Below are 144,179 nucleotides of genomic sequence, written 5' to 3'. Positions count from 1 at the left end.
ATGAACATAGCTGAGCAGGTGTCCTTATCATATCCTGGGTTATGATGTTCAGGATAGATGCCCAGGAGTGGTATGGCAGGATCATAGGGAAGGTCTATTTTCAGTTCTTTAAGAAACCTCCACACTGCTTTCCAGAGTGGCTGAAATGCTTACAATCCCACAAGCAGTGTAGTAGGGTTCCTTTTTCTCCACAACCCTGCCAGCATCTGTCAATGTCCAAGTTCAAATCTTGGCCATTCTTATTGGGGTAAGGTGGTATCTTAGTGTTGCTTTTATTTGCATTTCCTTTATGACCATGGATGATGAACATTTTCTCATATGCTTTTCTGCCATTTTAACCCGAAGACCCTGTCTTAAATAAAAACAAGAGAAAACCTTTTCTGGTCAGTACCATGTGACTAAAGTCACACATGAAAGTCAAGTGAAAAAGAGCATGGATGCATGTTTCAGCAGCAAATCAGTCCAGTCAGGACCCATGTACATCCAGGACCAGAACAGAGACTACACTTGAAAGACAAGCAAAATTCAGGTTTAAAGTTTAAGTGTTGGCTAACTCCATTTCTTTTGTGAAATCTCGGAGCTGAAGGGAGGAATTCAGAGCAATAGGTTTTCTGGGAAATAATGTTTTGTGATGGCTGTGGTTATTTGTTTCTCAACTAAAACAAAAAACTATAAACTTACTCATTGTGTATCGAGATGGAAAATTCATAGGACTTCAACATTACTTGATCTAAATTTTATGATCTAGGATGTACTTATGGATTCTCAAAGTCCCCTGATAATGGCCTGTAAACACATTATGTAAGCAGTAGCTGTGGATGGAATACTGGCCCAGGAGCAGTCAATATTATGTCTTCTACACATTCTTCCAAGATTCTGCCTTCTCCAGACAGTATATTTGATTTACAGTGGCACAAAATATTGCCTCTGAAGTATATGTGACTCCTTGCATGCTGACAGTGCGAAGTCAGTTTGCCCAATGACTGAGGGACCTTCAAACTCAGGGCAATGTAGACATCACACTTCCTGAAGTTGAAGGGGCCTTTGAGGTGAGCGCAGATCGGACCCTGTGATCCAGGCAGAAGCCAATGATTTCTCATAGTCTGTGGCACAAATTCCTGCCTAGCCTTTAAAATAAAGGAAGAAATGTTTCCTGGTGTTTAATGCATCCCAGGAGGGATGTTGTGCAATGACTCGTGATAGGAAAGGCTTTGTCAGGATTGTATTTAATTTATACACAAGTGTTGGAGTTTCTTATAGACTATTTCTCTAAGACAGCCCCTTACTCCCTCTGAAATCTATGGCTGTTTTTGTAGTACATGTGGGATATTAGGCTGATCATCTTAGAGATGAACAGTGAGCAAAAAGCCCAGCACTGTCCATGTGTTCACAGCACCTGCATTCATTGTTCCAATATTCATCTCTAGTGGCTTCATTTCCAAAGGTGATGACATTTCCTCTCTATGTTTAGAACTAGTCTTTCTGTTGAACATGGTCAAAAGAGAAAAAAAAGTAACAACAAATGGAGAAATTGAATGTCCTCATTCTGTCTCATTATGTGCCAAAGTCTAAAAATGAGATATGTTTATGTCTAGTTTATTTTACCTTCAGTAATACTTGACAAGTTTGACTCAGCTCAAAAGGTAGACAATAACATCAGTTCCTTACATTTTAAAAAGTAAGTTGTGATACTAAGTCTGAATTTCTGGATTTCCTTTTAAGGGAAAAGAAATTTCTAGTGATTTCCCAAGGAAGTTGAGAGTTGAATTACTTAAGCATATAAGAAAGACAAAAAGTGTATTGTGATCCTTGGGGGAAAAACATTCTGACATGGTCACCCTGCCTTCGTGTGGCAGGGAACTTAGGATCTTTTATTTCTATTCCTGAAATGGTTTCATCGGTCTTCACTGCAAATTGGTTACTGGTGTCAGATGAGAAGCCAAGTTCAGTTCTCACACATATAGGTTGGTCCTGGTTTATCATGTCATGACATTAACCAGGCTCTCTGGCATTCCAATGACTCATCTCAGTACTTGAATGACAGCTTCCTTTTTGTGTTGTGGCCAAAGAATGTCCTCAAGATGAATTAAGTCGCAACTCATCCTTTCCTTAATCTACCTGGGCTTATGCCAGCCCTGTATTACCTGGATATATGAGCAATTGGTATTAAAACTATAACTGATTTAACTGTTTCTTTCCCCTTCATAACATCTGAGTAAAAAAGAAAACTCATTGTTTTGACATCTAAATTAAATGCATCCTATCATTTGGATCATAGCCTTGCCATGTGTACCCTGAACACTGGAGGAAATGAGACTCTCAGCTATGGTGCTTTTGCCTTAACAAGAGGTAACTGAAAGGGATGACACTGATCAAGATGCATGGGTTCACAAATTGCCATGACAAACTGAAACTCCTTTGTACAACTACTTAAGTATAAAGAAATTGCTTAGTTACATAATTAATTAAGAAATGACTGTCCAAATGGCAATTTAAGTTTGGTTCGAATTTTATTCTTTAAACTTTGGGATTAACTTTAGGTGATACTACTTTTAGAAGATGTGATGTATGAAAAGGTACACATCACCCAGTTTACGAAAGCAGAATGAGTCTTCAGAAACTGGGGCACTAGTAGGCAAGAGATCCAGGGTACCAGGAATATAATTGAGTTTCCCAAAATACTTGGAAAACAAAGGACTGGGTTTTTTTTTTCTTGTTTGTTTGTTTGTTTTTACTTGTAGTCTTATAAAACATAGTGGGGTGATTTAATTAAACTCGTTGGGCTTCATATATTCAGTAAAATGAAAAATGAATTGAAGTTAACATACAGATTTATTATGTGGATTAAATAAAAGATTGCATATTTTGGACATATAGCAAACACTCAATAAATATTAGCTCTTAATCTTTCAATGATGGCAGTGATTCAGCTTCTCAAGCGTCATGTGCTATATGCTAAAGCCATGACATGTTATTGAGGTCTAGAGTCACAGTGGTTGATTACCCTATTGCAGGGTTGCTCTGATGCCTGAAGTCAATGGCCTACCAGTATTGCTGCAACATTGAGCTACAACCCTAAGCAGGCAATCCCAGTGGTTTCTGAACACTGTTGAACCAAACAGACTGTCAGCTCTTCCCACCAGGAGTAATACCAAAACAAAAAAATTCTGTGCCATCAATAATAGCTACTCGATACATGTTAGGAATTGTGCTATGTGTTTGATACACATCCTCATTAAATCCCAATCCATTCTGTGTGTCACTAGCTCTTCCAGGCAGATCAACAATTAACCTGGTGTTATCCCATTGGGCAGTGGCAGAGCCAGGACTGGGTGCATTCTTGCCCAGCTCTAGCATTGTGATGCTAACCACTGGCAAGCAAGCAGAACAGAATACACAATATCCCCTACTATTCACCTCACTTTACTGGAAGTTTATATAGGAGTTTAAAATGGAGATCCTCCAAAAGAGAATAGTTCAAAGAATATTTGCACATGTCTTCTTTCATGCACTTTTGTGAATTTAACCTTCTACTCTACACAGCCTGAGATAGGGAAGCAGGGTAGGAATGGATCTTATTCAATAACCAATGCAGATATGCGCCACAAGACTAAACAGAATAGAGTAGGAAATGGAATGGGATGGGAGCTCTGGTGCCATTAGTTACAATGTGTCCTGAAGGTATGGTTGGATTGGTGGAATATGAATGAAGTGGGTGTGGCACAGCAGTTCACCAGTGTAGATGCAGATGTGGTCCTGGAGGGTTCCAAATGAAACTTGGTTTATAGGCCCCAGGCCCAAAGTCCAGGAATAGTGAGTGAGATCCTGCTTCTTGCTGACGTATGCCAAATAAAGGCATGACCAAGGATAGAGCAAGGAAATGTATTAATGGCCACCACAGAAAGACAGCACTTCTTTTGGAGTGTATGTGCAATAGGGGAATTGGAGACAGGAAAAAAATGTATGCACAGTTAAAGTGAGTGTGGCCTGGTTGACCATTATCTCAGTCTTTGTCCTTGGAGGAGTTCCAGACAACCATTATCACTCTATTACTGGAATAGACCAGAAACAAAGTGGGCTCCTGAGTTTTTGGCTGTTTTCTTTAAGATGATAAAAAGGTATTGACTGTTTGAGGAGTGGTTGGCCTTCTATATACAATGCTTCTCAATATATCTTCTCTTTCCTCTTGGAACCCAAGATGAATGCAAAGCATCTGCAGCAGAAAATTGTTCAGATTATAGGGCTCAGATACAAAGTTGGGAGATTTTTAGTGAATTCACAGAGCCTTACAGAAGCATTTTTAGGTTGACTCTTACCCAAAGGAGAGCATAGAGCATGGCGTATGAAAGGTGCTTCCTGAAGTAGGGCAATAAGACATACAAGAAAGAGAAAAAAATGTGAATGACAATTTATCTAGCCCAAGAGGGTTGGGGAATACTGAAGACACAAAGGAAAAGCAAATAGGCAAGGCAGACTTCAGAATATTCATCCCCACCTAACCTTATTAGAAAGGAAATTATCTGGAAACAGTCTCAAGTAAAACTCCCAAAAGGCTTCCCCTGTCTTAACCTTGGTAGCTTCCAAAGTGATATTAGACCAGTGATAGAAGAAATAGTGGAAGGAAGTTAGATAAATAGCTTTCAGGCAATACTCCTGATTCTACCATGGGTCGTACATAGAGCAACTACAGCTGCAGCAACTTTTAGGAAGAGGGATAATCTTCAGGACTATGGGTGGGAAGTGGCCCAACAGTAGACTAAGTGAGGATAACCAAATAAGAAAAGGGAAGGCGGTTAGTCAGAGGTTGGTCAAGTATCAGCTGGGTTTTGGCAGAGCCTGGGGGGCAGGCAAAAGGGTGGAAAAGCTTTATAATGGGAAGGTTCCAGGTAGGTTCAGATTACAGGCTGTTGACCCAAGAAAACTGAAAGAAGCTGGAGGTGAATGAATTAGAAGCAGGGTGACTCTATATGATTGGTTAGGGGCCACATTTTGCTTCCTCTGATGGATCCTAACAAAAAATTAGGGATGATGTTGGTGATTAATAGTCTTGGCTGTCTGGAAATGATTGTTAATGAAGTTATAGCATGGCTTCTTGAGCTATGGCAAGAGACAGAAATCTGGCTTCCCACACATCTTACTGGCACCAGGCTATCCACTGGGCTAGTCACTGTGGATTAGAGACTTTTCTGGGTAGCTCGCTCTGGGGCCAGTGCTCAGTTTTTATGTGTAACACGGCCATCATTTGCTTATGAAGTATTAAATATCTCAACCCATAAAGGCAACATAAGAGCAGTCACATGGCTTGAAGGACATATGCTTAGGTGACAAACCAGCAGCCCCTCCTCAGTGGAGACAATGAGGATTCAGTGTATCCATGTAGATTTAGGGACACCCTCTCCAGCCAACATTGTCATTCCAGTGGTTGGTAAGCAGAGAGCAATGGTAAAGTTGTTAGAGACTATGCATGGTACAGACCTTGCCTGAGCATGTCCCTTAGCCTCTGCCCATTGTCTGCTTAGAGCTGCCCGGCTGCTGCATCTGTTTGCCTCATTTAGATCACAGGAGAAATTCTTGATGTTGGTCATTTACACCTTATTTTACTTTGAGTTATGTATTACTCTGCTCAGTTTTTTAAAATTCGCAGTCTATTTACTATTTATTTTAAGGGTTATTTAAAAATTATAAATCAGATTATTTTTATCTGGTCTTAAAGTTACATAAGACCAGCAGAAATCACAGAGCACAGCTAGCATCAGACTTAAAGCTGATTCATCTAATTTGAGCCTTGTGAAACTGTCAATATTCAGTAGATTTTGTCCCACAAAAATAACAGTTTTGAGATTCCCTTCTTGAATACTTGTTTGTTAAACATGGCATTTGAAATACGATGTAAAAATCAGTGTTAATAAAATCTTTCAATAAAAATAACAGTTTTGTAAGTTCAACCCCAAATTGGCACAATATCCTAAGTTTTACTCCCAGGAACTAAATACATAAATAGAAAATGATTTTTTAAGAATTCTCATTTTGTTTAGGTAAATCACTAACATGTTGTGGCAAGCAGGTGCACACACGCGCGCACACACACACACACACACTAATGACTGAACTCTCCCATTAGTTTCTGTAAGTGCAGAGGAGCAATTTAAAAGCACACTCATATCTAATTCAGCAGAAGAGATTAATCATGACAGGGGAACAATTTCATAAGCCATATTTACTCTTTTTTTTTTTGCCAGTCCTGGGCTTGAGCTCAGTGCCTGAGCACTGTCCTTGGATTTTCTCAAGGCTAGGGCCCTACCACTTGAGCCTCAGCACCACTTCCAGCTTTTTTCTATATATGTGGTGCCAAGGAATCGAACCCGGGTCTTCGTGCATGCTAGGCAAAGCACTCTACCACTAGGCCAAACTCCCGGCCCTACTCCGTATTTCTTATCTATTCTTGAAAAGGTTTTTTTTTTTCAGCTCTCAAAGTGATGCATTTGAATTTTCTTCAAGATCAAGTGATAATGAAGAAAACCAAATTTAATCTCTTCTACAGAAAGTTGGCAGAATGGAGGTAAGCAACTATGTTGGCAAAAGCAAGTATGAACCAATACCAGGTAAACACCAAGTAGCTACATGTTTCTTCCAATCTGCTAAGTAAGAAAAGGGCATTGGATATCCCTGATGTTGAAAAGTGCGTTTGTCTTTTCTTTTCTAACATGCTAGATGAAATCTTTTTAGCCACTGTCATTTTAAAGATCCCTGTAACTGCACCCTTACAGGACAGTGTATTTTCTGTGCCAAACGTCCCCAAATATGGTTTCATAGCAAATCTTAAGTCATTACATCAATCACACCTAAAGAGTTTTCCTTTAATTAATGAATTAGCCACCAAATCCCTCTGATACTGGTCTTTTTAGTCACTTTTCTTTCATGATAAGGTTGAACACTTCTTATGCAAAGAAAAGAGCAAGGTTGGGGAGTATATTATTTAATGGAAACAACTTAAATGGAGGAAGTATTTATTTTGGCTCACAGCTGCAGAAATTGTAGACCATGTTTGGCTGGATCCATTGCATGGAGACTAAAATGAGGTTGAATAACTTATAGCCAAGGTTACTTTTCTCACGGTGGCCCGGAAGTAGACACAGAGACAAGATACCATTCAAAGGCGTGTCCTTGGAAACCTACCAGTAAGCAGCCTCTTCCTACATGTCTGTCACCTCCCAATCATGCCATCAAATTATGTATCTACCAATGAATTAACTCACTGACAACGTAACTTTAAGTACTCAATTGTCTCTCAATAGTACTAGCAGACTGAGATCAAGCCTTTAATATATGACTGATTTTAGGGAGACCTCATGTCCAAACCATAACAAAGAGGCTCCCAAACTCTGAGTTGTCTACTAGGTTGCATCACACCTTTGATGATAAAGATTTAAATCTGTTCTACTGGCATAACAATAAAACCTGGACTCAAATTATCTTAGCTATCATTCTCTGCATATACCCCTAATTCTTCTATTTTCTTTAAACTTATATATTTAATATTGGTTGTCACTGTCAAATTTTCTTCTCTCCTTACACTGTAAACCCAAATGAGGAAAAAGTTAAAACATATATTCTATGTCCCTACCACCTATTTTGCTGGTATCTGTTGAGAAGTAAGCTGAAACGACCTCACAGAGCTCCACAAGCCCAATAAAACTCACAAACCATGCTACTGCTGAGGTGATTAATTTGAACCCTAGACTCAAAACTTTGGGCATGAAGTTTAATACTGATCTTTTAACAATGGAGAGTTTTGAGGAACAAAGGGAAGAAAAGTAGTCTATGCCTGGACATCATATAGGTGTACTTAGGGATTTAAGCCAAGGTTACATTATTTCTAAATGCAAAACTAAAGTGAAAACAGAGAAGTACTTCAGACAGTCTCCTGTGTCCTCCATTGGAAAGGAGCCAAGAGGTTCTGGCCATTTGCCATCTCTCCCACTTACAATGCCTTCTGGGTACTACAAAACAGCTTGTACCCTGCCTTCTTGGCAGGACATCCTCTCATGAATTCCCTAATAATGTCACTACAAGGTTGCTGTACTCCAAAGAAATATAAAACCAAACACACCATAGGAAGTCAAAAAGGCCTCACCCACATCTCACCCTTAAGGGCCAAACCTCCAATCTCAAACTTGGCACCTAAAACAAAGGATGTGTAAAGAAACAAACTAACAAACAAAAGGCCCATTGATTTTTACCCTTTTTCATTCTTTCTTTGAAATAAAAACTTCACCTGAGATATAAGAAACAAATAAAAACACTAGAAAACACATAAAGCTCCTCATTTTATTTTAGGCACTCAGTCTTTCCCCCACTGCTCTTGCTACATTTTCCAGAGAACCCATTAGAAAATCTCCAAACATTGATCCATAAATCATTCTGAAAGCTGGGGTCTCCCAAGGGTAACATCAGAGCTTATCAGTCAGGCAGAGATGTTAACATCCATTTTCCCACCATTGTAAGGCCCTTTGTTAATGCTTTTCTTTTTTGTGTGAAAAAGGTACAATGGCCTGCATTATAAAGACATGTTATGCCTATCACAGTTATTCTGTGTGAAAGTGTGCTGTATCCTTCCCTGCAACCTCAGCAAATACCCCTTATGGAAAGACTTTTATGTTGGGCAAACGGCCTCAAAGGTCCTGAGGCATTAAAGGAACAGCTGTTTGGGTCTTCATTCCCAAATGAAAATCAGCTTTATCAAGTGAAGCTCTCTGTGTGGTACAAGTGAACAGGGGGTCCATTCCAAAGTACAGAAGGATGCCCTCTGTCTTGAAGAAAAGTGTATTCTCTTCCTGAAAAGTGAATCCTATCCTGAGTCAATCTAACACTAAGATTCCTGTTATTTTATCTACTCATTTCAGCAGGAAAACCAAAGCCTTCAAAGGTGATAGGACTTGGCTAAGGTCAAAGAGCCCATTTATACTGATTAAAGATCAGAATTAGAATTTATTTAGTCACCTATTGCCAAAACTCATTTATTTATCAATCCACCTCCTAAACAAGAAATACTATTCAGATGGGACAGGGGTATGGCACAAGTAGTAGAATAGCTATCAAGACAAGTCCTTGAAAATCAAACCCCAAGTACTGTTAGAAACAAATTCAAGTACCAGTGGCCCACACTCATGTAATTGTAGCAACTCAGGAGGATGCAATCTAGAGGACTGCTGCTTGAGGCCAGATTAGGCAGAAAAGTTGCTTAGAATCCAACTCCAAACAACCAGTAAAAAACAGCTGGAGAAATGGCTCAAGTGCTTAAGTGCCAGCCTAGCAAGTATGAGAACTGTAAGTTCAAACTCCAGTACTACCTCCATAAAACAAAACATAGGAGGACATTCAGTGATTCTAAAAAGGTTAACAATTAAACAAGATGCAATATGTGCCTTGCTAAGGCAATCATAATCTGTAAGATTAAAACAGTGATACAAAGACAGAAGACTGACCCACCTCAATGTTTATCATCACAAATGTGATTAAATAAGTTCTGTATCATGAAACAACAATAGTCAAAACAATTCTAGGCAGATCAGCTATACTTACTAAGGTGCAAAGAACTCTAAGGTTAACAATAACAGAACCAACAAAACCCAAATAAGTATGTATTAATCCAACTATATTATTACTTTGGGTGTCAATGGTCTAAATGCATCAATTAAAAGATACAGATTAACTAGGCACCAGTGGCTCACAACTATAATCCTAGCTACTCAGAAGGCTGAGATCTGAGGATCATGGTTCAAAGCCAGCCCAAGCACAAAAGTCCATTGAAGAGCTTGAGGACTATTGGTGTGAGCTGTGTTTTGAAGGCCTTATAGAATTCAGCTGTGAATCCATCTGGCCCTGGGCTTTTCTTAGGTGGAAGGTCTCTTATTGCCATTTCTATTTCAGAGCTTGAAATAGGCCTGTTTAGTTGGATTACTTCTTGGTTCAGTGTGGGTATGTTAATATTGGCTAGGAATTCATCCATTTCTTCTAGATTCTCAAATTTGTTGGTGTAAAGGTTTGAGAAATATTCCCTCAGGATACTCTGGATCTTGGTAATTTCTGTCATGATATTACCATTTTCGATTGTAGCACTATTTGCCATAGCAAAGATATGGAACCAACCCAGGTGTCCCTTAGTTGATGAGTGGATCAACAAGATGTGGTATTTGTACACAATGGAATTCTATGCAGCTGTCAGAAAGACTGACATCGCCCCATTTGTTAGGAAATGGAAAGACTTAGAAAAAATCCTATCAAGTGAAGTAAGCCAGACTCGAAGGAACATAGGCTCAATGGTTTCCCTCATATGTCATAATAGAAACCTTGGGCTCTCCTAGCAGAGACTTGCAATAGAGCAAAACCTAGATATATAAGGCTATGTAGTATGATGCTAAATGAAAGGACCTCTAGGATATAGAAACAAAAGCCATATAATGAAGGATTGTTGTCCTTAATGTACTATGTTATCTCTCATCTCTTTTGCTGTCCCTTGGTTATCTCATATTGTTACAGTATCTCACTTTGTTATCTGATATATTGGATATATTTGTATTTGGTTATTTGAAATTGGAAAGGGAAGGGGGGAAATAAGATAAGGGGTGGGGGTAGGGGGGAGGGAAATGGGGACCAAGACATGAGAAAGGGTATCAATGTATGTGAATTAATGCACCTTCTAGCTGGCAAATATAATGTAACCCTTCTATTAATTGCAATTAAAAATATATGAAAAAAAAGTCCATTGAGACTCTTATCTCCAATTAACCACCAGAAAACTAGAAGTGACACTGTGGCTCAACCTGGTAGAGCGGTAACCTTGAGCTGAAGAACTCAGGGAGAGCGCTCAGTCCCAGAGTTCAAGCCCCATGACAAAAAAAAAGATACAGATTATCAGAGATGATTAAAACATCAACACACAACTATTTCTTGTTCTTCAGGAATAAAACTTAAACATGAAGACTGTTATAGAGTAAGCAAAAATGGATGGCAAAAGATACAATATGTTAAAATTAGTGAAGAGAAGGAAGAAGTAGCCAAACACAACAAACTTCAAAACAAGGGGAAATATCAGGGAGTTTAAAAAGAAGAAGGATGATGGTACACAATGAGAAACAGGTTAATTCATAAAGTGTCAAAATACCAAATGGAGGCTAAGACCAGGATAGTTTATGTTCATGCTATGGTAAAATACTTGGCAGATGTCCACATTTCAATCAAAATGTATTAAGAGGAAAAAAATCTCTAACAGCAGAAGAGAGACATGAGTCTGTCTGAAGGCTTCAGGGAAAACCACAGCTCTGATTTTGTCAAGTTTCCCCTCTTGAAAGAGGAACTCCACCTCCATCTAGTGTGGTAAAACTTTGGTTTCCATTTGAAGAGTGGTCACCTTTTCAACTTCTAAGTCCTCTGCAATAGTGATTTCTTTCTTTTCTTTTTTTTTCTTTTTGGTGGGTCATGGGGCTACGTCCCCACTTCCCCTTTTCTGGTGATTAATTGGAGATAAGAGTCTCATAGTCTTTAGTGTCTGGGCTGGTTTTGAACCATGATCCTCCGATCTCCTGAGTAGCTAGGATTACAGGCGTGAGCCACTGCACTCAGCATACAATGGTGTTTTCACCGGTGTCCTCGAATGTTAGATTACATAAGTCCCATATCCAACTCTTTCTCATTAATGCATACAATCTGTTAACAAGAGAATCTAGTACTTGATAAAGATCATAATACAGCAACACAGTTGTTCCCTGAACATGAGCTCCCCATACTGATGTACCCAGTTCATTTCTACGAACAATGCTCTACCAAGGTTGAGCTTGGTATTGTGGTCTTAATGCTTATTAGCACCTTAAAATTCTTAAGTCAAAAACTAATCCCTGAGGTAACTACTACATTGGAAAATGGGATCTTTAGGAGTTGACAAAGTTATGGTGCTTTTGCTCTCATGCATGGGATCAATGCCCTCATAAAAGAGGCCTGAGGGATCTGGTTTGTCCTTCCTACTCTGTGAGTTATGAGAGTGAGATAGCCCTTACCAGAGAGAAATTGATCACATTGTCCTTGGACTTTTCATTCTCTACTACGGAAAGAAGTAGCTTTCTACTGTTTCTCAGTCAACTAGCTTGTGGTTATTTTGTTATAGCTGTCCAGATGGACTAGAGCATTTGGTTTTATGATTTGCTATGGTGGTGTCATATAACCATCTAGATAAAAGAAATTAACCTGTCATGCAAGAACTTTGGCCCTCGTAAATATTTATTGAATGAATGAGTGAATGTGCTAGATAAGAAGTAAAGGATATAAATTGGCAAAGCTTAAAGGGAATGTGCTTATATTTTTATACATTACAATCTGAAATGAATTGCCCTTCAAATGTATAAATATGCTATACCATTAATAAAGTTATTTCCTCACAGATTGGTGATAAATTTATAGTAAGTTATAAGTTGAACGCTACATATTAGTAAACTAAGCAAAGCTTCTCTTTTATTGGCGTACTTTAATTGAACAAAGGAGTTTCATTGTGATATATTCAAATATGTGTATAATGGGCTTTGATCAAATCCCTGTCCATATCCCTATCACGTCTCTCTTTCTTATCAAAATCCCCACCTCTGATAATGTTAATAGGCTTCATTATTCTATTCTCATATATTTTGATCATATTTACACCATCCATTACCCTTTTCTTTCCCTCTCCTCCCTTCCATAATTTCCTCAAGCAAAAAAAAAAAAAAAAAGCTTTTCACTCCATATTTCTTCCTCCCCAGAGCCTCACTGCTCTCTATTTACACACATCAGTTCTATAAAGGACAGGTTATCTGGTAATGAAATAAAATACAGTTGACTGTGTCACAAGGCTATTGAAATCATTGCCTCATGTATATAACCCATAACCACCCAGTAAGGGGATAATAAATCTTCACATATAAAAGAGGTAGCGAGACCCGGGTGTGGTGGTACACACTTGTAATCCCTGTGCTTAGCAGGCTGAGGCAAGAGAATCGCAAAATCAAGGCCAGTACCAGCACTAAAGTCGGTCACTGTCTCAAATTTTTAAAAAATGGCTAAATACTACGCCTTTTGAAGCATGCTTTAGAAAAGTGCTCCAAGGGATAAACAGGTATGCATTCCAACCCTTAACTCCAACCAAATTGCTGTGTTTTGTTCTCAGCTGTCATTCATAATACAATCTTTAAGTATCACTGAAGCCACCTAAATGTTCTAAACGTGTATCATATATCAGAAGGAAAACAGAGACAGTAATGTAAATAAATGGGATATGCATGCAATGTCTGCCTCTTCTATTTTAGAAGTCTGTCTCTGTTGGCCAAAAATTACTTTCACAAAAGTATTAATTACCTTTAGTCAGCTTAAAGGATGCCTGGAATGTTATGGCTAAACAGGAATCCATTCACTGGCTAATTTCCTTCAAGACAAGACATTGCTTTTCTAGTCTAGAGTTTCTCTTATCTAAATATAAGAAAGTATATTTAAGATGAAAGACACTGTAAACATGTCATTGTTATATGAAACTCTTGCCTGTGAACAATCTGTTAAATTTGTGTCACAGTATTAGGTGCATTTAGGCATACCAGACATCTTTCTTAAATTACCAAGGCTATGGAGACACTGGATTATGAACAAGGCGCCTCAGTCAGACCATTCCTTTTCTCCCTGAACATAGTCACAACCTCTAAACAAACTAGAAAGTCTCATGAATTTAAAATATTTAAGGGACTAAGTTGAGTTGTATACCATCTCTTACTCCTATTTTTAAATTTATTTTATTGTCAGAATAATGTAGAGGGGGGTTACAGTTACATTCGTCAAGTAGTAGATCCATTACTGCTCACACATTGATACCCCTTCTCATATTTTTGTCCTTCTTTCCCTCCCCCATGCCCTCCCAATCATCTTGTTTTCCCCCCTTCCTTTCCCTATTTCAAATAAGCAAATAAATAAACATATATATATATATATACACAATATGCCAGGTAACAAAGTCAGATACAGTAACAATATGAGATTAACCATAAGTGGAAAAAAGGAGGACAGAAATAACATGGTACATAAAGAACAACAATCACGCAAGATACACTCTATATCCTAGAGTTCATTTCATTTAGTCTCATCCTATATGACCTTATGTACCTAGGTTTTGAGCTATTGTAATTCTCTGCTAGAAGAGTCCTAGATGTGTACTAATTATTACAAATGAAGGAAACCATTGAGCTTATGTTCCTTTGAGTCTGGATTACTTCACTTAATATGATTTTTTCCAAGTCTTTCCATTTCCTTATGAATGGGGCGATGTCATTCTTTCTGATGGCAGCACAGAATTCCATTGTGTGTAAATACCATATCTTCTTGATCCATTCATCTACTGAGGGGCATCTGGGTTGGTTCCATCTCTTAGATATGGTAAATAGTGTTGCAATGAACATCGTTGTGTTAGTGGCTTTAGTATGTTCTTGTTTCTAGACATTTGGGCAAGTGCCAAGGAGTGGAATTGCTGGGTCACAGGGGAGCTCTATGTTTAGTCTTTTGAGGAATCGGCATACTGCTTTTCAGAGTGTTTGAATGAGTTTATACTCCCACCAACAGAGTACTTACTCCTATTTTGTGACTCAAGCTTTAAATTGAAGGATATTTTACATGATGCTTTCTACTATACTTTATATACAGAAAAAATCCTATATTTTTCTGTATTTGTATAATTTAATGGACACTTATTTAGTTAATTGGTATCTCCTTATAGAAAATAAGTAGGTAACCAAGGCTTGATGGCTTATATCTAGCTACTCAGAAGGCTGAGATCTGAGGATCATGGTTCAAAGCCAGCCAGGGCAGGAAAGACTGTGAAGCTCTTATCTCCAATTAACCCCCATAAAGCCAGAAATGGATCTGTGCCTCAAGTAGTAGAGTGCTGGCCTTCAGTTCAGAGACAATGTCCCAGTCCTGAGTTAATGCCCAGGACTCTCACACATACACAACTCACAGAAAATTAGTGGGTAAACATGTCAGAAGTCTTTAAAGCTATGAAGCTTTTCTTCCAGTAAGCCTGTAGCTGGGAACCTTTCCTATAAAAATGTACTCTAAACATCTAAAACATTGCATCATGATAATTCTTGGAAAGAATTAACAATAATATACTTAGCAGCATAATTATAGTTACTAAGAGTTTTTGAATAACATCAGAAATGTTTAATATTATATTTGCTAAGAAGCTAGGTAAAAGTTCTACTTTCCGTATTACACAATATACACAATACAAGAATAGTACTGATCTATACTGAGTATTATATAGAAATTGGTTAAATAAATTGAACAAAACAATTTTTGTTTGTTTTGTTTGTTTTTGCCCTAGTGGAGTTTGAACTCAGAGTCTCCCCTAGATGCTTTATCATGTGAACCATGCCTTCATCTTTGTTTTTGGATGGTATTTTGGAGATGGAGTCTTGTGGACATTTTTGCCTGACGTCAGCCTCCTGAGTAACTAGGATTACAGGCATAAGCAACTGGATAGTGGCTATGACTATGTTTTAGGAAAGACTCTTGCAAAGGAAAAGGCTGAAACATATGTATTTATATGTTTACCACTGAATAGTGAAGCTAGGCATGGTTCTGTGTGTTAATTTTAAATGGTCAATAATATTAACATTTCATAAAAGGGAAAAATAAAAATTATCTTACAGAAGAGACATATTCGGAAGTATATTCTAGAGAATTTAGCATATAAGAGAAAATCTACTACATATTTAGATTTTTGTTGTTTTATAGTGGTCTAGAAAGCTAAATTTTTTACTAGTAATATTTTAGATATGAGTTGAGAAAATAATGCATGATAATACATTTCACAGTTAGGGACTGTTACAATCATACTTATCCTGTTTTAAGTAACTAATTTACATCAGATACTGAGATAGATGTAACCCTGTTAATTTTTTATTTCAACATTTAACTAATAGTTATTAATTGTACTAATACATGATATTATTTTACACAGAGGAATACAAAGACAAGTAATAGGGTTTTTTTTTTTTAAATCCTACAAGGAAACTTGATCTTAATCAAATAAGAACTTAGTCCATTTGTTATGGCTAATAACATAATACCACAGATTGGCAATTTATTAAGATAAATAAATAGGTTTATTTTTGTTCATGATTCCGGCAAAGACCAAGGTTTCATCTGATGATGGATCTCTTTGGATTTCTTGCCGATAAAGTCCTGAGACAGTTCAGTGTGCCACATGGAGCACAGGGAACATGAATGAACTAGTCAATGTGACTTTTATAGCAGACCTACTCTGGAGATAATTTCCTAAGCCATTCATTGCTTTAATTGACTAATCCATTCATGAGGGTAGAAAGAATTTAATTTTATTTAAAAATCACCTCTGAACTGTCACACCTGACTGAGCCCTCCACTCCCTCTTCCTCTCTAGGGTTCCTGGACACCATAACATAGACTGCTCTGTTCTGTCACATTCCCACCAAGACAGACTGAAACCTCTGAAACTGTGAGCCAAAATCAGCCCTTCCCTTAAGCTATTTATGAAAGTCATTGTGTCCAAGCAATGGCGTTAACTAGCACAATCATCCATCTAATCGGGCCTTCCTGACGACTAACCACTTCTTTACAAACTTTTTTTTGGGATGTCTGGATTTTCTCTCTTTACTAAGTAGTACCTCCATGAGCCTTTTTCTTCTGTCCCTATGCTTAGAGGATACCAGGTCCATGTAGAAAGCTTTCTCTGCCAACTCTTCACACACAAAGCTTGAGTGCATGCATGATACTCTGCTCTAGAGTTAGACATTCGCCCAATGCGACGACTTGAAAAGCGAGTAAGTACATCCGTGAGACAACATGCACTGAGCTGCAAAGACAGTCCTGAGCGACCCGGGCTAGGATCCGGAGCATTTCAAGACATGGCCGTGGAGTTAATGACCCCCCAACAGGCCCAAAGCCTGGACCCTTCAACTCCCCAAAGACAACTCTGCAGTTTTCTCTGACCTCCTCTCAGCCACAGACAACTTCTCCCGCCAGCCTGCCACACTCCACCCTGTGTGCAAGCGTGCTGGCCCCGACTGCCACCATTCCCGACCCTCCAGCGCAGCCGGGAGGACCCAGCGGAAGTCTCTCCTCCAGGCCCAGGGCGCCACCATCGTTCCTCCAACCCCGCCCACAGCACCACCGAGCTGCTGCGGGGCTAGAGAGACTCACAACGGTGCAGGCCAGAACCGCGGCACCGCCGGGAGTGCCGGGGCCCGGGGGGAAGCTTCAACTGCAGACAGGAAGAGGCCTGATCGCCGTGGTCCCTAGCAGGGACAGACAAGATGGAGTCCCCCGACTCAGAGCCCCACCCCACGGCAACCAGGAGAGTGCGTCTCACCATGGGCCCCAAAAGAGAGGGGGCCCGGGCTCAGGAGGGCGCAGAGGAGCCACAGGCGGCGTCGGCATCTCATAGGCCTTCCCTGGTCCGGAGCAAGGGGACGTGCAACCTTCGACCCAGGGTCGTGTGTGACCTCCGCGCCAACCAGGTCCTGGCCGAGGCGCACGCCGCCCTGGAGGAGAAACTTGGAGAATCGAGTGCCCCCGAGCTCCACACCATGAAGTTGCACACCCTGAGGACCTACGTCAGTGCTTGCACCTCCTTGATCACCTTCAGCGATCTCTGCAAGTCGCCCAGTGGGATCTTCGAGTCCCCGTTCCTCACCACCGACAGCCCAGAAGGCCCTTATCCACAGTCACCCTACCTCACCATTTTAAGTAAGTATATGAATCCGGAGACCCTAACCAGGCTGGAGAAAAGGGTGCAGAGAAAGACAGTCACGGCCCTGAAGACACTGAGCAAGCAGAAAGAAGCAGCCAAGGTGAAGCAACAACCCCTGCTGCAGGAGAGCAGGCAGCTGCTGGGGGAAAAGTTACACGTCCGCGATGACAGCAGATTCTTCCTGGACTATCTGACCGAAGTAAACCAGCAGTGTAAGAGGAAACATCAGGCGCTCTGGGAGGAATATTTCCAAAACTATGAGATGATAGAGCAAAAGAGACAAGAACTCATCTCCAAATACACGAAACAAGATGCAGACCTGAAGACGCAGCTCATGCAGGGCAGAAGGCTGCACTCGAATTTACAGCGCCAGTTGCAGACCGTGACAAACATCACGAAAGTCAAAGAAAGACAGGATACGAAATTAGAGGCATTAAAGAAAGAGAAAGACAAAGTCCTGACTGAGACACCTCTCAAGGACCAGCCGGCCCACCTCGAGTTCCTGCAACGCAGGGAATTGCTGACCCACAAACTGAAGCAGCTAGACACAATTGGGCATGGAAAGAATCATACAGGAGTGCTGAAGAAGGAAGCCAGGGCCTTGGAGTTGAAAGCCAGGCAGGTTCATCTGGAATTCTGCCAGGACATCAGCGCCACAAACAAGCAGCTAAGGAAAGAAATGCAGAAACTAACTCAACAATACCAGAAGTTGAAGGCTACAGAAACCTTGTTAGAAACACAGAAGCAGATGTTGAAGGAGGAACGGTGGTATCTGGAAGCCTTAAAGAAAGGGAGGCAGCGACTGCAAGCACAGCGAATGAACAAGGATAATGTGTGCTCTAAAGCACCAGTTGTTCCCCAGATCTCAGGGAGCCATCCCTTAGGCACAAAATCAAGAATAAACCGAAAAGGATTCCTGCAATTGGCAATGAAATAAAAGCCAGCACCACTGCAGCTTAGTGGTGCGGTAGGTTCTACAAAGAAAGCTTTGGGATATCAGCTTACTACTGGAAAATACTCCAGCATGAAGGATGGAGTTGACTGTGTGTTTCCACGGATGATGGTTTGGGGGATGTGGACTTAGGATCCTAGACTGGCTGAGATTCACAATTTGCTCAATGATTTTTCTGGCCTGGGCCCGTTGAGGATGCTAAAATAATCCTAGATGTCTCTAATTAAAATTCTGATCTTAAAATTGCAAAAGATCTGGAAAATGTTATTTTAAAGAGTTGTGTGTCATCCCTTTATCTAGCAGCATTTAACATTCTGATGACAAGAAAAAAGTACCAAATTATAGTATGCCTTTTAGTTTTACTTTACTGTTTTTTAACATAGTTTGTAGTTTACAAAGAGCTTTTTTGCTTATTAAAAGTTCCATATATTTTTGCTCATTAAATAAAACTAGGAGCCATATTGATTTGCAATCGTTGTAGACTTTTATTAGGGGATGTTGTATCTTTATTTGTTGGTGACAGGCAGGGACTGGTTTGGTCATAAATTGGAGGAGTGGTCTTGCTTGATGAGTATGGTCCTGCAGTTATGGTAAGGCCTTTTTTTTATGGGGAAATGTGTTCAGTATTGTGCTTCCCTGGAATTGCTTGCAATGCAAAACTTCAAGATCACTTGCCACAATTTCAGATTTTTTTTTTTTTTGTTTCCAGTCCTGGGCTTGAGCTCAGGACCTGAGCACTGTCCTTGGGCTTTCTCAAGGCTAGAGCTCTACCACTTGAGCCTCAGCACCATTTTTGGCTTTTTTCTATGTATGTGGTACCGAGGAATCAAACCTGAGTCTTCGTGCATGCTAGGCAAGCATTCAACCACTAGGTCAAACTCCTGGCCCCAATTTCAGATTTTATATGCAAAAATTCATTTCAAATTGTATTAGAACAAGAATTCTCCCTCATTATGCTTTTGACTTCTAGCTTTATTTTTATGAAGAACATGTACTTTCATTCAATAATGTTTACTACTTGAAGACAAAAGCCTACCTGTAATTAGTTTAAAAAAAAAAATACTGCCTTGGCTAGATGCTGATGGCTCATGCCTGTAATCCTAGCTACTCAAGAGGCTGAGATGGGAAGATTGTGGTTTTGTGGTTTGAAGCCAATCCTGAGGAGTCCAAGAGACTCAACTCCAACTACCCCACCTTATTAGGAGTTAAAGGAAAGTAGAAAGAGGTGGAGCCTCTTTAGAGGAAGTAGGTTACTTGGAGAATGTCTGTGGGGATGACATCTTTCACTGGTCCCTTCCTGTATTGCCTTCCTCTTCTTTCGGACTACCATGAGCACAGCTGTGGACTTGCCTCCACCACCATGATATCCTGCCATGCAACATCCCCCAAACCAGCTATGCCAGCCATGATAAACTGAAACCTTTGAAACTACAAGCTAAATAAACACCAATTCAAATGCAGTAGAAAGCCATGAATTTTCAAAAAGAAGCTAGTACTGAATCCAAACATTTTTCTATTGAGTATATCTATACCTAGCTCTATATGTCTCTATCTATATGTATCTGTCTATCACCAGAAAAGTTTTGATCACTCTAATCACAACATTGTGATCATAGACAGTTTCTCTGTAAAATGAGGAATCAGGAAGCTGTCTCAAAGAAGCTTCTCAATGATAAGTTTCTCCTTGTAAAGGAGTACCAGAGGTGGAGGAGGAAGAGTCAGCAAGGACTAATTCCAGAATAAGGAACAGTATAATCAAAGGAAGGTAAAGGAGTGTGTGGGGGAATTAAATCCTGTAATTGTTTTAACTGTAAATTACTACTAGAGAAAAGAATGACCCGGGACCCAGATGTGGAGTAATTTATCTCTGGGGCGATAGTAAGCTATGAAAGGGTTTTGGTAGATAAATGTGGCTCATATTTCCCAGGCTTGACTTAAGGATTTATATGAAATAACATTCAAAATCATTTCCTTAGGTGTTTATATCTCCTCCCTCAGATAGTGAATGCAAATGCCATTCATAAAGTATACAGAAAAGAAACTTGGGGATCTCCTTTCAGTCGTGAAGGGGCACTTAAACATTTCTTTGTGGCTGATTCATGAAGCCCAAATCATAGCTCAAAAAGCTACATGCCTTAAATGTCCAATGTGTGCATGCTTATAATCATTGTGTGTGTATTCATGATTCAAGAACACCGTTAGCCTTTCCAGATCACAACTATGAAGTCAGTGTGCAAAATATCTCTAGCTCTTCAATTCCCAGGTACTCCACAAGCAATGGACAACCAGAATCCATGAAGCTTCCATGACCAAGAAAGCCTTGAGAAGTTACTGAGTGACTAAAGTGTAGGAAAATCAATCACTGGACCCAAATAGTTCATGCTGCAATATGTTTATATAATTACTACTTAGCCAAAAATGCACTGAAATGGATATTCCTCCATCCTTATCCTTCTCTAACCTAAAGATAATAGCATATAATTAATGTTTCTAAAATTTACTCTTACTGCATTTTCATTCACTCAAAAAATTTTATTGAGCCAAGATGTTATGATCATTGTTCAAAGCTAGCTTGAGCAGGAAAGTTTATGAGACTCTATCTCCAAATAACCACCAAAAACCCAGAAGTGGGGCTGTGGCTCAGATGGTAGAGAGCTAGCCTTGAGCACAAAAGCAAAGGATATTGTCCAGGCTCTCAGTTCAAGTGTTAGGAGCAGCATGTACATGTGTACACACACACACACACACACACACACATACACACACACACACACACACACATTTTAATTGAGCTGTTCAAGGCATTATGCTAGACACTAGAAAAATTAGTGAGAACTCACTTCTGCTTTCAAATTGCTTATTGATATGAGAGAGGTAGACAGATTTAGAGAAAAAAAGATAATTGAAATACAGAGTCTATTGTTTGAAACTGGAATTTACACTGTCCTCAGAATCAGGGTCAAAATAAAAAATAAACAGGAATTCCCAGCTGTGGTTTCTTACTAAACAATCCCTTTTACCCAGGACAACAGTCATTTTTTAATAGGAAAAACAGGAAGCATCTTATTCAGAACTGTGGTTGAAGGATGCAGGCTGAATATTCATTAGAATGGGGGTAGAGGGAAGCAGGAGAGAGAAAATAGCAGGAAGCCAGGGACACCCATAGCATGAGAACGTCTCAAGCTGCTGGGAAGTGTTTCTTCAGGGTTGTTTCTAAGCCAAAGTTTAACTGCCACTAATAGATAGCATCACTGGGCTTGGCTGAATGGTTGGTGAGTAGGTAAGCCTACAGGCAGACTGCCAGAGAGGGGAAAATATATATATATATATATATTCATATTCAGTAATGTTAAAACACAAGATAATGAACTTGCTCTGGAAGAATGAGATTGTCATTTTCTTTTTCTTTCTTTGGAACAATAAGAAAGAAATGCATATTGACAGTATAATTATCTGTCAGATGTCTTGCTGAATTAAGACATTATCGTTAAATACAGCTTTTCAAATGGACAGCTGAGGAATTTTAAAGGTGACCTAGAAAAAAATGATTGTAAGAACTATAAAATTCTTGCTGGGAATATTTAAGTATAAGTTAAATGCATTTGCTTGCACTGCACAAAGGAAATCAATGTTCCGTATTAGTTAAACTTGAGGTCATTTAAATTTGCTTCCCAGTCACTGAAAATATATAAGGTCCAACAAGGCAGTTCTTTCAGAGTGAGTCAGAGATGTCTCACCTTTCTCCCCTCCACCCTCCTCAGCACACATCACTCCAGTTTACCTCCTTCCCACTCTTAGACAATGTCACAGCCCTTGTGCTCACATCTTTCTAAGGGAGTGAGAGGGGCTATAGCACATACACAGACTCCCCTATACTTCCAGTCTGAACTCAGGCCTTCCTACAAAGTTTCTTAGGTATATAGAAAATAGGTAGAGATATATAGAAAATACCTGGACCCAGAAAGCAGAGAGAATACATACGAGGTAATACCCTTAGGACTTTGGTGTGCCCTGCCTCTCCACCCCCATACACACAGGTGACACTTCCTCCATCTCTCCTAAGATACAGGTGAAACTTCTTCCAGCTCTCTCAGGCACACTGTTGAAAGGCAAAGTGCTGAAGGGTGAGGCGTGTATGATGCGGAATAAGGCAGAGAAGCTAGACAAGGAAAATGCTTAATTTTCTTCCTTTCTTTCTTTCTTTCTTTCTTTCTTTCTTCCTTTCTTCCTTTTTCCTTCCCCCTTTCTCTCCCTCTTTCCTCCCTCCCTCCCTTCTTTCTTTCCTTCCTTCCTTCTGTTCTCTCTCTCCCTTCTTTTCTCTCTTTCCTTCTTGCTTTGGTGCAGGGATGTTGTGCATACAAGACAAGCACTCCACCACTGAGATACCCCTCCACCTGGGAGTTATTTGACTTGATTTGATAGATGTAGATCTCAGGGCTTAGTGTTTGGACCCCTTTCTAGGTGATTCAACTCGTCTTCTGCTCCCTCTGTCTGTACTTCCGTCACACTTTTTTTTTTTAAAAGAAAGAGTACTTGTCCCTGGTGAAGAAAGTTGGATGACCACAGACCACTTGTAGCCATGGGTTCAGGCAGGGTGGAAACTACTTTTTTAAAAATCAGAGTATTCTTTTGCATGTTATAGGATTACACTAATTGCTTTAGTTGTTCATAGCCTTCTCTGTTGGTAAGTTTTACAAAAATAGGAACTGAAAATTCCAGCTTAGTTCAGAATCTTCTCTAGTGCCCCCTGACTGGCTGCTCATCTGTGGCCACTCTACTTCTAGGATTAGCCCTAAAGCAATCAGGGACATCGAATATTAGACTAACAATGGACAGACAATTAGCAACTTGCCAAAGGAGACTTTTTCTGCTTTGTCCTTTTACACAGTCTTATAAGAAATTGCTTTAAACAAATGATTTCCTTCCTCTGGGATATTTCCCCAGTTATAAATGAGTCCCACTCAAAGGCAGAGGCATGGAGAGAAAAGACTTCTCCAAAGTCTACAACACATCTGAGCTCATGAAGGGTATATTAGAGTCCCAGGACTGCATATCAAAATGATACATCCTGAATGGCTTAAACAAAGAAATTCGTTCTCCACTGTTCTGGAGACTGGAAGGTCAAAGGTATTGACAGGCTCTTGTGTTTCCCCTGGAGGGACCACGGAAAGATGTATGGCTGTCTTCCAGCCTCTTGCAGCTCATTGACTTTATGTAGCCTGACTCCAATCTTCTCATGGAATCTCTTTGTGTAGACCTCTGCAGCTTCATGCAGCTTCATGGAAATGGGATGCCCCCACTCCAGGGGGATCTCAATTATGTGTTCAATGATCCTGTTTCCAAATACAATCACAGTCTGCAGCACTGAAGGTTAGTATTTTTCTGAGGACAGAACCAACCAGATGGGTATCAGTAACTCAGGTTCCACATGAGGTAGAAAAATGACAGCTTCTATGAGCATACAGATGATGTGTATACATAGACCCATGATACTACTGTGGAAGTCAGAAAACTGCTGTCCTTGCTCCAGGGGCCCAAGGACAGGTAATCACAATTCTGTGGAAAGTCTGCCCAGACTCTTGGCTCTGCTGATTTATGGCCAGAGCAAGGGCTGCATAAGAAGATCTGTGAAGTTGAGGGCCACTTCAAGTGGGTGGTGGGTGGCTGTGGGCACCTTTGCCATGTTCAAGGGCCACCTTCGTTCCTACAGTGCTGTGAGCTTTAGCCAAGGAGGTTAGACTGACTCAACTAACATACAAATGGGTAAATGCCACTGCAAAGATTCTTCATGTCTACTAAGGGGTAATTTTTTCCAGAGGTAAAATTACTCCACTCTAAAGGAGAAGCAGAGCCTGAGTATCCTAACATTAATTAAGGGGTGTAATGAGCATGGATAAAGCCAGGTGAAGTCGAATGCATGAGCCTTTCCTGACCCATGGTGGGTCGAACTCTGGCCTAGGTGTGGTGCCTCTCTCCACAGTCAAGCAGATGGGCACAGCACACACTTGCCTCTGTCTTTCAGTCTTAGGCACCAGGCCTAAGACTCTGTCTTAGGTTACACTCTGTGTTCATAGTCTTTCTCCACAAGGGCCATAGGGAAATCATTTGCGCAAGGCTAGCGCTCGACCACTTGAAACACAGAGCAGCCACTTTCTGTTTATCTAGTACTGAGGAATCAAACCCAGGGCTTCGTGCATGCTAGGCAAGCACTCTACCACTAAGCCACCTTCTCAGCCCCTGAAAGGAAATCCTGAGAGATTTCATTTCCATGTCCCAGAGGAAGCCAAGGAAGAAGAGACGATGCTGGTCACTCAATTATTTACTGTCTTTAATGAATGGAGGTGATCCCTCCCAGGTATGTGAACAAATAAAGAAATCCTACTAGTTCTCTTCCCATCCCCCAATAACCCCATCCCTGAAGGTAAGGCCACCTCAAAGGACTTCCTGTAAGCCATGCATGACCACTGATGCTAGGCAGATTAGTTGCTGCAGAGAAATCAAAGGGCCCACCTGAGGCATGGCTACAACACCTTCCCTTCTCCCAGACAAATACACACACACACACACACACACACACACACACACACACACACACACACACAAATGTACCACACAAATATACACTACTCACGTGTATCAAAAACACACATGTACTACATGCAAACAGACTCCACAAAGATACACAAATATACCACATATAGGTACCAAACATACAGACACATACCACACACACACACACACACACACACACACACACACACACACACACACTTGCACTTGTGTACAACAGAGAAATACAGGGTTTCCCTCTCCTCAAAGCTGATGTTGCAAGCTAAGGGACGGATGCACCCAGGCTCTGAGTTCAAGCCCAGTACTAGCACAAAAATGAAAATAATAAAAAGAAACAAAAGAAGAAAAACTTTGGCTGGGTTTGGCCTAGTGGTACAGTATTTGCCTAGCATGCATGAAGACCCAGGTTAGATTCCTCAGTACCACATACATAGGAAAAAGCCAGAAGTGGTGCGGTGGCTCGAGTGGTAGAGTTCTAGCCTTGAGAAAGCCCAAGGACAGTGCTCAGGCCCTGAACTCAAGGCCCAGAACTGGCAAAAGAAAAAAAAAAGAAGAAGAAGAAAAACTTCAGGTGATCTAAATGCCTACCATCAAGAAGCTTCAAATAACTTGTAATTTATTCATACTATGAAACATGAACCAGCTGAGTTTTAAAAGGGCACAGTCGTACAGGTGTTGCCATGCCCTTGGCAACTGCCCACAAAAAGAATGAAACAAGACATAGAACAATGACCAAATAATATCATTCTTTTTAAAAAGTTAAAGAGTCATTTGAAATAACATTGTCCACTATATAATTTTGTTCCTGAGCTTTGTTAGACTCTTCCATGCCTTCTAAGTTTTCCATGATGAATATATATTACATTTAGAAGGGGAGATTGTAATCGTAATGGCAGCACAGAGCAGCCACGGGCTTTTCCCCATACCTTCTCTTATCTGCCTTAGTCCTCCTGAAGTGTAATATCCCAACTTCTTTCTCCTAGGCCTACTTCAGAGGGGAACAGTGCTGGGTCTGAAAGCTCTCCCAGAACAATGTTGCTTTTCTTCAGTAAGAAGATGCTCTGGCCAAATGCCTCTCCTTTCCTTTCCTGCTACCTGCTCAGTAATTCCAGCCTGGAGAATCTTGATGAATGCAGCAAGCAGCCACCTGATCTCTGACTGCCCCTTGACTCTCCAAGGTTCACACTGTGGGAGGCAGAGTGCAATTCCAGCAGAGATGGGACTGAGATTGCTAGAGGACTCTGGCCTCATAGATGGAATCCTTCCAACTGAAGTAATGACTGAGATATACAGACCCTCCCCAACTGTTTGCAACCCTGGCCCTGAGCCCTGAGCTGCGCATTCCATTTATCCTTCTTGTGGGCAGAACAGATGAAATTGCTTTAGCTGAAGGAAGTGGCATGAATTTACTTATTTATTAGATTCACAGGATGCATCCATCATTCCGACCTCTGGATCAACCTCCTTCCTGAGACAAATACACCCCAGTGCAGACAAAACAGTCGGACCGTGCTCACTGCACCCAGGGCAGGGTGGCTCGAAATGTCAGTGTACCTGGGGGTGGGGTGGGAGTGAGGGCAGACAGTAGGCCAGCTGGCCTGGGTTGGGGAGGAGGGCAAAATACACCATTATCATTGTTTTTAAATCCACCATTCCTATGGTCTTTCTTTTTATTCTTCCTTCTTTAACCTTCCTGAAACCCAGCAATTCTCTCCCCCAACCCCCCCACAGACAATAAACCATTTAACAAAGAAAATGGCTTTGTTCCATCTCTCACCTACTATAATGTCTTGGGCTGAAAAGCCAGAGGGCCCATTTCAAATGAATATTAACATTAAGCTTCAGTCCCTTTTGGCATCCATCTCTCCTTTCAGCGGCCCCTCCCCTGTCTCCTTTGCCTCTTGGTTCTCCTCTTCCCCTTTCCCACACCCCCACAAGGATTTCTTTCCTCCCATGCCTACCTTCTTTCCCAGACAGAGGCAACGTGTCCTCACCTGAGACAAAGAAAGGAGGCTTTGTTATACCTGCAAGATCCTAAATATTATCATCATTTAATTACTGCCATCCTCCCAGGCTAACTTCTTGGCAGCCGCTCCTCTCTAGTTAAATAGGCTTTTAAGTTTTCCCAGGGAGGCTGCAGCCATCACAGGTAATTTGTGAATGGAGACTAATTTGGGGTGTTGCCTCTGGTATAAAGAGGTGACTTCAAGGTAACCGAGCCTTAAAAATACAAAATGGGAAAAAGGTTATGTGTTTCCCGCAGGCATAGATCATCTTTTGGAAATGGACACCAATCTGAGATTTGATGTCTTGGGCATAAACCAGTGGAGTGCATTATTAACTGGCTCAGATTCAGTTCTTCTTTTTCTTTTTCCCCAACACAAGGAGAACAGGGTCACATTCATGAGGCCAGGAATTGTCTCCACTGTATGCTCAGGCAAGAGCTTGACATAAGCCTTCTGGAATGTGCTTGAGCCAGGAGTGCTCTGTGGACCTGCAAAGGTGTCAGAACCTTACAAGTTCTGAAAGGCTATTTTTTTAAAGCAAAGTTTCACACACCTGGTGTGACAGCATTCCTGACAAAGGTGGTCAGTTTCCATCCTTTGAAGAATTCCCGACTTGCTGTGTTTGTTCATACGTCACCTCAGACTGTCTGCCTGCTTACTGTACCTGGTCAGGTTTTGTCCCCCAAGAACCTTAGGATGTTATCACGGGCACTGTCTGATTATGGATTCCTTTATTATTCAACCCATTGGCCATTATCCACCCAGCTGGATTCTAAAAACTGAATACCTACCTATATGCTCATCTTCTCTCCATTCTCAGAAACAAAATAAAAACAGAAGATCCCAGGTCCTAATGATAAGAATGTTTCCCTAATAAATGAGCAAGAATGAGGTTCTTAGCTCAGTACACCTACTGAAAAAAATATGTTAAATAAGATATTGCCACCCCTATCTAAAACTCCACAATGTAACTGTTAAGATATTTTTAAGGGCCTAAAATGCAAAGGACAGAAGAGGTGGGGAGGAGCAATAGAAACCAACTTTTGGAAAGGCTCATGAAATTTCAGGTATGAAAATGCTGGGTGAATTTGCAGAGAATTCTAAAACCTAGAAGATAGTAGCACTAGGTGCTTCTGACTGTGGAGGCAAAGATGAAGCAAAAACCAGAGAACTGATTGTTGATTGTTGAAATAATAGACATCTCTTCTCACAATGACACCACCAAATCCAAGTACCAGGTAAGTTCAAGTTCTCTTTCCTCCCCACTAGAAGACTGCAGGGTTTTCAAACAGGACTAAGCAAGTCTTTGGATGGGAACTCCATCCAGAGTTTAAGATGGGAAAGCATACTAAACATGGTCTCATAAATGAACATTGAGATGTATTTTTCCTATGGGCTCCCACAAATGCCAGCATTCAGGATAATACCTAGGCTTAAAATATGTTCTCTGAGTAACATGATCACCCTGAGAGAGAGAAAAACGAATGATTGTAATATCAAGGATCTCCCCTGATATAGGAAGAAACATTATGAATAAAGATCACAGTTAAATGACCTAATCGTGGGCAAAGAGTTCCAGAAACAGCTTTCTGGCACTCAGGTACAGAAAGCCAAGGGCTATCAAACATTTGGGGGAAACACACATTATAAAGTACAAACAGTTAGCTGGGTACCTGTGGCTTACATCTGTAATCTTAGCTGTTCAAGAAGCTGAAAGTGGAAGGACTGTGGTTTGAGTCAGCCCAAGTAGAAACGTTTGCAAGATTAACCCTTGAAAATAACCAGCAAGATAGTGCTGGAAGCATGTCTCACATGGTATACAGCACAAGCCTTGCAAGCAAAAGTCCTGAGTTCAAATCTCAGTACCACAAATGCAACAAAATAAAATGGAAAGATTTAATCAAGCCAGTTTTTTTTTTCAAAGTAATTTAGAGGAAACTGAAGATAACACAAAAAGTAAGGAAAAGGAGGTCGTTGATATTAAGATTCTCAAATAAGATAAGCAATAATAAGCAATATATTGGCTTCATAAGACAAATAAGAGGATATGGACATGAACAATTGAGACAGATGGATTTAATTTTATTCATACCTAGAGCAATGAGACCGAATAATTATTGCTATTTGTGCAACAAGTATTACGTATTTGTGCGTTTATTCTCACAAACATAATATTGGGCAAAGAAGCCCAACACAAAAGAATGCAAATCTGATTATTCTACCTATACAATGTTCAGAGGGTAAAAAAATCAGAAGCACATTTCTCAACAACGACTGGAAGCTAGAAGATAATGAAGCAATATATTCAAATTTCTGAGAAAAAATGATTTCCATATCTAGCCCTGCTTATTAATTATGAGATACATATATTCAGACACAAAGCTTTTAAGGATTTTTACCTTCCTTTTGCCTTTTCTCAAGAAACTACTAGGAGCTGTTGAAAGCTAAATATGCCAGAAATAGTCCTAGAGAGGGAGAGACATGAGATGCAAACCATAGAGCCAGTGGAAGAGAGAAGCAATGACAATATCCAAAATGAGCTGACAGAACATAAGGAAACAGATATTCAGAACACCTGAGAGAACCCAACTCCATGCTCACCCAGGTTAAGAGGCTCCAAGAAAAACGACTTCCTGAAGATGAATGAATAGATACATAAAACGCTTAGTGCTATAATCCTTGCTACTCAGGAGACTGACATCTGACAACCTTGGTTCAAAGCCAGCCTAGGGAAGAAAGTCCATGAGACTCATATCAAATTGACCTCCTAAAGGTCAGAAGTGGAGCTGTGGCTTAAGTGATAGAAACTAGCCTTGACCACAAAAGCTCAAGGACAGCACTTAGGTCCTGAGTTCAAACCCTAGTACTGGCATGTGCCAACACACATACATGCATATATATGTATAATAAAAATAAATCAAATAGATAAAATATTTACAGTTAGATCCAGTCCAGAATTAAATATTGTATGTAGCCAGGGATTACATTATTTGGATCTTTTTTTTGAGAACTTGCAACATTGATTAAATCATTATGTTACCATCATAATGTCTTTACTCAGTACAGTGGATCACACTTCTGGGCTATATGGCATACATCATTATACATATACACAGTTGTTTACCAAGACATCCTGATGAGGTCTATAAATAATGTGTGATTGTATGTATATATTTTTCATTTTACGTGGACAGTATTATAATTAACATATCATGCACATTATAAAACATGAAATATAAATTTTAAAAGAGTGACCTAGAAATACAAGTAAGAACTTTCTGATATTCTTCTCTGACCTAGTGTACCTCCTGCCAGAATAGAGAAGTGTACCCACAATACTCGTGTTTCAAGGAGCTAAGAGAAGGTGAGCTTTAAGCTCACCGGGCACCAGTGGCTCACACCTGTAAATCTTAGCTACTCTGCAGGCTGAGATCTCAGTATCAATGTTCAAAGGCAGCCCTGGCTTTGGTAGTTAGTACCAAAAACCTAGTAGTGAAGTTATGGCTCAGGAGGTAAGGTGTCCAGTCTTAAGCAAAAAAACGAAAGGACAGCACCCAGGCCCTGAGTTCAAGTTCCAGTAATGGCATCCTCTCCCCAAACCCACCCCCCCATCCCACCACACACAGAACAGAAAAATGCAGTGTCAAAGGTAGGGAGGAAGAGCAGATGAATGGAGAGAGGAAAGTGTGTGAATGCAGTTGTAGTAGCCAAGGTAGTTATGTGGAAATGGATCCAATATCTTGAGGGGACGGATGGGTGGAAGAGATGGAGAATGAGAATCAAGATGCATGGTACTAATAAATGGACATGTTGATTGAAACCCCTTAGTACAACCACCTAACAATGACTTTACAATCTTCAGAAAAAATTACAAATCAAAGATAATCTAAACAAAACAAGCAAAAAAAAACAAATAAAAAGAATGGGCTTCAAGAAGGTCAACATTCCAAGCAAGAGAGTGAGCTCTACCGGGGAGGGGAAGAGGCTGATCACCCCGAGGCTGAGTTTGAGATGCTCAGGCAAGCATGGGATCCTAGGTCCTCAGAAGGCCCGAAAGTTTGTGTGAGGGAAGCAGAAGCTCTTGTACCGGCCAAGTGCCTTGAAGACAATCCAGTTATGTCTTTCACTTCACCAATGAGAATAAGTTATTCTCTGAAGCTCACCTATGTCTATTCCTACATCCATTTAACCCACCTGCTTCTGCTTTTTACAGTTGCCAAGGGACATGCATAAAATGTAAACAAAGTGATCCTCTTGGTGTCTAGTTTCCTGTTCTAACTGCTCCCATTGCCTAATCTTGCTGCAAACGCTTGTATTTGTTGCTATCCAGGGTAGAAACCGATTCTAGCAGGAATCGGAGCCAGAAGTGGGCAGTTTCTTCAGAAAACATTCTCTGAAATTGTTTCCATGAGCTTCACACAGACCTTGTTGTATGACAAGTGGACCAAAACACACTCCAGGAACACACTTCTTTTTCTGTTCTATCAAATGAAAATAAAGATGATAAGCCATTTTATAAGCACATCAGCCTTATTAGGAAAACAATTTTTAAAGTCAAGTAGTTTTAGTACTAAGCACTAGAGAGTCCTCCTAAGAGGCTACATTTAATAAATTCTAACTTACAAATTGAACTCATTGACCAACACTGGGCGCTAAACACCGAGATTAACATAATTGTGATTCTATCTCCTACTAGGGCTTATAATGTAATTATGCCCAAATACTGTGCTATGTTGAAAAGACCCTAATGGAACTTCTCTCTTAAAAGACACCGGGCACGGGCTTCCACCAGGGGCAGCCTGATGCAGAGTAAAGGCTGGCCCTGAGCAAGGGCCAAATGCAACCTGTCTCCTCCCCTCAGCCAGCCTGAAAATGGTAAAAATTTGAGGCACACTGCAGAGAGAACTCATGAAGTTCATGTTTTGTAGGGGAAATAATTTGTCCCGGAGAAAACATTTCTCCAAACATACCTTACAAATCATCAAATCCAGACCTGACAGATGTAGGTCACAATGAAATGACACATTGTTTTTCCCCCAAGATGAAAGTTGCCAAAAGAAACTGTAATATGCAGGTAAGATATGGGAAGTGTCATATTCATGTAATCCACACATAGAGAACAGGACACAAGGAGATGAGGCAGCATGTCTTCTCTTGAAATGCTTCCCAAGGGAAAGTAATATGGAACCAGATCATGTCAAAGACGCTAATAATGAATGGGAACCCACAGGGCTTAAAGAAGATGACTCAGGTTTGTGCAGTAAAGAATATCATTTAACTGGATTTCTTCTAGAACTGTCCAAATTCATTTTATACATATTCTCTTTATGTTTTATAGATGAGCTCACTTAGTGGACAAAAGGGGTGTGTATTTATTTCACCTAATAATCAGTCATTGGAGAAAGGGAGACACTGGTTAAAATCCCTAAGAAAGAGGAGGCCAAAGACCTCCCCCTACCTGGATTCAGGAAATTAAAGAGGGGGAAATGACAATTATCTTGATTTTGTCAGTATGAACTCTATGCACTATTATGTACAATTATTTCAGGTTAATTAAAAATTGAAAAAGAAAGCCAGGCATGATAGCTCATGCCTGTAATCCTAACTTCTCAGGAGCTGAGATCTGAGGATCAAGGTTCAAAGCCAGCCAGGGCACTAAAGACGGAGAGACTTATCTCCAGTTAACCACTAGAAAAGCAGAAGTGGTGCTGTGACTCAAGGAGTAGGGCAGTAGCTTTGAGCTGAACAGCTCAGAGACAGTACCCAGGTCCAGTGTCCAAGCCACACAACCAACCAAAAAAAAAAATTGAAGAACTATGAAAATGTGAAAGGATGCCATTGTTCTAATCCCCCCACCCCTCTCTGACTTTACTAAATTACTGGTTTCCAAGGAAGAGGAGGGAAGGAGAAAGGGACCAATGGTTCATAGAGTTTTAGTACTAGTGTTTGAACGTGGAGCTTCAGGCTCTTGCTCAACTTTGTCATTCACAGCTGGTGCTCTACCCCACGAGCCACACCTCTAGTCCTGGATTTTTGCTGGTTTGCAGATAACGAGCCTCAAGGATGTGTTTGCCTTATCTAATTTTGAGCCTTTGCTCTCAGATCGCAGTCTTCTGAGTAGGTAGGATTTATAGTTATAAGCACCTGGCTTGCTGAAAAGATTTATGGAGAGAGATGATGGTGACGGTCACACGTTATAAATATAGTTAATTCTACTTTGCTTTACAGTCAGAATAAGTTTGATGATTATATCTTAGCAGACTAAAACAATTGGGGGGGGAAACCTTGGGAAACAAAAATGTTTCTAAGTGGAAAATATTTGTGGAAATGTGCAGCTAATGATTGAAATCCTTTACGTGTTTGTTTATCCTGTCCTCTCTTTCTAATGATATTGCACTCTAGATTGAGCTGATAATATGTCCAGTGGTGAGAAAAATTCCTAGCTTAACTAATGGAAATTGCCAGCTCTATCTCCCAATTGATGTGAAGCAGAAATCCAGCCTACAGTCTCTTCAGATAAAATGCATCCTCTATAACACAAGAATTTCAGGCACCACTGATCAATTGTGGCTTATCTCTCCAAACCATTCAGCACACATTTCCTAAGCATCTATCCGGAGTGAGGCTCAGTGCATGACTGACTATTAAACAGGGTATAGCTTTTGCAAGCTCACAAAAGGGGGTGGCCACGCCTGGGACGTATCTTGGGAAGATCGTAACCCATGAGGCTTCTGGGAAAGAGGAAGAGTGGTCTGGTTGAAGAGTGATAGGCAGTACCAATGCCAAAAAAAATGTCTGTCCTAAGGTAACAGCTTCCCTGATCTCTCAGGGCAAATCAATTTAAAGCAGGCACTTGGATTCCATCAGTTCCTAAAGGTGATTTCTTCACGTTGAAGAACAGCAAAGTAGGAAGTAGGAAAGGGGGGAAATACAAAACAAGAAAACTAAAAGGGTAAATCTCTCTGCATTTCCGTATGAATTCTCAGACGCTCGTTATTTTGCCACCTCTGCATCTCTGAACTGTCTAAAATTAGAGCGCATCGTACAGTCGCCATTCTCCAGGCATGCACGTGACCTGGCTGTCATTGCCTGCATGTGCACACTCGTTCACAGCTGTCTGTGTTGTCATCACTTCCCTTGGATTATATGCATTGTTGGTACTCTGTGTGTCGAGTTTAATTGCTATGTAAAATGTCTTCAGAAGGATTAGACCATGATTCAGCATTGAAAGAAAAACATTCAGTGTACTCAGAAAGGCGAAGAGACGGAGCAGTGGGGTGTACATTTGGTATTTGTGAAGTGAATATTCATTAAAGAAGGAATATTCATTACCCTATAAAGAATGATTAAAATTCCATCTTCACTTACAAAATAAACCCATGGCTTTCTAGCCTTGCTAGTCAAACGTGTGCCTGGGTGAGAATCCAGGCGCTCCACCTGGGAGTTGGCTAGAAAGGTCGAATCTTAGGCTATGCCTGAGACTAAGCAATATGCATTTCACCAACATCCTGAGATGACTTCTGTGAACATCATAACATTTGAGAAGATGTAAGAAGAGGAAAGTGATGTCTGATGAGTGACTTTGTGGAGGAAATGCTCATCAGAAGCCAACAGTGAGGCTGAGAGCAGGGAAACCTGCCATGGACTTCAGAACAGTGAAAGCAACCTGGAGGCAGTGTGAGGCTGGTGTGACCAGCTCACTTATTGGGGCAGGGCTGTCATAAACATGATGGCACAGTTCCATTGGCAGTGTCTTCTTCTCTCTTTGTGGTAAATAAATGGCACTGGAAAATAAAGGGAACTTTAGACTCAATTAAATGTAAGTGACAGTTCTTTACAAGCACAGTTTTTTATAGGCACTGTTATTCTTGACAGAATAACAGCATCCCTATCCTGGGAGTGGGGAGGGAAGGTAAGAAGTAGCACAGCAGAGAAGATGGCTGTGTTGGCTGTAGGAGGAACACCAAGGAGGTAGAATTATGGACCATCTGAGATCTAATTAGGATAAAAAGAGGGACTGGAAGGGTCCCGAGGCCCTCATGATATTAATGATGATAGCCATCTTGCAAATATTCTGTTCTGATTGTAGACTGTCACATGGGAACCCTCAACTGATCATTACTATTTTATTTATTTTGCAGTGCTGAAAATTGAACTCATGGTCTCATGAATACTATACAAGCATGGTGCTAGAGATTAAGCTATACTGCTTTCATTAATGTTCTATTTCTTTTCCTAAGAACTGTGTATAAGGGTGAGGGGGGGATACCGTGACTTAAATTCAACCCCCCTCACTCTTGCTTGGCTTTCTTGCTCACAGCTGGCACTCTGCCACTCGAACCATGCCTCTTGCCTACTAGTTTTCTAGTTGATTTAGAAGATGAAGTATCAGGGACTGTTCTTCATGGGCCAGCTTCAAAACTGTGACCCTCCACTTTCAGCATCCTGAGTAAAAGTAGGATCAGAAGCCAGCTACAAGTCATGGTACGAGGCTCCTAGTAATTTCAATGTAAAACTCCTTACCATTGAGCATCACAACCAACTCTAGCGAGAAACAGCAAAAAGTGACATCATGAAGTTTGGATGGTGAGCTTACACCTGGAGAGAGGAGGTGAGATGAGTCTGTTGGCAAGTAGCAGAATTAAAGATAGGAAGCCTGGACTCGGGATTAGGAAGACAGGTATTGTATTTGCTGGTATTTTATGCACGAAAACCCCAAGGCTCAGATGGCTCAGGAGACTGTACAAAACTGAGCTGTTGTATAAGCCACTTATCCTGGCATCCAAGTCACTACTCTTTTCCTCTACTCTTCAACTTTCTGGTAAAAATATCACCATTACAGGTTCGTGATTTGAAGAGCTTTTCAGATAACGGGTTTAGTGCTTTAGTTAACTTTATTTCTTAAAGAGTGCATGTTATTTGAAAATACTGACAGTATGGACCACCAAGATATGACATTCGCAGGACCTTCATGCGACCGAATGCACAGAGTATGACTCCAGAGCAGACTGCACCTGTCACAGATTTGGTTCCTTTCAACTTCCATGCCAATGCCATGTCACCCCAGCGCAATCTTAATGAAATAACAGAGCAGGGAGAGGTGCTGGGCCAGTCCATTCCTGCCCAACATGGGATCCTTTAATGATAATTGGTCTTTGCACAGGGGCTCCCCAGCAGTCTGACTAAGAAGTTCTGAGAACTGCAGTCAAGATTTCAAGTCCTATTCTCCCACCCTCCTTTCCCCTGTCAAGTCACAGAGATCCAATCTGTTAGGATAGCAAGGAGCCTTTCTGCTCTTCTTCCTCCTTCTTGGTCCTCCCTACCTCTTTCCTCTCATAAATCCCATGCACAAACAATCCCCTTGACCTACCTGAATATACATTGTCTTTAGGGGAAATTTTATAAATTAACAACATTTTGTGTTAGTTCTTATAGTTATGGCTTTTAAAAAAATCTCCATTACCCACTTTACTTTTTGATTTATTTTTTTCCTAATTCATTAAGAAATATATTTTTTGCTCTACATTTGTTCTTTGAAACTGTTGGTAGGTGGTGTGAATAATGGACTTATTGGTTAGAGGTAAATTAAAAAGACAAAATGAGAAACTAGGCAGTAATTCCAAAAATCAAATGTTTTCCTCTAGGTATTTTTTTAATCTCATTTTAGAGTTACAGTTGGTTCATACTCAGTGGAAAGAAAGAATACACAGAGAGATCAGAGAGATCTTGTATAACTTCACCCAGTTTTTCCCCACAGTCTATATTGCAAACTGTAGTACCATATCACAACAAACCATTGATGTGAATGCAATCAAGATACAGAACTTTCTCTTCATCCAAGAACCACCTTTTCCGGCTACACCTGCTTTCCACCTGCTTCCATTCTTTTCCAACCCCATCAGCCACATATCTTCCCACTTGTGCCATTTTGACATCTCAAGGGTATTACCTGAGAGGCATTTGTAATTTGAGGAATTGGTGTTTTCATGTTGGCAATATCCTCTGAAGAATTACCCATTTGTTTTGCACATTAATGTTTCCCTATGTTTTTATTGATAAGTAGTCCAAATGATAAAGGTAGCTCCCTGCATTCAATCATTCACACACAGAACTATATCTGGGGTGGCTTCGTTACTGAGTGATGACAAGAGTTCTGTCTAGTCACTAGCCCTTTTCTCTGAGACCATCTGAGTGGGGAGAACAGACACCTCCTTTCTTCCCTTAGGAGAGAAGTTTGGGCTCCCCACATGGCCTCTGATCTGGTAGCACTGCAGCATGTGGACCCATTATCAGTTTGGTAAGTCCTGCAGAGTGGGTTGGAGTAACTCATTCCAGCTTGGGAGATTGGTGCCCAGTCCAGGTTGGGGGTGGGGGGGGAGGCACCACAGTGCTGTCTGTGAGTTCCAATAGAATATGGAATTTATTTCCTAGCAGTTCTGTCTGATAGTCCAGCTCTTTCAGTAGATGGGGACAGGGTTTGGTCGATGCTTTTTTGTGTCTGCTCAGTTGGCATTGCAGGCTTCTTCAGCTCTGAGTCTTACATAGATGAGGTCCAGAGGAAGAAAGAGAGAAATGGAGGCCCTCATCTTTCTCCTACCTCCTACTCTCCACCTCTCCGAGTTTTGCTGTTTGTTTGGCCTACACTGGCCAAGGTTCTAAGTCACATTTGCAGGTGACATAGGCAAGTGTTGTTGGAGCAGAGCCTTAGTCACTTCTTCCTGTCCCATTCACAGAGTAGAGTAGTTGAAAGAAATGTGTTGTCAAGGCCACTTCCTCTGCATGCTTCCTCCCACGTTCTGCAGATCTGCAGTGCCGCTGTGGAAAGCCTTCTGTTTTGTGGCAGCAAGATTCCACACCTCTCACACTTGTGTCTACACTGGCTGAGTTAGATCAATTCTTCCATCTCCTTCAACACATCCTGTCAGGGACAGAAGAGAGGGTGCAATAGTATCTCTGTCTACCTCTGAATTCCATGTCTAATAACAAATGTCTTTTATTCTTGTCCTACTAGGTAAAGAAGCATGGTCCCAAACGATATCCAGTCCTAATTTGTGAAATGTGTGCCTGCTCCCTTCCATGACAGTTTTTGCAGATGAGATTGGAGCTGTGAGATTTCCCCTTGATTATGTAGATGGACTGTGCATGCCATCACAGGAGTCCTTGAAAAAGTGAGACAGAGGATCACAGGGCCCAGGAAGGAGTGATGTGACCACCAAAGATTCCACCTGGAAAGCCACAGAGAGAACAGCTGCCAGAATTCCAGCCTTGAGAGCTGTGAGAGAATACCCACAGCAGACCAGACACCTTCACTGGAACTCCTACCTCCCCAGCAACACACGAACCCGCAGGCACACATCTCCTTTCAGTTCTGCTTCATTACCCAGAGGAGACTGGGGAAAAGCTGTGTCTCAGTCACCCAAATCAACGGGATGTCTCAAGAAGTTCCAAAGGACTCTGCACAGAAGCACCATGTGCCTTTTGCTAACCAGAAAGCACTTCTTGTTTGGACTTTCCTTTCCACCAAATGCCCACTTCTACTTGCTCAGAGCTGTCAATCAAGTTTTCATGTAAGTTCTGCTCCCTTCAGTGGAAGAAGCAGCCAGAGATCTCTCACCTAGGGTGATTTGCTAATGCTCTGCCCTTCTAGATGGCTCTGGTTATGAAAGGTCAAATGTCCTCTTCCTCTTCCTCCTCCTGCTCTGTCTCCTTCTCCTCCTCCTCCTCCTGAAACTGGCATTTGGAGACGTGTATTTTATTCCCTGAAATGTGCTGACACCTGCTGGCATATACAGGGATAGATAGCACTTAGGTAGAACCAGTTTCCAAAGGTCTTTGGTGCTGGTAGTGGGAAGCTTCAGGTCTGGAGAGTCCAAGGTAACTCACAGAAGGCGACAATGAAAACAGGGCAAAGAGGAGAAAGGGTTGCAGGAAATCTGAGCACACCAGGGACTCAGGCCATTTCAGGGAGAACCAGTGAACTCCTTGTTGAATCTTACAAACATTCTGTCAAGTTGAGAGGCAGTGGTGGTAGTTTCTAATAACACAACTATAAAAGTACAGCAGCACTCTCTGGGACACTGGAGCAATTATTTGCTCCTGCTTCTTCTTTCTTCTGTAGCACATTGTAGAATCATACAACTATTCTTAACGCAAGTTATGTTTAGATTAATAACAAGCAAACACATAGGAGAAAACAAAAGGCCTTTTTCTGGGGACAACCAAATCGAAAGGTGACCAGAATGTCTGGGTTTTTTTAAAGTACATTAAGTGGTACCAAAAGAACAATGAGAATCATTGCAGCTCTGTCCCAGGTAGGGGCCACTGACCTTGTCTAGCACTTAGTTGAGCTTTACATAGATTGTACTGAGTGTAGAAGGAAACAGCTCATGTTGGCTCACTCCGTGGATATGTCCTCCACATTTACATCCTCCTAATCATAGCTTACTTGGGCATCACCATCACCATCCACCACATCACATAAGGATGAACTCAGGCCTCTATCATCTCCCCTCCCTCCCAGTTGCCCTCACCTGGTCTCTTCAATCTCAGGCCCCAAATAGAAAAATCAAGGTATTAACACGCCAGTGTTCCTCCTCACAGATCCTACTGCTCCTTCAATTGGGATAATAAAGAGGGAAAGAAGTGAGAATCTAATTGCTTATCTCATATTTCAGGGCATTTTACCTGTCGCTAGACCCAAATCACAGTGGTAATCATCTCAGTGGTAACATTCGCATGAGCCAAGTGTCATAGCACACGCTGGCATGCATTAATTCATTTAATTCTTTCATTTCACTGTGAAAGGCTATCTGTTCCCCCTTCATCATCAGACCCTGGAAGTCAGGGACGTTAGTAGAAGATAGCATCCTGCAAAGCCATCCTGTCTCATCATGACACTTCACAACCCCTTCTGCTACTGTTATTGTCACAGTCTCTCACCTATACATCATCTTCATGTCCAGAAGCCATAAAAACAAGACCTCAAGTATCAACTCTCTGAGAATGTAGCAGTCAGGGAAATTATTGGTAAAGAGAAGGAAAGGGGGAGAGTATTATAGCTTCTTCCTCTAATAATACCAAATATCCTCATGGCACTCTGGTCTAAATCCTACCAATATTCAATTAATCTTTCGATTAAGTGGGATTTTTTCAGTGGCATCAGGAACCAATCCTTATTTAAACTGTACTTGTTATAAGAAATGTATTTTAAGCTTCAACAAAGTGTCTTACACCTTTTTAGATTATTAAATTATAAAGAGCATGTACTTAGTGAGAGTATCTCAGAGAGTTAACAGTTAGCAATAACTTTTCATTAGTACTTGAACGAATGGATGGATGGATGGATGGGACTCTGGGGAAGATTAGAGTGAGTTCATATGTGATGTTTAATGAGACTAGGGACCCAGGAACCCATCAACCTCATTAACTCCTGCAACAATTTACCTGTGTTTCTACAGATCAGCCATCTCAGAAGGGAGCTATTAGTCACAAAGGGAATTATATGAATCCATATAGAATATAATATCTGTCTCTATACAAATGGCTGAAAATGAATTCTCGTCTTTGATGGTTGGTAGCTTCTTCTGAATTCTATTTGTGAGGCTTCCTCTTCAGCCAATGCATTCCTTTCTCATTCTCTGCACAGAGCAGGGGGTGGCTATTACCAAAACCACAAAAATAATGCCATTGGTATTCGTTAAAATACAAAATGGTGCAACTACTGTGGAAAACAACTTGTTCCTTTAAAACATAAGCATAGGCCTTCCACAGAATTTGGCAACTCTGCTCCTTGGGAAAGAGCCAAAAGAATTTGAAGAGCTTTGAACCTCACACAAATATTTACAGCAGCTTTGATCACAATAGCCAGAAAATGGAAACCAGTCAAGTGTCTGTTAACAAGTAAATGACAACGTGTGGTTGATATATATAATTGAGTATTAGCCTGAAATTTGCTACACCATGCACACTTCTTGATGCTATTGAGTGAACTTAGTCAAGTGTGGAAGGACAAATACTGTGTAATTCCACATATGTGAGGTACCTAGAATAGACAAATTTATAAAGACAAAGGAAGCTGTGGTGGCTAGAAGTGGAGATGGAGGAGTTGTTGCTTAATGATACAGAGTTTATGTGGAGGATGACAAGTTTTATGTGACGGTAATTGTGGTGAGTAAACAGCATCATCTGAGCTCTTATAAATATTATATTTCATGTGTGGGTGTGTATGTGTGCGCTGGTCCTGGAGCTTGAATTCAAGGCCTGGTCACTGTCCCTGAGCTCAAGGTTAGTGCTCTACTACTTGAGCCACAGCCACACTTTTTGCTTTTTATCAATTAATTGGAGATAAAAGTTTCACAGACTTTCCTGCCTGGGCTGGCTTCTAATTGCAATCCTGTCAGCCTCCTGAGAAGCTAGGATTGCAGGTGTGAGCCACTGATGCCTGGCTCATATTACATATATTTTAACACAGTTTACACAATCTATTCATGTATCCATATCACTCACTAGACCCCAACTTCCTCATTTTAGTCCTTAACAGAGAGTGCAGAACCTAATACAGATCAATCACAATAAAAATACATTCAAGGGCCTGGGAGTTTGGCCTAGTGGCAGAGTGCCTGCCTAGCATGAACAAAGACCTGGGTTCGACTCCTCGGTACCACATACATAGAAAAAAAGAAAGCCGGAAGTGGTGCTGAGGCTCAAGTGGTAGAGCTCTAGCCTGGAGAAAGTCCAAGGACAGTGCTCAGGCCCTGAGCTCAAGCCCAGGACTGGCAAAAAAAGAAAAAACATTCAAGAGCAAAAAAAGAGATTTTAAATTTATCATACATGCTCCCATACACCCATAGAAAAAGAAAGAGGGAGAGAAATCAAATACATGGAAGGTTTACTCAACATTTGATACCTTCCATCCCTCCCTCACATGTAACTAGCATGTCATGTCTGGAATAGAATTTGTCAGGAAAAATGTTCAACTCTTGATCCTTACAAAGTCCATCTACAGACAGGAAATGTCTAGGAGTTCAGTTAGATGAACTGGAAACTTTTTTTTTGACAAGCACATTGGGAAAAGTCAGTGTGATGATAGATTAAGGCCCAAAAGAAGAGAAAAAAACTGGAGTATGAAAATTTCAAGGAGGGAATTCCTGTCAGAAGGAAGAGGAAGTAGCGCAGAGCAAAGGAAAATGGAAGCACCTGTTAGACACAGCAGGCTGGGCACTATCTCAGGACCACAATGAATGAGGAAAGCAATGGAAATGTGCAGAAGACTAAATCAGTGTCCTTGCCAGGGCCGGACACCAGGTCAAGTTTAGCTTGTATCTTAACAGCAGGGGGAGCTTCTGTGTATTTTCTAGTACGATCTGGTTTAAAGATTCTAGAAAATGTTGTGGCTCTTCTTTGGATCCATCAGGATAAAAGGTTTCAGCAGAAACCCAAGTGAACAATGACCGGGATTTGGATTATAGTTGGAGCCACGCAATGATAAGCAGTGGTTAGATCAAGGACGCTGTGGAAGCAGCCTGCATAGCACACCATGGAAGTTTGTGGGAAACAAAAAGAGTCACAGATGATTTTTGGGGTTTTGCCTGAGCTGCTGAGTGGAAGGCAGGCTAGCAAAGGAAGGTCAGGCAGAGGAGCTGAACAAAGACTGGGCAAAGCTCACAAGGACACAAGGATGGAGTTAGCTTTGGGTCATACTAGTGAACAAGTCCATGTGTGATTCTAGAGTTAAAATGAGGGACTGAGTATAACTCATTCAACCACTATGGAAAGCAATATGACAGTGCCTCAAAAGGCTAAACATAGAGCTCCCTTATGACCCAGCAATTCCACTACTTGGCATTTACCCAACCATCCAGAAACTAGGGCATACTAAATCCACTACCAGAACAATGTTCATTGCAGCATTATTCACTATAACAAAAATATGGAACCAACCTAGATGTCCCTCAGTTGATGAGTGGATCAACAAGTTGTGGTATTTGTACACAATGGAATTCTATGCTGCTGTCAGAAAAAAAACGACATTACCCCATTTGTTAGGAAATGGAAAGTCTTAGAAAAGATCATATTAAGTGAAGGAAATTAGGCTCAATGGTTCCCCTCATTTGTCATAATTAGTAGAAACCTTGAGCTGTACTAGCAGAGATCTGCAATAGAGCAAAACCTTGATACATACTGCCTTATAGTATGAAGCTAATTGAAAAGACCTCCAGGGAAACTAGGAATCCATGGAACATTCCTCAATATAATAAAGGCTGTGTATGACAAACCCACTGCTAGTATTACACTTAATGGTGAAAATCTAAAGCCATTCCCTCTAAAATCAGGAATGAAACAAAGATGCCCACTCTCTCCACTCCTCTTTAACATAGTATTAGAATTCCTAGCCAGTGCAATAAGGCAAGAAGCAAGCATAAAGGGGATCCAAGTAGGGAAAGAGGAAGTAAAACTATCCCTCTTTGCAGATGACATGATTCTGTATTTAAAGAATCCTGTAGACTCTACTCCCAAGCTCCTTGAGCTGATTCAAAACTTTGGAAGGGTAGCAGGCTATAAAATTAACCCTCAAAAATCAACTGCCTTCCTTTAGGCCAACAGTGAGAGGAACGAGGCAATAATCAGGAAAGCAACTCTTTTCACAATAGCCTCAAAGAAAACAAAGTACCTAGGAATTAGCTTAACTAAGAATGTAAAGTACCTTTTTGATGAAAACTTTAAAACCCTAAAAAAAGAAATTAAAGCAGAACTAAGGAAATGGAAAAACCTCCCATGCTCCTGGATTGGAAGAATCAACATTGTGAAAATGACAATCCTGCCAAGGGCTATCTACAAATTCAACGCAATACCCATCAATATCCCAATGTCATTCTTTAAAGAAATAGAAGAGGCAATTCAAAATTTCATATGGAATAATAAAAGACCCCGTATAGCAAAAACACTTCTTAGCAGAAAGAACAGCACAGGACGAATTTCAATTCCAAACTTTAGACTCTATTACAGGGCTATAATTATCAAAACAGCTTGGTACTGGCACAAGAACAGGCCTGAAGACCAATGGAATAGAACTGAAGACCCAGATATTAAACCACACACCTATGGCCACCTAATCTTTGACAAGGGAGCCAAAAAAATAGAATGGAAGAAAGACAGCCTCTTCAACAAGTTGTGCTGGCAGAACTGGTTAAGCACCTGCAGGAAACTAAAGTTGGATCCTTCTTTGTCACCTTGCACTAGAATTAACTCCAAATGGATCAAAGACCTGGAGGTAAAAGCTGACACACTGAAAACTTTACAGGAAGGAATAGGAGATACACTAGGCCTCCTTGGCACAGGTCAAAACTTTCTTAATAAGGACCAAGAAACACAACAAATCAGAGAAAGTCTGGATAAGTGGGACTGCATTAAACTACAGAGCTTTTGTATGGCAAAGGACATAGCTAGGAAATTAATTAGGAAGCCTACAGAGTGGGAGAAGATCTTCACCAACCAAACAACGGACAAAGGCCTCATATCTAAAATATATCAACAACTCAAAAAATTGAATCACTCCAAAACTAATCTCCAAAGTAACAACCATCCATTAAAAAATGGGCCAAAGATCTAAAGAGAGTCTTCTCTGAAGAAGAAACAAAAATGGCCTATAGACACATGAAGAAATGCTCAACATCTCTGGTCATAAAAGAAATGCAAATCAAAATAACTTTAAGATTCCACCTCACTCCAGTTAGAATGGCCAGGATCAGGAAAATGAATAACAACAGATGCTGGAGGGGATGTGGCCAGGAGGGATCACTACTACACTGTTGGTGGGAGTGCAAACTCATTCAACCACTATGGAAAACAGTGTGGCAGTGCCTCAAAAGGCTAAACATAGAACTCCCCTATGACCCAGCAATTCCACTACTTGGCATTTACCCAACCACCCAGAAACAAGGACATACTAAATCCACTAGCACAACAATGTTCATTGCAGCACTATTCACCATAGCAAAGATATGGAACCAACCTAGATGTCCCTCAGTTGATGAGTGGATCAACAAGTTGTGGTATTTGTACACAATGAAATTCTATGCTGCTGTCAGAAAATGACATTACCCCATTTGTTAGGAAATGGAAAGACAGAAAAAATCATATTAAGTGAAGTAAGCCAGACTCAAAGGAACATAGGCTCAATGGTTTCCCTCATTTGTCATAATCAGTAGAAACCTTGGGCTCTACTAGCAGAGATCTGCAATAGAGCAAAATCTTGATATAAGGCCATATAGTATGATGCTAAATGAAAGGACCTCCAGGATATTGAAACAAAAGCCATATAACGAATGATTGTTGTCCTTAATGTACTATATTACCTCTCATCTCCTTTGCTGTCCCTTGGGTATCTCATATTGTTACAGTATCTCACTTTGTTATCTGATATATTGAATTTATTTGTATTTGGTTATTTGAAATTTGATAGGGAAGGGGGGAAAACCAAGACGAGTGGGGGGGTGGGGGGGAGGGAAATGGGTACCAAGACATGTGAAAGGGTATCAATGTATGTGAATTAATGCACCTTCTATCTGGCAAATATCATGTAACCCTTTTATTAATTACAATAAAAAAGAAAGAAAAAATATACATGAAATGACTGAGGGTTGGACAGATGAGAAAAACAGCAGAAAACATTCCAGGACACTACCTTGGCACATTCCCAGGTACAGAAATCCCCCCAGGAAAAGAGAACTAAACAAGAAAAGAAAGCTGTGTGGCCTTGGAGACCTGATGGCAAAAAAAAAAAAATACAATTCCAGAAGGGCAGCGTTCAGCTGTGCAGATGATGTGCTGGCGGCTGCCAATTGGCCATTAGATTTCAGAGAGACACATCACAGTTGAGTTCTACAGGAGCACTTCAGATCAACTAACACCAGAGCTGACTGGGGCAGGGTGAAGAGGAATGAATCGAAGAGGTCTGGACTCAAGGTCAACTCTCTTGAAGAACTTGCTTGAGTAGAATCAGCATTCTGGGCATGTGGGGCTGGCAAACAAACTGTAAAGATGTCACCATACACTGTATAACTTCAGTTCCGACAATCACATCGTGCTGTATATACTATCACCTTTGTTTTTGCACGTGGGACCATTAACCACAAACAAGAATTGCAAATAACACAAACCCTGAATTATTTTCATTAGACACTATCATCAACGCCTTCCACTAAAATACAAAAGCAAAGGTTCAGTGGGTTTGCTTCCCTCGTTAAGAAAATGGCACAGTTACAGGCCAAGCAGTCTATACTGGCGTGGCTTTTACATTGCTACAATTGGTGACTTGAACCTTTAATTAAATGAGTACAGGGAGCTTTAAAAAAAAATTTCTTTTCAATTACTATTTGTGTTTGTTTTAATCGTGCCTGACTTTGGCTTCCCTCTGGTTGTACATCTCATGCCTATGTAATGACCCAAACCGTGTTTTAGTCATTATAAGCATATTATTGTTATGACTGCTTCGATTCTTTTTCTTTTCTTCCCCCAGTTGTACTTGGGTTTGAACTTGAGGCCTCAAGTTTACTAGGCAGGCAGTCTCCCACATGACATAGCTTTCCAGCCCTGTCTCACTGGGATTATTTTCTGTGGGGCCTTGTGCTGGGGAATGACTTCACACAGAGATCCTCCTCCCTATGTGTTCCAGGTAGCTTAGATTAGAGACGTGAACCACTCACTGTACCTTGCTTACTTGTGAAGATGGCACTTCACTCACTTTTGACGTGGGCTGGTCTAGAAGTACAGTCCTCCTCATCTCAGGCTAGATTATAGTCATACACTACTGCACACAGCCCTGATTTAACTTTTAAAACTGATCACCTCAATACTACTCAGTCTAAAAGGCCAAGTGGTGTCTTAAAACACGACAGACTTCCCCTAAGAGAAATAAACTCAACCATTTATTTTGCCGAGATCAAAACTATGTATTTATTATATATTGTTTTCATTTTTAGTGGGAACAGTGTTGGAAGATGAATCATGGAGAGTGATCTCTCATCCATGACGATCTTATAAAATAACCTGCAAACCCTCTGTATATCACCTTTATAATAACAATAAAAATTAAAAGAAAAAGATTTTTTTTTTAATCTGGAAGGCAAAAGCTGTGGCTGTGATTTCTGGAAGTACAAGGCAAAGGGGAAAGGGATTTGATGGGAAGCAGTAACTCTGCATCAACGACATTATAGGGGCAATGGCTCCTGTGAACTAGGGCCCTCTATGCAGGGGAACCAACCTTGGGCAGAAAGAATTGAAGAGCTCTTGGTGGAGGAGGAGGAGGAGGAGGAGGAGGAGGAAGAGGAGGAGGAGGAGGAGGAGGAGGAGGAGGAGGAGGAGGAAGAAGAAGAAGAAGAAGAGTCCATCTTGGGAGGAAGGTGATCTGACCTCTGGGATGGATTGAAGTCATAAAGGACCAACAAAAAATTAATTACACCTGGTTCTGTTCAATGGGTATCTTCAGGATAGCCACCAGAGGGCGTAAGACATTAAAGAATAGATAATTTAGCCACACCACACAGCCCACAGTTAAGACCATAACTATGAGCTAGACCATTCTTAGCCTCTCTGCTTTTCTCTTTGAAATAGAAAGCAAATTAACCCAGTCTGGCCACACTGCCAGCCTCTTGGCCAGAAGTATCTACAGCTATAAACAAAATAGGTGCTGCGATTTTGATAGTAGATTACATTGGAATGTTTAAAGTCTGAAAGGGGATAGAAAATCATTTTCTCGGGTAGCCTGTGCTAGGCCCTGGAGTACAGTACATACATAGCACGCACCAGGCCCTGGCTTTGGTCTATGTTGACAAAGCTTTATTTAAGCTACCTTCTGCTTTGGAGAGTCCCTTGGAGCCCAGCTGTGAGCTATGCACTGGGAAGAGGGGAAGGAAGAAAGGGAGGAATTTTTCTTTCTCTGGGCCAGCCTGGAGGTGGGTGCTGGGCCAGGATGTTTGCTGCAGAACTGGTTCTGCCTGGATGGTCTATCTGGCTCCTGCTAGCCTCAAGCTTTGAAGCCTCTGCCAAAAATGGAGAGAGCAGAAAAGGCTGCATTGCACATTCTGGTCTGAGGGGGCAAGATGAGCGACTGGAGCTGCATATGGCACACCCAGTGGAGGCCCACAGCGTGGTGGTTATGACTTCTTTACGAAAGATGCATATGCCAGTTGTATCGTGGGTGGGATGTTTCCTAATCCACCTAAATATTTAGCTATTTTAACTTTGAAATTCTACCCTGAATTAATAGCGCCTGTGTGGGGGGGAAAAAAAAAAAAAAAAGGTGTTCCTTACTGGAACAAAAAAAAAAAAACACTGAGTGATATGGCTAGTTTATCTGCAGTGGGGGTGGGGGATGGGGATGTAATTATTTTCCCCTGTCATTGCACAGCAGTAGTCCAGAAGGTTCCGTGAGGGAAAATAATGAGGACAGGCTCTGAGCCTGCCTCAGATGTATTGAGGCGATGCCTAACCACATACAAGTAATTTGATTCTGCTAACGCTCATTAAAATAGTGCTGGAAAAAAACAACAACAACAACAAAAACATGGATACAACAGTGTACGAGGTAGCTAATGACAGGGTCATGCACAACCTAGAGCCTTCTATTTATTTAACCGGTGCTAATTAGAAGACATAATTGAACACCATGAGGCCATGCAGTGTGTGTGGGTAGCAGAAGTTTAGAGGCCTTTCTACAGAGAGCTTGTTGAAAAGCTTTCTCAGTAAAATTCTCTTTTCATCAAACAGAAGGCTCTTTCTATTCTTTTGGGGCCAGTGCTAGGACTTGAACTCAAGACCTTATGTTTTTCACTTGGGTATTTTACTCAAAGCTACCTGTCTACCACTTAAACCACACAAATAGTTCCAGCTTTTGCTGCTTATTTGGAAATAAGAGGCTTTTGGATTTGTGCACCTGGACTGATTCCTAACTTCGATCCTCAGAACTCAGTCTCCTGAGCAGCTAGAATTATAAGCCATGAAACATCAGTGTCTATCTTTTAAATTTGGCTCCGATGAATGCCAAAATATCTGTGAGTCACCACTTTCAGCAACTGAGACTGAAATTTGGAAACAAAACCGATGTGATTAGTTTATTACAACACTGGTGCTATGGAATGGAAAGGAGGAGTCATTTGTAACATTGAGAAATGTTTTTAAATAATTTAGACACAATTCATTCAGCAAGGATTCATGGAGCATCATTTTGTGTCCCAGATATATACTGCAATACATGTAGACTTTTTTTTAACATTTTTAATTTATATGGAAGGTGGTTTGAACATCTTTGGCTAAGGATGCTTCTGGGATACTTTCATATATGGTGCTGAGTTAATCTCTTGCTGTGTTTTTCAGTATCTCCAGGAGGTATGGGGAGAGAGAGGACATGTCACCGCTGCCTTTTGCCTCTGAAGGAGGTGTGCCAGAACTTACCATGCCAATTGCAGAGCTCCTGCTCCCCAAATAGCCAAAAGTCATAAAGTTCACTGCTTCTCTCTAAATGGGAAGATGGATAAAGATTGTGGGCAATAAAATGGGCATTCATAAACTATGAAATGTAGTCATAAAGATAAAAACAGAGAAAGAGAGATACAAAAACAACAGCTTTCTGTTGTTGAAAACTATGTATCATAGGTGGATGATCATTTTCAAGTGGATTGACCTGATATTCTTCTTAAATTCGCTTCAAATTCTTTTGTTTTTCCCCTTTGGCCAGTCCTGGGACTTGAACTCAGGGCCTAGGTGCTGTCTCAAGGCTCTCTGTACTCAAGGCTAGTGCTCTACCATCTGTGCCACAGTGCCACTTCCAGCCTTGTCTGTTTATGTGGTACTGAGGAATTGAACCTAGGGCTTCATGCATGCTAGGTAAGCACTGCACCACCAAACCACATTCCCAGTCCTCAATTCAAATTCTTTTTTTTTTTTTTTTGCCAGTCCTGGGCTTGAGCTCAGGGCCTGAGCCCTGTCCTTGGACTTTCTCAAGGCTAGCACTCTACCACTTGAGCCTTAGCACCATTTCCGGCTTTTGTCTATGTATGTGGTACCAAGGAATCGAACCCAGGTCTTCGTGCATGCTAGGCAAGCACTTTAACCACTAGGCCAAACTCCCGGCCCTCAATTCAAATTCTTGAATGACACATTCCACTGGAGAGAAAGCAAAGGAGAAAACAACACTGTGGTGTTTTGATTGCACCTGGCAGAGGTGGACGTGGGGAAGAATCTATAAAGGTGACAGGAAAAGCTACTGAGGAAAAGAAACAAGCACACCCCAATCCACACAGACCTCAGAGTCATCTGGGAAAACTTGTTCTGAGTTTTCTAGACAACCAAGCGAAACGCATCTGCTCCCACATCCCGTCCAGCTTCTTCCTCCCCCATGCCCTCTTGTTCTATCTTATCCAAAGGTTAGCCTCTGCCATTCACTCCGCCACACTCCTGATCACCTTAACTTTACTGGTCTCCAAAAAGAGACGTGTCTAGTGCCAAAGTCCAACGTCTGTATCTGAAACATGATAATCACCCCCTCACCAGTCTACACCTCTCCATCTGCTGCTGCTCAACAACCAATCAGAGACAACAGGTTCCTGCCTACCTTAAAAAGCACTCAGTCCTCAGAAGAAAAATCACTCAACAGAGAATTCAAGTTCTTTCAGACCAGTTGATGCCAATCACACACACACACACACACACACACACACACGCGCACGCACGCACGCACGCACGCACGCACTTGGTGGTCTTCAAGAATCACTCCTTCGTGGTTTTGTTCCCTTCTGTGTCTTTGCTTGATTTCCTGATGAACCTTTATCTTTTGAGAACCTCTAGGCACCCTCTGCTCCCTCTGTCCCAGGAAGAGGGCTTATGGCATTGTGCTGTGGCCCCAGGTATGGTCCTTCCTCATACTCAGCACACAGCTGGCAGCACAAATGTGTGTGCAGATAAAAGTCAGACCTGGATTACACTCTACAATCAAATGAAAGAAGGCCAAGAAAGGTGATGTAGCCCTATAATCTTAGCGATTTAAGAGGTGTTAGGATGAAAATCACAGTTCAGGGCAGCCTGGACAAAATCAAGAGATCCTTAAAAAATATAATAAAAACATCAATGAAACCTGATGATATAGTTTTAAAAGAACATAATGGAAGTGAATGAAACAAAGAAGAAAGTAATCATTCAAAGGGGATCCATGAAGCAAGTCACAAGAGAGAGCTAAGATGGCTTTATTTTCAAGTGGCTTGACCTGATGTTCTGGTCAGTTTTGCTGTGAGCACTGGTACCCTTCCATCCCTCCTGCTAAAGAATGAGAGAGTCTTTAATTTCCACATTCCAGAGACACATAATGTGCCAGATGCCTAGAAGAGAACCTGATTTCCTCAAGACTGTCAACAATCTGAATAAGGATGTGGCCTAGAAAAAAAAAATCAAAACAATGTTTGTTACAGTTTTTTTTTTGTTTATACATGGGGACAAAATGATGAGGCAGATGATAGATTGGAATTTTTAGGGAAAGCACAGTTCCCTTCTTACATACACTAATAATGAAGAAAACCTGATTACGGGCCAAATTTCAACTACTCAGATATTGCACAAGGAAGTTGAAGGGCATGGCCCAGTGTCAGAGGGAGGTAGAGGAGGAAATTGGTGGTAAACTAGTTTTCCTTTTCCATCTTCTACTGGAAAGCTATCTCCAAACAAACAGAGGCAACCATGATATTACATTTCAGTGAGAAGATGATGTAGGCATCAAAGGCTCTCCATCTACCCATGACAGAAGATGCCCCTTGACATTTTGCAGACCCTAGTGGAAACTTCTCAGAAAATAATGGTGAATAGTTAGAGGAAATTTGAGTTCTTTGAGGAAAGGTCTGTCAACATGGGTTTGCAGAAAAAGCTCCAAAAAGTCAAACACAATCAAGACTTCGTTGTTGCTGGGTCACTGTGGATCTTGTACCATTTCTCACACTTTCAAAGCTTTGTCACTCTGTCTCTTCCTGAAGGACTTTCTGTGACTCACAAAATCTCATCAGTCCTTTATAACCCAGGGCAAATGTCATTCCAGTGACCCTCCCACTTGCCCTCTGTCGCTGGAGACAGCACCTGCACACCCATTTAGTGCAATGTTTATCTCAACATCCTGAGTGTTCTCATATGGCTGTGTCTCCCCAGAAACTGAGCCAGCTTCCTCCTTCTGCTACCAGCACCAAGCTTACGGAGAAGGATTGGATTAATACAGAAATGGAAAGGAACATGGAACAAATTTGATCTCCCTAGTCCTGGCTTCAGCACTCCTTAGAAGAAAATGCCAGTAGATGCTTTCTAGAATAATCCTAATAAACTACACAATAAGTATATACTAATGATAGCTGTACAACAACGACTTTAGGACTCTAAAGCAGTGTTCTTTATTAGTTTATCATTGCTGCATAACAAACAGTCCCAAGAATAAATGTGTCCATAGGTTGAGTAGGGGGTCCTTTTGCCTGTTTTATCTGGGCTCAGGCATGAGCTGGCTGACACAGAGAGTCCAAGATAAACACAAGACATGTCATGGCTTCAGAGCTAGCTGTCAGCTGGGTCCCTTGTTTCTCTTCTAAGAGTTCCCTCAGCTCATACTCTACGTAGCTTACTTGGACAAACTCCAATGCACAAGCAATTATCAAGCCTCTGCTCAGGTGGCACATGCTAGAATCTCATTGACCAAGGCAAGTCACATGAGAAGACCTAGTCAGTGGGGAGGAAACAGAGCCATGGAGAATTTATAGTCATTTTTAATGAACTATAACTTCTAAGAAACCTATAAAGTTCATTTTGCCATTGTTGCTGATGTGAATGCAATTTTATTCCTTATTTTTGCCTCACCCTATCAATGTTCACCTTTAAATTAGGATTCTTATCCAATGGTGTGGCTAAATGTCAAAAAGTGGGTAGAAAGGAACTCCCTCTGTGAAACCAGCCTTGATCCAGCTAAGACCAATGTTCCCACATGAGCCTTGGACTACACACTCCATATTTCAGCAGCGTGACTGTCAACTGATGATCTCAGCTCTGAGACTAAGTCCAGACAAGACCCTTAGAAGACTCACCTAGTTAAGCCAGAAAACCTAAAGAAATGTTATTGTCATTTTAAGTCATGTAATTTTTATATAATTTTTAAAATAGCAAAGCACAAATAATTAAATACTTTGTAGCTTTAATATATGTGAGAAGCTCTGGAGCCGGAACAGTGGGTTCTGAAAGGGATTAGGATAATTGGAATGTCACCTCTAAGAAAATGCTCAGATTATTGAGGGGGTTCTCTGGAGAGATCAGGCAGTCTAGACAAGGCAGAGACTCTGGTTTTTGCCCTAAGTGTGAGCTGTTTGTGGTAATAGTCTCTGCTATTGGAATGTCGACTGCTTCCTTCCACTTCCTAAGATAAGGAGCTCAATTATCACTTGTATGCAAACTGTGCCTCATGTTAATGGTTCTAACCCTAGCCTTGGCACAGAACTATAATTACCTTCCCCGTGCACTAAACGCAATAAAAATGCTTGTTAATGAGATCTCCGGAATCCCATAGCTGGCAAATTACTTCAGATCCCCTGGTATCCCAAATCTCACTTCTCTCATTGTTGTATTGTCCTCAGTCACAAAGGATAGTAGCAAAGATAGACATGAAGTCAGGTACCTGGTGGCTTTTTCCTATAATCCTTGATGTGGGGATTGTAGTTCAAAGCTAGCCCAAGCAGAAGAACCCATGCATGAGACTCATCTCCAATTAACCACCAAAAAGCTAGAAGGGGAACTGTGGGTCAAATGGTAGAAAACCAGCCTTAAGTGAAAAGCCTGAGACAGTGCTCAGCTCTGAGTTCAAGCCCTAGTACTGGCATGTGTGCACCCCCCCACACACATACACGATAGAAATTACATATATATGTAATGAGTTTACAAACATATTGCCAAGCTCTCTTATATCTCTTGCAACTGGATTATAAATATGTCAGATGTGCTATTTGTATGTAATTTCTTACCAGTGTCCTCCTCCTCACTTTTACTTTCCTCTATATCATGCAGTTCAAAATTCACTTCCTTTAGGTTTTGCTCAAGAAACATCCTCCTCTCCTAACCATTTATAGTTAAGGATGTTGCCTCTCTGCATTCAATTTTATTGCCTGTATAACCAGTAACTTTTCACAGGCAACGTGACTAAATAGTCATTATGCTGCTGACACTTTTCCAGATGACTTAAGCTCTAAATCCATCCCCAAGGCACCTGCCAACACTCCCTAGGTAAAGGAGGGAGAGCACATCTCCCAATTAATTAAATCTGTTATTTAGGACAGTCAGTAGCCAAGCAACATCATGAATAAAATTGTCTGAGAGATTTAAAAACATATTTAAATCAAATACAAATAATATACACCTGGTGTCTGATAATAGCGTAAGGCATGGGTTGGCCTTGCCCTACAGAAAACAGCCTGTAATATTTTTTTTCCACTTTCCTTCTTCTACTCATTGACTTTTGCATCCCCTGAAGTGTCCTTTTATTATACTGTTTGGAATTTGATGTTCAGACTATCCAGTTATATATAAATAGTAGAATTCAGAAATGTGCAATTATATTTTGAATGATAAAAGGGCTCAGTGGTAGAGCATTTGCCTCATATGTACAAGGCCATGGGTTCAATCCATAGCATTTTGAATGACTGAGGAGGAAAATTAATTGGCTTTAGACTCTTGTATCAAAGTTGTCCAGATCTAACTTTTTAGGTTTATATAACCCCTTGGCAAAATTAATTTAAAAAGTAGCTACATTTTCAAAACAAACTTGACTAAATGAATGAATAATTTGGGACTAAGAACAATGGGGAAAGAGAAAATAAAAAGGGTTATTATTGATATTCCACGATCTGGATTGGTTTATAGATTGGATACCCAGTTCTGAGATCAAACCCTTTGTTGTTGTTACAGAAACCCAGATACACAATACTGCCAATCATTTCAAATCACTAACCATGTAAGTTTTTTTTTTTTAATTTTTGTTACGTTGCTGTCCTTTTGGTAGCACTAGAGCACAAAATCAGGACATCATGCTTGCTTAGCTGATGCTCTACTATTTGAGCTATGCTTCTTGCCCAGCTTTTTGTTTATTACCTTATTTATTTATTTATTTATTTATTTATTTTATTGTTGGGGTAATGTATAGAGGTTTGCAGTTACATTTGCAGGTAGGGGGTGCATTACTTATAGAACATTGATACCCCGTTTTACGTTTTTGTCCTCATTCCCCTCCCCCCTCAATCATCTTGTTTTCCCTACTTCCCTTACCTATTTCAAATAAACAACTAAATGTATATACAATAGACTAGTTAACAACATTGGATATAGTAACAACATGAGATTAACCATAAGGGGAAAAAAAGAGAAAAGAAATAACTGCATATAGTATATTGAAAACAACAATCACAAAGATAAACCTCCTGCTTCCATATCCTAGAATTCATTTTATTTAGCCTCATCCTATATGACCATATGTACATAGCTTTTGAGATATTGTGATCCTCTGCTAGGAGAGTTCTAGATGTGTACTAATTATTACAAATGAGGGAAATTATGGAGCCTATGTTCCTTTGGGTCTCACTTAATATGATTTTTTCCAAGTCTTTTCATTTTCTTGCAAATGGGACAATACCATTCTTTCTGATGGCAGCGTAGAATTCTATTGTGTATAAGTACTACATCTTCTTGATCCAATCATCTACTGAGGGACATCTAGATTGGTTCCATATGTTAGCTATGGTAACTAATGCTGCAATGAACATCATTGTGTTAGCAGCCAAGGAGTAGGATTGCTGTGTCATAGGGGAGCCCTATGTTTAGTCTTTTGAGGAATCGCCATACTGCTTTCCATAGTGGCTGAACGAGTTTACACTCCCACCAACAATGTAGTAGCTTCCCTTTTGGCCATATCCCCACCAGCATCTGTTGTTATTAGATTTCTTGATCATGGCCATTCTAACTGGAGTGAGGTGGAATCTCAAAGTTGTTTTGATTTGCATTTCTTTTATGGCCAGAGATGTTGAGCATTTTTTCATGTGTCTGTAGGCCATTCTTATTTCCTCTTCAGAGAAGTCTCTCTTTAACTCTTTAGCCCACCTTTTAATGGGACGGTTGTTTCTTTAAGGATTTGTTTTTGAGAGATTCAAGTTTTTGAGCTGTAGGTATATCTTAGATATGAGGGCCTTGTCTGTTGTATGGCTAGTAAAGATCTTCTCCCACTCTGTGGCTTTCTATTTTTCTTGTTAGCTATGTCCTGTGCCATACAGAAGCTCTGTAGCTTAATGCTGTCCCATTTTTCCAAACTTTCTTTAATTTGTTGTTTTTTGGGGTCTTTTTAAAGAAAGTTTTGACCTGTGCCAAGGAGACCTAGTGTATCTCCTATTCCTTGTGAAGTTTTCAGGGAATCTGCTTTTACCTCAAGGTCTTTCATCCATTTGGAATTAATTCTGGTGCAGGGTGACATATAAGGATCTAACTTTAGTTTTCTACAAGTGTGTAACCAATTCTGCCAGCACCAGTTGTTGAAGAGGCTGTCTTTTTTCCATCCTATTTTTTTGGCTCCCTTATCAAAGATTAGGTGGCCATAGGTCCGTGGGTTGATTTCTGGGTCTTCAGTTCTATTCCATTGGTCCTCAGGCCTGTTCTTGTGCCAGTACCAAGCTGTTTTGATTATTATAGCTCTATAAGAGAGTCTAAAGTTTGGTATTGATATTCCTCCAGCGCTGTTCTTTCTGGTAAGGATTGTTTTTGTTCTACAGGCCCTTTTATTATTCATTACTTTAAAGATGGGGATCTCAAGGACTTTTTGTCTACACTGTCTTAGAATCACTATCACAACCTTAGACTCCTGAGTATCTAGGATAGCAAATATGAGCAGCCAGTACCTGGCTTCAATACACACACAACATTCTTCTAACTCTTTGTGAATAGTAGGTTCCCATTTTCAAACTACAATCATTTTCTAAAATATTTTTATTATCTTTTTATTTTTGTCAGTCATGGGGCTTGAACTCTAGGCCTGGGTGTTGTCCCTGAGCTGTTCAGCTCAAAGCTATCACCCTACCCCTTGAGCCACAGCACCACTTCCTCTAGTGGTTAATTGGACATAAGAGTCTCAGGGTCTTTAGTGCCTGGGCTGGCTTAGAACTGTGATCCTCAGATCTCAGCCTCCTGCATAGCTAGGATTACAGGCATGAGCCACTGCACCTGGCTATTTTTATTAACTTTTTAGTTATTCAAAGAAGTTTCCATTCCACAAGGCAGTCTGTGAAAATATTGTGTCTTGATCATCATTCTCACCCATCCCTCCAAAACCACCCCTTCCCGGACTTCTCATCATTTCCTACAATCATTTTAACGTAAGCTTTAACAGCATTAGCTAAAGAGTCCTAATAAGGTTAAAATGTAATGTAGTGTGATTGTAGATTATCATATTTGTTCATCTAAATACAAGTACTATCTGGAAGTGCCTACTCTATGCTGTGCAATTTCATAAAGGTCATTTCATTTCTTATAGGACTCCTCTGGAGTAGAAACCACTTTATCAGATACGGGAGAAGAGATGAGAACACCATTCCCCCAAAGCAAAGGAAGCATGGCAGAGCCTGGTTCATCAGCTTGGAGCTGTGCCAGGTTTGGGGCTAATCATAATCGCTTCATCAGTCTGAAAGTCACTTTGCTTTCTGTACTTGGGCATTCAGTTAGCGTAATGAGAGGCTTGGCATCCATGTTCTCTGCATGTCTTTCAGCCCCATAATTTGTTGACTTATCCCATTTCCCTATTGCTGGGTGTTCAGGGTGTGTCTTAGTCTTTTCTGGCTTGTAACAGGGTCAGAAACCCAAGAATCCCAGAGCAGTAGTTCACGTGGTATGTTGCTATTGATCCAAGTGAACCGAAAAACTGATAAAATACCTTCCCCAGGGCAGCCAGCTTCACAAACAACTGACAAGTTTTGCAAGTTTAGCAGGTTCCTTCTTGAATTGCATCTGCAACAAGGGGTGGGTGGGGGGGAGAACAGTGAATGGATAGGAAATTGTTTTATTTTTTCCTCTCAAAAGTTTAACCTTAGAGACTTCTCTACTTTTTCTTGCTTTGTTGTTGTTAGATTTTCAGAAATTCCCACCTACACTAAGACAAGCAGTATGCATTCTGCACATGTGGGTTTCATGCATGTTTGAAACCAGAATGCAAGTATATAGGACGTAGCCTCTTTGGCCTTTAGGCTCCAGTAGGTTCAATGAAATAGAACCCACTTCTGTCTGGGTGAGACACCAGTGCAGACAGTAGCAGGACAGGAGAAAAACTTTCCAGCCCAGTTCCACTCTACTCTTAGGGATGAACCATTGGGGATAACTGGGTCTCACCCCTCAGTGCATCATTGTCCAGTATGGGAATTATGAGACACTAAAACTGAGGAGGGACAACTTGACTATATGCTCTTTATTCATTCCCAAGTCTGGAGGTTCTATCAGTCAAAACTTGTTAAGTGGATTAAGTTTTATTTCATCCAAGGTAATTAGGTCCAACGGGGTAGGCAATACTTTATGTAAAACTTATTTTCTTTTCTTTTTTTTTTTTTGCCAGTCCTGGGCTTGAGCTCAGGGCCTGAGCACTGTCCTTGGACTTTCTCAAGGCTAGAGCTCTACCACTTGAGCCTCAGCACCATTTCTGGCTTTTTTCTATGTATGTGGTACGGAGGAATCGAACCCGGGTCTTCGTGCATGCTAGGCAAGCACTCTACCACTAGGCCAAACTCCCGGCCCCTGTAAAACTTATTTTCAAAATAAAATTTTTGTTTTGTTTTGTTTTTCTAATTTTTCCTTCCTACTCAAATCTTATGGGCTAGTTATATACAAGTTTGGTCTGTGTTATAAGGCAGGGTGCATCTCTGGGACATGGCTCAGAATTCGCATAGCAAGACATTTTAAACAGATCCTTGGGTTACTCGTGGGATTTTCTGTTCTGCTTAGGTATCTACTGCAGGGAACAAGATTCAGATTTTTAGTGGGGTGGGGGAGGGCGTGGATAAGGGAGGAAGAGGGGTAAAGAGAAAATATGCTTTGTAATAATAATAATTCATGAATGCTCTGCTTACTAGGAGAAGGATGTGATTTAAAATGATTTCCAGAAAGAAAACCTGAAGTAAAATCAGCATGTACATATGTTTGGAAGCAGAGAGAACAAGTGTATTTGAAAGTGCAAAGAAAGCCACAAAAAGAACATATCAAAACTCTCCAAAGAGAAAGACTCCAAAAAGAAGTCTCTGGAAGTATAATCTTCAAGTCCAAACATAACTTGAAGAGCAAATATATTCAGGAAGTTCAAAATTACAATCAGATCTGAAGTTGTAGGGCCATAACTGATTTATATGTTGAGTTTTCAAAATTGCTGTTGTTGCCATGTTTCCATGTCATATTGAAATGCACGAAATCTTAGAAATACAGAAAACACTATACTACTTTCTTCTTGGGATATAGGCAGATTATTGCAAAGGCATTTCTGTGACTCATCTGTGTCTAACAGCAAAGCAGAATTTAGCTTTTCTACTTTCCCTGTAAAACTAGGCCTAGCTAGGGCCATAAATACTGTCTGCACTATTGTAGGAAAAAAATTTCCACATAACAGCATTATTTACAATTGTCAAAAAGGTAAAAGCAATCCCAGTATCTATTAACACATGGTTTGATAAACAAAATGTAGTGATATATATATATATATATATGTTAGCCTTAAAAAGAAAGAAAATTCTGAAATATGCTACAGTAGAGATAGCCTTTGAAGGTATTAAAGTAAACTAATTACCAAAGGATGAATATATTCTAGTATATCTAGAGCAGTTAAATTAATAGAGACAAAGAGCAACACGTGCCATGGAAAGAGTATGTCAGAAGTTATTTTCTACAGTATTAGAGAATGACTGAAGTTTGAATATTCTCTTATAACCAGGTGAACTGGATTTCCCATAGGAAGGCTAGCAATGGTCTCATGGCTTATCTTGGAGGTACAGGTTAGGGACTCAGAAATTGTCAGGATGGATTTGTGGCACTCTCCTAATCTACTCGGTTCTAGCATAGCTTTGTATGATACAGTCCTGCATAAGGTAACCACTACCCTAGATACAACCTGACGTCCAGCTTGGCCAGGTGACAGGAAACCCAATATCAGCTCAGTACAGTCAGATAAGGGGCTTACAAGCCAGCCTAAATCTTGAGTCAGAGTCAACAGGCTACTGCATGAGGGCAGGACCCATGTCTAGGAAAGAAAGTTGATACAGACCGAAGGATGAAATCACACAAACTAACCTCGATCATAACCCATTCTACCACTCTGATTCATGCTGTGTGTTGTCTAACTCACATGAGGAACTTGGGGTCCACCCGTGGCACAAAGATGCTAGCTGTACAGTTGCATGCCACCCATGGCACCATTTCTTCTTTTATTGTCAGAGAGAGGCCCACATCCTCCACCCTGTCACGTTTCTGGAATTATGTGCTACACTGAGAACATAGCCACAGGCAAGCAAAAACTGTGTCCATACAGCTATCTGTAAGCGGATTCTGTGGACATCGTAGGAGAAGCAAGGACCAAAATACTGGTGGAGAAGGACAGTCACCAAGACTACTTCAAGGGAAGAAGTTCAACATTCTCAGTCTCAGCATTTACAAACTGACTGGAGATGGGCATAGGTACTGAGAAATTACAGTAGCTATTATTTTGCACCAGTACTGGGACTTCAACTCAGGGTCTGGGTGCTGTTCCTTAGCTTTTTCACTCCAGGCTGGTGCTCAACCACTTGAACCGCAGCTCCACTTTTGGCTTTTTACTGGTTAGATAAGATTCTCATAAACTTTTCTTGCCTCGGCTGGCTTCCAACCATGATCCTCAGATCTCAGCCTCCTGAATAGTTAGAATTACAGGTGTGCACCACCAGCACCCAAACTAACAAAAGATAACCTAGTCAAGATGAAGAAACCATCCCAGAGAGGAATGGATCCAATATTCATGCATTTGGGTTGAGAAGCTGGCAAGCTGATGACCATGGAAAGACAATTGCTTATGTAAATATATAGGAAAATGAGGTGAAAATGCATTTTTTGTGGTCAAAGCATGAGAAAGAGAAGGGAGGTGGTGGTGATGGTCAAGTGGAGTGGAGAAGAAACTGGAATCTTGGCCTGGGGCTAGACAGTAGAGGCTTCTTAAGAGTTAAAACAATATTATTGTTGTGGTGGTGGTTGTTGTTGTTATTATTATTATTATTATTATTTGGTAGTTCTGGAGTTTGAACTCAGAGTCTTGCCAGGCAGATATACAACCACTGGTGACATGCCCCCAGATCGTTCTGGAGTTCTTTTTGCTGGAAGCTGGCCTCTCAAGACCCTGCTACTCTTGCTTCCTTCCTAGCTGGTACTACAGGCATGGTCCCTCACACCATCACACCTAACTTTCTCACTAGTTTGGGTTTGGGGATTTTTTTTTTTGCTTTTCTTTTCCTCTTTTTTGGGGGGGGGGACAGGGATGACCTGAATCCATAATCCACCTTTTGAATAACTAGGATTACATGTACGAACTACCAACCCTGGCCTTCCATCTGAATTTAACAAGGATATGGATACTAGACCAAACAGGAGTCAGCTTAAGAGACAAGATAAAAGAAAGACATGCAGAAGCCAGTTGCTAAGGCTCATGCCTGTAATCCCAACTACTTAGAAGGCTGAGGATCATGATTTGAAGCCACCCCAGGCAGTATAGTCCACGAGACTCTGATCTCCAATAAACTGCTCATAAAGTTGGAAGTGGCAGTGTGGCTCAAGTGGTAGAGTACTAGACTTGAGGGAGAAAAAAAAGGCAATAGGAAGCTGGAAAGCCTAAAGAGAATTAGAATGTAGAACATACAGGATCCCTTCCCACAAGGAGTTCTGAATCAATGAAAAGAAGATTCAAGTCATATTGTGCTATTCTAAACCACAATAATTTCAATCTCAAGGTAGAGAGAAATTGTAAAGTACATTCAAAAGCAGAATAATTAAAAATCCTCCCCAAGCCCAGGGGCTTATAAATACACGGAGTCCATCAGATTTCATTGTTCTCATTGTTCTGTCTGTGGATTCCCAGTCAGCAGGACTGGATGGCCCACGGCCTAAGAACCAGTCCCAGGTGATTGCTATGACCTGACTAATTAGAGGACCGCTGCACATTGAGGATAAACTAACATTCCCTTCTATACTGTCTACATGTGTGTCTCCATGTCCCAAGATTCTAGAAAAATACAAACCAACCAACTGAGAGAAAACAGATGAGTGTGCCTGGCATAGTTTTGTACCTTAGTAATCACACTTAGGAAGGTGATCTGGGGCTCTATAGCAAATCAATGTCACACACACACACACACACACACACAAACACACACACACACAGAGTAGACCAGAGGTTCCTGGGGGAGAGGAGGGTAGGACTGGCAGGGAGAGATGAAAGATAATGTTAGGAGCTGGTTTTACAAGTGTATGCATTTGTCAAAGGGTAATATGCACAGTGTATTGCATGCCACTTATACCTTGTTTATGTGCATTTTATGGACTATTGCTTACACCATTGCTAAGAGAAAAGTTTAGACAAAACATCCCATTGGGGTCAGGAGTTTGGCTTAGTAGTAGAGTGCTTGCCTAGCATGCATGAAGACCTGGGTTTGATTCCTCAGTATCACATACATAGAAAAAGCCAGAAGTGGTGTTGTGGCTTACGTGTTAGAGCTCAAGCCTTAAGAAGGTCCAAGAACAAGTGTTCAGGCCCTGAGTTCAAGCAGAACTCTCTCTCTCTCTCTCTCTCTCTCTCTCTCTCTCTCTCTCTCTCTCTCTCTCTCTCTCTCTCTCTCCCTCCCTCCCTCCCTCCCTCCCTCCCTCCCTCCCTCTCTCTCTCTCTCTCTCTCTCTCTCTCTCTCTCTCTCTCTCTCTCTCTCTCTCTCTCTCTCTCTCTCTTTCACACACACGCACACACACACACACACAAAAAAAAATTCTCTTATATTCTTTTATGTGTGCTTCCGTCTTTCCTTTGCCTCTTAAATGCTCAACCCCTCTTGCCTGGAGAATTTGTCTGAAGTGCTATTTACTGCTTTCTGTCTGACAGGAGGATTGATTAGCTCTCGGGTTGGAGTGAGGACAGAAGGAAACCTCTGAGTCAGTCTCATAGAGAATTTATGACCCACGCCTGGGGTCATAAGCTGGCAGATATTGCCACGGAGCTGTCTAGATCTAAACACTCTGATCCTGGAGCAGCTGGAAGGCTTTGTTGATATTTATAGCCAAACCATAACTCTTGGAAAACAATGACCTCCCTTTTAGTGAAAAAGCTTTAGTTTCAGGTGTTATACTAATTATCAAAGTCTGGTCCTCACTGAAGACCAAGGTGGCTGAAGTCTGTAGATAGTGACTCTGGAAAATAGCTTTTAGTTAGTGGTTGTTATGTCAGCTAATCACACTAGAAGCTTGGCAATCTGGGCAAACAACTGTTCAGGAAGAGATAGAAGCAAACTCACTCAACTGAACCATCCACACTGTTGGTCTTGAGGTACACTGGGCATAAACAGAGCCACTAAAAACATGTCTCTCCTTTCTCCATTCTCTGTACAAATATCTTTTTACAAATATCTGTGTAAGTCCGTAGGAAGATAACGTCACACTAAACCCATCTTTCACAATGAAATAAAGACAAAAACACATTTGAAGGGTAGGGGGCGTGACTGAAATGGTAGAGTATCTGCCTAGCAAACTCAAGGATCTGAATTCAAACCCTAGTACCATAAAAAAAAAATTTTCTGGAAAAGTAATGAAAAGAAAAAAATAGAAATAGCATTCTCTTTGACGATTCGTTTAAACCAAAAGCAATGGGGAAAGTTAAAATACTTGTGTATGTATATCCATGGGCACCTAAAATGATGCAGCTTTTGTGTAACAGTGTGGTGGTTCCTTGAAAAATTACAATTATTCTTCAATCCAGAAACTCCATTTTACTTGTTTTACAAACAAGATGTGTTAGCCTTGGCATGTTCCTAATAACAGCCATGATGACAGCTGCCCAGTGGGAGATACCCAAGTGTTCACAGACAGGATGGGTAAACACAAGCAGAATGCATACTATGGAATATTACTCATCCTTGAAAAAATATGAAAATTCTGACACCTGTTACACTGTAGTTGAACCCTTGAGGACATTTTGCTCAATGACTCAGCCACAACTACTATGACTCCATTTGTATCAGGTACTTAGAGTAGTTAAATTCATAGAGATAAAGTAGAACAATGGTTGTTTGGGGGTAGAGAGGACTGGAAAGTTACTATTGAGAGGATGGAGGTTCAGGGTCAACCCTGACAAAAAGCAGGACTATCTCAACCAACAAGACAGGGACAACAGCACCTGGGTACAATGGTATCCAGCTGTTGAGCAAAAATTCCAGGGCATGGTTGAAGAGTTGAAAAATCGATACTATACACACATGTATACATATATACATATATACATATGTGTGTGTGTGTGTGTGTGTGTATGTCTGAGTATAACACTCAAGCAGTGGAATGCCTGCTTAGTAAGCATGAGAGTCCAGTACTACAAAAAAAAAAGTAAAAGGAGAAAGAGAAAGAGAGAGGGGGGGGAGAGAGAAAGAGAGAGAGATCACATGCGTGTGGGTGATGGGGTGAATGAATAAGGGCTGACAACAGTGGCTTGTACTTGTAACCTCAGCTCCCTGGAAGACAAGAGATAGGATGACTTAAAGTTTAAAGTTAGAACAGGCAAAAACAATTATCAAGACCCTGTGTCATCACTGTGTGAATGTCTAAAGTCCTGTATGATTTATCATGTCCAAGAGTATTTTTTTTGTCTTTTACCTCCAATGGGTTTACTTGTAGATTTCGAGGCATATTCTAGTTGCCACAAATGAGGGAAGCCATGCAACCTACGTTTCTTTGGGTCTGGCTTACTTCACACATAGTGAAACCAAAGGAGGATATTCTTAGGAGAGGATCACAAAGGGTCAATAATATGTGCTTATGATCATAGAAAATGATTTTACCCAGATCTCTAAGAAATGGAAACATGAGAATTTATGTGATTTTCTGGTTTTCCCCCTACTTTGTTGTTGTTTTTTGATTTCTGTACCTTTCATCTTGTACGTAAGCTTATCTGTTTGGGGAAGGGTCGGGGGGGCACAGAAATGGCTGGACAAAGGGTAAACAAAGGCAGCAGTGATACCAGGCACTACGTTGAACATGAACTATACAACTTGTGGGGGAGGGGGTTGGGAAGAAAAAAACTGGGGAGAAAACAAGGGAAGATGTGAAACTGCTCAAAATGAAATGTATTCATTACCTGACTTATGTAATTGTAACCCCTTTACAGTAACATTTTTTTAAAAAAGCTTTCTGTTAAGCTCTTTAAGTAAAAAAAAAAAATGGATGTTGCCAACTATAAAAGAAATGTTTTCATTAAGAAAACATTTTAAAAAAAAGACCATTTCAAAGAACAAGCCTGGCCTGGCAGTGCAGTTTGCCATCCCAGCACCTAGATAGAAAGCTCTTAGTCCAACATTAATTCAAAGCAGAAACCCCAGAAGATCCTATCTGAAAAAGAAGCACTGCAAAAAGAGCAAAAGGTATGGCTCAAATGATAGAACTCTTGGGTCCTGAGTTTAAATCCCATTATGAAATGAAAACAAGAAATGGAAGAAAGAAGAAATGTAAAGAAAGTTTTGTTAAATATTTATTAATAATAATAATAATAATTAGTGCTGGTCCTAGAGCTTCAACTTTGGAGTCTTTGAGCTTTCGTGGGCAAAGCCAGTGGTTTACACTCTGCTTGCAGCTTTATGGTGGTTAATTGGAGATAAGAATCTCGTGGCCTTTTTCTGCCAGGGCTTTCTTTAAACTGTGATCTTCAGATCTCAGCCTCTTGAGTGGCCAGATTTTATAGGCGAGACCCACTGGTCCCCGGTATGCAATTTGTAAAAGAGTAAAAAAAATCATCGCCACTTAAGTATTAACAACAACAACAAAATAAATGTCAAATATTTTAACCAGGAAAGCGGTGTGATGTCACAAGCAGGTCCAGGGACAATGCAAACAACTCCTGTGTGGGACAAAACAAACACTAAACTGAATTTACAAATCAGTGCCAAAAGTAGCTCTCCTCCGCCCCCCCCCCCCCCCCATCTAAAGTGTTTTTACAGGGCTGAAAATAGAAAAGCCACGTGTCACCGGTCCGTCCAGGAATGCAGTCCAGGAATGCACTCGCCTTGACTAGGTTAACTTAAAGTTAACCCAGAGCTGGAGCCTTCATTAAGCGAGTGAAAGGATGTTTAGCAAGCAGCGTGATGGCAACTTCTGGGGACCCACTTCTCTTCCGATGGGGCCTTTGGTGTCCATCTGCCCAAAGCATCCCAGGCCCCGGGCTTCTCCCGCTCCAGCGAGGGTGGCGCACAACCGAAGGCTATGGGGGAGCCGGCTGGGAGGGGACGGACCAGCCGTGTCCACCGGGCAGAGACTGAGAATGGGGGGAAATGGGGGACACCGCGCCGCCACCCAGCAGGTGTGGGGGGCAGGTGGGGCGGTGAGCGGCGCCGCCCCTTTCTTTCCCCGCCCCTGGCCCGCTGGGCGGCCGAGGGCGGTCCAGGGGAGCCTGGACGGGGAGACCTTTGCTCCCCGGCCTCGGAGCCACCGGTGCAGGGCGGAGCGGAGCGGAGGGCCCGGCCGAGGGGTGCGGCGTCCGAGTCGCCGGGTCGCCGCCTGCGCGCCCCTCCCAGCGAGCTGGGCTTGGCCGCCAGGGGCCGCACCCGGGCGAGCGGTTTCGGCCCTACCTGAGCGCCGGTTTCGATTGGGGACCGCGGTGCCCTAGCGGGAGGGCGGAGCGGCCCGGACTCTAGGGGAGGACTAAGGGCGAGCGGAGGAGCAGGGAGACACCGATCAGCCAGCCCGGAGACCTCGGAGAGCATCCCGTCCCCCGCTACTCAATCGGGGCCAGACGCTGCCTTCGGGGAGCTCGGAGAAGGCGGCCGGGGCGCGAGGCGTGCGTCTCGGCCCCCTCCCCTCCCCAGGATGCGGACGCCGGTGGTCATGACGCTGGGCCTGGTGCTGTCGCCCTGCGGGCTGCTGTTCAACCTGATCAGCACTCTGGCCCCTGGCTGGCGGCTGGTGAAGGGTTTCCTGGACCAGCCCGTGGACGTGGTGCTGTTCCAGGGCCTGTGGGACATCTGCCGCGAGCAGAGCAGCCGCGAGCGCCAGTGCGGCCAGCCGGACGAGTGGGGCTACTTCGAGACACAGCCGGTGCTCGTGGCGCGCGCGCTGATGGTCACCTCGCTGGCCGTCACGGCGCTCGGGCTGCTGCTGGCGTCGCTGGGCGTGCGCTGCTGGCAGGACGAGCCCCACTACGCGCTGGCCGGCCTGTCGGGCGTCGTGCTCTTCCTCGCGGGGCTCTTCAGCCTCATCCCCGTGTCCTGGTACACGCACTTCCTGGGGGACCGCAACGTGCTGCCCGCCCCCGCCAGCCCAGTCACCGTGCAGGTGAGTTACAGCTTGGTGCTGGGCTACCTGGGCAGCTGCCTGCTGCTGCTCGGAGGCTTCTCGCTGGCGCTCAGCTGGGCGCCCTGGTGCGCGGAGCTGCGGCGCCGCCGCCGCAAGGCGCCCTCCGCCGGCCCGCGCCGCGCCAGCATCAGCACCGTCTACGTGGACTGGCCCGAGCCCGCGCTGCCACCCGCCATCAAGTACTACAGCGGGGGGCAGCACCGCCCGCGGCCCGCCCAGCAAGGCGCCCCCGCCGGACTCAAGGTGGGCTTCCCCATGCCGCGGCCCCCGCCCAAGGCCTACTCCAACCCCACGGACGTGCTCGACGGGGAGCGGGAGCCCGGCGCCGCCACCGCCGCCTCCCAGGGCGCCTCCTCCCGCAGTACGCGGCCCTGCCACAGCCCGCTGCCCTGCGACTCAGACCTGTAGACGTCTCGCCGGGGTCCTCGCCCCGGCTCCCGGCCCGGGCTCCGTCCAGAAGCGCAGGGCTGGACGATGTGCCTCGCCGCCGCCGTCCGCGGCTCTCCCGGCTCCAGCGAGACTCTGGGGACGCGTATTTGAGGCTAGGCTCCGCTGTCTTTCACCTGTCCGGAGGCATCGGGTCTTCCTGCGGAGTGACCAGCTTCCCGGAGGCTGAAGGAGCCCTGGAGCGCGGGAGGTGTTTTGGATCTACTGGACCAGGGACGATGGCAACAACGAGGCTCCAACGAAACCCCCCAAAACGCGGCACGTTGCTGGGGACCCACGTCTGTAATCGTAGCTGCTCCACAGGCCGGGAGTTCTGAGAATCACGGTTCTAAGCCAGACCAAGCAGGAAGTCTGAGAACACCATTTCACCACCCAAAAGACTAGAATGCAGCTGTGGTGCAAATGGTAGGGTGCTAGCCTTGAGTAAAAAAATAAAAATAAATAAAAAAAACCGCAGGAGAGCTTCCCGGACAAGTTCAAGTTCCAGCACTGGCATACATGCACACACCACAGTATTCTAAACTACGGATGAATTTTACGCTAATATTATTGTGTTCTTTTCTGCTTTCTCACTCATGCAAGTTTTAGAACTCTAAAACGCTCCAGAGGCCAACCTGTAACTATCTGCCTGTGTTTGAGGCTCTTAAACTTAGGGCCACACAAAGATGGAGCAGACTTAGTGGTTTAAATAAATTGAAATAACTTGGTTAACTCGAATTTACATTTCTTTATATATACATAGACTGAGGTAGGAGGACAAAACCCTGCAGGATTTAACTTGTTTTCAATCACTTATTTTGGTGAGGAAATTGAGATGGTTCCAGTTTCTTTTCTAGAGGCCAAAAGAATGAAGACATTGCACTATATTGTTCTGTTCCATGGGTACCGCACAGCAAACAGTAGACTGAATATTTTCTTAAAAATGGAGCCTGTTAGTCACATTTGATTAAAGTTCACGTATCTATGTGTTATTTATAAATAAACGTTTTAAAACATCACTTTTAATCTGCTCACAAAAACTTATTTGTCTCCAACCACACCTTGGGGAGTTTCCCAGTAATTTCTTGGCTGTCTGGGCACCATTTCTGAAATCCAGCACTCAGATCTTTACACTTCTCTGCATAAGATTACTAAAAAGAGCCAAGGGGCCCCACTTCAATCCCTGGTTGCTTTGTTTTCTGTGCAAGCCAAGACTATTGTCAACAAAGAAAAACTAGGAGTACCAGTTTCCATTTGAGGCAGAAATCTTTACCACTTCTTGCCCTGGTGCTCAAAGTCACAGATAGGTCATGTTCCATGACAGACAAGTTTTCACAGGGCTGGTTTTTATTCCAAGGTATTGATTTGAAGGTGCTTTCATTGAGTTGTATCTCACCTTCCAAACCTACACTTGAGAAGTATAAATGGTCACTCCAATAGGTTCCAGCAAGATAGCTGTGATAGAACTAACTAAAGAGCACATGCAGTTTGTACAGTGGATGTTACATCAGTTCACATCTCCTGCTATTTTGTAGTGTGATCACCTCACCCATTATATTTATTTATTTATTTATTCTCCTAGTTGTGGGGCTTGAATTCACGCCTGAGCACTGTCCTTGGACTTTTCTCAAGGCTAGAGCCCTACCACTTGAGCCACAACACCACTTTCAGCTTTTTTTTTTTTTCTCTATGTATGTGGTACCCAGCAATTGAACCTGGGTCTTCCTGCATGGTAGGCAAGCACTCTATTACTAGGCCAAACTCCCAGCCCCACCATTTTAATTTTGAGATACAAGTCTAATGTAGAGGTGGATCACTTTCTGATCTGGTGTGTGTGTGTGTGTGTGTGTGTGTGTGTGTGTGTGTGTGTGTGTGTGTGTGTGTGTGCTGTTACTGGGGTTTCAATTCAGAGCTTGGGGGCCCTGTCCCCCTAGCTTTTTTGCTCATGGCTAGAGCTCTGCCATTTGAGCCACAGCTCCACTTCTGGCTTTTTGCTGATTAATTGGGGAGTCTTGTGGACTTTCTTGCCCTGGTGGGTTTTGAATCAAAATTCTCAGATCTCAGCACGTGGTGATTGTCTTTCAAATGTGGATTCTGCCTCCCTGAGTGTGGAGCCCTAAAGTTGATCTCCTAGGTGGCTCCCAGCAAAGGCCAGTGTTGGTGGTGATGGGCTCCACTGGAGGTGCCAGGCCTTAGGTGATACTCTGGTGCATTTAAATTTTAGTTTCAACTAATCATAACTAGTTAATGTGACCTTTGAGCCCCCTGTCACCTGGAAGTTTTTTTAGAGTTTGCTATATGGAAATGAGACAGAAAGTAGAGAGGCACTGGGAATATTTCAGCTAATCTTTTGAAAGACAGAAATTAGGGGTTTGAGAAATCAGAACCCAGCAGACAGTATAAGACTCTGAGTTTCTGTCTGGTCCTGACTTCCCCACCCCCACAATTAATTATTTTCCACTGGCTTATATGAGAAACACCTTTACTCTCAGGATTAAGACTTCCTTATTTTTTATTTCTCTTTCTCTTTCCTTTCTTTTTCTTTCTTTCTTTCTTTTTTTTGCCAGTATTGGGCTTGAACTCAGGGCTTGGGCACTGTCCTTGGGCTTTCTCAAGGCTAGCCCCTTTACCACTTGAGCCATAGCACCACTTCCAGCTTTGTCTGTATACATGGAACCCAGGGCTTCATGCATGATAAGCAGGCAATCTATCACTAGACCACGCTCCCGGGACCCCTTATTGAGTTTTTAAACTCAGTCTTTTTGACCACTCTAAAGAAATATTCCTTTAAAAAATTCTTCTTTTTGCTCTAAAGGACAACATGAGGGAGATGGCAGCCTGTGTGGGTGGAAAGGTCACTCTCTGCAGAACATACTGAGAGTGGGCTTGAGACACGATGCTGGAGGAGGCAGAGGCTCAGGCGGAGTCTCCAGTGTGGGTGAGAATCTGTACTAAAGTGATACTGGCCAGCCATGAAAGCAAACTGCAGTGAGCCCACCTACATAAGTAGTTTTGCCACCTCGCCTCAGGCTCTTCCATCCGAGATTCCCCATCACACCCACTTCCACTCTCCTAATCCACTCAGGAATGATGTGTCCCCATTTAATCTGTAAAGTCTTTCTAGCATTACTCAAGTTTGCCTAGAAATCTAAAGGACCTGGGAAGGTCTGACAGGAAGCTGTTTCCACAGCTGCTCTGCCTCTGTTCCAGTCTAGCTCTGCTAGGCTGTGGCCCTCATTAAGCAGGGGTGTGGTTTATCCACCCTGGAAGACTGGCAGGTGCTCCCAAAGCCACTCTCCTGTCTCCATTGCATAATCTCTGCTGTTAGCACCAGATAGCATTTTCCAACACATCTGTGGACACACCGTGGGAAAATAAGCACTTAGAGGAGAGAGAGATGGTGCACACATAAATGAGGAAGAGTGAACCAGGATAAAGGGATTGAGGGGAAGGGGTGTTGTTTTAGGAAACATGGTCAGAAAACTGAAAGCAGGGAGATGCAAAGAATCCAGGGAGGGAAGAGCAAAATACAAACACATGTAGCACATGGGCACAGACATGTCTTGTTGTTTTTATCTTTTTGCCAGTACTGGGGTTTGAACTCAGGGCTTTATGCTTGCTGGAATTTCTTGTTCTCCTGATATGCTACCATTTGAATTATGCCTCCACTCTGAATTTTTTGTTGGTAAATTTGGAGATATTGTCTCTTGAACTTTTTTGCCTGGGCTGATTTCAAACTATAATCTTCCAGAGCTCAACCTCCTAAGTAGCTAGGATCACAGGTATAAGGCACCAGCAGCTAGCCTGTGTGTGTGTGTGTGTGTGTGTGTGTGTGTACAGGGGCTTGAACACACAACCTTACACTCTCAGTCAGCTTTTCCACTCAGACTTGGAGTTTTATTTGAGCCACACCTTCTAGTTCCAGCACTTTGGTGATTAATTGCAGGTAAGAGTAGCAGATTTGTCTACCCAGACTGGCTTTCAACCATGATCTACAAATCTCAGCTTCCAGAGGTGCTTTGGTTTTAGCTCTAACTTTGATATTCTGAGGATGACAGTTGAGGATTGCATGAGGCTTAGAGGAGACAAAGGTAATTGAACTGTGGGGGCTGGGAAGCCTAATGACCTATGAATACTAGAAGTTGGTTGGAGAGCAAGAAACTCCAAATTCTAACTTTTCATATCTCTGAGTTCCACAAAGCCACCAGGAATTAAAATAGTAAGAACTCAATGCTTCCTTCCCACTATCCAGGATCCCATGGCTTCTATTTGTTTCCCAAAGATAAGCACAAAGAATCGAACTCCTAACTGCTAGCCATAGACATAGAAGGTCAAAGTCTGTGTAGTCATGTTAAAGCCAACTTAAGGTGTTGAGTCCATGAGAATGGAAAGTCCATGAGAAGCTTTTCCACTTAACCACCAAAACTAGAAGTAGAGTGTGGCTCAAGTGGTAAAGCATTAGCCTTGAGCTCAAGACCTCAAGGGCAGTGCCCAGGCTCTGAGTTCAAGCCCCAGGACACACACACACACACACACACACACACACACACACACACACACACACACACAGCATCGTTTATTTTATACATTACCTATAGGCCAGGAGTTCTCACCAGACTTCTTGGCCTACACAAACTCACTCTGAAAGACACTGAATATAAAAGAAAAGATTCAAGCAAGGAAAAAATTTCAAGTCAAGTCGGGTTTCTTACTATGTAGAGTCATGCTATTGGACTCAGGTGCTGTGTTGAGCTATTCTGGCACTGAGAGTAAAGGTTCAATACCAAGTGATGTGCCAAAGATGCTACAACCAAGTTCAAGACCAGACTCTTGCTTTGTAACTTTTTCTACTATCACAAATTTCATGCTTTTTATTCTTTCCTTGGGTGTAAACACAATAGAAACCTGGGAAGACAAGCAGGCATATTAGCAGGCCAAACAATGTGTGGTTCCCCAGCAGGCTAGAGTTAGCTGAGAGCAATCCTGGAGTGTATCCTCTTTGCACTGCTAACTACAGCATCACAAACTTCATTATAAATAAGAGTTACACAAATCATGTTTCCATAACTATAAAGTATAGTTGCTTGTTCTTTTTCATTCAGGATTGAATGACATCATAAGAAAATCTTGTCATAAATTCTAAGTTCCAATGTGTACTAACTTAGTAAAGTACACATGAGAAATAACACTTGAACACTTGGCACTTTGCAGAAACTTAGCTTTTCTACTAAAAGCATGGAGGTCACAATGTTTGATAAAATAGGAAATATACTCTGTAGTTGAACTAGCTCAAAGTTAGCCCCGGAGTGAACATGCAAATATAGAACTTCTAACTAGTACTTGGTAGACACCCTAAATTAGAAAACACTGTAGCTGAGTCCTAACCTAAGCTATGCAGAGACAGAGCTCTGACCATATCTATGAATATTCAGTTTTTGAAACTCATTAACAAACCCAGACAAATTTTTCCAATTTAAAAATTAGTTTAACAAGTAATTACCATGTACCACAAATTGTTAAGGAAGTTAAAACAGCACACAATAGAAGGCATAAGCAAGTTTTATTTTTATTTAATTGGGGGCGGGCTCGGTTCTTTTTTGCATAAGATCAGTCAGTTTGTGAAGAAGTTAGCAAGTCCTGTGGAAAGAAGAAATGTAGTTAGAGAATATACATTATTTTAAAACAAAAGTACAGAGATGGCACAAAGGGTTCACATCTACAATTGTAGCTACTCAGAAGGCTGAATCTGAGAGAACGTTATCTTTAAGGTGATCAGTAAAAAATTGGGAGTGGTGAAACTCAAGTGGTGGAATACTAGCTGTGAATGGAAAAAGCTTGAGGCCCTGAGTTTAAGCCCCAGTACACACACACACACACACACACACACACACACACACACACACACACACACAAATTGTATAGAAGATAGTAGGTCTAATCTTTTGGGGTCAAATGCTTACCTAACTCTACCATAGGATTGAGACCATAGAAACCATAAGAAATGTACAAGAAGCCAAATTTCTTGCTTTTACTATGTAAATCTCGGGCCAGGAGTATGGCCTAGCGATAGAGTGCTTGCTTAGCATGGCTTAGCATGTGTGAAGCCCTGTGTTCAATTCCTTGGTACCACATACACAGAAAAAGTTGGAAGTGGTGCTGTGGCTCAAGTGGAAGAGCGCTAGCCTTCCGCAAAAAGTATCCAAGGACAGTGCCCAGGCTATAAGGTCAAGCTCCAGGACTGGTTAAAAAAATAAATCTCAATTTCATGCATGGTTTTTCTACCTTTAGTTCTTCAAACCAGACCCTGAAAAAAGAGTTGCTTCACAGTAGATTGATCCACATAATACAAATAGTCAAGGTTAAAATGAAAACTTAAATACTTTCCAATAGCCAGACATTTCTAGAAGAATTACTATTTAACTGCATCCCAGAATTCATTTTCCTTCGAGAGGCTTGCACACTTTCCTCAATATACCTGTTCCTCATAGGCTTCATTAACGAAAATCTCACTATTCATTAAATTTTCTTCTTCTTGCTTATTTTCCTCATCACGGTTCAAATTTCTTGCCGATGTCCTAAAAATCAAAGAAACAAAGTCAAAAGTTGCTATCTGATCTGGGTGGGTGGCTCACACCTGTAATCCTAGCTCCTCAGGAGGCTGGGATCTGAGGATAGGTTCTAAGCCAGCCCAGGCAATAAAGATTCTTAGCTCCAATTAACCACTAGAAAAAAATGGGAAGTAGGGCTGGGGCTCAAGGGGCAGGGCAGTAGCTTGAGCTGAAAAGCTCAGGGACAGTGCCCAAGCCCAGAGTTCAAGCCCCCTGACCTTCCAAAAAAAAAAAAAGTTTCTATCTGAGGCAGAAGCTGAGATTGGGATATCATTACAAAAGGTTAATTTACCTCTTATCAAAGGTCAATGTTATAGAAACTGTACCTTATTTTAGAGGTATCCTATCAGAGCAAATACTTGGAAATGGGCAATACTCTAGTAGATTGCCCTTTGTTACTAGGCACTCACTTAACTTCAGACATGGTCTCCTTTCTCAAGTGAGGAAATATAAATAAACGGAATCCAAGGACAAATAAGTAAGTGGCAGCTGGAGTCAACTGAGTTAAGAAACCAGGGACTATAGCAGGAGGTCATGAGGTGTGAGGGACTGTGATGAGAGCCCAAGGGCTGGCCAATTAGCTATTCACTAGCTTGACTTAGGAAAAGGTATGCCAATTCTCCTAGCCTTTCTTTTAGAGTTTCTGATACGTGACAGTAAGCCATATCAGTAATGCTACCTATTCAGGAAGCTGATATCTGGGCGTCAACATTCAAAGCCAGCCTGGGCAGACTGTTTCTCATGACTTATGTTTACTTAACCAGGAAAAAATTCAGAACCAGAGGGATCGCTCAAGGGATAAGATCACCAGCCTCCAGCAAAAAAAAAACCCCAGCAAAGTATGAATTCAAGGTCCTGAATTCTAAGCTCCTATACTAGCACCAAGAAGGAGGAGGAGGAAGAAGAGGAGGAGGAGGAGGAGGAGGAGGAGGAGGAGAAGGAAGATGGGAAGAAGAAGAGGAGATGTAAAGACAGTGACATGTGAAAACAAAAGAGAAATTGGCTGTCTACAAGGCAAGGAGAGAACCTAGAAAAGACAAGAATCCTGCTGATACCGTGGTCTTAAAACATGTAACCTTCTCTGAGAAGATATATTGTGTGGTTTATGATGTTCCATCTCTGGATCTGTGTTATGGCTCTCCTAGCTAACAAACACTCATGCTCACAACTGTTTCCTCCCATTCCAGGCCCTGAACTTGCTCTCACTGCAGGGGGCCCTGCATTTCATTCCGGAGGCTTTGTCTCTGAACAAATGCCTCATACCACATGCAGTATTGTGGGACCAGGGTTTCACTTGAAGAGAGTCCCGATTCCTATTTTCAAGGTCATCTAACCAGTGAGGCTCATTTGTCACCTACAGTCTTCCTCAGAAGTCAAATTTTTACAGAGACTTTATACTTTCAATCCCATGAATCTTATTTTATAAGCCTTCTTTGGCATATAACTCTCATATGAGGACAGAACTAGGTACTCACCTTTTTAATGTATGCTTTCTTCTAAAGTACACCAGCGTTCCCAGAGCCACTAGAGCAGTCAATAAGGCAATGGCTACTGTGAGAGCCAAGTAGCTGGGGAGGAGTCTCTGAGCTTCCTCTTCACACGTCTGTCCGCCATATTCCACTGGACAGCTGCATCTTCTCAACTTTCCTTCCAATGTGCAAATTCCCTTCCCGTTACAAAAGCTGCTGCTACAGGGCATGTGTTTTGCTTTCTGTGAGGCCTTGGGATGAACATTTTCCTTCATTGCTGGAGTCTTTGTCTCTCTCACAGACATCAGTGTGGTTAGTGTTTTCCTCACAGGATATCTCATTTCTTCTCGGCCTGGATATTCAGATGTGATAAATTTGGTATCAGGCAACTGTTGGACACATTGTTGAGATAATTTTTTTTTCCCAGCCTCTGGCTTTTTTAGGTAAATAGATTATGCCTACATACACTATAGAATTATGGAAGTTACAGACGACTGACAACCCCCTTTGCATGAGAATATTATTTATCATATTACTTTTATGATAAATACAAGTATCTTATGATTTGAAACTAGCATTTAAGTCTATTGACTACTAGCATGACAGCTTCATTATATATATTGTGTTCTGTAATGATCCCTGTAACACACCTGAGACAGAGAGTACTGTTTCCAGCTCAGATGACCTACAATGGATGAGTGGATTAAGAAAATGGGATTAGATATGCAATGAATTGTACTGCTCCCGCAAGGAAAACATATTATGTCATTTTCAGGTAAATGGATAGACCTGGATGGAAAATTATCTTAAGTGAAGTAAATCAGGTTTAGAGAGGCAAAGGATGCATATTTTCTCTCATATGTGGAAGTTAGATCTAAATTATAGACATATATGAAAGCATACACAAGACCATATCCATATATACATAAACAAATTAATTAAAGTATGGTGTATGTAGGAGAAAATTCCAGTGGGGGGTAACTCCTTTAAACAATGAACTTACAATGTAACAAAATGAATACCAGAAAGCTGAGAGGTTTTCTCAGGAGACAGGAAGAGGAGAGGCCAAGTGAGAGGACAAATGGAGAGAGGCTGGGAGGTGAAGCTTAGTCACAGTACTCAATGTAGAACTAGGTAACTTGAGGAGAGGGGAGCAGTTGGGAGAGATGGGGAGGAACAAGGAAGGAGTGAAACTGATTATGATCCACTGAACACATAAATGTACATATGAGCCTGAAATTCCTTTGTACATCTACTTAAAGATAATATAAATAAATAAGAGAGAAAGGGAAGGAAAGAGAAAGGAAAGAAGGAAGGAATGGAGGGAGGAGGGAGCGAGGGAGGGAGGGATGGATGGGGGGAGGAAGGGAGAGAGAGGGAGAGAGGAAGGGAGGGAGGGAGGGAGGGAGGAGGCTATTTCCCCTTTAAAAGAAGCAACCAAGACAGATAGGTCAAAATGGTTTATGTAACCTCCTTCCTTTAGGTTTGATGATTGTGTCATTCAATTTAAGTTGACCAAATCTAATCTAGGTTAAACAAATACCTTTTCAGATAACATACCCACGGCCTATTTGCTTGGAGCTCACAATCATCCTGCCTGTTCTACAGTCCAAGAAGGAACATTAAATTCCTCAAGAGACACCCACAATCATTTATATCCACTTATCTATAATTACAAATTTTGTATCATTTGATTTCAGGAATGTATGATAGCAGGACAGTGATTTAGGGGATATGATTTGACTTAAAGAATGTTAGAGTCGGGTATTACTAAAAGCCTGTACACTTGTGCATAGTGAGCCTAACTGGGGTTACTTACAGTCCGCTTCATCAGATCCATCCAGACAGTCAGCATGACCATCACAAACTTGCTCCATGAAAATGCATTTCTGACCATCCTTACAGGACCGGGATGGTGGTGAGCACTGGACAGCTTCGGTACACTTGTTTGTGTTATCCAAGTAATACCCACTAGGACACTTGCAAGTCTTTCCCTCTGGGTTTGGCAGACAGATATGGCTACATCCTCCATTGTCCTTTGAGCAGCTGTTGTTACCTGTGGACCCCCCCATCCACACCCCAGAAACACGTTGGATTAGATTAGGTTCCAGAAGAGTCTTCTGCAAACTTTTTGCCAGCCTCGATGTTTTTTTCAAATATGATAGCTCTTTCACTTTTTTCCCCTGTTAATTAGGCCCTCAAGTAGCTAGTGGTTCATCAAGAATGAGAATAGTTTTTAAAATCCAGACAAGGAACTGGTTTAAGAAAATCGAGGGGATCTCTCATTCAAGATTATAATGCAGATCCTCTTCCTACAAAGTTACCCACTATCAGAACTGAAAAGGTCTTGGAAATACATGTTTTAGTTGAAAATATAAAGGTTTTGATATTTATTATTCTGTTGACAACGTTGTTGAGCCCGCCATTTACACGTTAGCATGATTATTCAAGACTTGGGCTTCACCCTTGAATTTCTAGTGAGGTTTTTATCTTGTGAGATATCCCAGGCACTGTCAAATAAGTATGTTTGTGTTGGAGGAAGTTAACAAGGACACATCTGACTATAGAACTAAGCAGCAGACCACTTGAAGGACAGTTTAATCATAGGGAACTAAATACATTCTCCCCACCAAGCCAAAGCCAGGAGTCTAAACATGACTAATGCCATTTCCTAGAGCCTGACTTTCAGACACAATGCAATAGAGCAGTATTAAATCTCAAGGAAGAACAGATTTTATTTACCACTACTTTATTAAGCCCATCAATACCTGCCCCAAGCATGAAAGTAGATATTCCAATTGTGTCCATGTAAAAGATGGAGAAAAATAGTCTAAGCATTCCAAAGTTAATATTTCAAGAATTAGTTAACAGCAAAGTAGATACAAACAATTTGGGGGAGAAGGAAGACAAGCACCACCTTAGAACAAACTAGTATTCCAATTATGCTATTAGTGCTGTATTTCAGTGTACAATAACAAAACAACACTGAATCATGTTTTACAGCTTAGATCATAAATGTTCCCCATAGATCCATTTGGCCTCAGTATGACGGGTGGCAGAAAAGTTTGAGAGAAGTGGCCTACTGAGAGATCTTTAGGCCATTGGAGGACTGCACCAAAGTGTGCAACCTCACTCTTTTTTTTCCTGGTGCTTTCCAGACATGAGGTGAGCAGTTCTCAGTCAATGAAGTCAAAGCATGGAGGTCAACCATCCAGAGGCTAAATTATCTAAAACTATGAGCCCAAATCAATACTTTTTCTTTACAAGTCAAGTATCTTGGGTATTTGTAATAGCAATAGACAGCCGACTAGTACACCATAGCTATCAACAATTCCTGATGTACTTACTGTACTATTTTGTTGGGTAGATAACTAATAGGGCTAATGACATACCTCAACCAGTCTGTAATACCCACATAAAGACAAAAGGATTGTGTACATCTATAAAAATTGCTGGAGAAACACTCCAACATAATGGGAAGTTCTAAGCTATTACAACAAGATGGTGATTGGTAGAATACCCCCCCGCCTCATTGGTTATCAGTAGGTTGTGTTGTTATAGCCTTCGCAAGCTTACTTACCCTCTTGACTAAATTTGCTATAAACTTTTAAGTCCACAATCTTCTGTTCTACTTGGAACCACTGGTTTTCTAAAACTTCTGCTTTGCTGTACCAAACTTTAGTGATCTGGGCTAAGACAAAAGCCAGTACATAATCATTAACCAAAATTAGTTTGCATTTTAAGTCAACTTCTTAGGCAAGAGCTTTGCTCAACATAAATACTTTCATTCATTTTTCTAAACTCCAATTATGTAGCAAGAGTTTTTACAGAAGAGACATATATTTTTCTAAATTTTATTTGAGAATCTCCAAGAGAAATTTTTGAAAAATCATAGCTTTTCCTCCCTAAGAAAGTCACATGTAATACTTAAATTCAGTCCATGGGATTAAGGAGCAATGGTCTTAGCTTCTTTAGAACAAAATTTCTAGAAGGTTTGTCTGCAACAAGAATTCCCAGGGGATGTTAAGTAGATGGGACAGAAAGGTCTTACCACATACCCAATAAACTAGCATATCTTGGATAAGATCTAAAAACCTTGGGTTTTTTTGCTTTTCTTTGTTGTTTTCTAATGTGCCCAGTGACCTCTTTTGAAAATGTAAAGTCATAATTTAAATCACATTTTCTACTTCTATAAAGTCTGGACACTAGTCAGAAATGTATACTCAGAAATATAGTGGGCATATAATAACATACTAGAACATTGTGATTTAGTATAATCCCTTTGAAATATTAGAAATGCTGTGTTCAAATGTGCCATCATTTATCTGGTATTTTCACACACGTTTACTCAACTAAGATAGGTACTGTCTTCATTTTACAGATGAGATATTATAGATACTAATTGACAGAATAGATATACCATTTAGTGCCAGTGACTGGCCAACTCATCTCTATAATATACATTGCTATAACCCCTAAAGGCTCATGAATGGAAGGATCTTCTTCAGCCTGAGGCACTATTGGAAGAGGCTGGTATCTATAGGAGGTAGAGCCTCATAGAAAGACATGAGATTATTAGGGATATACCACAGAAAGAGATATTGGCCCCATAAGAAAGAACTTTGACTCCTCTTTTTTCTCCCTTTTGCTTCTTGGCCTCTATGTATTACGAGCACTTCCTCTCACCATGGTATATTTCCTCAACAGAGGCCCAGTCTCAGTGTGACTAAATGATTGGATCACAACTTTTACAATGAGCCAAAATAAATCTTTTCTCCTTACTAGTTGATTGTCTCATGGACTTTGTCACAATGCCACACAGCCATGGTGTCCTCAAAAGCAGAGAGCTTCATAGAAAAGCCAGAAATGTAAAAAATATAAAATATCACAGCAAGCATGAGACCCTACATGTACATCTGAATATATAATAAACATATATGTATATATTCCCCAAAGAAAGACACTGCTTAAGACAGGTGTTAACAGTAGCAGGTACTCATTGGATTCAATCACATATACACTGAAGACTCACTATCATCAACTGTTGTCCAGAATATCATGCCTTGACCACATGTGAAGAGGCTTAGGCCTTGAATTCCTCTGCGTTCTACTCTGTGTCCAGAGCCATCTTGTCGAATACTTTCTATGAATCCTTGCCCTAGGAAGACAGGTTACATTAATTTCACTTAGCCTGGTCACTTGTATGATGCCCTGAGCTCTCTGTCTTGTCCTGCTCCTGTAAGAGAGTACTACTGCCATGTATTCTCCAAAACCAGCTCAGATTCAGCCATCTTGATGAAAAAAGTTGGGAGAGGAGTGCAGGAAAATCCAAATTTCCTTTTCCTCTAACAGTGATTGACTACACACTTGTTCACAAACCTTTGAGTTCTCAATTTTATTCTTCACCGAAGGGACAATTGCATGCCTTTGTAAATGCTCTTATAATGCTACTTAACAATGGGAAAAGATTATATTGCTTTCGAATGTGTTCACAGAAAATGTGAACACATACTCAAATGCTAACTGTAGTTGTGGCTGAAGACCTGAGAGCTGAACTACTCTATCTCTTTGGCTCTGGTCCCCCCAAAGCTTGTATGTAAGATACAGAAAAAAAAGTTGCGCACCAGTATCAGCCCAGTATAGCCGGGTTCCTGAATCCATAAAAGCCAGGCCTACAGGCACTTGGGATTTCTGCCAAACAACTCTTCTTCTGCTGCCATCCATAGAAGTGCATTCAATGCTGGAGCCAGACCTCCCCTCTTCCTGGGAACCCAAGTCCACAAAGCACATGACTGCAGAAGGTGGGTGGAGCACAATAGAAGTGGGGTGGTAAAGGTTGTCACTGAGCAATACAATGGGATGGTGGCCTTTAGAGACAGCCACATTGATGTGGGGATTCTCACTGTCAATCCAATATACATTTCCACTCAGCCAGTCCACAGCAAGATCGATGACAATCCCCTCCAAAGACAGGATTTTCCTCCAAGAAAGTGTCCCTGATTCTTTAAGCCTCAGTAGCCTGATGTCACCATTATTCAACTCTGACAGATAGAGAGCCTTTTCCTGGACCAGATAGTCGAGAGATGCAAGCTGATTCACACTGGTAAAAGGAAGTGTTCTGTGCTGGGGCAGAGTTGCTTGTTGGGGTGAAGTTTTGAGACTTTTCAGATATATCTATAGGAAAAAGAAGTGATAAGTGTCTCTGGTTGAGTCTAGTCTAGTTCTTCATCTAGATATTGGATTACTGTTAGAAATCATAACCTCAGATTTTCAGATATTTTATCTTCTGAAAGTAGAGAACAAGTACATTGTCCTCTTTTTACAGCTTTAAGTACTGACAGTTTCTAGAATCCTGAAATGTTTTTGAAGCATTGCTCCTTGTGAAAAAAGCCCTCCTCAGCTGTGTATGGTGGTTTATGTATATAATCCTAGCTGTGTGGGAGAAAGAGATGAGAAGATAGATGTTCAGGACCCATGTGGACAAAACCTAGTGAGATCCTTCAAAGCCTAAGCTGGGTATGGTGGTGTTCATTTATAATCCCAGTGGAGAAGAGGGAATCCTGGTCTGAGGTTAGCCATACAAAAACATCTGAGACCTAGTTTAGTGGCAGAATGCTTACTTGCTAGCAGTTGTGAGGCCCTGAGCCCAAATCTTAGTACAAAATTTAAAAAGTCATTAAAAATTGATATATAAGTAGATAGATGACATATAGAGATAAATGATAAAGATAGATATATGTTTATCTACACATTTAGATATATGTATACAAATATGTCTATCTTCATCATCCATCTATCCATTCATCTATCTCTCATTGTGTAATCCTGACTGGTCTCAAGTCTATGATCCTCTTACCTCTTCTTTCTTAGCCATAGGATTATAGGAAAGCCACCAGAGCCCTCTTTTTAAAATGAGACTCCATTAATTAATACCTTACTAGCATTGAGGTTACTCTTTCATCAAAAAATTTGTTTGTCATTTTAAAAATGCCAAAATTCATAAATCTTCTAGACAGTAAAAGAGGGAGTAACGTGCTTGTTGGTACCTTTTATCCCCTATTAATTTAAGACACATTTCCTTACAATCATACTTTCACATGTGCCAGCCTAGAACCTGGCATAGCTCCTGGTATTTGCAGTTACTCCATTTCCAAGTGCTTGTACAACCAAGTAAAGGTAAACACTCCCTAAGAACCCTAACGTTACTGTGTTCTGGTGTGAGAGCAAGTCTTACCAAAGTTTAAGTATCTCTGGCTTCATTTAGTTTTTTATAAAAATGATCCTGCTAGTTCTTAATGATACCCAACACACAGGAAGTGCTAAATTTTTCTCTGTATTTATAGAACATTCCAAGGGAAAGAGCCCCTAGTATATGCAACTGTACATGGGAAATTGAAACACATCAAGTCTGAAACAGAACCTCCACCAAGCGTAGACGTGAGCCAAGCCAGTACACAGACACACTCCAGAACGATACCTGCATGATAATGGTAGGCAATGCCAGGAACACAAACGCTGAGTCCTGGGGTGATATACAGTTGACTCCATCATCTGTGAGCAGGAGGCCAACCGGGCAATGGCAACTCCCCTTGGCTCGTGGGCTCAGAAGACACAAGTGAGAACAGCCAGTATCCAGACAGGGGTTAGAAGATCTGGATTGCAGCAGGTCATGCATGATCTGCAAGAAAATAGCTCGTTCCTTGAAAACGGGAAGTAATTTTTTTTCAGTGTTGGGAACTCAATTTAGGCTCACTTCATGCTAAGCATATGCCCCTTATCACTGAGCCACATCCACGGCTCCAATTTTGCTTTTTAATGATTATAGATGGCTATAACTGAGGGTAGTACTTAGGCAGCTTGTGCAGGTAAACGTTCCAGAGAGAACCATGGGGCACTTGGGAAGGGACTCTGCATACCTTGAGTCCGTAGGGCTGTTCGGAACGCTTGATGAGGACAGCCCTGCCCTTGCCTGTCATCTTCTCCATGCGATGGACGGTTCCTGCCTTCATTTCAGACCAGAAGACTTCATCTTCAAACACAGCCACTGCAAATGGACTCCTAATTTGTGTCAGCTGTATCATCTGCAATGGTGAAGGGGAGCTTTCTGGGATAATTTTATAGAAGACTCATGACATTTTAAGCAAATCAACTAAGACACTTACACTAATGCCAGTCCCATCTAGGTTGGCAGAACCAATACAGTGAAATTTGTCATCAGACCAGAATAGCTTCCAGCTTAACTGGTCCAGAGCTATGCTCGTTGGCCGGCCAAGACCTTGATCAATGAGTATTTTCCTGCTGCTACCATCCATCCCAGCTTGCGCTATTCGGGGTTCATCTTCAGTCTCAGTCCAGTACATTAATCTGTGTGAAGAGAATTCTGCTTTACAATAGTGCATCACTTCAGAATAAAAGGATACTAATGTCAAATTATTTTTTCTCAGATCTTAATCTGTTCCTTAAGTGAATTAAAGGGATTTTTTTGGAAATTTAATAGTAAATAATCTGTAATGACAATTGTACAAAAATAGTTGGAATACATTTGTCTCCAGTGGATAAGCTCTATGTGCAGATATGAGCTTAAGACCTCATTCAATTTTTTTTTAGTTTTGGTACTGGGGCTTAAACTCATTCCCTCTCACCTTCCCTTAGCTTTTTCCACTCAAGGCTGGCATTTACCACTTAAGCCATACCTCCATTCTGACTTTTTGCTGGCTAGAGATAATAGTCTCTTGGGTTTGGATGCTTGGGCTGGCTTTGAACTTTGATCCTCAGATCTCAGCCTCTTGAGTAGTTAGGATTACAGGAATGAGCCACCAGTGTCTAGTTTCAGACTTTATTCTTGACCAAAATGCCATATGATAGATCAAAAACCTCCCACAAGTTTCCTGAGGACCATGTTGATAAATTCCTACTTGAACATATTTTAAAGCTACCAAATGTGGACTATCTTTGGATCCTAAATTTCCTATATCATTTTCATTCACTTGACACACATATGGCCATCTTTGTGAGAGAATGGGGTGTTAACTTGAAATTCCTTTGCAGAGAAAGGACTGGGGAAAGAATAAGCCAGGCTGAACTCCAACTTATATTGTTACAACTTAAATATTTCCTTAAGTTCCATTTTTCTTCTCATTTCTCATTTTAAAGCCACAATGAATGTGCTGCGAGGTGTATGCATTTACCAACACTGAAGAAAGTATAAATGGGCCACCATGTATGTCACACTAACTCCTCTGTTAATGGTATAAAGAACTTTTCCCAGATGGTTTTTAGGATATCATATTACAATTGGCTAGCATGTTATAGTCAACTCACGTCCCAGTAAAATTAAAATCAGATATGTTTCCTGTTCATTCAATCTAGATCAAGAGAATTTCCACAAGGAAAGTAGAACTAGGGAAAAATAACCAATTTGAAGATGTTGACTCACAATAAGAAAGCAGAAAAGCTAAGATGTTGACCCGACTTTTGATGCCCAGACTTACCCATTTAAGGGATACAAAGCCAAAGACTGGGGTTGAGTCAAGTCATCTTCCAGCACAATTGTGTACTCAGATTTTCCACTCCAAACAGCAGAGAGCTGAATGGCCAAAATCTGACCAGCTTTGCTATCAGTCCAGTAAAGATTCCTTCCAATCCAGTCAACTGCGATGCAGTCTGATTTTATCCCTAAAAAAAAAAATCAATATGTGTGATTATGCTATTTGTATGTGTGAACATGTGCAAACACGCACCCGTACACACACACACACACACACACACACACACACACACACACACGGCTTTAAATTGTGTGTCTTGTGCTTGCTAAACAGGCACTCTGCACCTCTAGATTTTTCTCCCAGTCCTAGGGCTTAAATTCAGGGCCTGGGATCTATCTGTCCTTGAGCTTTCTCAAGGCCACCACCCTACCACTTGAGTCACAACAACACTTCTGCCTTTTTCTGTGTATGTGGTACCAAGGAATCAAATGCAGGGCTTCACGCATGCTAGGCAAGCACTCTATCGCTAGACCGCCTCACACTCTTTGTGTTCTAGGTAACTGTTTTTTCAAATAGGATCTTGCACTCTTTCCCAGGCCAACCAGACCCATGTCTCTCCAATGCCGTGTCCGGTTTACCAGTATCATTAACTTCTTTGCTGAGTCTACCCTTAAGCCCAAATCTTGATCTCTAACTCATGAACAGCTGGGATGATGAGGCATGAGCCACCCAGCCTGGCTGATACTTTAGAGCATTTCTGTGTTTGAGCTCATAGGCTCTAGACTTGCCTGCCATAGAATTCACTTTCCAATAGCTGCGTGCATTTCCAGAAGAGTAGCCTCCTTTAAAATATCCTCAGGTTCTACTATACAGGTAGAACGGCATTAGAAATAATGATCAGTGGCTGGTAGATTGGAAGAAAGGTGATCCTACATCTTTACATTTCTTGTCAACTAAAAAGGGGAGCTAGAACCAAACCTACCAATGTCTGGAATGTTAGTGGCCACTGGTTTTATTGTTTGTGTTATGCGCTTTTCAAAAAGGTAGATTAGAGACTGATAAAGTGGAATATATACCTTTTGTCACAGTCCCTTTCATCTTTGTGTCCATACTTATCCACTTTATACTTTCTGCATTCAGATCTGCCCAAAAAACTTTCTGATCCGCTAAGTCATAGTCAACAGAGAAAACCATCAGGTTCTTGTCAGTAGTTGTCAGAGTATCTTCTTTCAAGCTTCTCAACCCATACAGGAATAGTTTAAACTGGATTGCAACAAGCAGGATTGGCTCTGTACCTGTCAAATAAGAATTGCCTTCAACATAAGCATGAAGTAAACAATGAAGCCCAGCACTGACAAAGAAATACAGGGACACAAAAGCCTTTATTTTCTCACCGGAAGGACTAAGATACTAACTAGCTGAAATCAGAGTAGATTTTTGTAATATAATGATTAGAATTACAACCACAGTTTAAAGTTAATTAAAATAAAGGAATTAAAATAAAGCTTAAGTTGAAAATATTTTAAAAGTAAATATTTTGGGGAAGGAGGGTAGAAAATATAAATATCTGATCAGGCAATCCAAACTTGAGTCATGGATGCAGAGGTCAAAGTTATGGTTTCATTATGGTAACTTCTTATTACTACTTACAGCCTGATTAAATGTGAGACACAGTTGTGGAAGAATGGCTCCGGGAATGGGCTAGGATTTCCCTAAAAGCAAGCAAGTAGCATGAACATTAAATTGTAAGGAAGAAGATAATTTTGTGGTATTGGTGGAGGCCTTAAGAACTCAGAGCATGTGACCCACGTACCTGTTGCTTTACAAGTGTGGCTGTCGGGCTCCAGTGAGTAGCCAGGGTGACAGGTGCACAAGTATGAGCCCTTGGTATTGATACAGGTCTGACTGCAAGGCTGACTACCCGAATCCTTACACTCATCCACATCCTGGCAGATTTGACCACTGCTGTCCAGCTCAAAGCCTGGCTCACATGCACATACCTGAAGAAAGACACGAGAAGACATGGATATTTCCCAAAGAGAGTGGTGAAAAGGTGTGTGAAATGTTCATGGGGGTGTACTCCACAACCATGATTGTTCTCAGAATCAACTTTTCTTGGAGTCACTTCACTTGCCACCCCTCTGTATTATTGACCTGGCTGCATCCCTTCCACCGGTATGGGTCTTGAGCCAGGAAAGGTTCAAGCCCACACTGGTGAATGGTCAGGACAGCTCTGCTAGGTATTGCCTTAGAGAGGATGAGGAGTCATTTGAGGATGTCACCTACTTTCCCCAGACTAAATGTATGGTGACCAGAGAACCACCACTGGAACAACTTACAGGCCCAGCGGGGGACTGGTAACAGATGTGGGAACACAGTTGTGGGCTGCATTCTGTCAATGAGCACCGTCCACCTTCATCCGATCCATCTGCACAGTCTTCTTTCCCATCACACACCATGTGGAGGTTGAGGCAGGCCTGGGTGTCGCACTGGAACTCAGAAGTCTGGCACTTCTTAGGGAGGCCTGTAGGAAATGACCTTCTACGTAAGACTTTTATAATCTATTCCTCCCCCAACATCCTGCCCCACTGGGCTTCCCCATGGATTATCAAGACCCTCCACCTTGGGAAAGGAACGAATGACAGGTTCTGGAACTTCCCACAGTAACTTTTGCCCTGTCCCTCAGTGAAAGTGCCCTGCACTTACACTCAGCCTCATCACTGCCATCTCTGCAATCACTCTGCCCGTCGCAGTGCCACAAGTCAGGTATACATTGGTCCTTACTGGCACAGGTCCATTGCCTGGGACCACATGGAAGTGCCTCAACGTCACAGTCCTGAGGAGACACAGTGACAGTCAGCAGCCCCTGCTCTATTGTCTAGGAAGGGTTCTGAGAGGAAGATGAGGCCTAGGCTAAGAGAAAGTCTCCAGCTCCTTCCTCCCTCCTTCCCTTCCTCCCTCCCTCCCTCCCCTGTACCCCCCTCCCAGAAAGAAGGTCATAGGGAGCCTGAAAGCTCAGAAATAATACAATTACAGGAAACATCCCATAGCTGGGCTATAGGTAAGAATTTCTATAGGATACTAACCCAGATTAAAAACTAGGATGAGACATAATATATAATTAATATATAGCATATAATTATATATTATATATTTATAACAAACCTATTGAAGAGTTATAATTACATCAAGGAAGCAAAAGAGAAGGAATATATTTCAAAAACAAACCTGCCATGTCTAATACAGACCTCTGCAAATTCATCATTTCCTCTGAACTATTCAGAAGAGAGGAGACACATTTATGCACTTGCTTGATCCTTTGGATCATTTGAAACCACATGCAAGCAGTGGGTTCAAATCCAGGGTGCACCTTATAGGATGTGGCAGCTTTTGTAAGTGCTGCGATGACAAGTAAGCTGTTCATCTCTTCAGAGCAGATGGTTCAAATAGGGCATTTAAGACATAGCTATCATGTTCCAATACTGGTAAACCTTCTCCCGCAATAGAAATACCTCTTCAAGGTTGACTTTCAACAGCCTCCTGTGAATACTCTGTCTATTCAGTGCAGCTATGAGTAGCTTTCTGGACAGTATGTGTGTAGGTGGGGTGGGGGGGTAGAGTCAAGAGGCTTGAACTCTGGACCTGGGCCCTGTCCCTGAGCTCTTTAGCTCAAGGCTACCGCCCAACCCTTGAGCCACAGCCCCACTTCTGATTTTCTAGTGCTTAATTGGAGATGAGTCTCATAGTCTTTAGTGCCCTGGTTGGCTTTGAATCATGACCCTCAGATCTAAGGCTCCTGCATAGCTAGGATTATAGGCATGAGCCATTGTACCCAACTCAATTTCTTTTTTGGTGCTTTCTCAAATTTTCTGGAGAAAGGGTATGGTACTGCTATGATCTACAGTCAGCTCTCTATATCCATGCCCTCTGTATCATAGATGCAGAACTAACCAACTATCCAAAAGACCTGAAAGCCAGGAGCTGGTGGTTCACTTCTGTAAGTCTAGCTACTCAAGAGGCTGGGATCTGAGGATCCAGGTTTAACATTAGCCCAGAGAGAAAAAGCCATGAGACAATTATCTTCAATTAACAAACAAAAAGCCAGACATAGAGGTGTGGCAGATCAAATATTAGAGAATCTGCCTGGAATGTAAAAGTTAAGTGACAACTTGAAGCCCTGAGATTAAGCTCCAGTACCAACACACACACACACACACACACACACACTCCCTGAAAAAAATTTAAGTACATGTGTTGAGCGCACATGTTTTTCTTATCATTTTTAATCACTAAAACTACCACTTATACAACATATACATTGTACGTATTAAAAAGCATAAGTAATCTATGTAACATATGTAGGAAGATGTGGGCAGGTATATATAAATCCCATGCCATTCCACATGAGGGTCTTGAGCAGCTATAGGGTCTGGAATCCTTGAGGGGTCCTGGAACCACTCTCCTGTGGGTACTGAGAGACAAACAGACCTCAGTTGTTTTCTGAAGAATGAGTGTGCTACCTTCTCATCGGTTCCATCTTTGCAGTCTAGATCCCAGTCACATATCCACTCCATCAATATACATTCTCCACTCCTCGGGCACTTCACCTCCCCTGATGGACACGTCAGAGGCCAGGCACCAGAGCAGCCTTGTTCATCCGAGTGGTCCAGGCAATCTCTGTTCCCATCACAGTGCAGAGAGGAAGATATGCACTGGCCATTCTCACATTGAAATTCAAAGGGGCTGCATTTTTCATGAACTGCAAAGATAAAGTCTTAAATAAGAACTTACATATTCAACTGCCTGCTAACATTTCTTTGTAACCCCAAATCATTAGAATGCACTGTCACAATCATTTGCAGACATAACTAAAGTCTTCAAGTCACCCAATGTGTGGGTGCCCAGCCAAACAAGGTGACACTCAGCCTTCAGAAGATGGTGACCTTTTGTAGTCTGTTTAGAACCACACTTTTCATATTTTTAGGTAATTATACTATGTAAAGTGCCCTGAGTGTTCCTAAGCCCAGATGTGATAAGTCATAGGGGAAAACATTTTGTCAGTTAAGCTGTTAAGCGTGAGTTGTAGTTTTATCAGTTCAATATTAATGAATCAAGGTATATACATATATGTGATATCTTTAAAGAGAAACACATATATATACAATTAGGTTATCTATTGACAGTTAACAAAAACACTATAACCTATGACTCACACGAAGGTAGGCTAGAATTTTTCAAAAGCAACAGTTCAATGTCTGCTGATTCAGCATTCGAAATCTTTACAGAAAATAATCACCACGAATAAAAAAAAAAATTGGATACAGAAAGGTTCAAAATACTCCCAGGAAGCCCAGTGGAACTTACAGCATCTTTGTTCATCTCTTTGGTCAGAACAGTCTGGGTTCCCATCACATAGCCAGCTCTTGGGAATGCAACGGGTTTTGTTATCGCAAAGTAGAGAACAATCTTCAATGGGCTTCCAGCAGCCCAGCTCGTCAGACCCATCTGAGCACTGCTGAGCTCCATCACAGTGGAATTTCTCCTCTATGCACCTGCTTCCGTCCAGACACTGGAAAATCTCTTACACAGAAAGACCCAAACGTTTCAGTCACGTGGAAGATTCAAAAGTAGGTAAACTTTGTGAGCATGTGTTTTTCTTTTTTGTCAATCATGAGGTTTGAACTCGGGGTCAGGGCACTGTCCCTGAGCTCTTTTGGTCAAGAGTAGTGGCTCTACCACTTTGAGCCACAGCACCGCTTCTGATTTTCAGGTGGTTAATTATAGGCATGAGTATCACAGACTTTTCTGCCTGGGCTGGCTTTAAGCTGTGATCCTCAGATCTCAGCCTCTTGAGTAGCTAGTATTATAGGCAGGAACCATTCAGCACCTGGACATAAAGTCACTCTTGTTCTGGAATCTCCCTCCCAAACTGGGATCACCTGATCTCACTTCTAACATCTAGTTGATTCATAAACTAGAAACTTAAAAACTAAGTCATTTAAATAAGGCCCCATTTGGGGCCGGGAGTTTGGCCTACTGGTACAGTGCTTGCCTAGCATGCACAAAGACCAGGGTTGAATTCCTCAGTACCATATACACAGAAAAATCCAGAAGTGGTGCTGTGACTAAAGTGGTAAGCTCTAGCCTTGAGGAAAGCCCAAAGACAGTGTTCAGGCCCAGATTTCAAGTCCTGGAACTGGCAAAAAAAAAATAAGGCCCTTTTATGTGGTTACATGTTATATCACCACCCACTCATAGAAAGGCAATTACTGGAACTCTTAGCAAATTTGAAGAAGCAAGAAAGCAATGGGTAAGCACATGACTTAAATGGAAAACATGGTAATTCATACCTGAATTCTGATAAAATATGGCTTTCATCACTGTTAACTTGTTGAGGAAAGTTGGTATGATTCGAATTAAGTAAAGTCTTGTAACTCTTACCATGCACCTATGTTCCTGTCACAAAAGACTGAGGATGGAATAGGGGGACAGACCTGGTCTGTGGCAGAACTGAGAACAGTGTTCCTCATCGGAGCCATCCTGACAGTCACGTTCACCGTCGCAAAGGGACTTCTGAGAGATGCACTCCTTCCCATCTCTACAGAGGACCGAGGACGAGGTGCAAAGCACAGGAGGTGGAGGTGGGAGAGAAGGCAGAGGGGGGATGGCAGGAGCTGGTTCTTCATCCTCCGCATCTAGAGCAAACTGTTGCTTCAGCAAATCAGTCCAGGAGGGTCCCACACTATGAGTTCCTCCTACTGTCCCCTCTTCCAGAAAGCATGTCAACATTATTCTACTTTTACAAGGAAAAAAAAAAGTGAAACCAACCCAACTATTATACCCTGAGATTCAGTGTGCTTTATTAGGCTATTGGGTTTGAATTTGTGACTGCCTCCCTGGCAGTGGCCTGGAACAAAGGCCAACATAAAACATACTCATTTATTGAGATGCATAAATTATACCACTGAAAGTTGGTGCTCATCAGCTGCTATTAGAGTAACTGAACAGGTGTCTCAATGGTGGAATTGTTCACTTTATTGACACACTTCACTGCCTAAGAAATATATCCCTATACCTAACGTTTAACCAGCTAGTGAGTTGAAAAGTAAGGCAATTTAGACAGAAGAATGACTGATGAGTTTTTCTGTATTACTCTCTCTGGTTTCTGTTCCTTCTGAGGATAGCTAGCTCCATCTGCCAACAAACAGCCTGATACATATGCTAAGAACTCCTCTTTCTGCCCCATGATCTAAGATCAGATGCTTTTAGCTCTTTACCAAAGGCCTATATGGGAAAAAAAGGCAAGTAAAGTAAGCTTTCATCAGATTCATCTGAATTGCTCTGACACAACATCCACACAAGCGAGAATGCTACTTTTCCTGGGGCACAGTGACCATCCCTAATCCAAAAGTCTAAAATCCAAAATACCCCCCAAATTGGAGATTTTGTGATTGTGTACATGAAGTTACAATAGAAAATTTTATGCCCAATCTCAGGGGACAGGTCACAGAGAAAATGTAAGAGACCAAACTATTGCACTAAGATTCTTCAAATGGAATGTATGCATTGTATAGGAAACATAAATGAATTTCATGGTGATACTTGGGACCTATCCCCAAAATGTCTCATTATGTATAAGCAAATGCTTTCAAATCCCAAACACTTTCTGTTCCCAAACGTTTTTGGATAATGACACATCCATACCTTAGAAATGTCACAGAGTTCCCTGCAAGATGTTACTTGCTAAGTGTTCCATGAATAAAACTTAAATGAGAGAGTTTCTTAGTGTAAACTGATTTCATTATTGCTAGACTAAGAGCATTAGAGTATGATAATGTGCAAAGAGATTTCCAAAAGGCATTGTGATGTAAAAACTTCTTTGAATCCTGCCACAAGCCAACTCACTTGGCCACTTCTACAAATGTGTTAGCTTCTTTATTTCCAGAATATGGGCAAATTAGGAAGAAGGCCTGCTGAATTGTGGCTTCGGACAACTGCAAAGACAGACTTAGAGATGCTCAGTATTTTATGGTTAAAAAGATACACTGAAAGGGTACCGTGAGGGCCGGGAGTTTGGCCTAGTGGTAGAGTGCTTGCCTAGCATGCATAAAGACCCGGGTTGGATTCCTCTGTACCACATACATAGAAAAAGGCTGGAAGTGGTGCTGAGGCTCAAGTGGTAGAGCACTAGACTTGAGAAGAGTCCAAGGTCAGTGTTCAAGCCCCATGACTGGCAAAAAAAAAAAAAAAAAAAAAATGAAAGGGTACCGTGAAGCACACAGGTGAAAGAATAACCCAATAAAAGTTGACTCGCCTTGTACTTCCTGGTCCTCTGCCAAGATGATCATTTTCCTTATGTATGGCTCCTTTAGTACAGAGAAGGGCTCCAGTGTTTTCCTGTTCCACAGCACAAGATCTGTCGTGTCCACAGTGACCAGGTAGGGCTCGTGGGCCACTATCATCCCATCACTCCAACTCCAGGACTTGTTCAAAGAGTATGTTCTGTTTTTGAGAAGACTCAGACTTTGCAAGCCTAAGGAAGAGTCAGGTCTTAGAAGATGATGCTGAATAAGAGGTCTAGGACCAAGGATGAGGGTGTACTGGAAAGTGTGTATGTGTACTGGAATCGGTGTATGGATTCCAGTTGAGTGGGGTTCAAAGACGAACTGAAAAGAAGCAAATACCCTTCTTATCAAACATTGTAGGTTTTTGTTATATATGTAAAAAAAATAACACATATAAGATGTGTACTAAATATATTGGGCCACCAGCATGTAGCTGTAGGCCTCAAGGATGGCTTTGGGGGAAGAAAATAAACAAATTCATCTGCCTGGGTATAACTTGTTTCAATTGTCATCTTGTTTGCTATGGAAGTTCATTTCCATTATTTCTATTTGCAGAAGTAGAAACAAATTGTAAATATGGTAAAAGCTAGCAAGTATTTTCAAACACCTATTAAGTAACTGCTTACAAGATTTTCTATGTTCTGAATCTCATAATAGACTTTTAGGCAGTAGATGAGCTTACGTGACTTATGTAAACTTTCTCAAGCTTAAAAGTTAAAGCCTATTTTAAACTAGAGCTTAGGATAGCCAAGATAGGTAGAAAAGATGATTTTGCAAAATTCTCACACAAAGAAATGGTTGAGGTGATAGATATGTTAATTATACTGATTTGATCATTCCATACTGTATACATATGTGAAAATGTCATACTGTACCCCATAAATATGCATGATTGTTGTGTTAATAAAAATTTATATATATATATATATATATATATATATTCCTAGCCCAGAAAAAAAAAGTAATAACAAACGTGAAGGAATGATTAGAAGTACTACACTGAAATCAAGACTGTTCCCAGCTAGCTAATCCCCTCACATGTTTGCGTACTGCATTAATTGTAACACACTTACCCAATTTTTTGGTGATCCAGAGGACAGTGGCAGAGCCCAAATCTAAGGCCATCCGAGTATCCGCCATCCAGTTGGCTCTCTGGATTTCCTGTCTGTTTTTGCCATCAAGGGTCATGCTTTGTAAGGGCTTCCCACTTTCCACCCAGTACAGAGCCTTCCTGGGCCAGTCGAGCAGCAGCTGCAGTATAATGCTGTGGGTGCGGTAGAGGGTGTGTGTGTCTACACCAGGAATTCTGGTTTTCTGGATAGTACCTCGGTCACAGGGCAGCCAGTACAGGTTCCCAGTTGATATGTCCACATTCGCTGAGCAGACTGTAGGAGGAACAGTAGCAGCTCCATGAGAAAAAGGTTTCAAGTATATTCCTACAAGGGCTCAAACTGGATCAGGAAGAAAAGAAAGACAAGGGAGGCAGGAGGATGTGAAAGCCAATGTTTTTTATTTATGAGATGAATCTTATCACACTTACTGGTGGTCCAACATTTGCCACTGAAGTTTCTTAGGTCGACCTGGCAGTGGCAGTAGTGGCTCTGTTTTGTATACTGGGTGTTTACATATGTGGAAAAGCTTGTATTTGAATGCATATCTATATTCCTTCTTCTCACAGGTAAATATGGAAATCAATCAGTTACATGCCAAGCAAGTAGAACTGAGATTACCAGAGGAAAGCAAAGATTAGGCCAGTGATACCACTACAGTGTCTGGAAGGTCACCTGTAGTTGGCACAGGCAGTAAGAATATCTATAGCTAGAAGACAGGGGCATGAACATCAAGGGAGCCATTGCTAAATGTGAATAATTGATCAAGGCCCCAACCTTCAAACTATACTTATTGTTCCTACCACATCCACTGGCACTAGGCCACAGCCAGCTGGGGTTCAGCTAATCTAGAATGAAGCTTGAGAACATTACTAAGCTGGGGTTCAGCTAATCTAGAATGAAGCTTGAGAATATTACTAAGCTGTCCAGCCAAAGTGCCGGTTCCATTCTGGGAGGTGTCAACTTCAATACCTGTTTCTTGAAATGCACATTCAGTGCACATAGTTCTCTTTTATTTTTGTCATGCGTTAGATAATTTTGTTTAGCAAAAGGAGATTATTAAATGCATCCATTTAAGTCAGATATCTCAAGTAGCTAAAGAGGTCTTGACCCTTTAGGTAACAAGGCTCAACATTCCGTCAGACCCTTCACTGACACTGAAGAACCTGGCAGGAGAGTGACTCAGGTTGATCTGAAGGCACATAGTTCTACTTTTGTAGGATTTTTTTGAGGCCTAGAGATAGAACATATCCAATAGGGAGAATAGAGTCTGTTGCTTTTTGGCAGGGTGCTGGTTGCACAGTATACAGTTCCTAACTTCAGCAATACTAGAAGCCAATAGAGACAAATAAATAAATTATATTGATCTACTGAAAGTACTACTCGACTCATGACTTGTTTTCCTATATTTTACTCATATAGGTTTAGTATTCCATATTCAAAATGCTTGGGACTAGATATATTTGGAAGAGGGATATTTCCATGTGCATAATACAATATCTTTAAAGATCAGACCAAAGGTTAAACACAAATTTCATTTGTGTTTCATCTTATCACACACAAGTAGTCTGGAAGTATTTTTAACGCAATGTTTTCAGCACACTGGTATTTGGTAACTCTACCTGAGTTCAGGGATGGAATTTCCCATCTATCACATCACATGGGGTTCATAAACTTTCTAATTGGTGGTTTTGGAGTACAAAGGTTTTTTTTTTTTTTTGAGCTGCTTAATTTGTTCCCTGTACTCCAGTTTGTTTTCATTAATTGAATCTACAGAGTAGAGCTTTGCTATCATTTCCCAACACACTTGAGCTTGCAATCTGACATTATGTGACCATTTGCATCATGAAAATTTTAAGTACTACAAATCAAGGTGTGGTTGTCTTATGTATTTTTTATTTGCTCATCAGGAACTAGCAAGTAATTGCCCTTGTGTCAAATCTGGGCTCTTGCCTGCTTTTAGACATATGTTTGGTAGAACCTACCAAATTATATATCCATTATCTATGACTACATTCATGATACAATGGCTGAGTGGCTACCAAAATGGGCCTATTTAGTATTGGGTATTTCATAAAAAACGTTTGCCAAATCTTAGTCTTGACATACAAAAGTGATAAAGTATTACTAATACAGATTAATCATAATGTGTCATGTCTACAGCCATTGATTTTTAAATACCATATAAAAATCAAGGACATTTACCCAACCACCCAGAAACAAGGACATACTAAACCCACTAGCACAACAATGTTCATTGCAGCACTATTCACCATAGCAAAGATATGGAACCAACCTAGATGTCCCTCAGTTGATGAGTGGATCAACAAGTTGTGGTATTTGTACACAATGGAATTCTATGCTGCTGTCAGAAAGAATGACATCGACCCATTTGTTAGGAAATGGAAAGACTTAGAAAAAATCATATTAAGTGAAGTAAGCCAGACTCAAAGGAACTTAGGCTCAATGGTTTCCCTCATTCGTCATAATCAGTAGAAACCTTGGGCTGTATTAGCAGAGATTTGCAATAGAGCAAAATCTTGATACATAAGGACATAGAATGTGAAGCTAATTGAAAGGACCTCCAGGATAGTGAAACAAAAGCCATATAATGAATGATTGTTGTCCTTAATGTATTATGTTGTCTCTCATCTCCTTTGCTGTCCCTTGGTTATCTCATATTGGTATAGTATCTCACTTTGTTATCTGATATATTGAATTTATTTGTATTTGGATATTTGAAATTTGATAGGGAAGGGGGGAAAACCAAGATGGGTGGGGAATGTGGGGGGGGGAGGGAAACGGGTACCAAGACATGTGAAAGGGTATCAATGTATGTGAATTAATGCACCTTCTATCTGGCAAATATCATGTAACCCTTTTACTAATTACAATAAAAAAAAAGAAAGAAAAAAAAATCAAGGACATTTTTTCCTAGTATTTGAAATTTAGAAAAGAAGCAATTTATGCCACTGTTGAAGTAATTCTAACAAGTCTTCATCACTTAACCTTTATATCACTTATATAAACATAAGGGTCTCACTAGACTGGAGTCAAAACTACATCTAGCCAGGTGCAGTGGCTCACGCCTGTAATCCTAGCTACTCATGGTTCAAAGCCTGCCAGGGCATTAAAGACAATGAGACTCTTATCTCCAATTAATCACTAGAAAATGGGAAGTGGGACTCTGCCTCACAGGTAGGGTGTAGCCTTGAGCTGAAGAGCTCAGGGATAGCGTCCAGGCCTAGAGTTCAAGCCCCATGACCCACAAAAGTAAAAAAAACCTACATCTATTTGCTGGACACCAGTGGCTCATGCCTGCAATCTTAGCTACTCAGGAGGCTTAGATGTGAGGATCGAGGATCAAAATCAGCCCAGGCACAAAAGTCCATGAGACTCTTATCTCCAATTGACCACCAGAAAACCAGAAGAGTGGTGCTGTGGCTCAATGTGGTACAGCACTAGTCTTGAGCTGAAGAGCTTAGGGACATGCCCAGGCCCAGAGTTCAAGCTCCACCATCAGAAAAAAGAAAAGAAAATTACATTTATTCAATGACTTCTTTACCTGTTCTTATTATACAGTAAGAACATACTCATAGACTGTTAAATCCCAACTCTACATTAACTTCAAATACACGAATTCAATATAAAAATGGATTTTGACCATGCACTGGTGGCTAGCCCTTGTAATCTTCGTTACTCAAGAGGCTGAGATCTCAGGATTGAAGTTCAAAGCCAGTCTAAGCAGAAAAAAAATTTTGTCAGACTCTCATCTTCAATTAATCAGCAAAAACACTCAACTGTAGTTCAAGTGGTACAGTGCCAGCCCTGAGTGAAAAAGGTAGATGAGAGCTTGAGGCCCTAAGTTCTTTTCCCAGTACCAGTATAAAAAATAAATGTTTATCAGTGGCTAGGCACTGGTGGCTCACATCTGTAGTCATGATTTAAGACTAGCTTTAGCAGAAAAGTCCACTCAACTCCTCCAAAATAACCAGCAAAAATAATCAGCAAACAGCAGGGCTGGGGATATGGCTCAAGTGGTAGAGCATTAGCCTAGCAAGGATGAGGTCCTGAGTTCAAACTCTCATATTGCCCCCTGCAAAATGCTGAAACAACATAAGGATCTTACAATAAAGAATATCATGTATTTGGTTATTTTCAGAACATATTTTACATATATTTTATAGCAGTCAACTTTATGATAAGCCTATGCTAAGTTCTGTATACACAGTTTTTCCTCAATGTGTTAGAAAGCTACTCATCACCATGACAAACTATATGAGCACACATACTGGGCTTTCAAGTGCAAACATTTCTTTACTATCTTTTGGATTTGCATAGGGGAAGAACTTCCACAAAAGCAGATTCTTTTCAGATTTCTCTTCATGCATGTGAAATCATTCTTGCGTAGGTGAGTTGACTTATTAGTAAGAACATCTATCTTTCCTTTGTTTGATTCTGCCATCTACAGAGAATTCATATGTTCGTCTGTTAAAGTTTTAATCACAATCTTAAACAGATGAGGTTGAAAGTCCAATTGGCAGGACCATAGAAGAAATACTTCGTGAAGAGATACTTCATTTCTGAAATAGAACTTGAGTCCATCTAGTTTTAGACTAGGAATTAAATCTGAAATTTTGGCTTCAGTTTTCAATATGAAGGGCTCATGTGGTAGAATCCCAAAGTTCAAATCGCAATACTGCCCCCCAAATCAACCTGAAGACAAGATTAATATATACAAAATAAAACATTAATGCTTTGATGAATAAGCTAAGAAAACCATTGACTTATGAACAAGTCTAGATAGTAGAGGTGACACTGTTTGCTTTTATTGAGTTTTTAACCACTACAGTACTTGTATCTTTAATGTGCTTCAAAGACTCATGTGTTGCTATTGGGCTATTGAACTTTGAAGAGAAGGGGTACAGAGGCTGGTCTTTATGTTACTAGAGCTATGTTTGTTTTTGAAAAGGATTGTGGATATCCAGCCTCTTTCTCTCTCTTTTCCTCCTTGGCCATGGAGAGAACAGTTTTATTCCATCATGCATGTCCTGTCATTGTCATCTAGCATCCCCCACCCCAAACAAAAGCAGTGCATCTGAACAAAGGAGGATATTCTTAGGAGAGGATCACAAGGGCTCCATAGGTATGGGCCAATGATCATATAAAATGATGCTTATCAAAATGAACTTCAAGAAATTGACACAAGAGATTTTATATTGTAGTGTCTTCAGTTCTTTTTTCTCCTTCTGTTTTTCCCCCCTTTGTCACTATTTTTTATTTCTGTATTCTTTGTCTTATATGTACATTTATCTGATTTGAGGAGGGGAAGGAGAAGCACAGAAATGGTGGAACAAAAGGTGAACTAATTCAGCAGTGATACTAGACACTTTTGAAACTGAGCTATATATCGTGGAGGAAGGAGTGTTGGATGGGGAAAATGGAGAAAATAAGGGAAGACGTGATACTGTTGTTCAAAAAGAAATATACTTAATACCTGATGTACATAACTGTAACCCCTCTGTACATCACCTTCACAATTAAAAAGTATTTTCTTTTAACTTCTTCTCCTTATAGGTTGATTGTTTCCACTATTTATTGTAGTAAAAGAAAGCTGAGTAGCACAGCCAAGGCTTCATACTCAACAGTAACTCCAGCTAAAGTGAAATCATCAGTCTTTTACATATCCTTGATAGAATAATTGAAACACAGAAACCAGTTAGCAAGATCAGCCAGATGGGGAAAGCCAGCTTAATTAAGGGAAAAGATATTCTCATTCATGGGTCTCTCTAGACAGCCATGGAATACATGGGACCATGGCTGCCCCTTTCAGTTTCTCTTGAGTATTTTCTAAGCCAAGTATTGAAAGCATCTACATGCCAAGCATTGCATACTCCCACTAGGTTCCGGATAAATTACACCGCACTGAAGGATGGCTCAGAGACCTATATGTCCAATGATACTTCTTGCGGTAAAGCCAGTCCTTCATATTTGGCAGATTACCCAGGGTAAAGATATTTAGAAATCTAATTAGTCACTCAAGAACTCAAGTCTCAGCTTTCTTTTCTAAAGATGTTTGCATTTTGGATAAGTACAGAAAATGTAAGGGTGGGGTGTGGCTTTTCAGAGCGTGGGAGGGAAGAGAAAGTATATATTAGCATATTAAGAAAATGGTTTTGCTAGTTCTCTCTGAAATCTGCATTGCAAACTGCTTCTATATTAGTGTAAGAAAAATCTGCAATGCAAAACTGAAGAATGAAAAGCCCTTTTCTATCCTTCCCTGACATAAGGCCAGAAAAACTTTCAAATCTATTACTAGATTATGATTCTCTAAATCATAATCTTCTAATAGTCTATACCTGCCACCTAATGGAAAGGGTGAATCAGAAACACTTAGAAGTTAAATTAGCTAAGACTTCCCTTTGTTATGAAAATTCATTCAGATCAGAATAGATAAAGTTTCATAGTGATAGGTATTTTAGAATCAGAAAACAAAAGAGAAAGGGGAAACAAGATAACCACCTTAACTTACCTGTATGTTCTGTCCAAATATCTTGCATTTGTCCTGAATTCCCAGTTGAGTAGACCAAATGTCCCTGGGCATTTGTCCAATAAATCAGATTCCTTCTCCAGTCGATATCCAATAAGTAGATGTTTCTAGGGTGCTCTTGAATTAGGGTTTTCTCTATAGCAGATCCCATAGAGCCAACTTTCAACAAGTACAGATGTTTGCCAGAAGAAAAGACAAGTTTTAACTCTATGAAGGAAAAGAAGAGGTTTTTCAAAGGAGCCGATAGTCCCTTCTTTTTGTTTTTATTGTTTACATGCCATTTCCATGCACATACAAATGTATTCCAATCAATCTCACTCCCATCATTCTCTCTAACCCTTTCTCTTATGACTCTCCCTTACTTTCTTAAAACAATTTCAACATGTGTAATGGTTCTTTTCTCATATATGCAAGCCATCCAACCTGGCAGCATTCATCTTCAATCACTCTGCTTTGTGAGCACAACCACTCCAAAACCACCAACAGGTATATCCCCCACACCTACAAAGCACCTTTTAGTGTATACTGAAATTGCATCATAAGGTTTCACCATGGTATTATATATATATATATATATAATACATATATATGGTAGATTGCTCAGAATAAGCCTCTATATTGCTTTCTCATTCCCTGCATACCCAAACCCTTATTGATCTACAGCTTTTTTTTTGTTTTTGGTGGGTCATGGGACTGAAATTCTGGGCCTGGGTGTTACCCTGAGCTCTTCAGCTCAAGGCTACCACCCTACCCCTTCAGCCACAGCACCGCTTCTGGTTTTCTGGTTGTTAATTGGAGAAAAGAGCCTCATGGACTTTAGTGCCCAGGCTGGCTTTGAAACACCATCCTCAGATCTCAGCTTCCTGAGTAGCTAGGATTATAGGCATGAGCCACCTCTCCCAGCTTGATCTGCAGCTTTTGATATTGTTTATATCCTTATATAGCCACAGTGAATTACAGAATTATTCACCCTCTTAAAGTTTTCCCTCTCTTCTTCACTACCACCTAAACAGTTACATAGTCATCATCCCCTCTGAAGAATGGTCCCAAGAAAGGGTTTGTCTACTGCCTGTACCTGAAGCACACATACCACCTGACTTCAATTGCTTCTAGAGGAGTGGATTGGTTAAGCAAAGATCAGTGCTGCTCAGCTTTCCCAAGGCACTGGTTCATTTGGATTTTTGCTGAAAGGCTAAAGTAGAATTATGACGAGAGCTAAAGTAATGATGCACTTTGATTGAATACCATTTTGATATAAAATAATGTTATGTACTTTACATTAATTAAGGAAAAATACTCAGATATTTGCATTTAACAGAATAAAATATATAGTACTCAAAATAAAATAAAGTAGACTGTTTTCCATTACAGTTCATTATATCATGATTTCATTGACAGATATTACTGAAAACTATATTTAAAGTTTTTACAAAGATAGTTTGAATCAGATGCCTGTGACACATAGCTATAATCCTGACCACTCAGAAGCCTGATATCTAAGAATCTCAGTTCAAAGCCAGCCTGAGTAGCAAAACACATAAGACTCCTATTTCCTATTAACCACCAAAAACAAATGCCAAAAGTAGAGCTGTTGCTCAAGTGGTGGAGTGTTAGCCTTAAGCAAAAAAGCTCAGGAACAGTGCCTAGGCCTTGAGTTCAAGTCCCAGGACTGGCATATCCACACGCAAAAAAACATTTGAACTTGAACATGAATATTAACTAGAAGCATGGCTTAAATGATAATGCACTTGCATAACAAGTGCCTAGTGTTCAATCTCCAGTGATGTAGAAAAATTTAAAGCAATGCAAATATTTAAATAATTTATTCATTTTAAAACCTCAATATTGCACAGATAAAAGCCAAGTATGTTGGGTAAGATGTTCAAATGGTTTTTTTTTAGCATTAGTCTTTTGAAGGTGAACTAGCATATGGAGAATTTACATTAGCAATACAAAAGTAAGACAAAATTGAAGAACAGAATTTCTGGAGCCAGGAGTTTGGCCTAGGAGTAGAATGCTTGCCTAGCATGCATGAGGACCGGGTGTGATTCATCAGTACCACATACATTAAAAAAGCCGGAAATGGTGCTGTGGGCTGCTAACTCTAGCCTTGAGAAAGCCCAAGGACAGCTCTCAGGCCTTGAGTTCAAACCCGAGGACTGGCAAAAAAATAAATAAGTAAATAAAATAATGATACAAGTGACAACAAAGACAAAGTGAACTATACCAAACCCAAAAGGCATGTATCCATGGTCTTAATGAATGTAGTACTTGAAATAGGCAGATTCCTATGGGCAGACCATAGAATTGTAGCTGGCAGGGACTATAAAAGGGCAGAAAAGGAGGGACAATGCTTAAAAACTTCAGAGTCTAGGAAGCTGCCACATCATATATAGAGTACTGTTCACTTAACCATACTACTCTGGACCTGGCTCCCTCGAGTTCAGCCCATTTTACCTGGTGTACTTACCACTGCAGGTACCAGAAGGTAAAAGAAACAGTCCCTCTGGACAAACACACTTATAGCCCTTGGGGTGGACTGGGGATAGGAGGCATACGTGGCTGCATGAACCAGGAACACATGCTGGGTATCTGCCTGTTTAAATAGAGATATCGGAGAGCATATTTCAGATTTATTTATCCAGGCTACTTTAAAAATCAAAATAGAAAAAGAGGTAAGTCATTTTTGCCTTAAGGAAAGGTTGAATATACTTAAGGACTTGGTTGTGGGTTTGACCTTTGAATCCCAATGGTCTCCTGATTTTCTTTCAGTTAACTATCTATCTTAGGCCAGAGCCAATAGAACTTCAACTAACAGCATCTTTTCCCTTGGAGTTAAGACAAAATGACTGTCTCCCTGGATTAGTGGAAGGTTCCCTTAGAGAGGGCAATTTTCTGATGAGCTTTTCAAATCCACATAAGCATTATATGAGTTGAATATGATGTAGAATTTCAAGTTAACAAAAAAGTTTTGTAACTACTTTCTGTAGGCAGGATAGCAGATTTTCTTCAATTTTCCTTTTGTCAGTTAACATGAGAGGGAGTAAGCTAGTCTAGTCTCTCTGCAAATAGCTTCTTGTCCTAGGTTTTCTGTATTCCAAACCTTAAAATCAGATGGATGCACTAGACAGACACAAGATCCTTGGAATGTGTCTCCTGGGATTGCCTTTGCTGATTGATCTTACTTAGAAGTTCATTGGAAGTCTAGGATACCCGGATAATTTCCTTTCCTCAAAAGAGCAAGTATCCAGGAACTGAAACAGCACCTTAGGCAGTTACAGTGGCTCATGTTCTGATTCAACATTTCCCAAGTAAGCCTTGTACTTACTTGTAGGCTGCTGGGACTTGTGGAAGACTGAAAATGCAGACACAGAAGCATCCAATAACATCTTTCTCTCCCTAGGATTGTGGGGCGAGGTATGAAACAGCTGTGTTTCATTTGCCCAGAAGAAAGAGTTGTCAAATACAGCTAGTCCTATTGGGGCTTCATATTCCAAGAAGATCTTAGGAAAGGTGTGCCTCCCGCGGCCATCCACTTTCACTGTCTCTACAGACTGAAGGAGATCTCGTGAGAGCATGATATTACAAATAACTGATGTTAGTGTCTCTCCCACCCCCAACAGCTTGGGCATTGATTCATATCTGTACTTGATATCAGCTTGATGCAGATGACAAGAAGACTCATGGATGCCAATACTAAAGTTAACAGCACTGCTTCTTGTACAAATGTGTTGGAAAAGAGGTTACTCTAACTTAGGATTTAAATATAGACACTGTATAAAGTTCTTTCTCTCTGTTCTCCAAACAGCCTTATAAGGCAGATATTCTATAACTTTCAGAGAGGGCAACATAGCTAGACAAAAATCACAGCCAGGAAATTTCAGGCCTAGCAGCATGACTCACAAGCCTGTGATTTTTTACATTCTTGTCTTTCAGTTTGGCATTTCTGAAAATGAGAGACCGTGAGCTGCAACATTAAAACTTAGAAATCTAAGTATAAAAAGTATTTCTGAATTACCTAAATAAATACTATTTACTTTGATGGATGTAGTCTGAAAAACTTAAAAGATTGTTGTACCGAAGGTATCACACAGACCATGGCTTGCACTAATGAGAACTTCCAATATAATCTAATATAGAATATGTTAGAAAAGCACATCAAGTCTCCCAGATGCATTGCCTAGAGATGCTATGTAGTTACACCTAGTCTGTCCACCTCACAAACAATTTGTAGTCCTACCTTGTTTTTCCTCAATTTTCATACCCAGAAGGTAGTTTAGAGTTGATATAAGATATAAGAGAACATTGTACATAGCTACTTAGCTTCAGAGTCCTACCAACCTTCAACTAAAACAGTTTACCTTATCCTCCAGACCTATCTGTGTACCTTTTTATAGCCACTGATCCAGTAGAGTCTGCCATTCAGGTGGTCAAGTGTCAGCCCTAAAGGTTTCTCTGCCGTCACAACTGCCAGCACCTTCCTGTCGGAGCCATCCATTCCTGCAGCTTCAAGAGTCCTCACCCCTTCCTCACCTTGATTTACCCAGTACAAGTACCTGCCATCAGGAGAACAAGGTGTTGAAGGGTCTTTCCCACTAGCATGCAGGCACACATTATTCTGGACAGCCCATTGAGAAAAATGGGCTTTCTCATAGGAACTTCAAACTACTGTGTAGCTTATGATGCTAAAGATGTCTGCTTCTACCCTCACTAGGTTCAGGAAAATTTGGCTGCATAATCTTCGATCTGAAGTTCTTGTGGGAGCATGTGGCATCTAGTTTTAAAAGCTTATCCTATTGATTTCAAATGATGTAGTTTCAAAAGAAACTACTTACTTCTTTTCAGGAAATAAAACTAGCTGTTCTGGCACAACATCCTTTTCCAAGACCTTGACGTAGCCTCGGCCATCACTTAAGCCAGCCCAGATGACTCTTGCAGAGCTGCTAGTCCAGTACAACTGGCCGGTAAACCAGTCCAAAGAGACACTGTTCACGGATGTAAGTTCTAGGGACACAGAAAATGGCATTACATTCCTGCATGCTTTTATGTCTCTCCTACCTTGGAAACCGAAACTTAGACCTGATTCTTCTAAGTCTTCAGATTTCAGGTTATAAAGTAAGGTAAATGAGACCCAAGAAAGAAAGGCCAGAGATAAACGAGGGTGTTTCCAATGTGCAGAAGTTGCATGGAAGGTAGAAGAAAAAGCGGGGAATCTGAGCGCCTACAGCTTCTGCTCAGGCACTAGCCAGAGGGAGAAATTCAAGAGCTCTGCCACTTAATTGCACCCCACAACGTTTCTACGTTCCAGCCATTTTACCAAACCCTTCACATGCAGTGTCTAGTTTAATCCCCTCACTGACCCAGTAAGGCAAGTACTAGCTAGTAAAGAAGGCAAACAAAAAGGGGTGAAAAACTTGCCCACGGTCACAGATCTACCTGAGACTATATCCCAAGACTTAATTCCTTTATGTCATAAGTAACGTTCTATGAGGCCCCCCATGCAGATAAACTGCCAGTCTTATGTCACATTGGGCTTTTTATATACTAGTGCTTTCTGACAGGAGATGGTCCACAAGGATGGATGTGCTTCTTACACTATGTTTGACCAGTGTTATCGTTTGGATGTGAGGTGTTCTTTAAAGTTTCTGTGTGTTAAAAATCTTGGTCTCATAATGGGAACACTACTAGTAGAAATCTTTAAGAGGTGAAGCTTAGTGGAATGTTTTAGGACATTGTTAATATTCTTTGATTGGAATGATGAGGCACTAGTCTTTTCCTCCTTCTCTTTGCTTCCTGGCTACCCTACAGTGAGAAGCTTCCTCCACCAAATATGTTTACTATGATGTCCTTATCTCATCACAGGCCTAAATTAATATGGCCACTGATTGTGGACTGAAACCACCAAAAATGATAACTATTTTTACTTTTTTTAAAGCTGGTAATATTTTTTAAAGTTGGCACTGGTTAACATATATAGTTTTAAGCAGCTAAGACTCTTAACCTGGGTACAGAGGAAGAGAGGTTGGCTTCCCAAGGACAAACACATTTAAAACTTCATCCACCCAGAAGTACATGCTTCTTTCAAGGTTGTATGTAATAGAACAGGGCCTCGATTTTATTGGTATCAATGTCTCATAGATGCCTGTCTTTCGATCCAGGATACCAAGCTCTTGCTCTGATGCAATAAGAATTTTAACATCATCATCTGCAATAGAAAGCAATAACAACATTATTATGAATCTTTTTTCAGGTATTTCCTGTTAACTAAAGGTATTACCCTATTTTCCTTGTCCAGATCTACTTATCCCAAGCATCGCACTAAGCATATTCACAGGACACCATTAAAAACTGTTATTACAACTGACAGCTTGAGCACTGACGATTAGAGAGACCACTTCTGTATGGAAAGAGTAATGTCATCTCTAGTACCAATTGTATATATCACTTTTCTCTATAATCATGGCTAACAATATACAGAAGGTTGGCCTTGCTTAATTAACTTACCTATAGCTTGACAGTCGGTGCCATTATAAAGCTGGTAACCTTGAATACAGTCACAGGAATAAGAGCCTGGTGTGTTGTGACAGAGTTGGCCACATGGACTGTATGCCATGGAGCACTCATCTATATCTGATGACAGAGAGTTGTAAGTTAGAAATAACCTGGGAGCAACATCTTCAGTATCATAGTTCTTTTGAGCCATTTCCATATGCTTTTTGAACATGTGGAAATGATTATGCTAGGATTTGGAATAGTTTTATATGTATGTATGTATGTATATATATATGTATATGCATTTATAGTTATAGTTACAGCTATATAGTGATTATAAGTTAACAGAAATTGTAATATAGGCACCCAAGATATTTGGCTAGTATAGAATACTGATCTGTGTTATCCTAGCAATATTCCTGGGATGTAGACTTTGCCAACTCAGCCAGAAATTATTTCAGAATGATAGTGGTAGGATCTAGACTTCACTGGGTACCATGGAATAACTCATCTAAGATAACGGAAAAGGTATAAAGCATTTAGATATAGTTGGTAGAATTTAATAAGGTACTATTGATTCTCAAAGTTGATCATAGGAACTCTTTAGATTGTGAGTTACAAAACTAGGGGAGATTTATTTATTTTTTACCATTAAGGAAAATAGTTCCTGAAGAACTTTTATGGGAAAATGTTTTTCCTTTCAGAGCTACAAGATCCCAAAGGAGAATCATGCCCTACCATTCCAGAAAAGTAATCAGTGTAGAGCTACTGCAAACTTAGTGGCCAACGAAGTCCTGCCGTGGATCAGAAAATCAAGTCGGGGGCTTCAGGATCCTGGAACAGAGGATGTTCAAAACCTACATCCAGGGGCCAAGAATTTGGCCTAGTGGTAGACTGCTGCTTAGCATGCATGAAGACCCAGGTTTGATTCCTCAGTACCACATACATAGAAAAAAAAAAGCCGGTAATGTTGCTGAGGCTCAAGTGGTAGAGCTCTAGCCTTGAGATAGCCCAAGGACAGTGCTCAGGCCCTGAGTTCAAGGCAAAAAAAAAACCAAATAAACCCTACATCCATCTGAATACTAGAATTAAACAAGTGGCAAATGTAATAGATTAAATCATTGATTTAGTCTAGAAATAAGTTTAGATATCAGTATTCAAATGTAATTAAAACGAATAAACTTTAAATAGGCTCATAGAACTCTTGATAAACTATTAACGTAAGAACTACTGTAAATGCAATGCTGCTGAGCAAGTTTGTTTTTCCTACAGCCTTCCGGTAACTCGGGTTACTGGTGGAACCAGGAAGAGAGCGGGCATTACTAAGTAGGGATAATCCTTGAGGCTTATGGTAGAGCTGGTCTTCCCTTAGGTCAAGGCATCAGGCCAACAGAGCCTTTGTCCTGCTCATCACCTTTTCATCTGAAATACCACCCTGGATTTTTTTTGTACACAGTGCGACAGAGTAGAACCAAAACCTTTCTAATTATTGGTGAAATTTATTTACCATTCATGTACCATAATCCTATTTGACAGTGAAACACAACTTAAAGACTGTGACACTTGAAGGTCTGCTAGCCCGAACAGTTGGATATTCAGCAAACTCTAATTTTAGAGTTTATACTGACACTTACTCCATGGACCTTAGGGATGAAATAACAAATCTATTTATTTCATGACCGAAACCCTTTAGGCCCTGTGAAAGAAGGGTATAAAATCTGATGTATTTTCAGTAGGCAATTGACCTGCAATTGCCACAGAGGCTGAAAATAAGCATGGACAGGATTCGGTGGGAGTATTAAATGGCACAGTCACTATGGAAAATGGTTTGATGATTACTCAGGAAAAAAAAGTCATTCCACTTCCAAAACACAAGACAGTGAACTGAAACCAGGGATTTAAACAGGTATTTGCACATCAATGCTCATATCGGTATTATTCACAGTAGCAAAAACAACCCAAATGTTTCATCCATAGATAAATAGGTAAGAATTTTTTCTGTCTTAAAAACAAAGGAATCTTGATGCATTCTGAGGATATGCTTGCTGTTATAAACCAGACACGAAAGGACAAACATTGTATGATTCTACTTATACAAAGAATTTAGAGTTTAAAACATCACAAAAGACAAAAAAAAGTCAGTCAAGGTTACTAGGGAACAAGGGAGAAAGGAGTGAAGACTTACCACTCTGTGGGAAGACAGTCTTTACTGGCAACAATGGAAAATTCTAGAAATACACAGTGAGGATGGTTACACAACATCATGGAGGTACTTACAGCTAACAAATGGCACACTTAAATATGGCTAAAATGGTATAATTTATATTGTGTTACCAAATAAAAAGTATCTGAAAAGAGAGGAAGCAATGAGTTCTAACCTCTACAACTCTGCCCATCAGGTTGTAACTGCCACCCTGATGTGCAAGAGCACTGGATTCCCCAGGGAGTGTCACTGCAAGGCCCCTCACAGCCCCCGTTCACTAGGGAGCAGTTTCTACCTAGTGGAGACAAGGCAACAGTCAAAACAATTGAACAGAGTGGAGAATCACCATCTGAACCGTGTTAACTTTGACAGCTAAGTGAGGAACAGATGACTTTGTTATGGATCACCATTGACCTAACCCTCTGGCCTGGGTACATGGAGCTTGAGGGAAGACTATGAAAAGAATGACATGAATTCTAGCAGTGGCACACAGGTATATCTTTCCAGGCCAACAGCTTAGACAATCTCAAGTACTAGTATCTTTATTATTCTCCTGTGGAGGGGCAAGATTTTTTTCCTGGAATGCAGGAGTGTCAGGTCCTTTACTTCAGGACATGAGGTACTGATTTCCACACACTAATGGATTCTCTACATAGGACTCAAAACCTATTATTTTGTTTGTCCCATTGTTATGCTTTTAGTATCATTGGCTTGTATCCTTTGGGTACAAAATTGCTTTGGCAGCTTTTAAGACTACTAACAAGATTTCACTAAAAAATATGTAAGAGAAGATTTGGGAGGCATTTAAGAAGCAGATGACAACATGGTGATGTAGAATGCCCACTCTGCCCTTTCTACAGGCATGTCAGGGTCATTGCACAGGGTTAAACCTAAATCTCAGGCATGGAACTTTTTCTGACAATGATATCACTAACATTTGAAGACACATCTCTGAAGGTGTATATATATATACATATATAATTTATGTTTGCATTATGAATTTCAGAGACCATGTAGTTTGAAATACTTTTCTGAGTATTCTCTCAACGAATTAACATCTCTGACAGCATTAGCTGTTCACTCCTATTTTCTCACCCTCAGCTAAGCAATTGATTTCTTTTTTTATTCTTTATTGTAATGCATACAGGGTTACAGTTTCATTGGCTATATAGTAGGTGCATTACTTCTCACACACTGATACCCCAGTGATTGGTTTCTTACCACATGAAGTAGATTCATCAGTGCCATCTGCACAGTCTGCTTCTCCATTGCACATCAGAGATTCTGGGATGCACTTGTTTTCATCACACCTAACTGTGTCTGCTGGACAGGAAGCTATGTCAGGAGTTAAGCATTCCTTCATTAGTACTTGTAGAGAATATGAAAACAGAAAGTTTTTTCTGTGGGAAAAGTGTTACTATTTCTATAAACTAAGGGAATTCTATATAGGAAAGAGTGTTTCATCCTCTCAGAGCCATTGATCAAAGAAGTATGCCTCTAGATCATAAAGGTGTTAAAATACCTAGGACTGTATTGAAACTCTTGATGGATCTAGAATTAAATAGTTACAACTGGAATGGTATATATATATATTTATATACATATATATATTTATATACATATATATATATCTTCTCTTGTAAAAGCACTCTAAAGAATTGGATTTTTCTTCATTGTAAAAATGTTGGAATCTAAAAATATTAGATATTACAAAGTTAACTCTAGAGGAGATTGGGTGGGATTATGCTTTATGCAGAAGTCAGAAGAACCAGTACAGGGAGCATGTGGGGTCCAGGAGAGAAGTATAGCATTTTGCCAAGCTCTTGAGGGTGTTTCTCCTTGAAGGAAAAAGTTCCCCTTCCCTAATCACTACACAAGACCATGGGTCATCTGCCATTAGTCCTCCTTCATAAATAGGGACTTAGGTGTTCTAAGATGAGCCATACTGAGAATTTTTTAAGGCAATACTTAGAGCAATCATTGCAAGAGTTTCATTTCAAGCACTGCTGTATGTTTCCATGGATAACTATGCTATCGCTCCTGCTTTTTGATCTAGGATGGCAGTCTTGGTCATATAAATTAAAATGCAAACTTCTAAAGCATCCCTCCTAGTCCAGCCTGCCCTTGAAAACATGTGGGGAAGGAAGTAGGCTCACCACAGGCTTCCTCATCAGAAGAGTCGCCACACTGGTCAGTGCCATCACATCTCCAGTTGTCCATGACACAAACCTTGTTGTGGCACTGCCACTGCCCATGTAAGCAATGGCTCTGGGGAAAGTGAGCTGTGTCAGACTCATCTGTAGAATTCTGGTGGGCAACACAGAGTTCCCAGGCATCCAGACATTGAAGTTTCCCTGGACACTGGACTTTCGGGTGTGGACATGCTGTTGATCCCTCTGCAAGGCAGGAAAAGGTAGCTGAGTGAAGCAGAGGTGGGACACAAACCTGTGTCCCCACATCACGTAGGTCTTGCTCATGAATTTAGTCTATAGAAAAGCAATGAAATGCAAACCACTAGGGACATGGTCTGAATTTTGTATATTCACCTATTACTCCAAAGATGTGTTCAAAAATCAATAAGGTAAAATACTCACAATTTGAGTCAGCTTGGGGAAAAAAGCAAAGAAAAGAAGAAATAAATTGAAAAGTCTCTTATAAAATCAGAGATAGTATAACATATGTCTGGCCATATCACACATGGTGTCAGGCTACCTAATGTCTTCATTGTTTCATACAATATTGTGGATGCTAATGAATCTTGGTAATAAACAGAGCTGACAGAAGAGGGAAACTAAGTCATACATACCACAATTGACTTCATCAGAGCCATCCAAGCAGTCTTTGGTGCCATCACAAAGCCATCCGATAGAAATGCATTTGCCATCATCGCACTGCCAGGCGTGGCTGTGTCCCCCACATGCCTTCTCTGAAAGTCATCAGATGAGTTTTTCAGGGTTCAGGTAGCTTTTATTTATTTATTTATTTAATTGGCAGAGGACTAATTTCTCTACAACTTGTCACTGGAGTCAATCCTGAACCTGCTTATCTTTATCATGCTTCTCCTTTATGATAGCCCATAGTGCCTCTTCTTGACAAGGGATGATGCCCAGCACCCTGATAAAGAACGCGCTTCCCGTCATTTGTCTAGAGCATCACTGCTATCCAATGAAACCTGCTGTGACAATGGCCATGTCTCATATCTGTTCTGTCTACAGTGGTAGGAACTAGTCATAGGTGACAACTGAGCACTTGAACTATGTGGCTAGCATGACAGAAGAAGTTGATTTTATTACATTTAGTGTACTTAAATAATTTTACGTCCCCATATTTACCACTATGTTGGTCTTTGAAGTTTTGTAGTTTTGACTGTTTGATTTTCTTCTATAGGTGTGTGTGTGTGTGTGCATGTGTGTGTGTGCGCGCGTGTGTATGCACACACACCAGTACTGGAACTTGAGCTCCATACTGGAGCTTAACCAGTTGGTTGTATACAAAAGCAATTCTGTGCACCATAATCTCCAAAGGTTTTCTGTTCTATGAATTAGTCTAGTTGGAATAATATTTCTGCTGATGATTATGACTAAATTGTAGACCTTGTTATGGTAATGGTGATAGCAATATATTTGAAGACACATCCCTGGCCTACCTGCTGACAGCCTGCAACAACCTACCTGTTATAACTGAGATCACAGGTATTTCATATTCCAAAGTTTTTTTTTTTTTTTTTTGCCAGTCCTGGGCTTGGGCTCAGGGCCTGAGCACTGTCCTTGGACTTTTCTCAAGGCTAGCACTCTACCACTTGAGCCTTAGCACCACTTCTGGCTTTTTGCTATGTATGTGGGGTACCGAGGAATCAAACCCAGCTCTTTGTGCATGCGAGGCAACCACTCTACCACTAGGCCAAACTCCCGGCCCCCCATATTCCAAATTTTTAATGTTTTAATATTTGTAGTAATGAGATATTTTGGGGATAAGACCCAAATGCAAAGACAAAATTCATGGATGTTTCATCTATACTGTATTCAAAGATCATTTTGAAATGTTTATAACTGCTTCTGCATTTTGCCACTAACCTATCCCCAAGATCTGGATGCAGAATTTTTCGTTTGTGGCATCATGTTGATGTTTACAAACTTTGGGCTTTAGAGCAGTTCAGATTTTCCATTAGCAATGTTCTATGTCTACTTGCCAATCAGTGCCAGATTCATAAAATAGTCTTATTTAAAAAGAAAAAAAATTATCTTTAAGTAGTTGTACCAGGGAGTTACCACTTAACAAAGCAGTTCACGGATACAATGCATCCTGATTAATGTCACCCACAGTCTTGAGTCATGCTTACCGCACTGCTCGTCGGTCCCATCCGGGCACTCTTGCTGGCCGTTACACAGCCAGGCCACGGGAATGCATTTGTCTCCACAAGCAGCTTGCCTTGTCCTGTTACACCCCACTTTATCTGCATTAGATGACCAAGAAGCAGAGTCATGAGAATGTCTGGCTTCCTTTGGTACAATGGAGCATGATTTCATGATAAGCAACTGTTGACAATCATTTTGAAAGACCTTCCTTCAAGTAGGCAGGACTCATCAACCCCAACCCACATAGCTCCCCAGTGACAATCCATAGAAACAAGTTCTTGCCCATGTGTGGAGTTGTTGCCTTGTTGTGTGCTGACTTGTTTACCTGGTAGAATGGGGGCTCACTTGTAAGTATACACCAGGAAACACTGGTACTTACTTCAGCTCTGATTATGTCTCAAAGACTTGTGGTGAGAATACTTAAGTATTTGATTCATTTACTCTTAGATATGTACTGACATATTTTAAAATAGATTTAAATTTTGGATCCTAAATAACCCCTTCCTTTATAAAAAAAAATACCCTAATAGCTGGACATAAGTATTTCTGAGTTTTCATTTATTTGGTAGAGATTGATTTATACTGCATGTCTTATTCAAGGCTGAACCAGACACTGGTGACTCATGTTTATAATCCTAGCTACTCAGGATACTGAGATTTGATGATCATGGTTCAAATCCAGCCCGGGAAGGAATGTCTGTGAGACTCTTATCTCCAATTAATCAGCAGAAATCCAGAAATGGAGCTGTGGTTCAAGCTGTAGAGCATTAGCATTGAGCAAAAAAAAAAAAGCTAAAAGACAGCATTCAAGCCTCAGGACTGGCACAACAACACCAACAACGCACACACAAACACACAGCAACAAGCATAACATTTATGGTCCATAGACGGAAGCGACAGTAAGGTCTGAGTATACTTAATTTACAATACTGACATAACATTCCCATAAGAGGGAAAAAAAGCCAGTCATTGGTTCCTGGACAATATAAACATGTGATACGTATCGGTAGACGTCTCTGCATAATGCAAGGAAAAGCCAGTAAATCCTACTCCCAGAGAAAAGTTTTTTTTTTGTGGGATTGAAATGAACCACAAAAGGCTGTCTAGATTTCATCTCTTGGTTTACACTCAGGAAATAGTGTTGGTTATTGGACAACTAACCATGTTAGCATCACTCCTATTCTATCCAGGCTATCTCAGTGAACTGGGACAATACTATTAGGTTGAGACCATTTAATATCAGTAATTACTACTGTGGGGGCAGGCTCAGTCAACAGATCATCTGGGCTAGAGCTTAGATTAGACCATTTACTGTCAATGTATCTTCAGAGTTATTTTCCTCTTAGGATCTCATTTTCTTGTTTATTCAATGATGCTGGTAAGTGAGGCTTTACAAGGGGGAGATATTGGGATTCCATGAGCACTCGCATACTTGGTAAACAAAAGCATTAACTCTTGTTGCTTCTTCCCGATCATCTTCCCAAATGGAACTCAATTAGGATTGACTGTAACCCTTAAATACTAACCCCTGCAGATGGATTCTACACATTATCTACAGACTGGTCTCAAAAATTACAGTTCTAACATAGGTAGCTGCTTGCTATATATCTATGATGTGTAATGTATTTGTAATAATGTATAATGAATTTACATATTAAATTCTCTTGTTAATAGATCAAGTGCAATGATTATGTGCCATTCTAAAACAGATATAAAGATGTCAACATACTGGAAAGGGTTGAAAAGCACTACCTAGTAAGGAAAAAAGAAACAAAAGGACAAGTAACTTAAATCCTCTTTCAGAAGCCCTGTGGCAAGGTAAATCAGAGCAGAGATGCTACACAGGAGAAGAGCAAATCCACAGGTTACAATCCCTCATGAAAGATTCACTATTCCTTGTTAAATGACAACTCCTCCAGTGTGGTTAACCAAAAAAGCCTGCATAAATTCAAATGACTTCCCTGCTGGTGCCTGTGTCTGAAACCACCTGCTACTCAGAAAAGTGGGTTCTGAGGACCAGTGTTTGAAGCTATCCAGAGCACACAACTCTGAAAGACCCTTGCCTCCACTTAACCAGCAAAAAGCCAAAAGAAGAGGTGTGACTCAGGTGGTACAGTGCCAGCATGGATAGAAAAAGGTCCTGAGTTCAAGCTTGTGTAAACACACACACACACACACACACACACACACACACACACACACACACACACACACACGCTTCCTGGAGGGGAGAGGAGGAGAGGAAGTCTGCTGTCCAGGGAAGCACTTGCTGGTGGGCTTCACAAATACTGGGCTTCTCCAACAACAACCAGGAAATATGACTCCCTGCTTTGAGAACTGGGCGCATCCGGGCAGCCCAAGAAGCCCCAGCCAGCTCCCTCCCTCCCTGAGATGTGCTTATCCAGTGGTATCCACAAGTGCCACACAAGTCCCTTGAACCCCTTTCTGGCACCTCTTCCAGCGGTCCTGTTCCTCTGGGGCCACACTGCTGCGGAGACCAGGGCTAGAAAGCGAACCGAGCCTTGGGGCGGGGAGCCCTGTCCGGTCGGGGAGGGGGGAACCCCTTTTCCTACCCGAGCAAGGACACTGGGAAGGAAAGGTGCCCGCTTGGCCCCTGAGCTCCCCTCCCCTCCCTCCCACCTGCAGATCTGGGGCCTCTAAAGAGGTCTTGGACCCTCCTCTGTAACCAGGAGCTGCAGAACTGGGGACAGCACACATCACATAAGGGTACCCCGAGTTCTTCACCTCCCGACCCTGAAGCGCCCAGGTAGCCAGCAGCCTGGCACCCTGCAGATTTCCGGAGTGAACCCCACTCACCCTCCACCGCGCCCCTGACGCTGCCCAGAGCGACCAGCACCAGAGAAAGCAGGAGAAGCGATGTCGCGCAGCCCATGGCGGGGACCCGGGACTGAGCGCGGCGCGGGCTCCGAGTGCGGGGCCGGCTCGAAGGGAGGAGCCAGGAGGGCGCGGGGCCGCCGGGGCGGGCTCTAGGCTCCGGGGCCACCGCTCATTGGAAAGGGGATTGGGAGGGTGGAGGTGGGGGACTTTGTCGCCAAGGGATCCTGCGGTGACCTGCGCCCTGTCTCCTTGGCTCTTTACTCTGTCTCTTTCTCTCTGTCTCTGGCTCTCTGTGTCTCTCTCTGTCTCTGTCTCTGGCTCTCTCTCTGTGTCTCTCTCTCCCTCCCTCAGATGCTTTCCTCTTCCAGAATTTTTCTCCTGACTCCTTCCTGTCTTCCAAGCGGTGCCTAGGCAGACTCGGGAGCTGGTGCCTGTGATGACAGATCCAGAGCCCTCAAGCAGACAACTAAGAGTTCTACCATGAAAGCCAGGGAGACCACCATTCCCCCTTTCAATTTGTGTGATGGACAGAAGTGAGAGCTCTAGTTAACAATATGACCTAGACTGCCAGGTAGAGTTTGATGAGTCTCAATCAGCATCAGCCATTTTCCCCAAGGGGTCTCAGGCTGGATTAGCTTAATGGTCATCTTGTTTCAGACAGGACAGTTGAGGAAAGAGTGTGGGATAGGCTTCTCCTGCACCTAGCCCATCCTGTCCCTGCAGCCATGCTGTGACATTCCATTCTCCTAGTTTAGTAGCAGAGATGCCTGTCAGTTTCTTGGAAAGAACATGATGGAGTTAGAATTGATTATGTTAAAGTGACAAGGAACATTCATTTATGGGTTGTAGGCACGAATGCACTAAAACACTAAGAAGAAATAGAAATAAAAAAATGAATTGCAAAGTGCCTTCTTAGATTCTATCTGTAACACTGGAGTCCAACAGCTTTCTTTTAAATAATACCTCCTCTTCACATTCACTGTGGTTTCATCAAACTACACTTGACTCCAGAATGCCATATGCTCTAAAGTTTTCTTTACATTTGTTGTATGCTCTGATTTCAGAAGCCAATTAAAAAGATCTGTCTGGTTTTAACAACAGAAATAGCTCCTGAAGTTGCTATATTGATTTCTTGCTGAAATGTAGAGGCATTGGGGCCAGATTATTTTAGATGTTTAACAAGGTGATCCTAACCAAGATCCCCTGAAACAGCATCCCCTGAAACAGCAGCTGCAGCACTAGGTCACATACTGGAGAGAGTGACCCAAGCTCTATGGCAACAGCTGGGGGCAAGGACTGACCCAGTGTCCTGTGAAGCCAGATGTGGTCCCTTCTGAGGTCTCCACTCACCAGCTTGGGGCTTTGGACCTTGTCCAGCTCAACTAGCAAGTGCAGAACAAGGAGCATCTGGCTCCCCGTACTGGGAAGAACAGGGGTGGGAAGACCATGCTTGATGGTGGAGATGTGGAGGGGAGAGAGCAAGGAGGAGCAGAGGGATATAAGTAGAAGACACAATAGACTTCAATTTTGGCTACCACAGCTTACTGGAAAGACTATCTTAAGGTAAGTGGGGAGGGGACACAGAACTATAGACTATCTCTAATAGGAAGGCATTAAAGCCAGTGGGGCAAATGCCTAGAACTGGAGTCTCATACCTTTTGTTCAAATCTCAGCTAATAGAGATTGCATAATAGCTTAGTCTGAGCTGCTCTATCATATTGCCATGGAACTAGCATTGTAACACAGGCACTACGGTGGGACAAAATACTTAATTATATATATATATACACACACACATATATACACACACCTATATATACCACGTATGCAATAATAAGGTTGTCATATAGATATGAATAGACCTATATGTATACATATCTGAATAATAGCTTTATTATTACTATTTATAATAGTTCATACCACTGAAGAAGCATTGACACATGGAGGTGGAGAGTGGAGTGATGCACTTGCCAGCTTGATAGGTTGAGACAAAGAATGGAAGAAAGTCCTAGCATCAGCAAATTCAAAGAAATGTATTCTCTCCTAGAGTTGCCAGGCTGACTTGCCAACACTTTTGTTATCACAATATCTATTCCAGTTTTCTATTTTCAGAATTGTAGGATAATAAATTCATGTTGCTTTAAGCAACTAAATTTATATAAATTTGTTACTGCAGCACAAAGTACGATTGTGTTTCTTGTTCTTCTCTGACTTATTCTTTCCTAACTAACAAAAACAAAGAAGTCTCTGCATGGTTGGTCATCAGTGCAGAGATCAGGAAGTACTTGTGTTTAGGGAAACTAAAGATAGAAGAACTGGTTCAGGGGCCAGGAGTTTGGCCTAGTGGTTAAAGTGCTTGCCTAGCATGCATGAAGACCCGGGTTTGATTCCTCAGTACCACATACATAGAAAAAAGCCAGAAGTGGTGCTGAGGCTCAAGTGGTAGAGCTCTAGCCTTGAGAAAGTCCAAGGACAGTGTTCAGGCCCTGAGCTCAAGCCCAGGACTGGCAAAAAAAAAAAAAAGAAGAGCTGGTTCAGAATGTTTTGTCTGGCCTTTCACAATAAACAAAATCACACAAGATCTGGCCCCAAACCTGATTTATCAAACCTCTTCCAAGCACCCCTACATAACAGGTAATGCCTGACTTACACATCATAGCACTTAACTAGACTTCAACTTGAATCTTTAAATCAATCTGTTGATTTCTTACCTGGAGTTTCTTGGATGCAGAAATGACATTTATTTGGTTTTCATCTTATTTTGGAGCCTTGAGCTGAAGAGCTCAGGGACAATGTCCACACCCAAAGTTCAAGCCCCTCATGACTGACAAAAGAAAATAAAAGGAATATGGAGTACTGAGGAAAAGCAGTTGCTGTTTTAGAATACTAGCTGTGAGATATCATGCTACACAGATATTTAAAGGAGGAAACCTTTCACTCCAAAGTGAGGGTCTACAGAGTTTCAGAATATGCATCGGCATAAGCCACAAGAAAATCACTAAAATCTAGAAAATAATTAATGCAGTTCAGGTCTCAGAGAAGAGAGCAGTGGATGTTGGGAAAAGAGAAATAAATGTTCTATCTTTGCCCAGGCTTTCTGCCTGTGGGAAATTTCCCATTGGGTCCAGAGAGTGTGAACTCAAACAGATCTAGCAGTCTTGCTAAGTTCAGGAAACAGACATGAGAATTCAGGAAGGCTGAAAAGGGTCAAATTTACAGGACAGAGTTTCAATGAAAGAGTTTCAAAGAAAAGGAGTTTCAAAAAAAAAAAGAGTCTCAGAGAAAAAGAAAAGAGTTTCAGAAAGCTGCATAAGGAATCCCCTTTGAGTAGGGAGGATTCCATGCACAGAGAGAAGAGAAAGAAAAGTTACTGAAAAATTGTAAAGTAAACAATTCGCAAATTGCATACAATACTAGCAATCATTTGTATCCCATCTCCCCTCAACAAAAGTAAAAATGACTTTAATAAAAAATTGCTATGGGCATATCAGAATAAAGCATGGGGCAACAAAAGTTAAAATAAGAATAGCCTCACTAATGTGTGATGTAATATAAAGTTGTACAATATGCATATGTCATAGACAAAAAAGAGTCAGCAAATATTTGAAGAAAGAATAACAAAAAAACTTTTAATTGTTGTTTGAAAGAAATCATAAACCAAAGTATCTAAGAAATTCAATAATTCAAGCAGGATAAATACAAAAATACCACATGAAGTTTTATATAAACAACTGAAAACTAGTCATGCAATAACCATAAAGAGATGTCAGTGCAGTAAGACAACAATAAGAGTAACAGCAGAGTTCTCATGAGAAACTGTGAAGCCAGAAAACTATAGAGCAACATTTTTAAAGTGCTCAGATAAACCTACCCAAGAACAAATGTCAGCCTCCTGTTCCATATTTGAAAAAAAGTAAATAGATGAAGACACTGTAAAGTGATAAATTTATCAGATAAACAAAACAGAGAACTTGTCATACCAGATCTGCACTATAAGCAGAATTAAAGGAAATTGCTTCTGTTGAAAAATAATACCAGATAAAAGCTGATTCAACATAAGAAACAAAGAGCTCCAGAAATATTAAGAGGCAGACAAAAGGTATTACTTCTCATTTAATATTTTCTTAAAAATATAACCAACTGTTTAAAGCAAATACAATGGTGATGAATTTTTGAAGTGAAATATATAAGTGTAACTCAAAAGAGAGACAGTGCAAGTGCTATTGTTTGTATAATGGTACAGTAACTAGAGTGTGATAAATCCAACACGAATACTGTAAACCATAAAGCAACCACTGAAAATACAAAACAAAGAGGTTAATAATCCAGTAAGCCAGTAAGCCAATAGTGGAAAGAAAAGGTTATCAAAATTGCCTAATAAATCCAAAAGCAATAGGAGAAGGGAGGGGGGTGCTAAAGCAAAGAACAGATGGGACAAATGCAAAACAAACAGTAAGATGGTAGGTCTCAACACATAGATTTACATCAATAAGCTCATGAAATGTAAATGTACTGAACACTGCAGTCAAAGGAAGTAAGAGACCAAACCACAAAGATATTTAAAGAAAGAACACTGCAAGCAGAGGAAAGCAGAGTACAAAGACTCCTGCGTGGGAGACGACCTGGGTGCTCCAGAAGCTGAGGGAGAGTGAGTAAGGGGAATCTGAAGGAAAGGGCAGATGTGGGAAGAAGCTGATAACCTGAGGTATTGCCAGACACTTTTACTCAGTGACCTAAGAAGCCATCATCTGTCCTCAAAGCCACATGTGCCCAGAATCTAGGAGTGGCCAGTGGCTATGATATAGACAGGATTCTCTCAAAATCAATGCCGCTTCTCTGGGTTTTGAGGAGATGACAGATATGTGATATTTCAACAGGATGACAGCTTGTGTTGTGGACAGATTGCATGAAGAATGAGTGAAAGGAATGCTAGCACATTTATATATTTAATCCAGAATTTAAAAACTGAAGAAAAACTACGGTTTCACTCCAAAACAACCAATGATGAGTTAGAGAATAAGAATATTTTGATATCGAAAAATAAATATTGCTTTAAGCTGAGTGCCAATGGCTCATGCCTGTAATCCTAGCTACTCGAGTGGTTAAGATCTGAGAATCACAACTTGAAGCCAGTCTGGACAAGAAAGTCTGTCAGAATCTCCAAAAAACCACCAAAAAAGATGGAAGTGAAGCTACGGCTTCAACATTAGGTTTGAGCAAAACAGCTCAAGAACAGCACCCAGGCCTTGAATTTAACACCCCAAGATTGACACATAAAAGAAAGAATTATTAAAAATAATCCTCCTGAAAAAATCCTATTTATCAATATATCTACAATATTTTCCATACCTTAAAACTAAAAATCTAAAAAAAATAGTTAAAATAGCATTAACCCATTATGTGTTATTATAAATGATATATTTTATAAAAACAATCATTATGTTCCAAAATAAAAAGTCAGAACAGTAGCATTATTTTATATTTCCAAAAATCAATTTACTGATATTAATGGAAGACAGCTGCCTTCTCATATGTCCTTGTAAATCCCATCTGTTGAGAATATGGAGGAAGATGGTGGGTGTGTAGCTAGGGTCTAACTGAGCTCTTGCTAAGAAACCAGTTTTAGGGTACTAGTGAAAAGTCCACAGCCAGAGAGTCACAACAAGTGAGCCGTAATAATACAAAGGTTTTAGCCAGAGAGGAAAAATTTAAGCAGCCTATGTAAGAACACAGATTTGTGCACAGGCCAGTGGCAGTGGTGACAGCAGGACAGCCAGGACAAGAGCTCCAGAGATAGAGTGCATGGGGCTTTTCACTCTCCTCCAGTGCAAACTGGATGGCTAGGAGCAAAAATTGTCACCCTGAAGGCCACAGATGGACACAGGTTGTGGACAGTCTGAAAAACGAAGTGAAAGCGTGAACACCCCACAAAAGACATCCCCACTTCTCCCAGAACAGCATTTGGAAGGTAGCCCCTTCCCCATCACCTGAAAAGAATGCCATTTTTGATACTAGCAGGGGCCCTATCAGAGCAGTTAGCATATAACTCGGCCCAAGAAGCAGAGACTGCAGAGCTACTTTTCAACAGGGAAAAGGAATCTGACCAATGGGAGTCATCTGTCCTACCCAAGAGGAGGAAAATCTTCTTGGGGGAGGGACAACTTTCTTCACAGGGTAAACACAGCCAGGGGTGGCCCTACCTCTCCCCAGCACAGCAGAACTCAAGGGAAGAAGGGTAAAAACTTGAAACCATGGAGCTCATTGGACACGGATGCAAGTGAACTATATAACTCCTGGATGGAGATGGGAGGGAGGGACTAGGAAAAGACTGTAGGAAAGGAAATGTACTCATTACCTGACTCATGTCGTTGTAATCCCTCTGTACATCATCACCTTTATAACAACAGGAAATAAATTTTTGAAAGCCTATTTTGTAGTTATGTTTTTCTACAAATTTACTGCTTCTGTAGAATAATACTCAGTATCTATTGAGTGTGAGTAAACACACACACACAACCTCTTAAACACAGATACTCTAATAGTTACTTTGGGTAAAACATCTAAAATAAACCTCAAATTTGTGAAAGGGAAGAGATGCAAATGAAAAGATACTGAAGACACAAAAAGAAAAGTATTTTATTCAAGTAGAAACTAGCAAAAATGAGCTAATCTGGAAAAAAAAATAAGCAAAAATACTATTGGTCTATTTTCTATTCACAGCAGGAATAAATCAAGGGCATTAAGCCAAAGTGCACTATGCTAGAAAAAGAAAATAGAGGAAGACACCCAAACAAAATGCTGGGAATGGCAAATTTTTGTATTTGGAACTCATCAATTCATAAAAAATATAAAGCAAGTCTTAACTGAAATTTTAGTTTTGACTATTCATTTAGAAACTGTTAGTGGTATAACTAAGAGCTTGAGATATGAGATATGACAGCCGAGCTCAAATTCTAGCTAGAACACTTCATTAATGCCATGATTTGGGGTAAGAGATTATCTCTGTACATTCCTCTGCTATGAAATGAAGATAATAATCGTGTCCCTCATTGGATCACTGTGAAGCCAAATCAAAGACAACTTAGGAAGCACTCAGGACTGTGAGACCAATGTAGCCACTCAGCACTAGCAAATATTATGACATAATGACATCATCAATAATAACAGGCAGTTTTATGCTTCAATTCAAAGATTCTAAAATTCAAAGCTTTCTCTATAGATGGGCTGGGAGTTTGGCCTAGTGGTAAAGTGTTTGCCTAGCATGCACAAAGACCCGGGTTCGAATCTTCGGTACCATATACATAGAAAAATGCCGGAAATGATGCTGAGGCTCAAGTGGTAGAGCTCTAGTCTTGAGAAAGTCAAAGGACAGTGCCCAGACTCTGAGCTCAAGCTCAGGACTGGCAAAAAAAAAAAAAGTATTTTTAGTCAGCCAGGCATTGATGGCTCAAGCTTGTAATCCTAGCTACTCAAGAGGCATGGTTCAAAGCCAGCCCAGGTTCAAAAGTCTGTGACTCCTACCTCCAATTAGCTACCAGAAAACTAGAAGTGGCTCTGTGGCTTGGTGGCAGAGTGCTAGCCTTGAGCTGAAGAGTTTAGGGCCAGCACTCAGGCCCAGAGTTCAAGCCCCACAACTGTCAAAAAAAAAAAAAATCCTGGTTTGCCACAGCAGACTAGGTAGCTTAAACAGCAGAAGTTTATTGTCCCACATTTCTAGAGATTAGAAATTCAAGGTCAAGGTGCTGGATTTCTAGTGAAGCCTCTCATCCTAAGTTTGGAAGTAGCTCTTTCATTGCCATGTCTTCACGTGGCCTTTGTGATCATGCACTCTTGTGTTTCTTCTTCTGCTGCAGCTGTCAGTCCCACTGGAGTAGGGACTTGGTGACCTCATCTAACAAAATAAATGAATTTAGTGGACTTTAGTCCACATTTATATCAGTTTGGACTAATGAGCAAAAGCAAACATTACTTGTGCTTACTCAGACCTTATTGTCATTTCAACATAAAAATTAAAAACTACAATAAATCAAATATCTACAATTACAGCACAAATGCTCCAGAATGTAGATCCAGTTATCTACATTTAAAACATTACCACATCTACATTTACAAACTAAAATACTACTGTTGTTGTAGTTTATAGGAGTACTAAAGGCTAACAGATCCAGGAATGCTTTGGCCATTAACTCCTAGGCACTGATTATATTTAAATATGGTATAGTGAAATATCCTGTTTTCATTGTGGGGTCAAGAAAAAAACCTAAATACAATAACTTTTATAACACAATCCTTTTTTAAAAAAATTACATAAAACTAGAAGAAATTAACTCATCTATGGTCTATAGATAGTCCTTATATTTCCCAAGATGAGTATAATTTTTAACTCTACTTTTCTTGAAAGGATAGCTTCCAAAGTGTGGTTTTTAATGATACTGCAACTTCCTTTGAGTTAACAGATTCATATTAAAATACTAGTGCTTACTGCCTATTTATATATTCAAAAAATTATATATTCATAAAAACTATATATTCATAAAAATACTAAATTAATTTTCAGATAGTGATTTATACTAGATCTAAAGTGACTAGACTTGACTATATAGACTTCTTTTTTTTATTTATTTATTTTTGCCAGTCCTGGGCTTGAGCTCAGGGCCTGAGCACTGTCCTTGAACTTTCTCAAGGCTAGAGCTCTACCACTTGAGCCTTAGCACCACTTCTGGCTTTTTTTTCTATGTATGTGGTACCGAGGAATCGAACCCGGATCTTCATGCATGCTAGGCAAGCACTTTAACCACTAGGCCAAACTCCCGGCCCCAACTATATAGACTTCTATAATGCTTCAACATCACACTCTCATTTCAGTAAATAAGATTGTAAGAGTACAGAAAGTGTAAAACCCTGAATTTCATGTGATCTAGAGTCAACGTATCTTCATTATAATAATAATATTAGTATAGTAGTTTGCATTTTAAAGGTCCTTCTTATTTGTGTGCAGATTTCGAGTTTACCTACTAAGTTTAATACGATAGGGAGAAAGTCACTGGATTCCTATAGAAACACACACACACACACACACACACACACACACACACACACACACACACACACAGATGGAACAAGCATGAAGAGAACCCTACAGAAATTATGCATCTTGAGAGTTGGCAGAGGAGCCAAGATGTAGGATGAGAAATAAGCATTATGCTCCTGCTCAAACTCAAAACAATCTGGAAGCATCTTGTTCCCCGCAAGGTGAGTAAAGTTAAACATGGAACAGTGAAGAAGCCAGATTCTAGTGCTCAGAACAGAGGGAGGAAGAACACATCAGCAATAAGCCCACCACAATTTCACAACATGGCAGAGAGGAAGACTAGGGGAAAGAGAGATAGGCAGTGGGGAAGAGTGGCACAAAAATACTTGTGATGTCCCTGAAAGCTCCAGTCCTTCTGGGACTAAACAGCAGGTTATATCAGGAACATTATGAACCTCAGTGACTCCCTGATCAGAAAACAAGTGTCAGCAACACACTGAGAACAACAGAACTACTTCTGCATGGAGTGATGACAGGAAAACATTGGACAAAGCAGACAGCTGTGTTTCTTGGTGCCACTTCCTGGAGGATAACTGGAAGTCTGGAAGACACTCTGATGGCTACCACTGTGTGAGGGAAGCCAGCAAAGGAGCATGCAGAATGTGCATCTATCCAGCTAAAGCAGGTTCCACTCTTGCCCCCAACCAAACTAGATAGAGTTGGATGAGCCTGGGACTTCAGGAGCAGCTGTCATCATTATCCCACTCACTCTCCCTGGATCACAAGATTCTGGCAACACCCCCTACTATGTCATGTTTCTCTCTGACGAGTGGGATAGAGGAATTGGTGCCATGCCCACATTCCGTGTTTCCTAGTATCACTGGTATCCTCTCTGGTGGCTTACACCACTGCCAGCAGTGAGGCTGAATGATGAGCAAGAGAATTGAGATGGCTTTGGAGATATAGTAGGAAATAGATATAGTTGTCAGTGACTGGGAGAATAGAGGTGATTTCAGAGAGCCTGGGAATAAGGCCCCCATCTTCCCCCGCCAGTGCTGAGATGTCTGAACAAACAAGAAGAAAAAAAAATAGTTTCAGGAAAAAAATTGCTGCAAGAATACCAGCAAAAGAATTGTCCTGATGGACTTGCAAAATTCAAGGAAAAGAAGAAAACTGAGAAGGGAGGTAACCCTAAGAAAACACCACTGGGGACTGAAATTCAACTGAGGGGATAGCCAAACATCACGCTGACCCAGGGCCTCCCCTGCCTTTGGACACAGTCAAAGCTGCCAGGGTCAAAAGTGTCACAGATCCCAATAACACCAAGGATCTGGGGAGGTGCTACTAATACCTGGTGCTTGCCCTGGACTTGAGTAATGTAAGAAAGCAACAACTCTGAAGGGAGCTTGAACAACTGAAGCAGGAAAAGAAAGACCTGCAGGATCAACATGAGAAAGAGAATGAGAAGATAGCATATGTGCAAGAAACATTGAAAACAGAGCTGAAAATCCACACTATCAATACAGATGTTGGCTTCAGAAGAAGGCAATTTACAGTCTTCCCTGGCCTAAAGGCAACAGATAGTCAATGTAATAGAGATGGAACATGAAGCTGTTGGCAGTTGTCTGCAGGCTTCACAGCAGCAAGTCACAGAGCTAGAGATAACATTGTCTGCAGTCACCATCACACAGAATGAAACTGAAAAGCTCATGGAAAACCTGAATAATGTGATGCTTCAGCTCCAGGAGAAAAACAGAAGCTATGAAGACCTGGAGAAAATGAACCCTGAGTTGCAGGAGAAGCTGAAAGTGCTATGGACACAAAACACCAACATGAAGATCAGAATTCTCATGTTTCAACAAGCACTAGTAGAGCAGGCAGCATTGAAAAGACAACTAGACTACATGAAAAGTCTGGTGACCACATTAAAGTTGGAGAGAGACAACTTTGCAGAGGACCTGAGGATGGAGAAGTCCACATGGATGGAGAAGGTCCAGCAGCTCTCAGAGAAAACTGAAGCAGCTGAGAGAGGAAAAAGAGCAAAGGGCCAGGCAGGTGCTGGACCTGGAGACCAACCTGATGGAATTGAGAGAGAAGCTGACAGAGCTTCAGCCCCTTGCAGGGCCATCTCATGATGAGCAGCAGCTGCAGGCCCAGGCCTACCAAATACAGGAGTTATAGAAACTGGGGCAACAACTTCACATCAGAGAGCACAACAGAGAGCTGAAAAATCAGCTAGCCCAGCTGCAGGAGGCTTCCCACAGGCTGAGCAGTGAGAAGGAGCAGCTCGCCAGCATCCTGACATCTGCAGGATGAGCAAGAGGAAGAATTAGAAGAGTGGAAAAAGGTGGCTAAGATCAAGACCTGCATGACCAGTGCCTGGCCCAGCCACAGGAGCTCAGAGCCACCTGTGATCAACACATAGTCTCCAGTCAGCAGCTGACCTCAGAGAAGGCGGCCCTGGAGCAGCACCAGCAGACCCAGCTGCTGGAGCAGCTGAAGCAAGTGCAGGAGCTGACCAAGTTGGAGGACCAGAGGGTGCTTCAAAAGGACACTCTGAAGCCCCTGGAAACAACTAGGCAACAGGAGGAGAACTGCAGGCCCAGATGAGCTTCCTGGCTTTCCCTAGGGAAGGTAAAGAAGTAAAACAGGTGAGGAGGCAACTCCACCTGACATGACCAGAGGATGACAACCCACAAACCATGAGGGATTTTTACCTGAAAATGCTCTCAGCTGCTGAATCAAAAAAGGTAAAACTCAGCAAGCAGCTGCCAGAGCAGGAGGCCCGCTGCAGATGCCTGGCCAACCTGGCAGCACAGTGCCAGACAAAGCCGGAGCACCAGGGCCTCTTAGCTGCTTATAATTTAGATTTAAGGAAAAAAATTATTTCCTCAAATGAGTTATTTCATTAGCTTTATTGGTTGGTTCATTTGTGATCTTTAAAATGGTACTCTGAACCGGCAACACTGAATTTTCTTGTTTGTATTTTTATATACTACAATGGTAATACCCTGAGGTGAAAAAACAGTACAGGCCCCAAAAGAAGAAAAGGTTATTATTACACCTGACAGTTTTAGAAAAAAGAAATAATACCAATAGGACAAATAAAGTTATCCTGTAGTGAAAAAACATACACCAAAGAAATGCAGAATAATATCTACAATTATAGAACATCTATAATAAGACTATAAAGCATCTCACTTATGAATGTTTCAAGCAATAATGTGGCATACCGTTCACCAAATCTAATAAAATATTTTAAAATTTTAAAGTACATTGATACCTATTCATTTAATCATTTAACTTGATACCTATTCATTTAATCATTTAAATATCAGTGGGCTAATAAATACCAAAATGAATTTTAAAACTCAACTTTTCTTCAAACTCCAAATCCACTGGCATGCTCTAAGTGGGTAAGAGTACAGGCTCTAGGGCTAGACTGAATCTAATGACACCATTGCTGCCTGGATGACTTGAATAAAATAACTCATCTCTTAAAAGAGGAGAAGATTTATGGGAGCATCTATACAGAATAAATTCTGTGACATTTAAGAGTTAATGCATAACTAGTAAAGAGAACATTGCTATTCATGTAGGAAGAAGCTGAATCTACATTTAGCTGTTAACACAGTTGTAATATACAGCCACTGGCCAGGAAGGCTGTACTGTGTAAGAATGTTTTGGTCAGTGACAAGTAGCAGACTGGATTTGAATTGTGATCATCTTGATCTCAGCTTCCTGAATAGCTAGGATTACAGGCATGAGCCATTATGAACCGATATTCTCTTTTGCTACTGTTACTGGTTGTATTTTGTCTCCCCAAAATGATATGTTGAAATCCTAACTTCTGGTATCTTGGAATCTGACATTATTTGGCAATTGGGTCTTCACAGAATTAACAAAATTTGAATGAAGTCATTAAAGTGGGCCCAAACACATCCAATAGATTAGTGACCCTCTGAAAAGATGGAATGTAGGCACAGGAATGTGGGTATCTGGCATTATTTGATGCTCCAGGATCGCCTTGTATATTTCTAACTACAGCCTGGAACAAACTCTTTCACAAGCAGCCCCAATTCTACTGAGAATGGCATTGGGAATCAAGATCTGATGGTGAAGTACAGTTATTACTGCTCAGGATTATTGGTTCTAGGCCCTTGCAGCTGATAGAACAAGAAAATATATATGTATATACCAACACACACACCTATCCATCTATATATTTCCACCTAGCACCATCTGTAGCTAAAAGAAACCAAAATTAGTTTGTACCAGCGTCATGCCTCTAATCCATTACCATATGGATCTTTCTTTTTTAGCGTTTTCACCTGGCTTGTCTATAACCTCTTTTTCATCACACAGAAACCTGGCCTCTACCATCTGCCAGACACAAGTGCTCAGTTCCAGTGTATGTGTAGTGGCTTCAGAATTATTCATGTAAAACCCTGCTTGAGCTTATATTGCTTTTCTCTTTTTCCTCCCACTAAAGGAGACAAACAAAGTGGGTAATAAAATGACAAACCTTAATTCAAACAGGCAAATTAATGCATTACATTGTAATGATCTGCTGTAGTCTGTTAATTTCACTGCCAAAGTTTTATGTTGATTCTAATTATCAATGTGATTGTATTAGGAGAGCGGGTCTCTTGGAGGTGACTGGGTGATGAGGGTAGTGCTTCATGAATGAGTTAGTGCTCTTGTGAAGGATATTGGGAGAGCTACCTTGACCCTTCTACCATGTGAGAATGAGCAAGTCCCTCCAGACACCAAATCTATTGGCACTTTGATCTTAGACTTGAGAAATATCTCTCTATATATGCGTGATATGTATATATTTGCATGTGTATATAACAATATGCATATGTACATATGTATATATAAATAACAAATGCATCATCGTTTGATTTTATTATAGCAGCTCTAACAGACTAAGATACTATCTAGGCACGCTAATAAGAAGGCAAAGATCAATAAAATTAAACTTTGAAGGAAATCCGATTGCATGTTGCCTATAATAAATTCACTAAAAATACGATTGTGTTGTTAGTAGTTCTCTTTATCACTATTGTTTTTGTTCTTTGACATCTGTTGTATCTGATCTGAATAAGGCCGGTCCAGCTTTAATTTTCATCTGTCAAGATGTCTGGATATGTGCACACTTAACAACAAAGTTCCAAATACAAAGCAAAAAGAACTAGAACTGTGGTATAAAACAGAAGAATCCATAGTTTGTTGGAGATCTCTATACCTCTCTCTCAATAACCAACAAAACAGTAGCCAGAAAATTAATAAACTAAAAACTTGATCCCCGCTATAAGCCACTTGTTATAGTTGAAAATTTCAGAACACACCAGTTAAAACCTGATACAAATACATCAGGTACATACAGGGCATTTACCAAGACAAACCCTAACTTCCACTGGGAAATAGATCACAATAAATTCAAAGGCTTTAAGTCATAGAAAATTTGTTCTCTGATCACACTGGAATAAATTGCAAATCTTGTAACAGGTATCTGGAAATCATAATACAAAGAATGGTTACATAGTATAAGTAGATCATCACAGATTGCATTTTGTTGCAAGGAATAAAAATTACAGTGTGCTTTTAGAGTAAAGAAATTAGCCCAAATCCAAGTAGGTGATTAAAGGTTATATCTCCAATGAAGAGAAGATCTAGTACAACTCTGATGGGGAACTGAGAGAAAGAGCATCCTTTGGTTCCGAATGAGCTGAAAATGTATAATAGAAATCTAATTACAATGGAATCATCAGATAAATAGAACATAAAATGATAATTGATTTTAATTCATTTATCTCCAGATTAAAGAAAAATTTACTGATGCTTAACCCAGCCAGAATCCAGCTCTGTCAAGAAGTGGCCAGTGCTGTAAAGTTGACAAACTATATACTTGGGTTGTAGAAGAAAGCATTATATCTGTACAGATTTATAAGCTCAATTTTCACATTATAGAGAGCAGATTTTGGCTACAAGGAGATCACTGCTGAGGAAAACCTGCCCTGGCTTAGGCTACCTGGAGCTCGATGCTAGGCCGTGAACACCTGCTTCATTCTTCCCATCATGACACTCCAATTGCACTAATGACAATGGCTTCCAACCAATCTCAGATATTCTCCGTCTATTCAGCAAACCACGTTACCCTGTACTAGCTTTGGGGACACCATTTGGTTCTGAGGCAGATTTTTACAATGTTTAGAACAGGGAAACCCTCAGATTACATTGTAGTTCACATACAAACTGGAGGTAACTTACACCTGGCTGAGAGCTTCCCCACATTCAACTAAGCTGCATGAATGAACATGTGGCACTCTGAAATATTTGCTTTTAAGGTTTATTTTGATTTTTCAAAAAAACATTTCTTTTTGCCAGACTTGATGAAAAGCACTTGCAATCAATCTGTGACTAGGGCAGGCTTACTTTCGCACTAATCTTAGGGGATACTTGCAGAAATGTAGGAATAAGAGCTATGATATGCATCATTCACCCTGAAACCATTCAGGAAATAATCACGCGTGTGCGTGCGTGTGCGTGCATATGTGTGTGTGTGTGTGTGTGTGTCTGTGTGTGTGTCTGTGTGTGCAGAGAGAAGGAAATGACTAGAACAAATAGAATAAGGTGTAAAAAAGCAGCAAATCTGAGCAAAAGGTATTGTGGATATCTTTTGTGCTCATTTTATTTTCCTAATTATACATTATTTTTTTAACTACCCATAACTACAAATTCTTGATTTTATTAACAAAATACAGAAATTTAGAAAGGGAGTGTGAATAAGAAAATGTAAACGTTCTAAATGTGTCAATAGGCAGACGAATAGGAGAGATGTGAGGTCCTCAGGATGCCAGAATGCCTGCTAAATTTTGGTGGAGTCACATGGGATTTTCACTCATAAACATGAGGTAAAATCTAGAAAGTACATGTCCTGTAATTTGCATAGTTTTAGAAGATAAGATCTAAAAAAATAATGTCTTGGATAATATAGAAGAGATACTAAAAGCATAAGAACATAGACAAATATAATAGGTATAATAAATATATAATAGGCATATATTATAGATATAATTAACTATTTTAAAAAAGAAGGTGGAAGACGGGAAGCCAGCAGTACAAATGGGCTAAACTCCAATATCAGAGGATAAGGGCTCCTAGTTTTGGCTAAGAAAATAACTAACTGCTGTACGAGAGACACACAAAAGTTTTGCAAAAAAATTGACATTTAAGAAATAGGCAAAGATAAATCAAGACCATGCAAAGCAAACAATATGAAATAAAATGTGGAAGCAAAATCTTAGATATCACCAGGAAGGCTGCACTTGATCTCCTTACCAACCTCATTCAAAGAGGAGAATTAGTTACCACTCAGGCAGTATGAGCTTCCTGTGTCTCCCTAAAATCCCATCATTGCTGCCATGCTGATTTCTTCCAACAGCTAAAAACCCAAATGTGATTTAGTGGAAAATGATGGCTTAATGTCATGTCAAATCCAACAAAATTATGGCAGCTTAAAGCTTCTGGGTCCCCCCCGCCCCTTGTAAATCACGAAAAGCCAAGCTGAGGACCGGAGATAGTGTACCTTATACCTGAGTTCACGCTGCCATCTACAGACTCAGTTTGGTCACAACATTTGTCCTTAGGGCTATTTTTTTTTTTTCTTCACATACACATTCAAGAAAATGTCTCTAATCTTGTAGGTGGCATGTATCATGAGAACCAAAGTGGCCTCAAGAATAAAGAGAATTCCAGAAAAAAAATCTGAAAGCATCTCCATCACCATACAGATTAATGGAAAAGCCTCTTTTCAGGCAGGCTCTCGGATGAGCCTGAATGTGAAGCCCCACCCCTCCTCCCAGCCACAGTAGCCTCCTTTTCTCTCTACTCCTGAGCTACCTACCAAAGATACTGTAGCTCCACATGGCAATCATAATAATGAGAATCACAACAAATGCCTCTTGAGATTCCGGCGTTTTAGCTAGGCATTATCTCATTTATTCTTTGCAAGACTGCTGTGTTAAAGTTATTTTTAATAATTATTGTGATAATTAGAAAAAAGACAAGTTATGAAAAATAAAATAGCTTGTCCAAAACACATAATTGCTAAATAGTAAAGTCTGGGTTGAATCTTAAACTTGGTCCAGAGTCTACCACAGTGTATAGGACACATGTTAGACTTCCGCAAGTACATAGAAAACTCAACCCACGTACATGCCCAGTTGTTTTCTTGCTTTCTTTTTTTTGCCAGTCCTGGGCTTGAGCTCAGGGCCCAAGCACTGTCCTTGGACTTTCTCAAGGCTAGGGCTCTACCACTTGAGCTTCAGCACTTCTGGCTTTTTTTCTATGTGTGTGGTACTAAGCAATTGAACCCAGGTCTTCGTGCATGCTAGGCAAGCACTCTACCACTAGGCCAAACTCCCAGCCCTTGTTTTCTTGCTTTCTATTTAATTTAATTTGATTTGTGCAAGTTTACATTCATTAGCTTGGTTATATCATGCACCACTTTGGGAATCACTTCAAACCTAATCCCAGTAGATACTTTACTTTCCTGAAACTTTGAATTTCATCACCAATTATAAATAATCATTGTTCCTACTGACAAGGGTTTGAGCAGTTGTCAGTAACATGTTCATTTTATTCACTTTTTGCTTGTATATCATGACTAAAATTTAAGAGCTCAGGGAAGAAATATTAACTGAGCGATGGGATGGTTAATTATCCCTGAGAGATGGCTGGGGAGGTAATAAAACACACTTCTGGGTGTGTCTGTGAGGATGTTTCCACAGATGATTGGCATGAAAGTCATCAAATTGAGTGCGGAAAGCCCCTCCTGAATGTGGGAGGCATCATCCAATAGGCTTTCAAATAAAAGAGCAGGAGAAGGAAGCTCAAGTGTATGCACACTTGACCCTACTTGAGCCCGCATATGTTTCATCACTGGCATCCTCCATGGACATGAGATTCCTTAGTTTTAAACACTGAACACATCAGTTGCTCTCGAGTGTCTCTAGGATTATAGGTGTGAGCCATTTATGACCTGGCTTTTACTTTTCTTTTCTTCCTTTCTGAGGTAATTCTAGATTGACAAGCTAATGGATTTGGTTATCTGAGAAATACTCCAACTGGAAATTCTCTCTGTCCTCTTATAAGAGTACAGAGCTCCAATCAAGTATGTGTTCATTTATTTGAGTTTAAAACACAAAAGCTTCAAGAGAAGAATCCCACAGCACATTTCCTTTCAAAACGGAATCATCTTGTAGTTCGCATAAATCCACAGTGAAATTATTAATGATATTCTTGGGATATAATTGTTTGATGTTTTTTTTCCCTTTTGCAAATGGAAATAAAAAGAATATAAGCCACTATTAAAAGGCTTTGCTATTTTGTGGTATATTCTGTGTTACATAAAAACAGTAAAATTCTTAGGAAATGAAAGAAGCATTCAGTCAGGTCCCCTAACATGATGTAGAATTTCCAAAATTTCACTGATCATTTGAAGCAATCTTCAAACCTTTTTCATTTTTTTGACTGGTCATGGGGCTTGAACTCTGGGCCTTGGCTCTGTCCTTGCGCTCAACTGTCCCTGAACTCTTCAACTCAAGGCTAATGCTCTACCACATGAGCCACAGCGCCCCTTCTGGTTATCTGGTGTTAATTGGAGATAAGAATCTCCTGGACTTTCATTCCCAGGCTGGTCTTGAATGAAGATACTCAGATCTCAGCCTCCTGAGTAGTTAAGATTACAGGTATGAACCACTGATGCCCAACAACTTTCTAACTCATGGGTGATATTTTGTAAAAATCTTGCACTCCCTTGTCCCATGGCTCAGGTAACATCTACTAGATTTTAAAAATCACATTTAAGTGACTGAAAGAGGTAATTTCTGTTTTTTTTATTTAACAGTTAACATTTCAAAATAGATTTATAGAAACTCCCTAACTTACATGGTTTTACTTATAATTGTTCTGGTGTGAAAATGAACTTACTCAATAGAAACTCTACTTTTTTGTCAGTCCTCAGGGCTTTTTTGCACTCAGGGTCTGAGCACTGTCCTTGGGCTCTCTCAAGGCTAGCACTCTACCACTTGAGCCACAGCACCAATTCCAGCTTTTTTTAATGTATGTGGTACCAAGGAATCGAACCAGGGTTTTCGTGCATGCTAGGCAAGCACTCTAAGACTAGGCCAAACTCCTGGCCCAGAAACTCTACTTTTTTTTTAAAGTCAGTACTGGGGCTTGAATCCCGCTACATGGTCTCAATTGTCCCTAAGAGCCACTTTTTTTGCTCATGGACTAGGCTCCAATTTAAGCCGTGCCTCTGACTCTACCATTTAGCTGGTTACATGAAGTTAAGAATCTCTCAAGAGTTATCTTCCCAGGTTGGCTTTGAACTGAGATGCTGGATTGTAAGCGTGAGCCACCCATGTTCCCTCAGAAGCAGTACTTTGAATCTTGCTCTTTTCTCAGGCTACCAATATGGACATCAAGGACAATTTTAATGGTAGGCTAGGCAGTGAGCCATACCTCCCATCAGCCATGCAGACACAAGAGACAACCATCGACACCAACAAGGTACACTGCATTGTACTGCTGAGCTAGGACATTCAGGAGACTGAGACCTGAAAGATCAAGATTAGAAGCCAGTCCCAGTAGAAAGGCCTGTGAGAGATCTCTACATTCATTAGAGTGAAAGGGGAAGAGTACACTAAGGGGAAATAGTACAACTAAGGATTTGGACTTACATATTTCTCTTGGCTTAATATAAAACAATTTTTTCCCTCAAAAAACCATCTCTTACAAAAAAGGATAGCCTTAGGAGAGAAGCACAAAGGCTCAATGCTTATGTGCATCTGCTCATATAAAATAATAGCAAAATGAACTCCAGGAAATGAAAGACAAAAAAAACTTGTAAGCATAAATCAAGGCAACTTACCATATTACTCTTCGTCAGCAGAAGAACTCTTGGCTTCTCTTCTCAAACAAGCTACTTACCAATCAGTACATCACTGTTTGAGATTCCCAAATGCAAATGAGCATAGGAAGGAAAGATCTGAGCCCTACATCACCAGTATTGCCTAGAGACCTATTGGTTCAGCAAGAAATTTCTAATATAGCATTCCAAAATTTGAAACAAAGGAAAACATTGAATATGTCTAACATCCACTGGTCTATTTTAGGTAAAAAAAATTTTAATATTGTGAAGGAAAAGGAGTAAAATGAAAGATAATTATTTATTTGTGTATTTACTCACTTACTTTGCCAGTCCTAGGGCCTGCGCACTGTCCCTGAACTTCTTTTGCTTAACGGTACCACTCTATCATTTGAGCCACAGAGCTACTTCTGTTTTTTTCTGTTTATATGGTACTGAGGAATTGAACCCAGGACTTCATACATGCTAAGTAAGCATTCCACCACTAAGCCACATTCCCAGCCCTAAAGATCTTTAAAACACCATTGATGAAATCTAGGAGATTGCACTGAAAGTATTCATAAACAGCAACAGCTCAGACCTCTGACATCTCTCTCAAGGGCTTTCCAGATATTGCCATCTAGTGGAACTGTGGTTAATTGTTGTTCCGTTCTATGTAGAGAAATCACTGAAAGTGCACTGAAAGTGAAAATGAGTATTTCTCAAAGACATCCCAATATGAAAAAAAAAATGAAGTTTTCAGGTCTTTGTCATTGCTACAAGAATATGTCTTTCTCTTTCTCTATTCACTTTTTCTCTCTCCTCCTCCCTTCCTTCCCGTCCCTCAACAGAACAGTGGTCTTGTTTTTTAAGAATACCATGTAAAATCACAAACAACTAGAAATGATTACAATTTTCTTCATTGTATCTTGATATTTTCTCCTGTTTATTATTAATAAATTTTCAAAATTAAACTAACTTCACTATTTTTAGGGGGATTTCTAATAGCCGTTAGTTTTTATTATATTTGGAAAGTGTAATAAGAGTTTGAAAAATAATTTTCTAATGGAGCATAACCAAATATTAGCTTTGTCTAATGGAACATTTAAAATTAAATTTGTCACAATAGCAGCAGTGCAATTTATTTCAATTTAATATGTAAAGAAAAGAAAGAAAAGAGAAAGTCTGAGATTTCATCTCAAATTAACCCACCAAATACAAGATTACAGTACTAGTTCACATGGTAGAGCACCAGCTATGAGCAAGTAGGTAAGGGCCTGAGTTCAAAACTAGATTACACACACACACACACACACACACACACATTCACATACACACGCACACATCATAGTGCATATTAATATTTATAACATTCAGTCTCCTCCATCATAAGCTTAGTAAACATTTTATTTTAGATGGCAGTGCTTAGTAACACATGATTTCTTTTGTAGATCACCCGTGCAACTTAGCTGTATATTGTAATTAAAATTGAGCTGATCTTTCTCCATTTTTGCTTAGCCTGAAGCTCATAAGCAAATTGAACGTAGAAATTATGTTGAACCTTATAATTAACAGTGCATATTTATTTCCATTGGTCTTGACTTTTCACTTTTTTTCTGGTCTCTATATGAATAATAACCTATATTTAAGTCTAAATTCTTTGTAAGATTTCCTAAGGTAGGCCAGGAGCTTGTCCTTTCCTTTATTTAATTACTTTTTTTTACATTTTTTGCTTTTTGTTTGTTAGAATTCTATAGGCTACATAAAGTGTTTAGATTGCTTGATAAAGTATAAAGATGAATGCATTTATAATTTTACCATTTGATGATAGCTAGCTAATATTTTGTAACATTTCTTCTTTATAAAATTAGAATCATATTATACATAGAATCATTGTGTTTAAACATGATTGGTGCTATAAAAAAGGGTACAAATATTCTGGATAAGCATGCCTTTAATTTAATTTGGGATATATCGCAAATGTATTGTTTCTACTATACAACATTGCAATGCATATATTTTATGCAAGTTTATGCTCACCTGGAACTTGATTCAGAACTAACTTTTAGACATGCAATTACTAGGTCTATGGATAGGAACATTTAAGCTTTTGGTAATGTTTGACTAAATAATGTTTTAGAAACCCTTTCTAGATTATTTTTAATTATCCAGCTTCCCAAGCTCCACACTAAGAAAACCTCCCAATAATTCCTCCATAAATATCTTTTTTATGTACCCATTTTCTTTTGGCATTTCCTCCTCCTTTTTAATGAGTAAACAGATGTTGATTTCATGGGAGAGAGCTTTGCAGAATGCGCTAGGGTAACCCGCAACATGCTTTACTGCTTGTTAAAAATGTCCACATCTAGTCAGGCACAATGATGCACTCCTGTAATCCCAGCTATCCAGATGGTGGAAGCGGGAAAGTCACAAGTTTGAGGCCAGCTTCTGCAAAGTTAGCAAAACCTATCTCAAAAACAAAATAAAAATCGAAGGGATGGTGGTATTGCTAAACATTTGTTTAGCATATGGCCTTGGCTTCAATTTTGGGAAATTTAGTATTGGGGAAAAAGTGTTCATAATCTTTTTTTTTGCCAGTCCTGGTCCTTGAACTCAGGGCCTTAGCACTGCCCTTGGGCTTTCTCAAGGCTAGAACTCCACTACTTGATCCACAGCACCACTTCTGGCTTTTTTCTACGTATGTGGTACCAAGGAATTGAACCTGGTTCTTAAGTGCATTCGCACCACACCACTTGGCCAAATTCCTGGCCAAAAAAATGTTCATATTCTTTTTTTTTTAAATGTTCATATTCTTATGTGAGGAGCCTGACTCTCTGTGCCTACACAGAAATAAGCCCAAATTTGTCTTAGGTGCCTAACAAAACTGTCACAGACAAGTTCTTTACATAATCCTTTTGAGTCTTTGCTTAAAAATATTGAAAGGACAACGTTTGATTTCTGTGTGGATGAAGTCCTCACTCTTTGCTATGGTAACCAAGACTGAGATCCACTGGTGTCCTAGCTTCCAGTATCATCTCTCTCTCCATCTGCCTCATGAACTCTCTGGCCACTGTTTTATTGGTTCTGCTACAAATTCTATGATCTCAATCGTCTTATTCATCTTTTTGCACTGCCCCTCTTTCTCCAGCTCCTACATGTACTTTCAGACAAGCTCCAGTGCTTCTACTTACATGGAGCCTTGTCAGCCGTACTGAGAACAAATTATTCTCATCTAAAGCACCCACTGACTCCTGCATGTCTGATGCTTCAAATGAAGTTTCAGCCTGCCTACCATACCACATTGTGTCCTTCTGGTATAGGATCTGGACCTTGGCCTTCGTCGTTGTGTTCAGGAGATATTTGTTATGAATGAGTGGACAGATGGATGGATAGATGACAGAAGGATGGATGGATAGATACTGAATGGAAAATACAAAAATAAAATAAAGGGGGCCCTAGTGGTAGAGTGCTTGCCTAACATGCATGAAGACCCGGGTTCAATTCCTCATTACCACATATGAAGAAAAAGCTGGAAGCCCCAGGACTGGCAAATAAATAAATAAATAAATACAAGAGATGGGGAAAAATAGTTAGGGATTCCCTTGATGTTCACTTATACATACCAAGAGGAGCTAACACAGTGTTAATACAACTAGAGGCAACCTCAGAATTGTCTTAATTGGCTATGTAGACATATGTTTTTGATATCTTTCTTTCTTTATGGTATATCAGTCAAAGGCTTAAAAACAGGGTCTGGGCTCTATCTATGAACTTCTTTTGCTCAAGGATAGTACTCTAGCACTTGAGCTACACCTCCATTTCTGGCTTTTTGGTAGTTTGTTTGTTTGTTTGTTGTGAGATAAGATATACCCAGGCTTTCCTTCCTGGGCTGGCTTTGAACCACAATACTTAGATCTCAGGCTCCTGAGCAGCTAGGATTTACAGACATGAGTCATCAGTGCCTGGCTGGTTTTTGCTATCTTAAAAGAAGTCCTTGAGGGGAATTCAGGATTGTGGGATAGGCATTTCAAAGATGCTCCCTACAGCTGAGGAGTAGAGGTAATGATCTCAGTGGGAGAGAGAAGAACCTGTTAATTTATTAATCAATCAGCTGCACTCTAGCCTGATGTCTGGGAGTTTACGTTAAAGGTTTACTCCAGGAGATAATAAATTAGGAGTTGGATAGAAGTCTAGCCAGTAGCTTAAAATGCTAGTAGGTAAAGTATGCTTGGCATTTCAGAGAGAAGAGACCTAAAGCATAAATGCAAGACAGCAGCAGAAAATAAAGCAGTTTCCACCACCAGGTGGCAGAGCAGAACAAATATCTCAGCAGTTCCATGCAAGCCCACACCCTGGCTCTTCTGTGCAGGAGTAAACTCACAGTCAAACACAATTGAGGCTATAAGCTAAGACCTTCATTTCCCTCTTGCTCCAATTTCACACTTACAGGAAATAAATTATCTGATAGGATGCTAAATTTTCAACTATTAAGAAAGTAATTAGAATAAATTATATAAATTGTTTATACAATATATCGGCAATCACAATAATAAACGAAAGCATTTATAGAATTACAACTGAATTATATCCTGAGTAAAGACAATAAATACTCAAGAATGATCATTTCACAGTCTTTTATTTATTTTATTATTATCTGTGCTTTTGAGGCTATGAACAGCGCTCATGTTTGTATATCACAGAGTGCTACTAAACATCTCTTTTCCATTCCACATTTCAAGTAGGGAATTAAAACTGGCTCTTAGAGGAAAACATACACCATGACAAAGGACAAATGTTAAAAATCTACTCTTCATCAGGCTGTTTAATTGTGAAACAGTACTGAACATCCCTGGGTGAGAAATAGGCAGACTGCCCAGTAGATTCTGCTGGCAGGCAAGGGGGAAATTTGGCCTTATAATTTAGCTCCGCTCACAGTTCAGACACACACCCGTGCAAGTGTACATGCACACACACACACACACACACACACACACACACACACACACACACACACAGCAGGAACTGGAATCTCCAACTCCAGGTAGAAGTAGATGAACTGTGAATTTGACTCTAGTCTGGGCTACAAAATGAGGTCCAGTCCCAAATTAAGCAAAACCTCTCCAAGCAAATTATAACTATGAAGAAAAAAATACTTTCCTAAAGCATCTAAAGATTAAGGGGGTACAGTCTAGCCATGCATGATGACTGATTTTTCTTTTGGAAAGTATCCAATGGTATTGCCAGGAAACTCCAATGCCAAAGTCCTTGCTCTGGAACTCTTAAGCTACCAAGTGGCAGCATTGGAACGTGCATATGACTGCTTTTAGAATTTCTTCTGGCACAGAGTACACTCTGGGCCTCAGGAGACAGGCATGTGACATTCTTAAGATATTTGAAACTTCAGCTGTCCCACTGTCCCCATCCCATTCACTCAGAACTGCTGGATACCACCACAGCTGATGGTGAAGCCCAGATCGGTGTATCTGTGTCTGATAGACACAGTCACAGACAAGTGACACCAAAAAATACGCCTGTGACAGGCAGACCAAAGGCCAGAGACCCTGGAAAGCTTTTTAAAAAAGGTAAATGTATATTATAAAAAGAAATGTACGCTGTGTCTGAGTAAATATAAATTCAAAGCATAAAACGATTAATTTCAATTGGAATTTTTTTGTGTGTGGAGTTCTCCCATTCATATGGAAGCCTTAAAAAAACTTAAACAAACCTCACATCTGTGTGTGTCTACAGGTTTTCTTTTTCTTTTTCTTCTTGTTCCCCCTATTTTCACTGATGGAGACTGAAGTTTGGACTTTGCATTTACTTAGCAAATGCTCTACCACTTGAGCCATGCCCCTAGATTTTATTTTGCATTTAGGTTGATTTTCAGATGAGGTCTTTGGCTAACTTTCCCCAGGTGGCCTCAAAAAATAGATTCTCCTGTCTTCATCATCCAGATAACTGAGACTGCAGTTATGTGCCAGTATGCTCAGCATTATTCTGGAAATAGGCCCTTGCCAACTTTTTGCACAGGCTGGCTTCAAACCCTCAGTCTTCCTGTCTTCACCTTCATAGTAATTGGGTCATCATAGGTGTATAATCACTCTTTGTAGCATCATTTTAGTAATATTTTGCATCAATTTTTCCTTTTTTTTGTGCCAGTAATGGAGCTTCTTGAACTTAGGGCCTGGGCACTGTCTCTTAGCCTTTCTCATGGCTGGCACTTTACCATTTGAGCCACAGCTCCATTTCCAGCATATTGTAGGTAAACTGAAAATAAGAGTCTTATGATGTTTCTGCTCAGGCTGGCTTTGAACTGAAATCCTCAGATCTCAGCTTCCTGAGTAGCTCTGTTTATAAATAGGAGCCACTGAAGCCAAGCTCCATGTACCTCTCCTA

The 144,179-nt window shown here is 40.8% G+C and overlaps 3 protein-coding genes across 3 annotated transcripts; 2 read left to right on the top strand and 1 right to left on the bottom strand.

Moving 5' to 3' along the window:
• Positions 1-17,248: 17,248 nt before the first annotated feature.
• On the top strand, positions 17,249-19,073 carry LOC150049183 (coiled-coil domain-containing protein 121-like). Its single transcript, XM_090353761.1, has one exon. It carries the CDS (start codon positions 17,361-17,363, stop codon positions 18,732-18,734), a length of 1,374 nt encoding a protein of 457 aa, XP_090209887.1. The 5' UTR covers positions 17,249-17,360; the 3' UTR covers positions 18,735-19,073.
• Positions 19,074-67,270: 48,197 nt separating this feature from the next.
• Cldn23 (claudin 23) lies at positions 67,271-69,012 on the top strand. The gene has a single exon (XM_090353760.1). The coding sequence runs from the start codon at positions 67,463-67,465 to the stop codon at positions 68,354-68,356; it is 894 nt and encodes a 297-aa protein (XP_090209886.1). The 5' UTR covers positions 67,271-67,462; the 3' UTR covers positions 68,357-69,012.
• Positions 69,013-73,927: 4,915 nt separating this feature from the next.
• Positions 73,928-119,238, bottom strand: LOC150049181 (prolow-density lipoprotein receptor-related protein 1-like). Its single transcript, XM_090353658.1, has 34 exons — positions 119,133-119,238; positions 117,634-117,999; positions 114,978-115,091; positions 113,445-113,564; positions 112,795-113,034; positions 111,860-111,973; positions 110,814-110,933; positions 108,448-108,573; positions 107,945-108,148; positions 106,779-106,947; positions 106,331-106,499; positions 105,272-105,497; positions 104,414-104,539; positions 101,926-102,150; positions 95,358-95,669; positions 94,254-94,472; positions 92,434-92,634; positions 91,304-91,519; positions 90,460-90,698; positions 88,646-88,775; positions 88,279-88,463; positions 87,753-87,939; positions 87,016-87,234; positions 85,943-86,126; positions 84,614-84,815; positions 84,368-84,532; positions 83,929-84,129; positions 82,076-82,625; positions 81,484-81,609; positions 80,032-80,142; positions 78,271-78,507; positions 76,458-76,803; positions 74,850-74,949; positions 73,928-74,011 (listed from the first exon to the last, which is right to left on the bottom strand). The coding sequence occupies exons 1-34, from the start codon at positions 119,236-119,238 to the stop codon at positions 73,982-73,984; spliced, it is 6,585 nt and encodes a 2,194-aa protein (XP_090209784.1). The 3' UTR covers positions 73,928-73,981.
• Between the last annotated feature and the right edge of the window lie 24,941 nt (positions 119,239-144,179).

This window comes from Megascapheus bottae, chromosome 20 (genome assembly GCF_031878675.1).
Source record: "Megascapheus bottae isolate mThoBot1 chromosome 20, mThoBot2.hap1, whole genome shotgun sequence".
Classification (NCBI taxonomy): domain Eukaryota; kingdom Metazoa; phylum Chordata; class Mammalia; order Rodentia; family Geomyidae; genus Megascapheus; species Megascapheus bottae.
Note: the sequence above shows the minus strand (reverse complement) of the source record. Positions and strands in the feature narration are given on the sequence as shown.

Coding starts and splice junctions, on each gene's coding strand:
- Cldn23 (XM_090353760.1), top strand. CDS start 67,463: ATGCGGACGCCGGTGGTCATGACGCTGGGCCTGGTGCTGTCGCCCTGC.
- LOC150049183 (XM_090353761.1), top strand. CDS start 17,361: ATGGAGTCCCCCGACTCAGAGCCCCACCCCACGGCAACCAGGAGAGTG.
- LOC150049181 (XM_090353658.1), bottom strand. CDS start 119,238: ATGCTCCTTGTTCTGCACTTGCTAGTTGAGCTGGACAAGGTCCAAAGC. Junction 88,464..88,645: donor TGGCAGTGATGAGGCTGAGT/GTAAGTGCAGGG, acceptor CATTTCCTACAG/GCCTCCCTAAGAAGTGCCAG. Junction 82,626..83,928: donor TGCCTACCATTATCATGCAG/GTATCGTTCTGG, acceptor TTTTTCCTATAG/ATATATCTGAAAAGTCTCAA.